We start from the raw sequence: 144,179 nt of genomic DNA on the forward strand, positions 1-144,179 counted from the left end.
TGGGGAATGTTGAAAATTTTGGAAAAAAGTTGACCCCCGGGTCATCGATTTTTGAAACTGGAGAAAACTTTAAAAGCCCATATCTGTGACAAGGAAGGAGATAGAGAGCTACAATTTCAGACGCAGCATCCAGGCAGAAATGCCATCAATGTGTGTAAATTTGGGGCAAATTGGGGAATATTGAAAATTTTCTAAAAATGTTGATCCGGGTCATAAATTTTTGAAACTGGAGAAAACTTGAAAAGCCCATATCTGTGACAAGGAAGGAGATAGAGAGCTACAATTTCAGACGCAGCATCCAGGCAGAAATGCCATCAATGTGTGTAAATTTGGGGCAAATTGGGGAATATTGAAAATTTTCTAAAAATGTTGACCCGGGTCATCGATTTTTGAAACTGGAGAAAACTTGAAAAGCCCATATCTGTGACAAGGAAGGAGATAGAGAGCTACAATTTCAGACGCAGCATCCAGGCAGAAATGCCATCAATGTGTGTAAATTTGGGGCAAATTGGGGAATATTGAAAATTTTGGAAAAATGTTGACCCCCGGGTCATCGATTTTTGAAACTGGAGAAAACTTGAAAAGCCCATATCTGTGACAAGGAAGGAGATAGAGAGCTAAAATTTCAGACGCAGCATCCAGGCAGAAATGCCATCAATGTGTGTAAATTTGGGGCAAATTGGGGAATATTGAAAATTTTCTAAAAATGTTGACCCGGGTCATCGATTTTTGAAACTGGAGAAAACTTGAAAAGCCCATATCTGTGACAAGGAAGGAGATAGAGAGCTACAATTTCAGACGCAGCATCCAGGCAGAAATGCCATCAATGTGTGTAAATTTGGGGCAAATTGGGGAATGTTGAAAATTTTGGAAAAAAGTTGACCCCCGGGTCATCGATTTTTGAAACTGGAGAAAACTTTAAAAGCCCATATCTGTGACAAGGAAGGAGATAGAGAGCTACAATTTCAGACGCAGCATCCAGGCAGAAATGCCATCAATGTGTGTAAATTTGGGGCAAATTGGGGAATATTGAAAATTTAAGAAAAAAGTTGACCCCCGGGTCATCGATTTTTGAAACTGGAGAAAACTTGAAAAGCCCATATCTGTGACAAGGAAGGAGATACAGAGCTAAAATTTCAGACGCAGCATCCAGGCAGAAATGCCATCAATGTGTGTAAATTTGGGACAAATTGGGGAATATTGAAAATTTTCTAAAAATGTTGACACGGGTCATCGATTTTTGAAACTGGAGAAAACTTTAAAAGCCCATATCTGTGACAAGGAAGGAGATAGAGAGCTACAATTTCAGACGCAGCATCCAGGCAGAAATGCCATCAATGTGTGTAAATTTGGGGCAAATTGGGGAATATTGAAAATTTTCAAAAAATGTTGACCCGGGTCATCGATTTTTGAAACTGGAGAAAACTTTAAAAGCCCATATCTGTGACAAGGAAGGAGATAGAGAGCTAAAATTTCAGACGCAGCATCCAGACAGAAATGCCATCAATTTGTGTAAATTTGGGGTAAAAATTGGGGAATATTGAAAATTTTCTAAAAATGTTGACCCGCGGGTCATCGATTCTAGTAACTAGAGAAAACTTGAAAAGCCCATGTCTGTGACAAGGAAGGAGATAGAGAGCTAAAATTTCAGACGCAGCATCCAGACAGAAATGCCATCAATTTGTGTAAATTTGGGGCAAATTGGGGAATATTGAAAATTTTCAAAAAATTTTGACACGGGTCATCGATTTTTGAAACTGGAGAAAACTTTAAAAGCCCATATCTGTGACAAGGAAGGAGATAGAGAGCTACAATTTCAGACGCAGCATCCAGGCAGAAATGCCATCAATGTGTGTAAATTTGGGGCAAATTGGGGAATATTGAAAATTTTCTAAAAATGTTGACCCGGGTCATCAATTTTTGAAACTGGAGAAAACTTGAAAAGCCCATATCTGTGACAAGGAAGGAAATAGAGAGCTAAAATTTCAGACGCAGCATCCAGACAGAAATGCCATCAATTTGTGTAAATTTGGGACAAATTGGGGAATATTGAAAATTTGTTAAAAATGTTGACCTGGGTCATAAATTTTTGAAACTGGAGAAAACTTGAAAAGCCCATATCTGTGACAAGGAAGGAGATAGAGAGCTACAATTTCAGACGCAGCATCCAGGCAGAAATGCCATCAATGTTTGTAAATTTGGGACAAATTGGGGAATATTGAAAATTTTCTAAAAATGTTGACCCGCGGGTCATCAAGTCTTGTAAATAGAGAAAACTTGAAAAGCCCATATCTGTGACAAGGAAGGAGATAGAGAGCTACAATTTCAGACGCAGCATCCAGGCAGAAATGCAATCAATGTGTGTAAATTTGGGGCAAATTGGGGAATATTGAAAATTTTCTAAAAATGTTGACCCGCGGGTCATCGATTCTTCAAACTAGAGAAAACTTGAAAAGCCCATATCTGTGACAAGGAAGGAGATAGAGAGCTACAATTTCAGACGCAGCATCCAGGCAGAAATGCCATCAATGTGTGTAAATTTGGGGCAAATTGGGGAATATTGAAAATTTTCTAAAAATGTTGATCCGGGTCATAAATTTTTGAAACTGGAGAAAACTTGAAAAGCCCATATCTGTGACAAGGAAGGAGATAGAGAGCTACAATTTCAGACGCAGCATCCAGGCAGAAATGCCATCAATGTGTGTAAATTTGGGGCAAATTGGGGAATATTGAAAATTTTCTAAAAATGTTGACCCGGGTCATCGATTTTTGAAACTGGAGAAAACTTGAAAAGCCCATATCTGTGACAAGGAAGGAGATAGAGAGCTACAATTTCAGATGCAGAATCCAGGCAGAAATGCCATCAATGTGTGTAAATTTGGGTCAAAATGGGGAATATTGAAAATTTTGGAAAAATGTTGACCCCCGGGTCATTGATTTTTGAAACTGGAGAAAACTTGAAAAGCCCATATCTGTGACAAGGAAGGAGATAGAGAGCTACAATTTCAGACGCAGCATCCAGGCAGAAATGCCATCAATGTGTGTAAATTTGGGGCAAATTGGGGAATGTTGAAAATTTTGGAAAAAAGTTGACCCCCGGGTCATCGATTTTTGAAACTGGAGAAAACTTTAAAAGCCCATATCTGTGACAAGGAAGGAGATAGAGAGCTACAATTTCAGACGCAGCATCCAGGCAGAAATGCCATCAATGTGTGTAAATTTGGGGCAAATTGGGGAATATTGAAAATTTTCTAAAAATGTTGATCCGGGTCATAAATTTTTGAAACTGGAGAAAACTTGAAAAGCCCATATCTGTGACAAGGAAGGAGATAGAGAGCTACAATTTCAGACGCAGCATCCAGGCAGAAATGCCATCAATGTGTGTAAATTTGGGGCAAATTGGGGAATATTGAAAATTTTCTAAAAATGTTGACCCGGGTCATCGATTTTTGAAACTGGAGAAAACTTGAAAAGCCCATATCTGTGACAAGGAAGTAGATAGAGAGCTACAATTTCAGACGCAGCATCCAGGCAGAAATGCCATCAATGTGTGTAAATTTGGGTCAAATTGGGGAATATTGAAAATTTTGGAAAAATGTTGACCCCCGGGTCATCGATTTTTGAAACTGGAGAAAACTTGAAAAGCCCATATCTGTGACAAGGAAGGAGATAGAGAGCTACAATTTCAGACGCAGCATCCAGGCAGAAATGCCATCAATGTGTGTAAATTTGGGGCAAATTGGGGAATGTTGAAAATTTTGGAAAAAAGTTGACCCCCGGGTCATCGATTTTTGAAACTGGAGAAAACTTTAAAAGCCCATATCTGTGACAAGGAAGGAGATAGAGAGCTACAATTTCAGACGCAGCATCCAGGCAGAAATGCCATCAATGTGTGTAAATTTGGGGCAAATTGGGGAATATTGAAAATTTTCTAAAAATGTTGATCCGGGTCATAAATTTTTGAAACTGGAGAAAACTTGAAAAGCCCATATCTGTGACAAGGAAGGAGATAGAGAGCTACAATTTCAGACGCAGCATCCAGGCAGAAATGCCATCAATGTGTGTAAATTTGGGGCAAATTGGGGAATATTGAAAATTTTCTAAAAATGTTGACCCGGGTCATCGATTTTTGAAACTGGAGAAAACTTGAAAAGCCCATATCTGTGACAAGGAAGGAGATAGAGAGCTACAATTTCAGACGCAGCATCCAGGCAGAAATGCCATCAATGTGTGTAAATTTGGGGCAAATTGGGGAATATTGAAAATTTTGGAAAAATGTTGACCCCCGGGTCATCGATTTTTGAAACTGGAGAAAACTTGAAAAGCCCATATCTGTGACAAGGAAGGAGATAGAGAGCTAAAATTTCAGACGCAGCATCCAGGCAGAAATGCCATCAATGTGTGTAAATTTGGGGCAAATTGGGGAATATTGAAAATTTTCTAAAAATGTTGACCCGGGTCATCGATTTTTGAAACTGGAGAAAACTTGAAAAGCCCATATCTGTGACAAGGAAGGAGATAGAGAGCTACAATTTCAGACGCAGCATCCAGGCAGAAATGCCATCAATGTGTGTAAATTTGGGGCAAATTGGGGAATGTTGAAAATTTTGGAAAAAAGTTGACCCCCGGGTCATCGATTTTTGAAACTGGAGAAAACTTTAAAAGCCCATATCTGTGACAAGGAAGGAGATAGAGAGCTACAATTTCAGACGCAGCATCCAGGCAGAAATGCCATCAATGTGTGTAAATTTGGGGCAAATTGGGGAATATTGAAAATTTAAGAAAAAAGTTGACCCCCGGGTCATCGATTTTTGAAACTGGAGAAAACTTGAAAAGCCCATATCTGTGACAAGGAAGGAGATACAGAGCTAAAATTTCAGACGCAGCATCCAGGCAGAAATGCCATCAATGTGTGTAAATTTGGGACAAATTGGGGAATATTGAAAATTTTCTAAAAATGTTGACACGGGTCATCGATTTTTGAAACTGGAGAAAACTTTAAAAGCCCATATCTGTGACAAGGAAGGAGATAGAGAGCTACAATTTCAGACGCAGCATCCAGGCAGAAATGCCATCAATGTGTGTAAATTTGGGGCAAATTGGGGAATATTGAAAATTTTCTAAAAATGTTGACCCGGGTCATCAATTTTTGAAACTAGAGAAAACTTGAAAAGCCCATATCTGTGACAAGGAAGGAGATAGAGAGCTAAAATTTCAGACGCAGCATCCAGACAGAAATGCCATCAATTTGTGTAAATTTGGGACAAATTGGGGAATATTGAAAATTTGTTAAAAATGTTGACCTGGGTCATAAATTTTTGAAACTGGAGAAAACTTGAAAAGCCCATATCTGTGACAAGGAAGGAGATAGAGAGCTACAATTTCAGACGCAGCATCCAGGCAGAAATGCCATCAATGTTTGTAAATTTGGGGCAAATTGGGGAATATTGAAAATTTTCTAAAAATGTTGACCCGCGGGTCATCGATTCTTGTAACTAGAGAAAACTTGAAAAGCCCATGTCTGTGACAAGGAAGGAGATAGAGAGCTACAATTTCAGACGCAGCATCCAGGCAGAAATGCCATCAATGTGTGTAAATTTGGGGCAAATTGGGGAATATTGAAAATTTTCTAAAAATGTTGACCCGGGTCATCAATTTTTGAAACTGGAGAAAACTTTAAAAGCCCATATCTGTGACAAGGAAGGAGATAGAGAGCTCAAATTTCAGACGCAGCATCCAGGCAGAAATGCCATCAATGTGTGTAAATTTGGGGCAAATTGGGGAATATTGAAAATTTTCTAAAAATGTTGACCCGGATCATCAATTTTTGAAACTGGAGAAAACTTGAAAAGCCCATATCTGTGACAAGGAAGGAGATACAGAGCTAAAATTTCAGACGCAGCATCCAGGCAGAAATGCCATCAATGTGTGTAAATTTGGGACAAATTGGGGAATATTGAAAATTTTCTAAAAATGTTGACCCGGGTCATCGGTTTTTGAAACTGGAGAAAACTTGAAAAGCCCATATCTGTGACAAGGAAGGAGATAGAGAGCTACAATTTCAGACGCAGCATCCAGGCAGAAATGCCATCAATGTGTGTAAATTTGGGGCAAATTGGGGAATATTGAAAATTTTAGAAAAATGTTGACCCCCGGGTCATCGATTTTTGAAACTGGAGAAAACTTGAAAAGCCCATATCTGTGACAAGGAAGGAGATAGAGAGCTACAATTTCAGACGCAGCATCCAGGCAGAAATGCCATCAATGTGTGTAAATTTGGGGCAAATTGGGGAATGTTGAAAATTTTGGAAAAAAGTTGACCCCCGGGTCATCGATTTTTGAAACTGGAGAAAACTTTAAAAGCCCATATCTGTGACAAGGAAGGAGATAGAGAGCTACAATTTCAGACGCAGCATCCAGGCAGAAATGCCATCAATGTGTGTAAATTTGGGGCAAATTGGGGAATATTGAAAATTTTCTAAAAATGTTGATCCGGGTCATAAATTTTTGAAACTGGAGAAAACTTGAAAAGCCCATATCTGTGACAAGGAAGGAGATAGAGAGCTACAATTTCAGACGCAGCATCCAGGCAGAAATGCCATCAATGTGTGTAAATTTGGGGCAAATTGGGGAATATTGAAAATTTTCTAAAAATGTTGACCCGGGTCATCGATTTTTGAAACTGGAGAAAACTTGAAAAGCCCATATCTGTGACAAGGAAGGAGATAGAGAGCTACAATTTCAGACGCAGCATCCAGGCAGAAATGCCATCAATGTGTGAAAATTTGGGGCAAATTGGGGAATATTGAAAATTTTGGAAAAATGTTGACCCCCGGGTCATCGATTTTTGAAACTGGAGAAAACTTGAAAAGCCCATATCTGTGACAAGGAAGGAGATAGAGAGCTAAAATTTCAGACGCAGCATCCAGGCAGAAATGCCATCAATGTGTGTAAATTTGGGGCAAATTGGGGAATATTGAAAATTTTCTAAAAATGTTGACCCGGGTCATCAATTTTTGAAACTGGAGAAAACTTGAAAAGCCCATATCTGTGACAAGGAAGGAGATACAGAGCTAAAATTTCAGACGCAGCATCCAGGCAGAAATGCTATCAATGTGTGTAAATTTGGGACAAATTGGGGAATATTGAAAATTTTCTGAAAATGTTGACCCGGGTCATCGGTTTTTGAAACTGGAGAAAACTTGAAAAGCCCATATCTGTGACAAGGAAGGAGATAGAGAGCTACAATTTCAGACGCAGCATCCAGGCAGAAATGCCATCAATGTGTGTAAATTTGGGGCAAATTGGGGAATATTGAAAATTTTCTAAAAATGTTGACCCCCGGGTCATCGATTTTTGAAACTGGAGAAAACTTGAAAAGCCCATATCTGTGACAAGGAAGGAGATAGAGAGCTAAAATTTCAGACGCAGCATCCAGGCAGAAATGCCATCAATGTGTGTAAATTTGGGGCAAATTGGGGAATATTGAAAATTTTCTAAAAATGTTGACCCGGGTCATCGATTTTTGAAACTGGAGAAAACTTGAAAAGCCCATATCTGTGACAAGGAAGGAGATAGAGAGCTACAATTTCAGACGCAGCATCCAGGCAGAAATGCCATCAATGTGTGTAAATTTGGGGCAAATTGGGGAATGTTGAAAATTTTGGAAAAAAGTTGACCCCCGGGTCATCGATTTTTGAAACTGGAGAAAACTTTAAAAGCCCATATCTGTGACAAGGAAGGAGATAGAGAGCTACAATTTCAGACGCAGCATCCAGGCAGAAATGCCATCAATGTGTGTAAATTTGGGGCAAATTGGGGAATATTGAAAATTTTCTAAAAATGTTGACCCGGGTCATCGATTTTTGAAACTGGAGAAAACTTGAAAAGCCCATATCTGTGACAAGCAAGGAGATAGAGAGCTACAATTTCAGACGCAGCATCCAGGCAGAAATGCCATCAATGTGTGAAAATTTGGGGCAAATTGGGGAATATTGAAAATTTTGGAAAAATGTTGACCCCCGGGTCATCGATTTTTGAAACTGGAGAAAACTTGAAAAGCCCATATCTGTGACAAGGAAGGAGATAGAGAGCTAAAATTTCAGACGCAGCATCCAGGCAGAAATGCCATCAATGTGTGTAAATTTGGGGCAAATTGGGGAATATTGAAAATTTTCTAAAAATGTTGACCCGGGTCATCGATTTTTGAAACTGGAGAAAACTTGAAAAGCCCATATCTGTGACAAGGAAGGAGATAGAGAGCTACAATTTCAGACGCAGCATCCAGGCAGAAATGCCATCAATGTGTGTAAATTTGGGGCAAATTGGGGAATGTTGAAAATTTTGGAAAAAAGTTGACCCCCGGGTCATCGATTTTTGAAACTGGAGAAAACTTTAAAAGCCCATATCTGTGACAAGGAAGGAGATAGAGAGCTACAATTTCAGACGCAGCATCCAGGCAGAAATGCCATCAATGTGTGTAAATTTGGGGCAAATTGGGGAATATTGAAAATTTAAGAAAAAAGTTGACCCCCGGGTCATCGATTTTTGAAACTGGAGAAAACTTGAAAAGCCCATATCTGTGACAAGGAAGGAGATAGAGAGCTAAAATTTCAGACGCAGCATCCAGACAGAGATGCCATCAATTTGTGTAAATTTGGGGCAAATTGGGGAATATTGGAAATTTTCTAAAAATGTTGACCCGGGTCATCAATTTTTGAAACTGGAGAGAACTTGAAAAGCCCATATCTGTGACAAGGAAGGAGATAGAGAGCTAAAATTTCAGACGCAGCATCCAGACAGAGATGCCATCAATTTGTGTAAATTTGGGGCAAATTGGGGAATATTGAAAATTTTCTAAAAATGTTGACCCGGGTCATCAATTTTTGAAACTGGAGAGAACTTGAAAAGCCCATATCAGTGACAAGGAAGGAGATAGAGAGCTACAATTTCAGACGCAGCATCCAGGCAGAAATGCCATCAATGTGTGTAAATTTGGGGCAAATTGGGGAATATTGAAAATTTTCAAAAAATTTTGACCCGGGTCATCGATTTTTGAAACTGGAGAAAACTTTAAAAGCCCATATCTGTGACAAGGAAGGAGATACAGAGCTAAAATTTCAGACGCAGCATCCAGGCAGAAATGCCATCAATGTGTGTAAATTTGGGACAAATTGGGGAATATTGAAAATTTTCTAAAAATGTTGACCAGTGGGTCATCAATTCTTGTAACTAGAGAAAACTTGAAAAGCCCATGTCTGTGACAAGGAAGGAGATAGAGAGCAAAAATTTCAGACGCAGCATCCAGGCAGAAATGCCATCAATGTGTGTAAATTTGGGGCAAATTGGGGAATATTGAAAATTTTCTAAAAATGTTGACCCGGGTCATCAATTTTTGAAACTGGAGAAAACTTGAAAAGCCCATATCTGTGACAAGGAAGGAGATAGAGAGCTACAATTTCAGACGCAGCATCCAGGCAGAAATGCCATCAATGTGTGTAAATTTGGGGCAAATTGGGGAATATTGAAAATTTAAGAAAAAAGTTGACCCCCGGGTCATCGATTTTTGAAACTGGAGAAAACTTGAAAAGCCCATATCTGTGACAAGGAAGGAGATAGAGAGCTAAAATTTCAGACGCAGCATCCAGACAGAGATGCCATCAATTTGTGTAAATTTGGGGCAAATTGGGGAATATTGGAAATTTTCTAAAAATGTTGACCCGGGTCATCAATTTTTGAAACTGGAGAGAACTTGAAAAGCCCATATCTGTGACAAGGAAGGAGATAGAGAGCTAAAATTTCAGACGCAGCATCCAGACAGAGATGCCATCAATTTGTGTAAATTTGGGGCAAATTGGGGAATATTGAAAATTTAAGAAAAAAGTTGACCCCCGGGTCATCGATTTTTGAAACTGGAGAAAACTTGAAAAGCCCATATCTGTGACAAGGAAGGAGATAGAGAGCTAAAATTTCAGACGCAGCATCCAGACAGAGATGCCATCAATTTGTGTAAATTTGGGGCAAATTGGGGAATATTGGAAATTTTCTAAAAATGTTGACCCGGGTCATCAATTTTTGAAACTGGAGAGAACTTGAAAAGCCCATATCTGTGACAAGGAAGGAGATAGAGAGCTAAAATTTCAGACGCAGCATCCAGACAGAGATGCCATCAATTTGTGTAAATTTGGGGCAAATTGGGGAATATTGAAAATTTTCTAAAAATGTTGACCCGGGTCATCAATTTTTGAAACTGGAGAGAACTTGAAAAGCCCATATCAGTGACAAGGAAGGAGATAGAGAGCTACAATTTCAGACGCAGCATCCAGGCAGAAATGCCATCAATGTGTGTAAATTTGGGGCAAATTGGGGAATATTGAAAATTTTCAAAAAATTTTGACCCGGGTCATCGATTTTTGAAACTGGAGAAAACTTTAAAAGCCCATATCTGTGACAAGGAAGGAGATACAGAGCTAAAATTTCAGACGCAGCATCCAGGCAGAAATGCCATCAATGTGTGTAAATTTGGGACAAATTGGGGAATATTGAAAATTTTCTAAAAATGTTGACCAGTGGGTCATCAATTCTTGTAACTAGAGAAAACTTGAAAAGCCCATGTCTGTGACAAGGAAGGAGATAGAGAGCAAAAATTTCAGACGCAGCATCCAGGCAGAAATGCCATCAATGTGTGTAAATTTGGGGCAAATTGGGGAATATTGAAAATTTTCTAAAAATGTTGACCCGGGTCATCAATTTTTGAAACTGGAGAAAACTTGAAAAGCCCATATCTGTGACAAGGAAGGAGATAGAGAGCTACAATTTCAGACGCAGCATCCAGGCAGAAATGCCATCAATGTGTGTAAATTTGGGGCAAATTGGGGAATATTGAAAATTTAAGAAAAAAGTTGACCCCCGGGTCATCGATTTTTGAAACTGGAGAAAACTTGAAAAGCCCATATCTGTGACAAGGAAGGAGATAGAGAGCTACAATTTCAGACGCAGCATCCAGACAGAGATGCCATCAATTTGTGTAAATTTGGGGAAAATTGGGGAATATTGGAAATTTTCTAAAAATGTTGACCCGGGTCATCAATTTTTGAAACTGGAGAGAACTTGAAAAGCCCATATCTGTGACAAGGAAGGAGATAGAGAGCTAAAATTTCAGACGCAGCATCCAGACAGAGATGCCATCAATTTGTGTAAATTTGGGGCAAATTGGGGAATATTGAAAATTTTCTAAAAATGTTGACCCGGGTCATCAATTTTTGAAACTGGAGAGAACTTGAAAAGCCCATATCAGTGACAAGGAAGGAGATAGAGAGCTACAATTTCAGACGCAGCATCCAGGCAGAAATGCCATCAATGTGTGTAAATTTGGGGCAAATTGGGGAATATTGAAAATTTTCAAAAAATGTGACCCGGTTTATCGATTTTTGGAACTGGAGAAAACTTTAAAAGCCCATATCTGTGACAAGGAAGGAGATAGAGAGCTAAAATTTCAGACGCAGCATCCAGACAGAAATGCCATCAATTTGTGTAAATTTGGGGTAAAAATTGGGGAATATTGAAAATTTTCTAAAAATGTTGACCCGCGGGTCATCGATTCTTGTAACTAGAGAAAACTTGAAAAGTCCATGTCTGTGACAAGGAAGGAGATAGAGAGCTAAAATTTCAGACGCAGCATCCAGACAGAGATGCCATCAATTTGTGTAAATTTGGGGCAAATTGGGGAATATTGGAAATTTTCTAAAAATGTTGACCCGGGTCATCAATTTTTGAAACTGGAGAGAACTTGAAAAGCCCATATCTGTGACAAGGAAGGAGATAGAGAGCTAAAATTTCAGACGCAGCATCCAGACAGAGATGCCATCAATTTGTGTAAATTTGGGGCAAATTGGGGAATATTGAAAATTTTCTAAAAATGTTGACCCGGGTCATCAATTTTTGAAACTGGAGAAAACTTGAAAAGCCCATATCTGTGACAAGGAAGGAGATAGAGAGCTACAATTTCAGACGCAGCATTCAGGCAGAAATGCCATCAATGTGTGTAAATTTGGGGCAAATTGGGAAATATTGAAAATTTAAGAAAAAAGTTGACCCCCGGGTCATCGATTTATGAAACTGGAGAAAACTTGAAAAGCCCATATCTGTGACAAGGAAGGAGATAGAGAGCTCAAATTTCAGACGCAGCATCCAGACAGAGATGCCATCAATTTGTGTAAATTTGGGGCAAATTGGGGAATATTGGAAATTTTCTAAAAATGTTGACCCGGGTCATCAATTTTTGAAACTGGAGAGAACTTGAAAAGCCCATATCTGTGACAAGGAAGGAGATAGAGAGCTAAAATTTCAGACGCAGCATCCAGACAGAGATGCCATCAATTTGTGTAAATTTGGGGCAAATTGGGGAATATTGAAAATTTTCTAAAAATGTTGACCCGGGTCATCAATTTTTGAAACTGGAGAGAACTTGAAAAGCCCATATCAGTGACAAGGAAGGAGATAGAGAGCTACAATTTCAGACGCAGCATCCAGGCAGAAATGCCATCAATGTGTGTAAATTTGGGGCAAATTGGGGAATATTGAAAATTTTCAAAAAATGTGACCCGGGTCATCGATTTTTGGAACTGGAGAAAACTTTAAAAGCCCATATCTGTGACAAGGAAGGAGATAGAGAGCTAAAATTTCAGACGCAGCATCCAGACAGAAATGCCATCAATTTGTGTAAATTTGGGGTAAAAATTGGGGAATATTGAAAATTTTCTAAAAATGTTGACCCGCGGGTCATCGATTCTTGTAACTAGAGAAAACTTGAAAAGCCCATGTCTGTGACAAGGAAGGAGATAGAGAGCAAAAATTTCAGACGCAGCATCCAGGCAGAAATGCCATCAATGTGTGTAAATTTGGGGCAAATTGGGGAATATTGAAAATTTTCTAAAAATGTTGACCCGGGTCATCAATTTTTGAAACTGGAGAAAACTTGAAAAGCCCATATCTGTGACAAGGAAGGAGATAGAGAGCTACAATTTCAGACGCAGCATCCAGGCAGAAATGCCATCAATGTGTGTAAATTTGGGGCAAATTGGGGAATATTGAAAATTTAAGAAAAAAGTTGACCCCCGGGTCATCGATTTTTGAAACTGGAGAAAACTTGAAAAGCCCATATCTGTGACAAGGAAGGAGATAGAGAGCTAAAATTTCAGACGCAGCATCCAGACAGAGATGCCATCAATTTGTGTAAATTTGGGGCAAATTGGGGAATATTGGAAATTTTCTAAAAATGTTTACCCGGGTCATCAATTTTTGAAACTGGAGAGAACTTGAAAAGCCCATATCTGTGACAAGGAAGGAGATAGAGAGCTAAAATTTCAGACGCAGCATCCAGACAGAGATGCCATCAATTTGTGTAAATTTGGGGCAAATTGGGGAATATTGAAAATTTTCTAAAAATGTTGACCCGGGTCATCAATTTTTGAAACTGGAGAGAACTTGAAAAGCCCATATCAGTGACAAGGAAGGAGATAGAGAGCTACAATTTCAGACGCAGCATCCAGGCAGAAATGCCATCAATGTGTGTAAATTTGGGGCAAATTGGGGAATATTGAAAATTTTCAAAAAATGTGACCCGGGTCATCGATTTTTGGAACTGGAGAAAACTTTAAAAGCCCATATCTGTGATAAGGAAGGAGATAGAGAGCTAAAATTTCAGACGCTGCATCCAGACAGAAATGCCATCAATTTGTGTAAATTTGGGGTAAAAATTGGGGAATATTGAAAATTTTCTAAAAATGTTGACCCGCGGGTCATCGATTCTTGTAACTAGAGAAAACTTGAAAAGTCCATGTCTGTGACAAGGAAGGAGATAGAGAGCTAAAATTTCAGACGCAGCATCCAGACAGAGATGCCATCAATTTGTGTAAATTTGGGGCAAATTGGGGAATATTGGAAATTTTCTAAAAATGTTGACCCGGGTCATCAATTTTTGAAACTGGAGAAAACTTGAAAAGCCCATATCTGTGACAAGGAAGGAGATAGAGAGCTAAAATTTCAGACGCAGCATCCAGACAGAGATGCCATCAATTTGTGTAAATTTGGGGCAAATTGGGGAATATTGAAAATTTTCTAAAAATGTTGACCCGGGTCATCAATTTTTGAAACTGGAGAAAACTTGAAAAGCCCATATCTGTGACAAGGAAGGAGATAGAGAGCTACAATTTCAGACGCAGCATTCAGGCAGAAATGCCATCAATGTGTGTAAATTTGGGGCAAATTGGGGAATATTGAAAATTTAAGAAAAAAGTTGACCCCCGGGTCATCGATTTTTGAAACTGGAGAAAACTTGAAAAGCCCATATCTGTGACAAGGAAGGAGATAGAGAGCTCAAATTTCAGACGCAGCATCCAGACAGAGATGCCATCAATTTGTGTAAATTTGGGGCAAATTGGGGAATATTGGAAATTTTCTAAAAATGTTGACCCGGGTCATCAATTTTTGAAACTGGAGAGAACTTGAAAAGCCCATATCTGTGACAAGGAAGGAGATAGAGAGCTAAAATTTCAGACGCAGCATCCAGACAGAGATGCCATCAATTTGTGTAAATTTGGGGCAAATTGGGGAATATTGAAAATTTTCTAAAAATGTTGACCCGGGTCATCAATTTTTGAAACTGGAGAGAACTTGAAAAGCCCATATCAGTGACAAGGAAGGAGATAGAGAGCTACAATTTCAGACGCAGCATCCAGGCAGAAATGCCATCAATGTGTGTAAATTTGGGGCAAATTGGGGAATATTGAAAATTTTCAAAAAATATGACCCGGGTCATCGATTTTTGGAACTGGAGAAAACTTTAAAAGCCCATATCTGTGACAAGGAAGGAGATAGAGAGCTAAAATTTCAGACGCAGCATCCAGACAGAAATGCCATCAATTTGTGTAAATTTGGGGCAAATTGGGGAATATTGGAAATTTTCTAAAAATGTTGACCCGGGTCATCAATTTTTGAAACTGGAGAGAACTTGAAAAGCCCATATCTGTGACAAGGAAGGAGATAGAGAGCTAAAATTGCCATCAATTTGTGTAAATTTGGGGCAAATTGGGGAATATTGAAAATTTTCTAAAAATGTTGACCCGGGTCATCAATTTTTGAAACTGGAGAGAACTTGAAAAGCCCATATCAGTGACAAGGAAGGAGATAGAGAGCTACAATTTCAGACGCAGCATCCAGGCAGAAATGCCATCAATGTGTGTAAATTTGGGGCAAATTGGGGAATATTGAAAATTTTCATAAAAATGTTGACCCGGGTCATCGATTTTTGGAACTGGAGAAAACTTTAAAAGCCCATATCTGTGACAAGGAAGGAGATAGAGAGCTAAAATTTCAGACGCAGCATCCAGACAGAAATGCCATCAATTTGTGTAAATTTGGGGTAAAAATTGGGGAATATTGAAAATTTTCTAAAAATGTTGACCCGTGGGTCATCGATTCTTGTAACTAGAGAAAACTTGAAAAGCCCATGTCTGTGACAAGGAAGGAGATAGAGAGCTAAAATTTCAGACGCAGCATCCAGACAGAAATGCCATCAATTTGTGTAAATTTGGGGCAAATTGGGGAATATTGAAAATTTTCAAAAAATTTTGACCCGGGTCATCGATTTTTGAAACTGGAGAAAACTTTAAAAGCCCATATCTGTGACAAGGAAGGAGATAGAGAGCTACAATTTCAGACGCAGCATCCAGGCAGAAATGCCATCAATGTGTGTAAATTTGGGGCAAATTGGGGAATATTGAAAATTTTCTAAAAATGTTGACCCGGGTCATCAATTTTTGAAACTGGAGAAAACTTGAAAAGCCCATATCTGTGACAATTAAGGAGATAGAGAGCTAAAATTTCAGACGCAGCATCCAGACAGAAATGCCATCAATTTGTGTAAATTTGGGACAAATTGGGGAATATTGAAAATTTGTTAAAAATGTTGACCCGGGTCATAAATTTTTGAAACTGGAGAAAACTTGAAAAGCCCATATCTGTGACAAGGAAGGAGATAGAGAGCTACAATTTCAGACACAGCATCCAGGCAGAAATGCCATCAATGTTTGTAAATTTGGGGCAAATTGGGGAATATTGAAAATTTTCTAAAAATGTTGACCCGCGGGTCATCGATTCTTGTAACTAGAGAAAACTTGAAAAGCCCATGTCTGTGACAAGGAAGGAGATAGAGAGCTACAATTTCAGACGCAGCATCCAGGCAGAAATGCCATCAATGTGTGTAAATTTGGGGCAAATTGGGGAATATTGAAAATTTTCTAAAAATGTTGACCAGGGTCATCAATTTTTGAAACTGGAGAAAACTTGAAAAGCCCATATCTGTGACAAGGAAGGAGATAGAGAGCTAAAATTTCAGACGCAGCATCCAGGCAGAAATGCCATCAATGTGTGTAAATTGGGCAAATTGGGCAAATTGGGGAATATTGAAAATTTTGGAAAAAAGTTGACCCCCGGGTCATCGATTTTTGAAACTGGAGAAAACTTGAAAAGCCCATATCTGTGACAAGGAAGGAGATAGAGAGCTACAATTTCAGACGCAGCATCCAGGCAGAAATGCCATCAATGTGTGTAAATTTGGGGCAAATTGGGGAATATTGAAAATTTTCAAAAATTCGACCCGGGTCATCGATTTTTGGAACTGGAGAAAACTTTAAAAGCCCATATCTGTGACAAGGAAGGAGATAGAGAGCTAAAATTTCAGACGCAGCATCCAGACAGAAATGCCATCAATTTGTGTAAATTTGGTGTAAAAATTGGGGAATATTGAAAATTTTCTAAAAATGTTGACCCGGGTCATCAATTTTTGAAACTGGAGAGAACTTGAAAAGCCCATATCTGTGACAAGGAAGGAGATAGAGAGCTAAAATTTCAGACGCAGCATCCAGACAGAGATGCCATCAATTTGTGTAAATTTGGGGCAAATTGGGGAATATTGAAAATTTTCTAAAAATGTTGACCCGGGTCATCAATTTTTGAAACTGGAGAGAACTTGAAAAGCCCATATCAGTGACAAGGAAGGAGATAGAGAGCTACAATTTCAGACGCAGCATCCAGGCAGAAATGCCATCAATGTGTGTAAATTTGGGGCAAATTGGGGAATATTGAAAATTTTCATAAAAATGTGACCCGGGTCATCGATTTTTGGAACTGGAGAAAACTTTAAAAGCCCATATCTGTGACAAGGAAGGAGATAGAGAGCTAAAATTTCAGACGCAGCATCCAGACAGAAATGCCATCAATTTGTGTAAATTTGGGGTAAAAATTGGGGAATATTGAAAATTTTCTAAAAATGTTGACCCGTGGGTCATCGATTCTTGTAACTAGAGAAAACTTGAAAAGCCCATGTCTGTGACAAGGAAGGAGATAGAGAGCTACAATTTCAGACGCAGCATCCAGGCAGAAATGCCATCAATGTGTGTAAATTTGGGGCAAATTGGGGAATATTGAAAATTTTCTAAAAATGTTGACCCGCGGGTCATCGATTCTTGTAACTAGAGAAAACTTGAAAAGCCCATGTCTGTGACAAGGAAGGAGATAGAGAGCTAAAATTTCAGACGCAGCATCCAGACAGAGATGCCATCAATTTGTGTAAATTTGGGGCAAATTGGGGAATATTGAAAATTTTCTAAAAATGTTGACCCGGGTCATCAATTTTTGAAACTGGAGAGAACTTGAAAAGCCCATATCAGTGACAAGGAAGGAGATAGAGAGCTACAATTTCAGACGCAGCATCCAGGCAGAAATGCCATCAATGTGTGTAAATTTGGGGCAAATTGGGGAATATTGAAAATTTTCAAAAAATGTGACCCGGGTCATCGATTTTTGGAACTGGAGAAAACTTGAAAAGCCCATATCTGTGACAAGGAAGGAGATAGAGAGCTAAAATTTCAGACGCAGCATCCAGACAGAAATGCCATCAATTTGTGTAAATTTGGGGTAAAAATTGGGGAATATTGAAAATTTTCTAAAAATGTTGACCCGCGGGTCATCGATTCTTGTAACTAGAGAAAACTTGAAAAGCCCATGTCTGTGACAAGGAAGGAGATAGAGAGCTAAAATTTCAGACGCAGCATCCAGACAGAAATGCCATCAATTTGTGTAAATTTGGGGCAAATTGGGGAATATTGAAAATTTTCAAAAAATTTTGACCCGGGTCATCGATTTTTGAAACTGGAGAAAACTTTAAAAGCCCATATCTGTGACAAGGAAGGAGATAGAGAGCTACAATTTCAGACGCAGCATCCAGGCAGAAATGCCATCAATGTGTGTAAATTTGGGGCAAATTGGGGAATATTGAAAATTTTCTAAAAATGTTGACCCGGGTCATCAATTTTTGAACCTGGAGAAAACTTGAAAAGCCCATATCTGTGACAAGGAAGGAGATAGAGAGCTAAAATTTCAGACGCAGCATCCAGACAGAAATGCCATCAATTTGTGTAAATTTGGGACAAATTGGGGAATATTGAAAATTTGTTAAAAATGTTGACCCGGGTCATAAATTTTTGAAACTGGAGAAAACTTGAAAAGCCCATATCTGTGACAAGGAAGGAGATAGAGAGCTACAATTTCAGACACAGCATCCAGGCAGAAATGCCATCAATGTTTGTAAATTTGGGGCAAATTGGGGAATATTGAAAATTTTCTAAAAATGTTGACCCGCGGGTCATCGATTCTTGTAACTAGAGAAAACTTGAAAAGCCCATATCTGTGACAAGGAAGGAGATAGAGAGCTACAATTTCAGACGCAGCATCCAGGCAGAAATGCCATCAATGTGTGTAAATTGGGCAAATTGGGCAAATTGGGGAATATTGAAAATTTTGGAAAAAAGTTGACCCCCGGGTCATCGATTTTTGAAACTGGAGAAAACTTGAAAAGCCCATATCTGTGACAAGGAAGGAGATAGAGAGCTCAAATTTCAGAGGCAGCATCCAGGCAGAAATGCCATCAATGTGTGTAAATTTGGGGCAAATTGGGGAATATTGAAAATTTTGGAAAAAAGTTGACCCCAGAGTCATCGATTTTTGAAACTGGAGAAAACTTTAAAAGCCCATATCTGTGACAAGGAAGGAGATAGAGAGCTACGATTTCAGACGCAGCATCCAGGCAGAAATGCCATCAATGTGTGTAAATTTGGGGCAAATTGGGGAATATTGAAAATTTTCTAAAAATGTTGACCCGGGTCATCGATTTTTGAAACTGGACAAAACTTGAAAAGCCCATATCTGTGACAAGGAAGGAGATAGATAGCTACAATTTCAGACGCAGCACCCAGGCAGAAATGCCATCAATGTGTGTAAATTGTGGGCAAATTGGGGAATATTGAAAATTTTCTAAAAATGTTGATCCGGGACATCAATTTTTGAAACTGGAGAAAACTTGAAAAGCCCATATCTGTGACAAGGAAGGAGATAGAGAGCTACAATTTCAGACGCAGCATCCAGGCAGAAATGCCATCAATGTGTGTAAATTGTGGGCAAATTGGGGAATATTGAAAATTTTCTAAAAATGTTGATCCGGGACATCAATTTTTGAAACTGGAGAAAACTTTAAAAGCCCATATCTGTGACAAGGAAGGAGATAGAGAGCTACAATTTCAGACGCAGCATCCAGGCAGAAATGCCATCAATGTGTGTAAATTTGGGGCAAATTGGGGAATATTGAAAATTTTCTAAAAATGTTGACCCGGGTCATCGATTTTTGAAACTGGAGAAAACTTGAAAAGCCCATATCTGTGACAAGGAAGGAAATAGAGAGCTACAATTTCAGATGCAGCATCCAGGCAGAAATGCCATCAATGTGTGTAAATTTGGGGCAAATTGGGGAATATTGAAAATTTTGGAAAAAAAGTTGACCCCCGGGACATCGATTTTTGAAACTGGAGAAAACTTGAAAAGCCCATATCTGTAACAAGGAAGGAGATAGATAGCTACAATTTCAGACGCAGCATCCAGGCAGAAATGCCATCAATGTGTGTAAATTGTGGGCAAATTGGGGAATATTGAAAATTTTCTAAAAATGTTGACCCGGGACATCAATTTTTGAAACTGGAGAAAACTTGAAAAGCCCATATCTGTGACAAGGAAGGAGATAGAGAGCTACAATTTCAGACGCAGCATCCAGGCAGAAATGCCATCAATGTGTGTAAATTTGGGGCAAATTGGGGAATATTGAAAATTTTCTAAAAATGTTGACCCGGGTCATTGATTTTTGAAACTGGAGAAAACTTGAAAAGCCCATATCTGTGACAAGGAAGGAGATAGAGAGCTACAATTTCAGACGCAGCATCCAGGCAGAAATGCCATCAATGTGTGTAAATTTGGGGCAAATTGGGGAATATTGAAAATTTTGGAAAAAAGTTGACCCCCGGGTCATCGATTTTTGAAACTGGAGAAAACTTTAAAAGCCCATATCTGTGACAAGGAAGGAGATAGAGAGCTACAATTTCAGACGCAGCATCCAGGCAGAAATGCCATCAATGTGTGTAAATTTGGGGCAAATTGGGGAATATTGAAAATTTTGGAAAAATGTTGACCCCCGGGTCATCGATTTTTGAAACTGGAGAAAACTTGAAAAGCCCATATCTGTGACAAGGAAGGAGATAGAGAGCTAAAATTTCAGACGCAGCATCCAGGCAGAAATGCCATCAATGTGTGTAAATTTGGGGCAAATTGGGGAATATTGAAAATTTTCTAAAAATGTTGACCCGGGTCATCGATTTTTGAAACTGGAGAAAACTTGAAAAGCCCATATCTGTGACAAGGAAGGAGATAGAGAGCTACAATTTCAGACGCAGCATCCAGGCAGAAATGCCATCAATGTGTGTAAATTTGGGGCAAATTGAGGAATGTTGAAAATTTTGGAAAAAAGTTGACCCCCGGGTCATCGATTTTTGAAACTGGAGAAAACTTTAAAAGCCCATATCTGTGACAAGGAAGGAGATAGAGAGTTACAATTTCAGACGCAGCATTCAGGCAGAAATGCCATCAATGTGTGTAAATTTGGGGCAAATTGGGGAATATTGAAAATTTAAGAAAAAAGTTGACCCCCGGGTCATCGATTTTTGAAACTGGAGAAAACTTGAAAAGCCCATATCTGTGACAAGGAAGGAGATAGAGAGCTACAATTTCAGACGCAGCATCCAGGCAGAAATGTGTGTAAATTGGGCAAATTGGGCAAATTGGGCAAATTGGGGAATATTGAAAATTTTGGAAAAAAGTTGACCCCCGGGTCATCGATTTTTGAAACTGGCGAAAACTTGAAAAGCCCATATCTGTGACAAGGAAGGAGATAGAGAGCTCAAATTTCAGACGCAGCATCCAGGCAGAAATGCCATCAATGTGTGTAAATTTGGGGCAAATTGGGGAATATTGAAAATTTTGGAAAAAAGTTGACCCCAGAGTCATCGATTTTTGAAACTGGAGAAAACTTTAAAAGCCCATATCTGTGACAAGGAAGGAGATAGAGAGCTACGATTTCAGACGCAGCATCCAGGCAGAAATGCCATCAATGTGTGTAAATTTGGGGCAAATTGGGGAATATTGAAAATTTTCTAAAAATGTTGACCCGGGTCATCGATTTTTGAAAATGGAGAAAACTTGAAAAGCCCATATCTGTGACAAGGAAGGAGATAGATAGCTACAATTTCAGACGCAGCATCCAGGCAGAAATGCCATCAATGTGTGTAAATTTGGGGCAAATTGGGGAATATTGAAAATTTTCTAAAAATGTTGACCCGGTCATCGATTTTTGAAACTGGAGAGAACTTGAAAAGCCTATATCTGTGACAAGGAAGGAGATAGAGAGCTACAATTTCAGACGCAGCATCCAGGCAGAAATGCCATCAATGTGTGTAAATTTGGGGCAAATTGGGGAATATTGAAAATTTTGGAAAAAAGTTGACCCCCGGGTCATCGATTTTTGAAACTGGAGAAAACTTGAAAAGCCCATATCTGTAACAAGGAAGGAGATAGATAGCTACAATTTCAGACGCAGCATCCAGGCAGAAATGCCATCAATGTGTGTAAATTGTGGGCAAATTGGGGAATATTGAAAATTTTCTAAAAATGTTGACCCGGGACATCAATTTTTGAAACTGGAGAAAACTTGAAAAGCCCATATCTGTGACAAGGAAGGAGATAGAGAGCTACAATTTCAGACGCAGCATCCAGGCAGAAATGCCATCAATGTGTGTAAATTTGGGGCAAATTGGGGAATATTGAAAATTTTCTAAAAATGTTGACCCGGGTCATCGATTTTTGAAACTGGAGAAAACTTGAAAAGCCCATATCTGTGACAAGGAAGGAGATAGAGAGCTACAATTTCAGACGCAGCATCCAGGCAGAAATGCCATCAATGTGTGTAAATTTGGGGCAAATTGGGGAATATTGAAAATTTTGGAAAAAAGTTGACCCCCGGGTCATCGATTTTTGAAACTGGCGAAAACTTGAAAAGCCCATATCTGTGACAAGGAAGGAGATAGAGAGCTCAAATTTCAGACGCAGCATCCAGGCAGAAATGCCATCAATGTGTGTAAATTTGGGGCAAATTGGGGAATAATGAAAATTTTGGAAAAAAGTTGACCCCAGAGTCATCGATTTTTGAAACTGGAGAAAACTTTAAAAGCCCATATCTGTGACAAGGAAGGAGATAGAGAGCTACGATTTCAGACGCAGCATCCAGGCAGAAATGCCATCAATGTGTGTAAATTTGGGGCAAATTGGGGAATATTGAAAATTTTGGAAAAAAGTTGACCCCCGGGTCATCGATTTTTGAAACTGGAGAAAACTTTAAAAGCCCATATCTGTGACAAGGAAGGAGATAGAGAACTACAATTTCAGACGCAGCATCCAGGCAGAAATGCCATCAATGTGTGTAAATTTGGGGCAAATTGGGGAATATTGAAAATTTTGGAAAAATGTTGACCCCCGGGTCATCGATTTTTGAAACTGGAGAAAACTTGAAAAGCCCATATCTGTGACAAGGAAGGAGATAGAGAGCTACAATTTCAGACGCAGCATTCAGGCAGAAATGCCATCAATGTGTGTAAATTTGGGGCAAATTGGGGAATATTGAAAATTTAAGAAAAAAGTTGACCCCCGGGTCATCGATTTTTGAAACTGGAGAAAACTTTAAAAGCCCATATCTGTGACAAGGAAGGAGATAGAGAGCTACAATTTCAGACGCAGCATTCAGGCAGAAATGCCATCAATGTGTGTAAATTTGGGGCAAATTGGGGAATATTGAAAATTTAAGAAAAAAGTTGACCCCCGGGTCATCGATTTTTGAAACTGGAGAAAACTTGAAAAGCCCATATCTGTGACAAGGAAGGAGATAGAGAGCTACAATTTCAGACGCAGCATCCAGGCAGAAATGCCATCAATGTGTGTAAATTGGGCAAATTGGGCAAATTGGGGAATATTGAAAATTTTGGAAAAAAGTTGACCCCAGAGTCATCGATTTTTGAAACTGGAGAAAACTTTAAAAGCCCATATCTGTGACAAGGAAGGAGATAGAGAGCTACGATTTCAGACGCAGCATCCAGGCAGAAATGCCATCAATGTGTGTAAATTTGGGGCAAATTGGGGAATATTGAAAATTTTCTAAAAATGTTGACCCGGGTCATCGATTTTTGAAACTGGAGAAAACTTGAAAAGCCCATATCTGTGACAAGGAAGGAGATAGATAGCAACAATTTCAGACGCAGCATCCAGGCAGAAATGCCATCAATGTGTGTAAATTGTGGGCAAATTGGGGAATATTGAAAATTTTCTAAAAATGTTGATCCGGGACATCGATTTTTGAAACTGGAGAAAACTTGAAAAGCCCATATCTGTGAAAAGGAAGGAGATAGAGAGCTACAATTTCAGACGCAGCATCCAGGCAGAAATGCCATCAATGTGTGTAAATTTGGGGCAAATTGGGGAATATTGAAAATTTTGGAAAAAAGTTGACCCCCGGGTCATCGATTTTTGAAACTGGAGAAAACTTTAAAAGCCCATATCTGTGACAAGGAAGGAGATAGAGAGCTACAATTTCAGACGCAGCATCCAGGCAGAAATGCCATCAATGTGTGTAAATTTGGGGCAAATTGGGGAATATTGGAATTTTTGGATAAAAGTTGACCCCCGGGTCATCGATTTTTGAAACTGGAGAAAACTTTAAAAGCCCATATCTGTGACAAGGAAGGAGATAGAGAGCTCACATTTCAGACACAGCATCCAGGCTGCAATGGCTTCAATTTGTGTTATTTCGGGGCAAATTGGGGAATATTGAATTTTTTGTGAAAATGTTGACCCCACGGTCAATGTTTTTTTCAGCTGAGGAGAACTTGAAACGCCCATATCTTGGGCAAGGAAGGAGTTAGAGAGCTCACATTTCAGACACAGCATCCAGGCTGCAATGGCTTCAATTTGTGTTATTTTGGGGCAAATTGGGGAATATTGAATTTTTTGTGAAAATGTTGACCCCGCGGTCAATGTTTTTTTCAGCTGAGGAGAACTTGAAACGCCCATATCTTGGGCAAGGAAGGAGTGAGAGAGCTCACATTTCAGACACAGCATCCAGGCTGCAATGGCTTCAATTTGTTATTTTTGGGGAAATTGGGGAATATTGAATTTTTGGTGAAAATGTTGACCCCGCGGTCAACGTTTTTTTTCAACTGGAGAAAACTTGAAACGCCCATATCTTGGATAAGGAAGGAGTTAGAGAGCTCACATTTCAGACACAGCATCCAGGCTGCAATGGGATGAATTTGTGTTATTTCGGGGCAAATTGGGGAATATTGAATTTTTTGTGAAAATGTTGACCCCGCGGTCAATGTTTTTTTCAGCTGAGGAGAACTTGAAACGCCCATATCTTGGATAAGGAAGGAGTGAGAGAGCTTACATTTCAGACACAGCATCCAGGCTGCAATGGGATGAATTTGTGTTATTTCGGGACAAATTGGGGAATATTGAATTTTTGGTGAAAAAGTTGACCCCGCGGTCAATGTTTTTTTCAGCTGAGGAGAACTTGAAACGCCCATATCTTGGATAAGGAAGGAGTGAGAGAGCTCACATTTCAGACACAGCATCCAGGCTGCAATGGCTTCAATTTGTGTTATTTTTGGGTAAATTGGGGAATATTGAATTTTTGGTGAAAATGTTGACCCCGCGGTTAACGTTTTTTTTCAACTGGAGAAAACTTGAAACGCCCATATCTTGGGCAAGGAAGGAGTTAGAGTGTTAAAATTTTTAGACGCAGCATCCAGGCTGCAATGGCTTCAATTTGTGTTATTTCGGGGCAAATTGGGGAATATTGAATTTTTTGTGAAAATGTTGACCCCGCGGTCATTTGTTTTTTCAACTGGAGAAAACTTGAAACGCCCATATCTTGGATAAGGAAGGAGTGAGAGAGCTCACATTTCAGACGCAGCATCCAGGCTGCAATGGCTTCAATTTGTGTTATTTTGGGGCAAATTGGGGAATATTAAATTTTTTGTGAAAATGTTGACCCCGCGGTCAATGTTTTTTTCAGCTGAGGAGATAACTTGAAACGCCCATATCTTGGGCAAGGAAGGAGTTAGAGAGCTCACATTTCAGACACAGCATCCAGGCTGCAATGGGATGAATTTGTGTTATTTCGGGGCAAATTGGGGAATATTGAATTTTTGGTGAAAAAGTTGACCCCGCGGTCAATGTTTTTTTCAGCTGAGGAGATAACTTGAAACGCCCATATCTTGGGCATGGAAGGAGTGAGAGAGCTTGAGAGAGCTTAAATTTCAGACACAGCATCCAGGCTGCAATGGCTTCAATTTGTGTTATTTTGGGGCAAATTGGGGAATATTGAATTTTTGGTGAAAAAGTTGACCCCGCGGTCAATGTTTTTTTCAGCTGAGGAGATAACTTGAAACGCCCATATCTTGGGCAGGGAAGGAGTTAGAGTGTTAAAATTTTTAGACGCAGCATCCAGGCTGCAATGGCTTCAATTTGTGTTATTTCGGGGCAAATTGGGGAATATTGAATTTTTGGTGAAAATGTTGACCCCGCGGTCAACGTGTTTTTTCAACTGGAGAAAACTTGAAACGCCCATATCTTGGGCAAGGAAGGAGTTAGAGTGTTAAATTTTTTAGACGCAGCATCCAGGCTGCAATGGCATCAATTTGTGTTATTTTGGGGCAAATTGGGGAATATTGAATTTTTTGTGAAAATGTTGACCCCGCGGTCAACGTGTTTTTTCAACTGGAGAAAACTTGAAACGCCCAAATCTTGGATAAGGAAGGAGTGAGAGAGCTCACATTTCAGACACAGCATCCAGGCTGCAATGGCTTCAATTTGTTTTATTTTCGGGCAAATTGGGGAATATTAATTTTTTTGTGAAAAAGTTGACCTCGCGGTCAATGTTTTTTTCAGCTGAGGAGATAACTTGAAACGCCCATATCTTGGGCAAGGAAGGAGTTAGAGAGCTCACATTTCAGACACAGCATCCAGGCTGCAATGGGATGAATTTGTGTTATTTCGGGGTAAATTGGGGAATATTGAATTTTTTGTGAAAATGTTGACCCCGCGGTCAATGTTTTTTTCAGCTGAGGAGAACTTGAAACGCCCATATCTTGGATAAGGAAGGAGTGAGAGAGCTCACATTTCAGACACAGCATCCAGGCTGCAATGGCTTCAATTTGTTTTATTTTGGGGCAAATTGGGGAATATTGATTTTTTGGTGAAAATGTTGACCCCGCGGTCAATGTTTTTTTCAGCTGAGGAGATAACTTGAAATGCCCATATCTTGGGCATGGAAGGAGTGAGAGAGCTCACATTTCAGACACAGCATCCAGGCTGCAATGGCTTCAATTTGTTTTATTTTGGGGCAAATTGGGGAATATTGATTTTTTGGTGAAAATGTTGACCCCGCGGTCAATGTTTTTTTTCAACTGGAGAAAACTTGAAACGCCCATATCTTGGATAAGGAAGGAGTGAGAGAGCTTACATTTCAGACACAGCATCCAGGCTGCAATGGGATGAATTTGTGTTATTTCGGGACAAATTGGGGGATTGAATTTTTGGTGAAAAAGTTGACCCCGCGGTCAATGTTTTTTTTTCAGCTGAGGAGATAACTTGAAACGCCCATATCTTCGATAAGGAAGGAGTGAGAGAGCTCACATTTCAGACGCAGCATCCAGGCTGCAATGGCTTCAATTTGTGTTATTTTGGGGCAAATTGGGGAATATTGAATTTTTTGTGAAAATGTTGACCCAGCGGTCAACGTGTTTTTTCAACTGGAGAAAACTTGAAACGCCCATATCTTGGGCAAGGAAGGAGTTAGAGTGTTAAAATTTTTAGACGCAGCATCCAGGCTGCAATGGCATCAATTTGTGTTATTTTGGGGCAAATTGGGGAATATTGATTTTTTTGTGAAAAAGTTGACCCCGCGGTCAATGTTTTTTTCAGCTGAGGAGAACTTGAAACGCCCATATCTTGGATAAGGAAGGAGTGAGAGAGCTCACATTTCAGACGCAGCATCCAGGCTGCAATGGCTTCAATTTGTGTTATTTTGGGGCAAATTGGGGAATATTGATTTTTTGGTGAAAATGTTGACCCCGCGGTCAATGTTTTTTTCAGCTGAGGAGATAACTTGAAATGCCCATATCTTGGGCATGGAAGGAGTGAGAGAGCTCACATTTCAGACACAGCATCCAGGCTGCAATGGCTTCAATTTGTGTTATTTTGGGGCAAATTGGGGAATATTGAATTTTTGGTGAAAATGTTGACCCCGCGGTCAATGTTTTTTTCAGCTGAGGAGAACTTGAAACGCCCATATCTTGTTTAAGGAAGGAGTGAGAGAGCTCACATTTCAGACACAGCATCCAGGCTGCAATGGCTTCAATTTGTGTTATTTTTGGGTAAATTGGGGAATATTGAATTTTTGGTGAAAATGTTGACCCCGCGGTCAACGTTTTTTTTCAACTGGAGAAAACTTGAAACGCCCATATCTTGGATAAGGAAGGAGTGAGAGAGCTTACATTTCAGACACAGCATCCAGGCTGCAATGGCTTCAATTTGTGTTATTTTGGGGCAAATTGGGGAATATTGATTTTTTGGTGAAAATGTTGACCCCGCGGTCAACGTGTTTTTTCAACTGGAGAAAACTTGAAACGCCCATATCTTGGGCAAGGAAGGAGTTAGAGTGTTAAAATTTTTAGACGCAGCATCCAGGCTGCAATGGCATCAATTTGTGTTATTTTGGGGCAAATTGGGGAATATTGATTTTTTTGTGAAAAAGTTGACCCCGCGGTCAATGTTTTTTTCAGCTGAGGAGAACTTGAAACGCCCATATCTTGGATAAGGAAGGAGTGAGAGAGCTCACATTTCAGACGCAGCATCCAGGCTGCAATGGCTTCAATTTGTGTTATTTCGGGGCAAATTGGGGAATATTGAATTTTTGGTGAAAATGTTGACCCCGCGGTCATTGGTTTTTTCAACTGGAGAAAACTTGAAACGCCCATATCTTGGATAAGGAAGGAGTGAGAGAGCTCACATTTCAGACGCAGCATCCAGGCTGCAATGGCTTCAATTTGTGTTATTTTGGGGCAAATTGGGGAATATTGAATTTTTTGTGAAAATGTTGACCCCGCGGTCAATGTTTTTTTCAGCTGAGGAGAACTTGAAACGCCCATATCTTGTTTAAGGAAGGAGTGAGAGAGCTCACATTTCAGACACAGCATCCAGGCTGCAATGGCTTCAATTTGTGTTATTTTTGGGTAAATTGGGGAATATTGAATTTTTGGTGAAAATGTTGACCCCGCGGTCAACGTTTTTTTTCAACTGGAGAAAACTTGAAACGCCCATATCTTGGATAAGGAAGGAGTGAGAGAGCTTACATTTCAGACACAGCATCCAGGCTGCAATGGGATGAACTTGTGTTATTTCGGGACAAATTGGGGAATATTGAATTTTTGGTGAAAAAGTTGACCCCGCGGTCAATGTTTTTTTTTCAGCTGAGGAGATAACTTGAAACGCCCATATCTTGGGCAAGGAAGGAGTTAGAGTGTTAAAATTTTTAGACGCAGCATCCAGGCTGCAATGGCTTCAATTTGTGTTATTTCGGGGCAAATTGGGGAATATTGAATTTTTTGTGAAAATGTTGACCCCGCGTTCAATGTTTTTTTCAGCTGAGGAGAACTTGAAACGCCCATATCTTGGGCAAGGAAGGAGTGAGAGAGCTCACATTTCAGACACAGCATCCAGGCTGCAATGGCTTCAATTTGTTATTTTTGGGGAAATTGGGGAATATTGAATTTTTGGTGAAAATGTTGACCCCGCGGTCAACGTTTTTTTTCAACTGGAGAAAACTTGAAACGCCCATATCTTGGATAAGGAAGGAGTTAGAGAGCTCACATTTCAGACACAGCATCCAGGCTGCAATGGGATGAATTTGTGTTATTTCGGGGCAAATTGGGGAATATTGAATTTTTTGTGAAAATGTTGACCCCGCGGTCAATGTTTTTTTCAGCTGAGGAGAACTTGAAACGCCCATATCTTGGATAAGGAAGGAGTGAGAGAGCTTACATTTCAGACACAGCATCCAGGCTGCAATGGGATGAATTTGTGTTATTTCGGGACAAATTGGGGAATATTGAATTTTTGGTGAAAAAGTTGACCCCGCGGTCAATGTTTTTTTCAGCTGAGGAGAACTTGAAACGCCCATATCTTGGATAAGGAAGGAGTGAGAGAGCTCACATTTCAGACACAGCATCCAGGCTGCAATGGCTTCAATTTGTGTTATTTTTGGGTAAATTGGGGAATATTGAATTTTTGGTGAAAATGTTGACCCCGCGGTTAACGTTTTTTTTCAACTGGAGAAAACTTGAAACGCCCATATCTTGGGCAAGGAAGGAGTTAGAGTGTTAACATTTTTAGACGCAGCATCCAGGCTGCAATGGCTTCAATTTGTGTTATTTCGGGGCAAATTGGGGAATATTGAATTTTTTGTGAAAATGTTGACCCCGCGGTCATTTGTTTTTTCAACTGGAGAAAACTTGAAACGCCCATATCTTGGATAAGGAAGGAGTGAGAGAGCTCACATTTCAGACGCAGCATCCAGGCTGCAATGGCTTCAATTTGTGTTATTTTGGGGCAAATTGGGGAATATTAAATTTTTTGTGAAAATGTTGACCCCGCGGTCAATGTTTTTTTCAGCTGAGGAGATAACTTGAAACGCCCATATCTTGGGCAAGGAAGGAGTTAGAGAGCTCACATTTCAGACACAGCATCCAGGCTGCAATGGGATGAATTTGTGTTATTTCGGGGCAAATTGGGGAATATTGAATTTTTGGTGAAAAAGTTGACCCCGCGGTCAATGTTTTTTTCAGCTGAGGAGATAACTTGAAACGCCCATATCTTGGGCATGGAAGGAGTGAGAGAGCTTGAGAGAGCTTAAATTTCAGACACAGCATCCAGGCTGCAATGGCTTCAATTTGTGTTATTTTGGGGCAAATTGGGGAATATTGAATTTTTGGTGAAAAAGTTGACCCCGCGGTCAATGTTTTTTTCAGCTGAGGAGATAACTTGAAACGCCCATATCTTGGGCAGGGAAGGAGTTAGAGTGTTAAAATTTTTAGACGCAGCATCCAGGCTGCAATGGCTTCAATTTGTGTTATTTCGGGGCAAATTGGGGAATATTGAATTTTTGGTGAAAATGTTGACCCCGCGGTCAACGTGTTTTTTCAACTGGAGAAAACTTGAAACGCCCATATCTTGGGCAAGGAAGGAGTTAGAGTGTTAAATTTTTTAGACGCAGCATCCAGGCTGCAATGGCATCAATTTGTGTTATTTTGGGGCAAATTGGGGAATATTGAATTTTTTGTGAAAATGTTGACCCCGCGGTCAACGTGTTTTTTCAACTGGAGAAAACTTGAAACGCCCAAATCTTGGATAAGGAAGGAGTGAGAGAGCTCACATTTCAGACACAGCATCCAGGCTGCAATGGCTTCAATTTGTTTTATTTTCGGGCAAATTGGGGAATATTAATTTTTTTGTGAAAAAGTTGACCTCGCGGTCAATGTTTTTTTCAGCTGAGGAGATAACTTGAAACGCCCATATCTTGGGCAAGGAAGGAGTTAGAGAGCTCACATTTCAGACACAGCATCCAGGCTGCAATGGGATGAATTTGTGTTATTTCGGGGTAAATTGGGGAATATTGAATTTTTTGTGAAAATGTTGACCCCGCGGTCAATGTTTTTTTCAGCTGAGGAGAACTTGAAACGCCCATATCTTGGATAAGGAAGGAGTGAGAGAGCTCACATTTCAGACACAGCATCCAGGCTGCAATGGCTTCAATTTGTTTTATTTTGGGGCAAATTGGGGAATATTGATTTTTTGGTGAAAATGTTGACCCCGCGGTCAATGTTTTTTTCAGCTGAGGAGATAACTTGAAATGCCCATATCTTGGGCATGGAAGGAGTGAGAGAGCTCACATTTCAGACACAGCATCCAGGCTGCAATGGCTTCAATTTGTTTTATTTTGGGGCAAATTGGGGAATATTGATTTTTTGGTGAAAATGTTGACCCCGCGGTCAATGTTTTTTTTCAACTGGAGAAAACTTGAAACGCCCATATCTTGGATAAGGAAGGAGTGAGAGAGCTTACATTTCAGACACAGCATCCAGGCTGCAATGGGATGAATTTGTGTTATTTCGGGACAAATTGGGGGATTGAATTTTTGGTGAAAAAGTTGACCCCGCGGTCAATGTTTTTTTTTCAGCTGAGGAGATAACTTGAAACGCCCATATCTTCGATAAGGAAGGAGTGAGAGAGCTCACATTTCAGACGCAGCATCCAGGCTGCAATGGCTTCAATTTGTGTTATTTTGGGGCAAATTGGGGAATATTGAATTTTTTGTGAAAATGTTGACCCAGCGGTCAACGTGTTTTTTCAACTGGAGAAAACTTGAAACGCCCATATCTTGGGCAAGGAAGGAGTTAGAGTGTTAAAATTTTTAGACGCAGCATCCAGGCTGCAATGGCATCAATTTGTGTTATTTTGGGGCAAATTGGGGAATATTGATTTTTTTGTGAAAAAGTTGACCCCGCGGTCAATGTTTTTTTCAGCTGAGGAGAACTTGAAACGCCCATATCTTGGATAAGGAAGGAGTGAGAGAGCTCACATTTCAGACGCAGCATCCAGGCTGCAATGGCTTCAATTTGTGTTATTTTGGGGCAAATTGGGGAATATTGATTTTTTGGTGAAAATGTTGACCCCGCGGTCAATGTTTTTTTCAGCTGAGGAGATAACTTGAAATGCCCATATCTTGGGCATGGAAGGAGTGAGAGAGCTCACATTTCAGACACAGCATCCAGGCTGCAATGGCTTCAATTTGTGTTATTTTGGGGCAAATTGGGGAATATTGAATTTTTGGTGAAAATGTTGACCCCGCGGTCAATGTTTTTTTCAGCTGAGGAGAACTTGAAACGCCCATATCTTGTTTAAGGAAGGAGTGAGAGAGCTCACATTTCAGACACAGCATCCAGGCTGCAATGGCTTCAATTTGTGTTATTTTTGGGTAAATTGGGGAATATTGAATTTTTGGTGAAAATGTTGACCCCGCGGTCAACGTTTTTTTTCAACTGGAGAAAACTTGAAACGCCCATATCTTGGATAAGGAAGGAGTGAGAGAGCTTACATTTCAGACACAGCATCCAGGCTGCAATGGCTTCAATTTGTGTTATTTTGGGGCAAATTGGGGAATATTGATTTTTTGGTGAAAATGTTGACCCCGCGGTCAACGTGTTTTTTCAACTGGAGAAAACTTGAAACGCCCATATCTTGGGCAAGGAAGGAGTTAGAGTGTTAAAATTTTTAGACGCAGCATCCAGGCTGCAATGGCATCAATTTGTGTTATTTTGGGGCAAATTGGGGAATATTGATTTTTTTGTGAAAAAGTTGACCCCGCGGTCAATGTTTTTTTCAGCTGAGGAGAACTTGAAACGCCCATATCTTGGATAAGGAAGGAGTGAGAGAGCTCACATTTCAGACGCAGCATCCAGGCTGCAATGGCTTCAATTTGTGTTATTTCGGGGCAAATTGGGGAATATTGAATTTTTGGTGAAAATGTTGACCCCGCGGTCATTGGTTTTTTCAACTGGAGAAAACTTGAAACGCCCATATCTTGGATAAGGAAGGAGTGAGAGAGCTCACATTTCAGACGCAGCATCCAGGCTGCAATGGCTTCAATTTGTGTTATTTTGGGGCAAATTGGGGAATATTGATTTTTTGGTGAAAAAGTTGACCCCGCGGTCAATGTTTTTTTCAGCTGAGGAGAACTTGAAACGCCCATATCTTGGATAAGGAAGGAGTGAGAGAGCTCACATTTCAGACGCAGCATCCAGGCTGCAATGGCTTCAATTTGTGTTATTTTGGGGCAAATTGGGGAATATTGAATTTTTTGTGAAAATGTTGACCCCGCGGTCAACGTGTTTTTTCAACTGGAGAAAACTTGAAACGCCCATATCTTGGGCAAGGAAGGAGTTAGAGTGTTAAAATTTTTAGACGCAGCATCCAGGCTGCAATGGCATCAATTTGTGTTATTTTCGGGCAAATTGGGGAATATTGAATTTTTTGTGAAAATGTTGACCCCGCGGTCAACGTGTTTTTTCAACTGGAGAAAACTTGAAACGCCCATATCTTGGGCAAGGAAGGAGTTAGAGAGCTCACATTTCAGACACAGCATCCAGGCTGCAATGGCTTCAATTTGTGTTTTTTTCAGGCAAATTGGGGAATATTGATTTTTTTGTGAAAAAGTTGACCCCGCGGTCAATGTTTTTTTCAGCTGAGGAGAACTTGAAACGCCCATATCTTGTTTAAGGAAGGAGTGAGAGAGCTCACATTTCAGACACAGCATCCAGGCTGCAATGGCTTCAATTTGTGTTATTTTGGGTAAATTGGGGAATATTGAATTTTTGGTGAAAAAGTTGACCCCGCGGTCAATGTTTTTTTTTCAGCTGAGGAGATAACTTGAAACGCCCATAAATTGGGCAAGGAAGGAGTTAGAGTGTTAAAATTTTTAGACGCAGCATCCAGGCTGCAATGGCTTCAATTTGTGTTATTTGGGGCAAATTGGGGAATATTGAATTTTTTGTGAAAAAGTTGACCCCGCGGTCAATGTTTTTTTCAGCTGAGGAGAACTTGAAACGCCCATATCTTGGATAAGGAAGGAGTGAGAGAGCTCACATTTCAGACGCAGCATCCAGGCTGCAATGGCTTCAATTTGTGTTATTTTGGGGCAAATTGGGGAATATTGAATTTTTTGTGAAAATGTTGACCCCGCGGTCAATGTTTTTTTCAGCTGAGGAGAACTTGAAACGCCCATATCTTGGATAAGGAAGGAGTGAGAGAGCTCACATTTCAGACGCAGCATCCAGGCTGCAATGGCTTCAATTTGTGTTATTTTGGGGCGAATTGGGGAATATTGAATTTTTTGTGAAAATGTTGACCCCGCGGTCAATGTTTTTTTCAGCTGAGGAGAACTTGAAACGCCCATATCTTGGATAAGGAAGGAGTGAGAGAGCTCACATTTCAGACGCAGCATCCAGGCTGCAATGGCTTCAATTTGTGTTATTTTGGGGCAAATTGGGGAATATTGATTTTTTGGTGAAAAAGTTGACCCCGCGGTCAATGTTTTTTTCAGCTGAGGAGATAACTTGAAACGCCCATATCTTGGGCATGGAAGGAGTGAGAGAGCTTGAGAGAGCTTAAATTTCAGACACAGCATCCAGGCTGCAATGGCTTCAATTTGTGTTATTTTGGGGCAAATTGGGGATTATTGATTTTTTGGTGAAAAAGTTGACCCCGCGGTCAATGTTTTTTTCAGCTGAGGAGATAACTTGAAACGCCCATATCTTGGGCATGGAAGGAGTGAGAGAGCTTGAGAGAGCTTAAATTTCAGACACAGCATCCAGGCTGCAATGGCTTCAATTTGTGTTATTTCGGGGCAAATTGGGGAATATTGAATTTTTGGTGAAAATGTTGACCCCGCGGTCAATGTGTTTTTTCAACTGGAGAAAACTTGAAACGCCCATATCTTGGATAAGGAAGGAGTGAGAGAGCTCACATTTCAGACACAGCATCCAGGCTGCAATGGGATGAATTTGTGTTATTTCGGGGCAAATTGGGGAATATTGAAAATTTTGGAAAAAAGTTGACCCCCGGGTCATCGATTTTTGAAACTGGAGAAAACTTTAAAAGCCCATATCTGTGACAAGGAAGGAGATAGAGAGCTACAATTTCAGACGCAGCATCCAGGCAGAAATGCCATCAATGTGTGTAAATTTGGGGCAAATTGGGGAATATTGGAATTTTTGGATAAAAGTTGACCCCCGGGTCATCGATTTTTGAAACTGGACAAAACTTGAAAAGCCCATATCTGTGACAAGGAAGGAGATAGAGAGCTACAATTTCAGACGCAGCATCCAGGCAGAAATGCCATCAATGTGTGTAAATTTGGGGCAAATTGGGGAATATTGAAAATTTTCTAAAAATGTTGACCCGGGTCATCGATTTTTGAAACTGGAGAAAACTTGAAAAGCCCATATCTGTGACAAGGAAGGAGATAGAGAGCTACAATTTCAGACGCAGCATCCAGGCAGAAATGCCATCAATGTGTGTAAATTTGGGGCAAATTGGGGAATATTGAAAATTTTGGAAAAATGTTGACCCCCGGGTCATCGATTTTTGAAACTGGAGAAAACTTGAAAAGCCCATATCTGTGACAAGGAAGGAGATAGAGAGCTAAAATTTCAGACGCAGCATCCAGGCAGAAATGCCATCAATGTGTGTAAATTTGGGGCAAATTGGGGAATATTGAAAATTTTCTAAAAATGTTGACCCGGGTCATCGATTTTTGAAACTGGAGAAAACTTGAAAAGCCCATATCTGTGACAAGGAAGGAGATAGAGAGCTACAATTTCAGACGCAGCATCCAGGCAGAAATGCCATCAATGTGTGTAAATTTGGGGCAAATTGGGGAATATTGAAAATTTTCTAAAAATGTTGACCCGGGTCATCGATTTTTGAAACTGGAGAAAACTTGAAAAGCCCATATCTGTGACAAGGAAGGAGATAGAGAGCTAAAATTTCAGACGCAGCATCCAGGCAGAAATGCCATCAATGTGTGTAAATTTGGGGCAAATTGGGGAATATTGAAAATTTTCTAAAAATGTTGACCCGGGTCATCGATTTTTGAAACTGGAGAAAACTTGAAAAGCCCATATCTGTGACAAGGAAGGAGATAGAGAGCTACAATTTCAGACGCAGCATCCAGGCAGAAATGCCATCAATGTGTGTAAATTTGGGGCAAATTGGGGAATATTGAAAATTTAAGAAAAAAGTTGACCCCCGGGTCATCGATTTTTGAAACTGGAGAAAACTTGAAAAGCCCATATCTGTGACAAGGAAGGAGATAGAGAGCTACAATTTCAGACGCAGCATCCAGGCAGAAATGCCATCAATGTGTGTAAATTTGGGGCAAATTGGGGAATATTGAAAATTTTCTAAAAATGTTGACCCGGGTCATCGATTTTTGAAACTGGAGAAAACTTGAAAAGCCCATATCTGTGACAAGGAAGGAGATAGAGAGCTACAATTTCAGACGCAGCATCCAGGCAGAAATGCCATCAATGTGTGTAAATTGGGCAAATTGGGCAAATTGGGGAATATTGAAAATTTTGGAAAAAAGTTGACCCCCGGGTCATCGATTTTTGAAACTGGAGAAAACTTGAAAAGCCCATATCTGTGACAAGGAAGGAGATAGATAGCTACAATTTCAGACGCAGCATCCAGGCAGAAATGCCATCAATGTGTGTAAATTGTGGGCAAATTGGGGAATATTGAAAACTTTCTAAAAATGTTGACCAGGGTCATCGATTTTTGAAACTGGAGAAAACTTGAAAAGCCCATATCTGTGACAAGGAAGGAGATAGAGAGCTACAATTTCAGACGCAGCATCCAGGCAGAAATGCCATCAATGTGTGTAAATTTGGGGCAAATTGGGGAATATTGAAAATTTTCTAAAAATGTTGACCCGGGTCATCGATTTTTGAAACTGGAGAAAACTTGAAAAGCCCATATCTGTGACAAGGAAGGAGATAGAGAGCTCAAATTTCAGACGCAGCATCCAGGCAGAAATGCCATCAATGTGTGTAAATTTGGGGCAAATTGGGGAATATTGAAAATTTTGGAAAAAAGTTGACCCCCGGGTCATCGATTTTTGAAACTGGAGAAAACTTGAAAAGCCCATATCTGTGACAAGGAAGGAGATAGATAGCTACAATTTCAGACGCAGCATCCAGGCAGAAATGCCATCAATGTGTGTAAATTGTGGGCAAATTGGGGAATATTGAAAATTTTCTAAAAATGTTGACCAGGGTCATCGATTTTTGAAACTGGAGAAAACTTGAAAAGCCCATATCTGTGACAAGGAAGGAGATAGAGAGCTACAATTTCAGACGCAGCATCCAGGCAGAAATGCCATCAATGTGTGTAAATTTGGGGCAAATTGGGGAATATTGAAAATTTTCTAAAAATGTTGACCCGGGTCATCGATTTTTGAAACTGGAGAAAACTTGAAAAGCCCATATCTGTGACAAGGAAGGAGATAGAGAGCTACAATTTCAGACGCAGCATCCAAGCAGAAATGCCATCAATGTGTGTAAATTTGGGGCAAATTGGGGAATATTGAAAATTTTGGAAAAAAGTTGACCCCCGGGTCATCGATTTTTGAAACTGGAGAAAACTTTAAAAGCCCATATCTGTGACAAGGAAGGAGATAGATAGCTACGATTTCAGATGCAGCATCCAGGCAGAAATGCCATCAATGTGTGTAAATTTGGGGCAAATTGGGGAATATTGAAAATTTTCTAAAAATGTTGACCCGGGTCATCGATTTTTGAAACTGGAGAAAACTTGAAAAGCCCATATCTGTGACAAGGAAGGAGATAGAGAGCTACAATTTCAGACGCAGCATCCAGGCAGAAATGCCATCAATGTGTGTAAATTTGGGGCAAATTGGGGAATATTGAAAATTTAAGAAAAAAGTTGACCGCCGGGTCATCGATTTTTGAAACTGGAGAAAACTTGAAAAGCCCATATCTGTGACAAGGAAGGAGATAGAGAGCTACAATTTCAGACGCAGCATCCAGGCAGAAATGCCATCAATGTGTGTAAATTGGGCAAATTGGGCAAATTGGGGAATATTGAAAATTTTGGAAAAAAGTTGACCCCCGGGTCATCGATTTTTGAAACTGGCGAAAACTTGAAAAGCCCATATCTGTGACAAGGAAGGAGATAGAGAGCTCAAATTTCAGACGCAGCATACAGGCAGAAATGCCATCAATGTGTGTAAATTTGGGGCAAATTGGGGAATATTGAAAATTTTGGAAAAAAGTTGACCCCAGAGTCATCGATTCTTGAAACTGGAGAAAACTTGAAAAGCCCATATCTGTGACAAGGAAGGAGATAGAGAGCTAAAATTTCAGACGCAGCATCCAGGCAGAAATGCCATCAATGTGTGTAAATTTGGGGCAAATTGGGGAATATTGAAAATTTTGGAAAAATGTTGACCCCGGGTCATCGATTTTTGAAACTGGAGAAAACTTGAAAAGCCCATATCTGTGACAAGGAAGGAGATAGAGAGCTAAAATTTCAGACGCAGCATCCAGGCAGAAATGCCATCAATGTGTGTAAATTTGGGGCAAATTGGGGAATATTGAAAATTTTCTTAAAATGTTGACCCGGGTCATCGATTTTTGAAACTGGAAAAAACTTGAAAAGCCCATATCTGTGACAAGGAAGGAGATAGAGAGCTACAATTTCAGACGCAGCATCCAGGCAGAAATGCCATCAATGTGTGTTTATTTGGGGCAAATTGGGGAATATTGAAAATTTTCTAAAAATGTTGACCCGGGTAATCGATTTTTGAAACTGGAGAAAACTTGAAAAGCCCATATCTGTGACAAGGAAGGAGATAGAGAGCTACAATTTCAGACGCAGCATCCAGGCAGAAATGCCATCAATGTGTGTAAATTTGGGGCAAATTGGGGAATATTGAAAATTTAAGAAAAAAGTTGACCCCCGGGTCATCGATTTTTGAAACTGGAGAAAACTTGAAAAGCCCATATCTGTGACAAGGAAGGAGATAGAGAGCTAAAATTTCAGACGCAGCATCCAGGCAGAAATGCCATCAATGTGTGTAAATTTGGGACAAATTGGGGAATATTGAAAATTTTCTAAAAATGTTGACCCGCGGGTCATCAATTCTTGTAACTAGAGAAAACTTGAACAGCCCATGTCTGTGACAAGGAAGGAGATAGAGAGCTAAAATTTCAGACGCAGCATCCAGTCAGAAATGCCATCAATGTGTGTAAATTTGGGGCAAATTGGGGAATATTGAAAATTTTCTAAAAATGTTGACCCGGGTCATCAATTTTTGAAACTGGAGAAAACTTGAAAAGCCCATATCTGTGACAAGGAAGGAGATAGAGAGCTAAAATTTCAGACGCAGCATCCAGACAGAGATGCCATCAATTTGTGTAAATTTGGGGCAAATTGGGGAATATTGAAAATTTTCTAAAAATGTTGACCCGGGTCATCAATTTTTGAAACTGGAGAGAACTTGAAAAGCCCATATCAGTGACAAGGAAGGAGATAGAGAGCTACAATTTCAGACGCAGCATCCAGGCAGAAATGCCATCAATGTGTGTAAATTTGGGGCAAATTGGGGAATATTGAAAATTTTCAAAAAATGTTGACCCGGGTCATCGATTTTTGAAACTGGAGAAAACTTTAAAAGCCCATATCTGTGACAAGGAAGGAGATAGAGAGCTAACATTTCAGACGCAGCATCCAGACAGAAATGCCATCAATTTGTGTAAATTTGGGGTAAAAATTGGGGAATATTGAAAATTTTCTAAAAATGTTGACCCGCGGGTCATCGATTCTAGTAACTAGAGAAAACTTGAAAAGCCCATGTCTGTGACAAGGAAGGAGATAGAGAGCTAAAATTTCAGACGCAGCATCCAGACAGAAATGCCATCAATTTGTGTAAATTTGGGGCAAATTGGGGAATATTGAAAATTTTCAAAAAATTTTGACACGGGTCATCGATTTTTGAAACTGGAGAAAACTTTAAAAGCCCATATCTGTGACAAGGAAGGAGATAGAGAGCTAAAATTTCAGACGCAGCATCCAGACAGAAATGCCATCAATTTGTGTAAATTTGGGACAAATTGGGGAATATTGAAAATTTGTTAAAAATGTTGACCTGGGTCATAAATTTTTGAAACTGGAGAAAACTTGAAAAGCCCATATCTGTGACAAGGAAGGAGATAGAGAGCTACAATTTCAGACGCAGCATCCAGGCAGAAATGCCATCAATGTTTGTAAATTTGGGGCAAATTGGGGAATATTGAAAATTTTCTAAAAATGTTGACCCGCGGGTCATCGATTCTTGTAACTAGAGAAAACTTGAAAAGCCCATGTCTGTGACAAGGAAGGAGATAGAGAGCTACAATTTCAGACGCAGCATCCAGGCAGAAATGCCATCAATGTGTGTAAATTTGGGGCAAATTGGGGAATATTGAAAATTTAAGAAAAAAGTTGACCCCCGGGTCATCGATTTTTGAAACTGGAGAAAACTTGAAAAGCCCATATCTGTGACAAGGAAGGAGATAGAGAGCTACAATTTCAGACGCAGCATCCAGGCAGAAATGCCATCAATGTGTGTAAATTTGGGACAAATTGGGGAATATTGAAAATTTTCTAAAAATTCTGACCCGCGGGTCATCAATTCTTGTAACTAGAGAAAACTTGAACAGCCCATGTCTGTGACAAGGAAGGAGATAGAGAGCAAAAATTTCAGATGCAGCATCCAGTCAGAAATGCCATCAATGTGTGTAAATTTGGGGCAAATTGGGGAATATTGAAAATTTTCTAAAAATGTTGACCCGGGTCATCAATTTTTGAAACTGGAGAAAACTTGAAAAGCCCATATCTGTGACAAGGAAGGAGATAGAGAGCCAAAATTTCAGACGCAGCATCCAGACAGAGATGCCATCAATTTGTGTAAACTTGGGGCAAATTGGGGAATATTGAAAATTTTCTAAAAATGTTGACCCGGGTCATCAATTTTTGAAACTGGAGAGAACTTGAAAAGCCCATATCAGTGACAAGGAAGGAGATAGAGAGCTACAATTTCAGACGCAGCATCCAGGCAGAAATGCCATCAATGTGTGTAAATTTGGGGCAAATTGGGGAATATTGAAAATTTTCAATAAAATGTTGACCCGGGTCATCGATTTTTGAAACTGGAGAAAACTTTAAAAGCCCATATCTGTGACAAGGAAGGAGATAGAGAGCTAAAATTTCAGACGCAGCATCCAGACAGAAATGCCATCAATTTGTGTAAATTTGGGGTAAAAATTCGGGAATATTGAAAATTTTCTAAAAATGTTGACCCACGGGTCATCGATTTTTGAAACTGGAGAAAACTTTAAAAGCCCATATCTGTGACAAGGAAAGAGATAGAGAGCTAAAATTTCAGACGCAGCATCCAGACAGAAATGCCATCAATTTGTGTAAATTTGGGACAAATTGGGGAATATTTAAAATTTGTTAAAAATGTTGACCTGGGTCATAAATTTTTGAAACTGGAGAAAACTTGAAAAGCCCATATCTGTGACAAGGAAGGAGATAGAGAGCTACAATTTCAGACGCAGCATCCAGGCAGAAATGCCATCAATGTTTGTAAATTTGGGGCAAATTGGGGAATATTGAAAATTTTCTAAAAATGTTGACCCGCGGGTCATCGATTCTTGTAACTAGAGAAAACTTGAAAATCCCATGTCTGTGACAAGGAAGGAGATAGAGAGCTACAATTTCAGACGCAGCATCCAGGCAGAAATGCCATCAATGTGTGTAAATTTGGGGCAAATTGGGGAATATTGAAAATTTTCTAAAAATGTTGACCCGGGTCATCAATTTTTGAAACTGGAGAAAACTTGAAAAGCCCATATCTGTGACAAGGAAGGAGATACAGAGCTACAATTTCAGACGCAGCATCCAGGCAGAAATGCCATCAATGTGTGTAAATTTGGGACAAATTGGGGAATATTGAAAATTTTCTAAAAAAGTTGACCCCCGGGTCATCAATTCTTGTAACTAGAGAAAACTTGAAAAGCCCATATCTGTGACAAGGAAGGAGATAGAGAGCTACAATTTCAGACGCAGCATCCAGGCAGAAATGCCATCAATGTGTGTAAATTTGGGGCAAATTGGGGAATATTGAAAATTTTCTAAAAATGTTGACCCGGGTCATCGATTTTTGAAACTGGAGAAAACTTGAAAAGCCCATATCTGTGACAAGGAAGGAGATAGAGAGCTACAATTTCAGACGCAGCATCCAGGCAGAAATGCCATCAATGTGTGTAAATTTGGGGCAAATTGGGGAATTTTGAAAATTTAAGAAAAAAGTTGACCACCGGGTCATCGATTTTTGAAACTGGAGAAAACTTGAAAAGCCCATATCTGTGACAAGGAAGGAGATAGAGAGCTACAATTTCAGACGCAGCATCCAGGCAGAAATGCCATCAATGTGTGTAAATTGGGCAAATTGGGCAAATTGGGGAATATTGAAAATTTTGGAAAAAAGTTGACCCCCGGGTCATCGATTTTTGAAACTGGAGAAAACTTGAAAAGCCCATATCTGTGACAAGGAAGGAGATAGAGAGCTACAATTTCAGACGCAGCATCCAGGCAGAAATGCCATCAATGTGTGTAAATTGGGCAAATTGGGCAAATTGGGGAATATTGAAAATTTTGGAAAAAAGTTGACCCCCGGGTCATCGATTTTTGAAACTGGCGAAAACTTGAAAAGCCCATATCTGTGACAAGGAAGGAGATAGAGAGCTCAAATTTCAGACGCAGCATCCAGGCAGAAATGCCATCAATGTGTGTAAATTTGGGGCAAATTGGGGAATATTGAAAATTTTGGAAAAAAGTTGACCCCAGAGTCATCGATTTTTGAAACTGGAGAAAACTTTAAAAGCCCATATCTGTGACAAGGAAGGAGATAGAGAGCTACAATTTCAGACGCAGCATCCAGGCAGAAATGCCATCAATGTGTGTAAATTTGGGGCAAATTGGGGAATATTGAAAATTTTGGAAAAAAGTTGACCCCCGGGTCATCGATTTTTGAAACTGGAGAAAACTTTAAAAGCCCATATCTGTGACAAGGAAGGAGATAGAGAGCTACAATTTCAGACGCAGCATCCAGGCAGAAATGCCATCAATGTGTGTAAATTTGGGGCAAATTGGGGAATATTGGAATTTTTGGATAAAAGTTGACCCCCGGGTCATCGATTTTTGAAACTGGACAAAACTTGAAAAGCCCATATCTGTGACAAGGAAGGAGATAGAGAGCTACAATTTCAGACGCAGCATCCAGGCAGAAATGCCATCAATGTGTGTAAATTTGGGGCAAATTGGGGAATATTGAAAATTTTCTAAAAATGTTGACCCGGGTCATCGATTTTTGAAACTGGAGAAAACTTGAAAAGCCCATATCTGTGACAAGGAAGGAGATAGAGAGCTACAATTTCAGACGCAGCATCCAGGCAGAAATGCCATCAATGTGTGTAAATTTGGGGCAAATTGGGGAATATTGAAAATTTTGGAAAAATGTTGACCCGCGGGTCATCGATTTTTGAAACTGGAGAAAACTTGAAAAGCCCATATCTGTGACAAGGAAGGAGATAGAGAGCTAAAATTTCAGACGCAGCATCCAGGCAGGAATGCCATCAATGTGTGTAAATTTGGGGCAAATTGGGGAATATTGAAAATTTTCTAAAAATGTTGACCCGGGTCATCGATTTTTGAAACTGGAGAAAACTTGAAAAGCCCATATCTGTGACAAGGAAGGAGATAGAGAGCTACAATTTCAGACGCAGCATCCAGGCAGAAATGCCATCAATGTGTGTAAATTTGGGGCAAATTGGGGAATATTGAAAATTTTCTAAAAATGTTGACCCGGGTCATCGATTTTTGAAACTGGAGAAAACTTGAAAAGCCCATATCTGTGACAAGGAAGGAGATAGAGAGCTACAATTTCAGACGCAGCATCCAGGCAGAAATGCCATCAATGTGTGTAAATTTGGGGCAAATTGGGGAATATTGAAAATTTTCTAAAAATGTTGACCCGGGTCATCAATTTTTGAAACTGGAGAAAACTTGAAAAGCCCATATCTGTGACAAGGAAGGAGATAGAGAGCTAAAATTTCAGACGCAGCATCCAGACAGAGATGCCATCAATTTGTGTAAATTTGGGGCAAATTGGGGAATATTGGAAATTTTCTAAAAATGTTGACCCGGGTCATCAATTTTTTGAAACTGGAGAGAACTTGAAAAGCCCATATCTGTGACAAGGAAGGAGATAGAGAGCTAAAATTTCAGACGCAGCATCCAGACAGAAATGCCATCAATTTGTGTAAATTTGGGGCAAATTGGGGAATATTGAAAATTTTGGAAAAAAGTTGACCCCCGGGTCATCAATTTTTGAAACTGGAGAGAACTTGAAAAGCCCATATCAGTGACAAGGAAGGAGATAGAGAGCTACAATTTCAGACGCAGCATCCAGGCAGAAATGCCATCAATGTGTGTAAATTTGGGGCAAATTGGGGAATATTGAAAATTTTCAAAAAATGTTGACCCGGGTCATCGATTTTTGAAACTGGAGAAAACTTTAAAAGCCCATATCTGTGACAAGGAAGGAGATAGAGAGCTAAAATTTCAGACGCAGCATCCAGACAGAAATGCCATCAATTTGTGTAAATTTGGGGTAAAAATTGGGGAATATTGAAAATTTTCTAAAAATGTTGACCCGCGGGTCATCGATTCTAGTAACTAGAGAAAACTTGAAAAGCCCATGTCTGTGACAAGGAAGGAGATAGAGAGCTAAAATTTCAGACGCAGCATCCAGGCAGAAATGCCATCAATGTGTGTAAATTTGGGGCAAATTGGGGAATATTGAAAATTTTCTAAAAATGTTGACCCGGGTCATCGATTTTTGAAACTGGAGAAAACTTGAAAAGCCCATATCTGTGACAAGGAAGGAGATAGAGAGCTACAATTTCAGACGCAGCATCGAGGCAGAAATGCCATCAATGTGTGTAAATTTGGGGCAAATTGGGGAATATTGGAATTTTTGGATAAAAGTTGACCCCCGGGTCATCGATTTTTGAAACTGGAGAAAACTTTAAAAGCCCATATCTGTGACAAGGAAGGAGATAGAGAGCAAAAATTTCAGACGCAGCATCCAGTCAGAAATGCCATCAATGTGTGTAAATTTGGGGCAAATTGGGGAATATTGAAAATTTTCTAAAAATGTTGACCCGGGTCATCAATTTTTGAAACTGGAGAAAACTTGAAAAGCCCATATCTGTGACAAGGAAGGAGATAGAGAGCTAAAATTTCAGACGCAGCATCCAGACAGAGATGCCATCAATTTGTGTAAATTTGGGGCAAATTGGGGAATATTGAAAATTTTCTAAAAATGTTGACCCGGGTCATCAATTTTTGAAACTGGAGAGAACTTGAAAAGCCCATATCTGTGACAAGGAAGGAGATAGAGAGCTAAAATTTCAGACGCAGCATCCAGACAGAAATGCCATCAATTTGTGTAAATTAAGGGTAAAAATTGGGGAATATTGAAAATTTTCTAAAAATGTTGACCCGCGGGTCATCAATTCTTGTAAATAGAGAAAACTTGAACAGCCCATGTCTGTGACAAGGAAGGAGATAGAGAGCAAAAATTTCAGACGCAGCATCCAGTCAGAAATGCCATCAATGTGTGTAAATTTGGGGCAAATTGGGGAATATTGAAAATTTTCTAAAAATGTTGACCCGGGTCATCAATTTTTGAAACTGGAGAGAACTTGAAAAGCCCATATCAGTGACAAGGAAGGAGATAGAGAGCTACAATTTCAGACGCAGCATCCAGGCAGAAATGCCATCAATGTGTGTAAATTTGGGGCAAATTGGGGAATATTGAAAATTTTCAAAAAATGTTGACCCGGGTCATCGATTTTTGAAACTGGAGAAAACTTTAAAAGCCCATATCTGTGACAAGGAAGGAGATAGAGAGCTAAAATTTCAGACGCAGCATCCAGACAGAAATGCCATCAATTTGTGTAAATTTGGGGTAAAAATTGGGGAATATTGAAAATTTTCTAAAAATGTTGACCCGCGGGTCATCGATTCTAGTAACTAGAGAAAACTTGAAAAGCCCATGTCTGTGACAAGGAAGGAGATAGAGAGCTAAAATTTCAGACGCAGCATCCAGACAGAAATGCCATCAATTTGTGTAAATTTGGGGCAAATTGGGGAATATTGAAAATTTTCAAAAAATTTTGACACGGGTCATCGATTTTTGAAACTGGAGAAAACTTTAAAAGCCCATATCTGTGACAAGGAAGGAGATAGAGAGCTAAAATTTCAGACGCAGCATCCAGACAGAAATGCCATCAATTTGTGTAAATTTGGGACAAATTGGGGAATATTGAAAATTTGTTAAAAAAGTTGACCTGGGTCATAAATTTTTGAAACTGGAGAAAACTTGAAAAGCCCATATCTGTGACAAGGAAGGAGATAGAGAGCTACAATTTCAGACGCAGCATCCAGGCAGAAATGCCATCAATGTTTGTAAATTTGGGGCAAATTGGGGAATATTGAAAATTTTCTAAAAATGTTGACCCGCGGGTCATCGATTCTTGTAACTAGAGAAAACTTGAAAAGCCCATGTCTGTGACAAGGAAGGAGATAGAGAGCTACAATTTCAGACGCAGCATCCAGGCAGAAATGCCATCAATGTGTGTAAATTTGGGGCAAATTGGGGAATATTGAAAATTTAAGAAAAAAGTTGACCCCCGGGTCATCGATTTTTGAAACTGGAGAAAACTTGAAAAGCCCATATCTGTGACAAGGAAGGAGATACAGAGCTAAAATTTCAGACGCAGCATCCAGGCAGAAATGCCATCAATGTGTGTAAATTTGGGACAAATTGGGGAATATTGAAAATTTTCTAAAAATGTTGACCCGCGGGTCATCAATTCTTGTAACTAGAGAAAACTTGAACAGCCCATGTCTGTGACAAGGAAGGAGATAGAGAGCAAAAATTTCAGACGCAGCATCCAGTCAGAAATGCCATCAATGTGTGTAAATTTGGGGCAAATTGGGGAATATTGAAAATTTTCTAAAAATGTTGACCCGGGTCATCAATTTTTGAAACTGGAGAGAACTTGAAAAGCCCATATCAGTGACAAGGAAGGAGATAGAGAGCTACAATTTCAGACGCAGCATCCAGGCAGAAATGCCATCAATGTGTGTAAATTTGGGGCAAATTGGGGAATATTGAAAATTTTCAAAAAATGTTGACTCGGGTCATCGATTTTTGAAACTGGAGAAAACTTTAAAAGCCCATATCTGTGACAAGGAAGGAGATAGAGAGCTAAAATTTCAGACGCAGCATCCAGACAGAAATGCCATCAATTTGTGTAAATTTGGGGTAAAAATTGGGGAATATTGAAAATTTTCTAAAAATGTTGACCCGCGGGTCATCGATTCTAGTAACTAGAGAAAACTTGAAAAGCCCATGTCTGTGACAAGGAAGGAGATAGAGAGCTAAAATTTCAGACGCAGCATCCAGACAGAAATGCCATCAATTTGTGTAAATTTGGGGCAAATTGGGGAATATTGAAAATTTTCAAAAAATTTTGACACGGGTCATCGATTTTTGAAACTGGAGAAAACTTTAAAAGCCCATATCTGTGACAAGGAAAGAGATAGAGAGCTAAAATTTCAGACGCAGCATCCAGACAGAAATGCCATCAATTTGTGTAAATTTGGGACAAATTGGGGAATATTGAAAATTTGTTAAAAATGTTGACCTGGGTCATAAATTTTTGAAACTGGAGAAAACTTGAAAAGCCCATATCTGTGACAAGGAAGGAGATAGAGAGCTACAATTTCAGACGCAGCATCCAGGCAGAAATGCCATCAATGTTTGTAAATTTGGGGCAAATTGGGGAATATTGAAAATTTTCTAAAAATGTTGACCCGCGGGTCATCGATTCTTGTAACTAGAGAAAACTTGAAAATCCCATGTCTGTGACAAGGAAGGAGATAGAGAGCTACAATTTCAGACGCAGCATCCAGGCAGAAATGCCATCAATGTGTGTAAATTTGGGGCAAATTGGGGAATATTGAAAATTTTCTAAAAATGTTGACCCGGGTCATCAATTTTTGAAACTGGAGAAAACTTGAAAAGCCCATATCTGTGACAAGGAAGGAGATACAGAGCTACAATTTCAGACGCAGCATCCAGGCAGAAATGCCATCAATGTGTGAAAATTTGGGACAAATTGGGGAATATTGAAAATTTTCTAAAAAAGTTGACCCCCGGGTCATCAATTCTTGTAACTAGAGAAAACTTGAAAAGCCCATATCTGTGACAAGGAAGGAGATACAGAGCTACAATTTCAGACGCAGCATCCAGGCAGAAATGCCATCAATGTGTGTAAATTTGGGGCAAATTGGGGAATATTGAAAATTTAAGAAAAAAGTTGACCCCCGGGTCATCGATTTTTGAAACTGGAGAAAACTTGAAAAGCCCATATCTGTGACAAGGAAGGAGATAGAGAGCTACAATTTCACACGCAGCATCCAGGCAGAAATGCCATCAATGTGTGTAAATTTGGGACAAATTGGGGAATATTGAAAATTTTCTAAAAATGTTGACCCGGGTCATCGATTTTTGAAACTGGAGAAAACTTGAAAAGCCCATATCTGTGACAAGGAAGGAGATAGAGAGCTACAATTTCAGACGCAGCATCCAGGCAGAAATGCCATCAATGTGTGTAAATTTGGGGCAAATTGGGGAATTTTGAAATTTTAAGAAAAAAGTTGACCGCCGGGTCATCGATTTTTGAAACTGGAGAAAACTTGAAAAGCCCATATCTGTGACAAGGAAGGAGATAGAGAGCTACAATTTCAGACGCAGCATCCAGGCAGAAATGCCATCAATGTGTGTAAATTGGGCAAATTGGGCAAATTGGGGAATATTGAAAATTTTGGAAAAAAGTTGACCCCCGGGTCATCGATTTTTGAAACTGGCGAAAACTTGAAAAGCCCATATCTGTGACAAGGAAGGAGATAGAGAGCTCAAATTTCAGACGCAGCATCCAGGCAGAAATGCCATCAATGTGTGTAAATTAGGGGCAAATTGGGGAATATTGAAAATTTTGGAAAAAAGTTGACCCCAGAGTCATCGATTTTTGAAACTGGAGAAAACTTTAAAAGCCCATATCTGTGACAAGGAAGGAGATAGAGAGCTACGATTTCAGACGCAGCATCCAGGCAGAAATGCCATCAATGTGTGTAAATTTGGGGCAAATTGGGGAATATTGAAAATTTTGGAAAAAAGTTGACCCCCGGGTTATCGATTTTTCAAACTGGAGTAAAACTTGAAAAGCCCATATCTGTGACAAGGAAGGAGATAGAGAGCTACAATTTCAGACGCAGCATCCAGGCAGAAATGCCATCAATGTGTGTAAATTTGGGGCAAATTGGGGAATATTGAAAATTTTGGAAAAAAGTTGACCCCCGGGTCATCGATTTTTGAAACTGGAGAAAACTTTAAAAGCCCATATCTGTGACAAGGAAGGAGATAGAGAGCTACAATTTCAGACGCAGCATCCAGGCAGAAATGCCATCAATGTGTGTAAATTTGGGGCAAATTGGGGAATATTGGAATTTTTGGATAAAAGTTGACCCCCGGGTCATCGATTTTTGAAACTGGACAAAACTTGAAAAGCCCATATCTGTGACAAGGAAGGAGATAGAGAGCTACAATTTCAGACGCAGCATCCAGGCAGAAATGCCATCAATGTGTGTAAATTTGGGGCAAATTGGGGAATATTGAAAATTTTCTAAAAATGTTGACCCGGGTCATCGATTTTTGAAACTGGAGAAAACTTGAAAAGCCCATATCTGTGACAAGGAAGGAGATAGAGAGCTACAATTTCAGACGCAGCATCCAGGCAGAAATGCCATCAATGTGTGTAAATTTGGGGCAAATTGGGGAATATTGAAAATTTTGGAAAAATGTTGACCCGCGGGTCATCGATTTTTGAAACTGGAGAAAACTTGAAAAGCCCATATCTGTGACAAGGAAGGAGATAGAGAGCTAAAATTTCAGACGCAGCATCCAGGCAGAAATGCCATCAATGTGTGTAAATTTGGGGCAAATTGGGGAATATTGAAAATTTTCTAAAAATGTTGACCCGGGTCATCGATTTTTGAAACTGGAGAAAACTTGAAAAGCCCATATCTGTGACAAGGAAGGAGATAGAGAGCTACAATTTCAGACGCAGCATCCAGGCAGAAATGCCATCAATGTGTGTAAATTTGGGGCAAATTGGGGAATATTGAAAATTTAAGAAAAAAGTTGACCCCCGGGTCATCGATTTTTGAAACTGGAGAAAACTTGAAAAGCCCATATCTGTGACAAGGAAGGAGATACAGAGCTAAAATTTCAGACGCAGCATCCAGGCAGAAATGCCATCAATGTGTGTAAATTTGGGGCAAATTGGGGAATATTGAAAATTTTCAAAAAATGTTGACCCGGGTCATCAATTTTTGAAACTGGAGAAAACTTGAAAAGCCCATATCTGTGACAAGGAAGGAGATACAGAGCTAAAATTTCAGACGCAGCATCCAGACAGAAATGCCATCAATTTGTGTAAATTTGGGGTAAAAATTGGGGAATATTGAAAATTTTCTAAAAATGTTGACCCGCGGGTCATCGATTCTAGTAACTAGAGAAAACTTGAAAAGCCCATGTCTGTGACAAGGAAGGAGATAGAGAGCTAAAATTTCAGACGCAGCATCCAGGCAGAAATGCCATCAATGTGTGTAAATTTGGGGCAAATTGGGGAATATTGAAAATTTTCTAAAAATGTTGACCCGGGTCATCGATTTTTGAAACTGGAGAAAACTTGAAAAGCCCATATCTGTGACAAGGAAGGAGATAGAGAGCTACAATTTCAGACGCAGCATCCAGGCAGAAATGCCATCAATGTGTGTAAATTTGGGGCAAATTGGGGAATATTGAAAATTTTGGAAAAAAGTTGACCCCCGGGTCATCGATTTTTGAAACTGGAGAAAACTTTAAAAGCCCATATCTGTGACAAGGAAGGAGATAGAGAGCTACAATTTCAGACGCAGCATCCAGGCAGAAATGCCATCAATGTGTGTAAATTTGGGGCAAATTGGGGAATATTGGAATTTTTGGATAAAAGTTGACCCCCGGGTCATCGATTTTTGAAACTGGAGAAAACTTTAAAAGCCCATATCTGTGACAAGGAAGGAGATAGAGAGCAAAAATTTCAGACGCAGCATCCAGTCAGAAATGCCATCAATGTGTGTAAATTTGGGGCAAATTGGGGAATATTGAAAATTTTCTAAAAATGTTGACCCGGGTCATCAATTTTTGAAACTGGAGAAAACTTGAAAAGCCCATATCTGTGACAAGGAAGGAGATAGAGAGCTAAAATTTCAGACGCAGCATCCAGACAGAGATGCCATCAATTTGTGTAAATTTGGGGCAAATTGGGGAATATTGAAAATTTTCTAAAAATGTTGACCCGGGTCATCAATTTTTGAAACTGGAGAGAACTTGAAAAGCCCATATCAGTGACAAGGAAGGAGATAGAGAGCTACAATTTCAGACGCAGCATCCAGGCAGAAATGCCATCAATGTGTGTAAATTTGGGGCAAATTGGGGAATATTGAAAATTTTCAAAAAATGTTGACCCGGGTCATCGATTTTTGAAACTGGAGAAAACTTTAAAAGCCCATATCTGTGACAAGGAAGGAGATAGAGAGCTAAAATTTCAGACGCAGCATCCAGACAGAAATGCCATCAATTTGTGTAAATTTGGGGTAAAAATTGGGGAATATTGAAAATTTTCTAAAAATGTTGACCCGCGGGTCATCGATTCTAGTAACTAGAGAAAACTTGAAAAGCCCATGTCTGTGACAAGGAAGGAGATAGAGAGCTACAATTTCAGACGCAGCATCCAGGCAGAAATGCCATCAATGTGTGTAAATTTGGGGCAAATTGGGGAATATTGAAAATTTAAGAAAAAAGTTGACCCCCGGGTCATCGATTTTTGAAACTGGAGAAAACTTGAAAAGCCCATATCTGTGACAAGGAAGGAGATACAGAGCTAAAATTTCAGACGCAGCATCCAGGCAGAAATGCCATCAATGTGTGTAAATTTGGGACAAATTGGGGAATATTGAAAATTTTCTAAAAATGTTGACCCGCGGGTCATCAATTCTTGTAACTAGAGAAAACTTGAACAGCCCATGTCTGTGACAAGGAAGGAGATAGAGAGCAAAAATTTCAGACGCAGCATCCAGTCAGAAATGCCATCAATGTGTGTAAATTTGGGGCAAATTGGGGAATATTGAAAATTTTCTAAAAATGTTGACCCGGGTCATCAATTTTTGAAACTGGAGAGAACTTGAAAAGCCCATGTCTGTGACAAGGAAGGAGATAGAGAGCTAAAATTTCAGACGCAGCATCCAGACAGAAATGCCATCAATTTGTGTAAATTTGGGGTAAAAATTGGGGAATATTGAAAATTTTCTAAAAATGTTGACCCGCGGGTCATCGATTCTAGTAACTAGAGAAAACTTGAAAAGCCCATGTCTGTGACAAGGAAGGAGATAGAGAGCTAAAATTTCAGACGCAGCATCCAGACAGAAATGCCATCAATTTGTGTAAATTTGGGGTAAAAATTGGGGAATATTGAAAATTTTCTAAAAATGTTGACCCGCGGGTCATCGATTCTAGTAACTAGAGAAAACTTGAAAAGCCCATGTCTGTGACAAGGAAGGAGATAGAGAGCTAAAATTTCAGACGCAGCATCCAGACAGAAATGCCATCAATTTGTGTAAATTTGGGGCAAATTGGGGAATATTGAAAATTTTCAAAAAATTTTGACACGGGTCATCGATTTTTGAAACTGGAGAAAACTTTAAAAGCCCATATCTGTGACAAGGAAGGAGATAGAGAGCTAAAATTTCAGACGCAGCATCCAGACAGAAATGCCATCAATTTGTGTAAATTTGGGACAAATTGGGGAATATTGAAAATTTGTTAAAAATGTTGACCTGGGTCATAAATTTTTGAAACTGGAGAAAACTTGAAAAGCCCATATCTGTGACAAGGAAGGAGATAGAGAGCTACAATTTCAGACGCAGCATCCAGGCAGAAATGCAATCAATGTGTGTAAATTTGGGGCAAATTGGGGAATATTGAAAATTTTCTAAAAATGTTGACCCGCGGGTCATCGATTCTTCAAACTAGAGAAAACTTGAAAAGCCCATATCTGTGACAAGGAAGGAGATAGAGAGCTACAATTTCAGACGCAGCATCCAGGCAGAAATGCCATCAATGTGTGTAAATTTGGGGCAAATTGGGGAATATTGAAAATTTTCTAAAAATGTTGATCCGGGTCATACATTTTTGAAACTGGAGAAAACTTGAAAAGCCCATATCTGTGACAAGGAAGGAGATAGAGAGCTACAATTTCAGACGCAGCATCCAGGCAGAAATGCCATCAATGTGTGTAAATTTGGGGCAAATTGGGGAATATTGAAAATTTTCTAAAAATGTTGACCCGGGTCATCGATTTTTGAAACTGGAGAAAACTTGAAAAGCCCATATCTGTGACAAGGAAGGAGATAGAGAGCTACAATTTCAGACGCAGCATCCAGGCAGAAATGCCATCAATGTGTGTTAATTTGGGGCAAATTGGGGAATATTGAAAATTTAAGAAAAAAGTTGACCGCCGGGTCATCGATTTTTGAAACTGGAGAAAACTTGAAAAGCCCATATCTGTGACAAGGAAGGAGATAGAGAGCTACAATTTCAGACGCAGCATCCAGGCAGAAATGCCATCAATGTGTGTAAATTTGGGGCAAATTGGGGAATATTGAAAATTTAAGAAAAAAGTTGACCCCCGGGTCATCGATTTTTGAAACTGGAGAAAACTTGAAAAGCCCATATCTGTGACAAGGAAGGAGATAGAGAGCTACAATTTCAGACGCAGCATCCAGGCAGAAATGCCATCAATGTGTGTAAATTTGGGGCAAATTGGGGAATATTGAAAATTTTCTAAAAATGTTGACCCGGGTCATCGATTTTTGAAACTGGAGAAAACTTGAAAAGCCCATATCTGTGACAAGGAAGGAGATAGAGAGCTACAATTTCAGACGCAGCATCCAGGCAGAAATGCCATCAATGTGTGTTAATTTGGGGCAAATTGGGGAATATTGAAAATTTAAGAAAAAAGTTGACCGCCGGGTCATCGATTTTTGAAACTGGAGAAAACTTGAAAAGCCCATATCTGTGACAAGGAAGGAGATAGAGAGCTACAATTTCAGACGCAGCATCCAGGCAGAAATGCCATCAATGTGTGTAAATTGGGCAAATTGGGCAAATTGGGGACTATTGAAAATTTTGGAAAAAAGTTGACCCCCGGGTCATCGATTTTTTAAAACTGGCGAAAACTTGAAAAGCCCATATCTGTGACAAGGAAGGAGATAGAGAGCTCAAATTTCAGACGCAGCATCCAGGCAGAAATGCCATCAATGTGTGTAAATTTGGGGCAAATTGGGGAATATTGAAAATTTTGGAAAAAAGTTGACCCCAGAGTCATCGATTTTTGAAACTGGAGAAAACTTTAAAAGCCCATATCTGTGACAAGGAAGGAGATAGAGAGCTACGATTTCAGACGCAGCATCCAGGCAGAAATGCCATCAATGTGTGTAAATTTGGGGCAAATTGGGGAATATTGAAAATTTTGGAAAAAAGTTGACCCCCGGGTCATCGATTTTTCAAACTGGAGAAAACTTGAAAAGCCCATATCTGTGACAAGGAAGGAGATAGAGAGCTACAATTTCAGACGCAGCATCCAGGCAGAAATGCCATCAATGTGTGTAAATTTGGGGCAAATTGGGGAATATTGAAAATTTTGGAAAAAAGTTGACCCCCGGGTCATCGATTTTTGAAACTGGAGAAAACTTTAAAAGCCCATATCTGTTACAAGGAAGGAGATAGAGAGCTACAATTTCAGACGCAGCATCCAGGCAGAAATGCCATCAATGTGTGTAAATTTGGGGCAAATTGGGGAATATTGGAATTTTTGGATAAAAGTTGACCCCCGGGTCATCGATTTTTGAAACTGGACAAAACTTGAAAAGCCCATATCTGTGACAAGGAAGGAGATAGAGAGCTACAATTTCAGACGCAGCATCCAGGCAGAAATGCCATCAATGTGTGTAAATTTGGGGCAAATTGGGGAATATTGAAAATTTTCTAAAAATGTTGACCCGGGTCATCGATTTTTGAAACTGGAGAAAACTTGAAAAGCCCATATCTGTGACAAGGAAGGAGATAGAGAGCTACAATTTCAGACGCAGCATCCAGGCAGAAATGCCATCAATGTGTGTAAATTTGGGGCAAATTGGGGAATATTGAAAATTTTGGAAAAAAGTTGACCCCCGGGTCATCGATTTTTGAAACTGGAGAAAACTTGAAAAGCCCATATCTGTGACAAGGAAGGAGATAGAGAGCTACGATTTCAGACGCAGCATCCAGGCAGAAATGCCATCAATGTGTGTAAATTTGGGGCAAATTGGGGAATATTGAAAATTTTCTAAAAATGTTGACCCGGGTCATCGATTTTTGAAACTGGAGAAAACTTGAAAAGCCCATATCTGTGACAAGGAAGGAGATAGAGAGCTAAAATTTCAGACGCAGCATCCAGACAGAGATGCCATCAATTTGTGTAAATTTGGGGCAAATTGGGGAATATTGGAAATTTTCTAAAAATGTTGACCCGGGTCATCAATTTTTTGAAACTGGAGAGAACTTGAAAAGCCCATATCTGTGACAAGGAAGGAGATAGAGAGCTAAAATTTCAGACGCAGCATCCAGACAGAGATGCCATCAATTTGTGTAAATTTGGGGCAAATTGGGGAATATTGAAAATTTTGGAAAAAAGTTGACCCCCGGGTCATCAATTTTTGAAACTGGAGAGAACTTGAAAAGCCCATATCAGTGACAAGGAAGGAGATAGAGAGCTACAATTTCAGACGCAGCATCCAGGCAGAAATGCCATCAATGTGTGTAAATTTGGGGCAAATTGGGGAATATTGAAAATTTTCAAAAAATGTTGACCCGGGTCATCGATTTTTGAAACTGGAGAAAACTTTAAAAGCCCATATCTGTGACAAGGAAGGAGATAGAGAGCTAAAATTTCAGACGCAGCATCCAGACAGAAATGCCATCAATTTGTGTAAATTTGGGGTAAAAATTGGGGAATATTGAAAATTTCTAAAAATGTTGACCCGCGGGTCATCGATTCTTGTAACTAGAGAAAACTTGAAAAGCCCATGTCTGTGACAAGGAAGGAGATAGAGAGCTAAAATTTCAGACGCAGCATCCAGACAGAAATGCCATCAATTTGTGTAAATTTGGGGCAAATTGGGGAATATTGAAATTGTTCAAAAAATTTTGACCCGGGTCATCGATTTTTGAAACTGGAGAAAACTTTAAAAGCCCATATCTGTGACAAGGAAGGAGATAGAGAGCTACAATTTCAGACGCAGCATCCAGGCAGAAATGCCATCAATGTGTGTAAATTTGGGGCAAATTGGGGAATATTGAAAATTTTGGAAAAAAGTTGACCCCCGGGTCATCGATTTTTGAAACTGGAGAAAACTTTAAAAGCCCATATCTGTGACAAGGAAGGAGATAGAGAGCTACAATTTCAGACGCAGCATCCAGGCAGAAATGCCATCAATGTGTGTAAATTTGGGGCAAATTGGGGAATATTGGAATTTTTGGATAAAAGTTGACCCCCGGGTCATCGATTTTTGAAACTGGACAAAACTTGAAAAGCCCATATCTGTGACAAGGAAGGAGATAGAGAGCTACAATTTCAGACGCAGCATCCAGGCAGAAATGCCATCAATGTGTGTAAATTTGGGGCAAATTGGGGAATATTGAAAATTTTCTAAAAATGTTGACCCGGGTCATCGATTTTTGAAACTGGAGAAAACTTGAAAAGCCCATATCTGTGACAAGGAAGGAGATAGAGAGCTAAAATTTCAGACGCAGCATCCAGACAGAGATGCCATCAATTTGTGTAAATTTGGGGCAAATTGGGGAATATTGGAAATTTTCTAAAAATGTTGACCCGGGTCATCAATTTTTTGAAACTGGAGAGAACTTGAAAAGCCCATATCTGTGACAAGGAAGGAGATAGAGAGCTACAATTTCTGACGCAGCATCCAGGCAGAAATGCCATCAATGTGTGTAAATTTGGGGCAAATTGGGGAAGATTGAAAATTTTCTAAAAATGTTGACCCGGGTCATCGATTTTTGAAACTGGAGAAAACTTGAAAAGCCCATATCTGTGACAAGGAAGGAGATAGAGAGCTACAATTTCAGACGCAGCATCCAGGCAGAAATGCCATCAATGTGTGTAAATTTGGGGCAAATTGGGGAATGTTGAAAATTTTGGAAAAAAGTTGACCCCCGGGTCATCGATTTTTGAAACTGGAGAAAACTTTAAAAGCCCAAATCTGTGACAAGGAAGGAGATAGAGAGCTAAAATTTCAGACGCAGCATCCAGGCAGAAATGCCATCAATGTGTGTAAATTTGGGGCAAATTGGGGAATATTGAAAATTTAAGAAAAAAGTTGACCCCCGGGTCATCGATTTTTGAAACTGGAGAAAACTTGAAAAGCCCATATCTGTGACAAGGAAGGAGATACAGAGCTAAAATTTCAGACGCAGCATCCAGGCAGAAATGCCATCAATGTGTGTAAATTTGGGACAAATTGGGGAATATTGAAAATTTTCTAAAAATGTTGACCCGCGGGTCATCAATTCTTGTAACTAGAGAAAACTTGAACAGCCAATGTCTGTGACAAGGAAGGAGATAGAGAGCAAAAATTTCAGACGCAGCATCCAGGCAGGAATGCCATCAATGTGTGTAAATTTGGGGCAAATTGGGGAATATTGAAAATTTTCTAAAAATGTTGACCCGGGTCATCAATTTTTGAAACTGGAGAAAACTTGAAAAGCCCATATCTGTGACAAGGAAGGAGATAGAGAGCTAAAATTTCAGACGCAGCATCCAGACAGAGATGCCATCAATTTGTGTAAATTTGGGGCAAATTGGGGAATATTGGAAATTTTCTAAAAATGTTGACCCGGGTCATCAATTTTTGAAACTGGAGAGAACTTGAAAAGCCCATATCTGTGACAAGGAAGGAGATAGAGAGCTAAAATTTCAGACGCAGCATCCAGACAGAGATGCCATCAATTTGTGTAAATTTGGGGCAAATTGGGGAATATTGAAAATTTTCTAAAAATGTTGACCCGGGTCATCAATTTTTGAAACTGGAGAAAACTTGAAAAGCCCATATCTGTGACAAGGAAGGAGATACAGAGCTACAATTTCAGACGCAGCATCCAGACAGAAATGCCATCAATTTGTGTAAATTTGGGGTAAAAATTGGGGAATATTGAAAATTTTCTAAAAATGTTGACCCGCGGGTCATCGATTCTTCAAACTAGAGAAAACTTGAAAAGCCCATATCTGTGACAAGGAAGGAGATAGAGAGCTACAATTTCAGACGCAGCATCCAGGCAGAAATGCCATCAATGTGTGTAAATTTGGGGCAAATTGGGGAATATTGAAAATTTTCTAAAAATGTTGTTCCGGGTCATAAATTTTTGAAACTGGAGAAAACTTGAAAAGCCCATATCTGTGACAAGGAAGGAGATAGAGAGCTACAATTTCAGACGCAGCATCCAGACTGCAATGGCTTCAATTTGTGTTATTTTGGGGCAAATTGGGGAATATTGAATTTTTTGTGAAAATGTTGACCCCGCGGTCAATGTTTTTTTCAGCTGAGGAGAACTTGAAACGCCCATATCTTTGATAAGGAAGGAGTGAGAGAGCTCACATTTCAGACACAGCATCCAGGCTGCAATGGGATGAATTTGTGTTATTTTGGGGCAAATTGGGGAATATTGAATTTTTTGTGAAAATGTTGACCCCGCGGTCAATGTTTTTTTCAGCTGAGGAGAACTTGAAACGCCCATATCTTGGGCAAGGAAGGAGTGAGAGAGCTTAAATTTCAGACGCAGCATCCAGGCAGGCATGGCATCAATTTGTGTTATTTTGGGGCAAATTGGGGAATATTGAATTTTTGGTGAAAAAGTTGACCTTGCGGTCAATGTTTTTTTCAGCTGAGGAGATAACTTGAAACGCCCGTATCTTGGATAAGGAAGGAGTGAGAGAGCTCACATTTCAGACACAGCATCCAGGCTGCAATGGGATGAATTTGTGTTATTTTGGGGCAAATTGGGGAATATTGAATTTTTGGTGAAAATGTTGACCCCGCGGTCAATGTTTTTTTCAGCTGAGGAGAACTTGAAACGCCCATATCTTGGGCAAGGAAGGAGTGAGAGAGCTTAAATTTCAGACGCAGCATCCAGGCAGGAATGGCATCAATTTGTGTTATTTTGGGGCAAATTGGGGAATATTGAATTTTTGGTGAAAATGTTGACCCCGCGGTCAATGTTTTTTTCAGCTGAGGAGAACTTGAAACGCCCATATCTTGGGCAAGGAAGGAGTGAGAGAGCTTAAATTTCAGACGCAGCATCCAGGCAGGAATGGCATCAATTTGTGTTATTTTGGGGCAAATTGGGGAATATTGAATTTTTTGTGAAAATGTTGACCCTGCGGTCAATGTTTTTTTCAGCTGAGGAGAACTTGAAACGCCCATATCTTGGATAAGGAAGGAGTGAGAGAGCTCACATTTCAGACACAGCATCCAGGCTGCAATGGCTTCAATTTGTGTTATTTTGGGGCAAAGTGGGGAATATTGAATTTTTGGTGAAAATGTTGACCCCGCGGTCAATGTTTTTTTCAGCTGAGGAGAACTTGAAACGCCCATATCTTGGATAAGGAAGGAGTGAGAGAGCTCACATTTCAGACACAGCATCCAGGCTGCAATGGCTTCAATTTGTGTTATTTTGGGGCAAAGTGGGGAATATTGAATTTTTGGTGAAAATGTTGACCCCGCGGTCAATGTATTTTTCAGCTGAGGAGAACTTGAAACGCCCATATCTTGGGCAAGGAAGGAGTGAGAGAGCTTAAATTTCAGACGCAGCATCCAGGCTGCAATGGCTTCAATTTGTGTTATTTTGGGGCAAAGTGGGGAATATTGAATTTTTGGTGAAAATGTTGACCCCGCGGTCAATGTTTTTTTCAGCTGAGGAAAACTTGAAACGCCCATATCTTGGATAAGGAAGGAGTGAGAGAGCTCACATTTCAGACACAGCATCCAGGCTGCAATGGGATGAATTTGTGTTATTTTGGGGCAAATTGGGGAATATTGAATTTTTGGTGAAAATGTTGACCCCGCGGTCAATGTTTTTTTCAGCTGAGGAGAACTTGAAACGCCCATATCTTGGGCAAGGAAGGAGTGAGAGAGCTTAAATTTCAGACGCAGCATCCAGGCAGGCATGGCATCAATTTGTGTTATTTTGGGGCAAATTGGGGAATATTGAATTTTTGGTGAAAAAGTTGACCTTGCGGTCAATGTTTTTTTCAGCTGAGGAGATAACTTGAAACGCCCGTATCTTGGATAAGGAAGGAGTGAGAGAGCTCACATTTCAGACACAGCATCCAGGCTGCAATGGGATGAATTTGTGTTATTTTGGGGCAAATTGGGGAATATTGAATTTTTGGTGAAAATGTTGACCCCGCGGTCAATGTTTTTTTCAGCTGAGGAGAACTTGAAACGCTCATATCTTGGGCAAGGAAGGAGTGAGAGAGCTTAAATTTCAGACGCAGCATCCAGGCTGCAATGGCTTCAATTTGTGTTATTTTGGGGCAAAGTGGGGAATATTGAATTTTTGGTGAAAATGTTGACCCCGCGGTCAATGTTTTTTTCAGCTGAGGAAAACTTGAAACGCCCATATCTTGGATAAGGAAGGAGTGAGAGAGCTCACATTTCAGACACAGCAGCCAGGCCGCAATGGGATGAATTTGTGTTATTTTGGGGCAAATTGGGGAATATTGAATTTTTGGTGAAAATGTTGACCCCGCGGTCAATGTTTTTTTCAGCTGAGGAGAACTTGAAACGCCCATATCTTGGGCAAGGAAGGAGTGAGAGAGCTTAAATTTCAGACGCAGCATCCAGGCAGGCATGGCATCAATTTGTGTTATTTTGGGGCAAATTGGGGAATATTGAATTTTTGGTGAAAAAGTTGACCTTGCGGTCAATGTTTTTTTCAGCTGAGGAGATAACTTGAAACGCCCGTATCTTGGATAAGGAAGGAGTGAGAGAGCTCACATTTCAGACACAGCATCCAGGCTGCAATGGGATGAATTTGTGTTATTTTGGGGCAAATTGGGGAATATTGAATTTTTGGTGAAAATGTTGACCCCGCGGTCAATGTTTTTTTCAGCTGAGGAGAACTTGAAACGCTCATATCTTGGGCAAGGAAGGAGTGAGAGAGCTCACATTTCAGACACAGCATCCAGGCTGCAATGGCTTCAATTTGTGTTATTTTGGGGCAAATTGGGGAATATTGAATTTTTTGTGAAAATGTTGACCCCGCGGTCAATGTTTTTTTCAGCTGAGGAGAACTTGAAACGCCCATATCTTTGATAAGGAAGGAGTGAGAGAGCTCACATTTCAGACACAGCATCCAGGCTGCAATGGGATGAATTTGTGTTATTTTGGGGCAAATTGGGGAATATTGAATTTTTGGTGAAAATGTTGACCCCGCGGTCAATGTTTTTTTCAGCTGAGGAGAACTTGAAACGCCCATATCTTGGGCAAGGAAGGAGTGAGAGAGCTTAAATTTCAGACGCAGCATCCAGGCAGGAATGGCATCAATTTGTGTTATTTTGGGGCAAATTGGGGAATATTGAATTTTTGGTGAAAATGTTGACCCCGCGGTCAATGTTTTTTTCAGCTGAGGAGAACTTGAAACGCCCATATCTTGGGCAAGGAAGGAGTGAGAGAGCTTAAATTTCAGACGCAGCATCCAGGCAGGAATGGCATCAATTTGTGTTATTTTGGGGCAAATTGGGGAATATTGAATTTTTTGGTGAAAAAGTTGACCCCGCGGTCAATGTTTTTTTCAGCTGAGGAGAACTTGAAACGCCCATATCTTGGATAAGGAAGGAGTTAGAGTGTTCAAATTTTTAGACGCAGCATCCAGGCTGCAATGGCTTCAATTTGTGTTATTTTGGGGCAAATTGGGGAATATTGTTTTTTTGGTGAAAAAGTTGACCCCGCGGTCAATGTTTTTTTCAGCTGAGGAGAACTTGAAACGCCCATATCTTGGATAAGGAAGGAGTGAGAGAGCTCACGTTTCAGACACAGCATCCAGGCTGCAATGGCTTCAATTTGTGTCATTTTGGGGCAAATTGGGGAATATTGAATTTTTTGTGAAAATGTTGACCCTGCGGTCAATGTTTTTTTCAGCTGAGGAGAACTTGAAACGCCCATATCTTGGGCAAGGAAGGAGTGAGAGAGCTTAAATTTCAGACGCAGCATCCAGGCTGCAATGGCTTCAATTTGTGTTATTTTGGGGCAAAGTGGGGAATATTGAATTTTTGGTGAAAATGTTGACCCCGCGGTCAATGTTTTTTTCAGCTGAGGAAAACTTGAAACGCCCATATCTTGGATAAGGAAGGAGTGAGAGAGCTCACATTTCAGACACAGCATCCAGGCTGCAATGGGATGAATTTGTGTTATTTTGGGGCAAATTGGGGAATATTGAATTTTTGGTGAAAATGTTGACCCCGCGGTCAATGTTTTTTTCAGCTGAGGAGAACTTGAAACGCCCATATCTTGGGCAAGGAAGGAGTGAGAGAGCTTAAATTTCAGACGCAGCATCCAGGCAGGCATGGCATCAATTTGTGTTATTTTGGGGCAAATTGGGGAATATTGAATTTTTGGTGAAAAAGTTGACCTTGCGGTCAATGTTTTTTTCAGCTGAGGAGATAACTTGAAACGCCCGTATCTTGGATAAGGAAGGAGTGAGAGAGCTCACATTTCAGACACAGCATCCAGGCAGGAATGGCATCAATTTGTGTTATTTTGGGGCAAATTGGGGAATATTGAATTTTTGGTGAAAATGTTGACCCCGCGGTCAATGTTTTTTTCAGCTGAGGAGAACTTGAAACGCCCATATCTTGGGCAAGGAAGGAGTGAGAGAGCTTAAATTTCAGACGCAGCATCCAGGCAGGAATGGCATCAATTTGTGTTATTTTGGGGCAAATTGGGGAATATTGAATTTTTTGTGAAAATGTTGACCCTGCGGTCAATGTTTTTTTCAGCTGAGGAGAACTTGAAACGCCCATATCTTGGATAAGGAAGGAGTGAGAGAGCTCACATTTCAGACACAGCATCCAGGCTGCAATGGCTTCAATTTGTGTTATTTTGGGGCAAAGTGGGGAATATTGAATTTTTGGTGAAAATGTTGACCCCGCGGTCAATGTTTTTTTCAGCTGAGGAGAACTTGAAACGCCCATATCTTGGATAAGGAAGGAGTGAGAGAGCTCACATTTCAGACACAGCATCCAGGCTGCAATGGCTTCAATTTGTGTTATTTTGGGGCAAAGTGGGGAATATTGAATTTTTGGTGAAAATGTTGACCCCGCGGTCAATGTTTTTTTCAGCTGAGGAGAACTTGAAACGCCCATATCTTGGGCAAGGAAGGAGTGAGAGAGCTTAAATTTCAGACGCAGCATCCAGGCTGCAATGGCTTCAATTTGTGTTATTTTGGGGCAAAGTGGGGAATATTGAATTTTTGGTGAAAATGTTGACCCCGCGGTCAATGTTTTTTTCAGCTGAGGAAAACTTGAAACGCCCATATCTTGGATAAGGAAGGAGTGAGAGAGCTCACATTTCAGACACAGCATCCAGGCTGCAATGGGATGAATTTGTGTTATTTTGGGGCAAATTGGGGAATATTGAATTTTTGGTGAAAATGTTGACCCCGCGGTCAATGTTTTTTTCAGCTGAGGAGAACTTGAAACGCCCATATCTTGGGCAAGGAAGGAGTGAGAGAGCTTAAATTTCAGACGCAGCATCCAGGCAGGCATGGCATCAATTTGTGTTATTTTGGGGCAAATTGGGGAATATTGAATTTTTGGTGAAAAAGTTGACCTTGCGGTCAATGTTTTTTTCAGCTGAGGAGATAACTTGAAACGCCCGTATCTTGGATAAGGAAGGAGTGAGAGAGCTCACATTTCAGACACAGCATCCAGGCTGCAATGGGATGAATTTGTGTTATTTTGGGGCAAATTGGGGAATATTGAATTTTTGGTGAAAATGTTGACCCCGCGGTCAATGTTTTTTTCAGCTGAGGAGAACTTGAAACGCTCATATCTTGGGCAAGGAAGGAGTGAGAGAGCTCACATTTCAGACACAGCATCCAGGCTGCAATGGCTTCAATTTGTGTTATTTTGGGGCAAATTGGGGAATATTGAATTTTTTGTGAAAATGTTGACCCCGCGGTCAATGTTTTTTTCAGCTGAGGAGAACTTGAAACGCCCATATCTTGGGCAAGGAAGGAGTGAGAGAGCTTAAATTTCAGACGCAGCATCCAGGCAGGAATGGCATCAATTTGTGTTATTTTGGGGCAAATTGGGGAATATTGAATTTTTGGTGAAAATGTTGACCCCGCGGTCAATGTTTTTTTCAGCTGAGGAGAACTTGAAACGCCCATATCTTGGGCAAGGAAGGAGTGAGAGAGCTTCAATTTCAGACGCAGCATCCAGGCAGGAATGGCATCAATTTGTGTTATTTTGGGGCAAATTGGGGAATATTGAATTTTTGGTGAAAAAGTTGACCTCGCGGTCAATGTTTTTTTCAGCTGAGGAGATAACTTGAAACGCCCGTGTCTTGGGCAAGGAAGGAGTGAGAGAGCTCACATTTCAGACACAGCATCCAGGCTGCAATGGCTTCAATTTGTGTTATTTTGAAGCAAAGTGGGGAATATTGAATTTTTGGTGAAAATGTTGACCCCGCGGTCAATGTTTTTTTCAGCTGAGGAGAACTTGAAACGCCCATATCTTGGGCAAGGAAGGAGTGAGAGAGCTTAAATTTCAGACGCAGCATCCAGGCTGCAATGGCTTCAATTTGTGTTATTTTGGGGCAAAGTGGGGGAATATTGAATTTTTGGTGAAAATGTTGACCCCGCGGTCAATGTTTTTTTCAGCTGAGGAGAACTTGAAACGCCCATATCTTGGATAAGGAAGGAGTGAGAGAGCTCACATTTCAGACACAGCATCCAGGCTGCAATGGGATGAATTTGTGTTATTTTGGGGCAAATTGGGGAATATTGAATTTTTGGTGAAAATGTTGACCCCGCGGTCAACGTGTTTTTTCAACTGGAGAAAACTTGAAACGCCCATATATCTTGGGCAAGGAAGGAGTGAGAGAGCTCACATTTCAGACACAGCATCCAGGCTGCAATGGCTTCAATTTGTGTTATTTTGGGGCAAATTGGAGAATATTGAATTTTTTGTGAAAATGTTGACCCCGCGGTCAATGTTTTTTTCAGCTGAGGAGAACTTGAAACGCCCATATCTTTGATAAGGAAGGAGTGAGAGAGCTCACATTTCAGACACAGCATCCAGGCTGCAATGGGATGAATTTGTGTTATTTTGGGGCAAATTGGGGAATATTGAATTTTTGGTGAAAATGTTGACCCCGCGGTCAATGTTTTTTTCAGCTGAGGAGAACTTGAAACGCCCATATCTTGGGCAAGGAAGGAGTGAGAGAGCTTAAATTTCAGACGCAGCATCCAGGCAGGAATGGCATCAATTTGTGTTATTTTGGGGCAAATTGGGGAATATTGAATTTTTGGTGAAAATGTTGACCCCGCGGTCAATGTTTTTTTCAGCTGAGGAGAACTTGAAACGCCCATATCTTGGGCAAGGAAGGAGTGAGAGAGCTTCAATTTCAGACGCAGCATCCAGGCAGGAATGGCATCAATTTGTGTTATTTTGGGGCAAATTGGGGAATATTGAATTTTTGGTGAAAAAGTTGACCTCGCGGTCAATGTTTTTTTCAGCTGAGGAGATAACTTGAAACGCCCGTGTCTTGGGCAAGGAAGGAGTGAGAGAGCTCACATTTCAGACACAGCATCCAGGCTGCAATGGCTTCAATTTGTGTTATTTTGAAGCAAAGTGGGGAATATTGAATTTTTGGTGAAAATGTTGACCCCGCGGTCAATGTTTTTTTCAGCTGAGGAGAACTTGAAACGCCCATATCTTGGGCAAGGAAGGAGTGAGAGAGCTTAAATTTCAGACGCAGCATCCAGGCTGCAATGGCTTCAATTTGTGTTATTTTGGGGCAAAGTGGGGGAATATTGAATTTTTGGTGAAAATGTTGACCCCGCGGTCAATGTTTTTTTCAGCTGAGGAGAACTTGAAACGCCCATATCTTGGATAAGGAAGGAGTGAGAGAGCTCACATTTCAGACACAGCATCCAGGCTGCAATGGGATGAATTTGTGTTATTTTGGGGCAAATTGGGGAATATTGAATTTTTGGTGAAAATGTTGACCCCGCGGTCAACGTGTTTTTTCAACTGGAGAAAACTTGAAACGCCCATATCTTGGACAAGGAAGGAGTGAGAGAGCTCACATTTCAGACACAGCATCCAGGCTGCAATGGCTTCAATTTGTGTTATTTTGGGGCAAATTGGGGAATATTGAATTTTTGGTGAAAATGTTGACCCCGCGGTCAACGTGTTTTTTCAACTGGAGAAAACTTGAAACGCCCATATCTTGGACAAGGAAGGAGTGAGAGAGCTCACATTTCAGACACAGCATCCAGGCTGCAATGGCTTCAATTTGTGTTATTTTGGGGCAAATTGGGGAATATTGAATTTTTGGTGAAAATGTTGACCCCGCGGTCAACGTGTTTTTTCAACTGGAGAAAACTTGAAACGCCCATATCTTGGATAAGGAAGGAGTGAGAGAGCTCACATTTCAGACACAGCATCCAGGCTGCAATGGCTTCAATTTGTGTTATTTTGGGGCAGATTGGGGAATATTGAATTTTTTGTGAAAATGTTGACCCTGCGGTCAATGTTTTTTTCAGCTGAGGAGAACTTGAAACGCCCATATCTTGGGCAAGGAAGGAGTGAGAGAGCTTAAATTTCAGACGCAACATCCAGGCTGCAATGGCTTCAATTTGTGTTATTTTGGGGCAAAGTGGGGAATATTGAATTTTTGGTGAAAATGTTGACCCCGCGGTCAATGTTTTTTTCAGCTGAGGAAAACTTGAAACGCCCATATCTTGGATAAGGAAGGAGTGAGAGAGCTCACATTTCAGACACAGCATCCAGGCTGCAATGGGATGAATTTGTGTTATTTTGGGGCAAATTGGGGAATATTGAATTTTTGGTGAAAATGTTGACCCCGCGGTCAATGTTTTTTTCAGCTGAGGAGAACTTGAAACGCCCATATCTTGGGCAAGGAAGGAGTGAGAGAGCTTAAATTTCAGACGCAGCATCCAGGCAGGCATGGCATCAATTTGTGTTATTTTGGGGCAAATTGGGGAATATTGAATTTTTGGTGAAAAAGTTGACCTTGCGGTCAATGTTTTTTTCAGCTGAGGAGATAACTTGAAACGCCCGTATCTTGGATAAGGAAGGAGTGAGAGAGCTCACATTTCAGACACAGCATCCAGGCTGCAATGGGATGAATTTGTGTTATTTTGGGGCAAATTGGGGAATATTGAATTTTTGGTGAAAATGTTGACCCCGCGGTCAATGTTTTTTTCAGCTGAGGAGAACTTGAAACGCTCATATCTTGGGCAAGGAAGGAGTGAGAGAGCTCACATTTCAGACACAGCATCCAGGCTGCAATGGCTTCAATTTGTGTTATTTTGGGGCAAATTGGGGAATATTGAATTTTTGGTGAAAATGTTGACCCCGCGGTCAATGTTTTTTTCAGCTGAGGAGAACTTGAAACGCCCATATCTTGGGCAAGGAAGGAGTGAGAGAGCTTAAATTTCAGACGCAGCATCCAGGCAGGAATGGCATCAATTTGTGTTATTTTGGGGCAAATTGGGGAATATTGAATTTTTGGTGAAAATGTTGACCCCGCGGTCAACGTGTTTTTTCAACTGGAGAAAACTTGAAACGCCCATATCTTGGACAAGGAAGGAGTGAGAGAGCTCACATTTCAGACACAGCATCCAGGCTGCAATGGCTTCAATTTGTGTTATTTTGGGGCAAATTGGGGAATATTGAATTTTTGGTGAAAATGTTGACCCCGCGGTCAACGTGTTTTTTCAACTGGAGAAAACTTGAAACGCCCATATCTTGGATAAGGAAGGAGTGAGAGAGCTCACATTTCAGACACAGCATCCAGGCTGCAATGGCTTCAATTTGTGTTATTTTGGGGCAAATTGGGGAATATTGAATTTTTGGTGAAAATGTTGACCCCGCGGTCAACGTGTTTTTTCAACTGGAGAAAACTTGAAACGCCCATATCTTGGATAAGGAAGGAGTTAGAGTGTTCAAATTTTTAGACGCAGCATCCAGGCTGCAATGGCTTCAATTTGTGTTATTTTGGGGCAAATTGGGGAATATTGTTTTTTTGGTGAAAAAGTTGACCCCGCGGTCAATGTTTTTTTCAGCTGAGGAGAACTTGAAACGCCCATATCTTGGATAAGGAAGGAGTGAGAGAGCTCACGTTTCAGACACAGCATCCAGGCTGCAATGGCTTCAATTTGTGTTATTTTGGGGCAAATTGGGGAATATTGAATTTTTTGTGAAAATGTTGACCCTGCGGTCAATGTTTTTTTCAGCTGAGGAGAACTTGAAACGCCCATATCTTGGATAAGGAAGGAGTGAGAGAGCTCACATTTCAGACACAGCATCCAGGCTGCAATGGCTTCAATTTGTGTTATTTTGGGGCAAAGTGGGGAATATTGAATTTTTGGTGAAAATGTTGACCCCGCGGTCAATGTTTTTTTCAGCTGAGGAGAACTTGAAACGCCCATATCTTGGGCAAGGAAGGAGTGAGAGAGCTTAAATTTCAGACGCAGCATCCAGGCAGGAATGGCATCAATTTGTGTTATTTTGGGGCAAATTGGGGAATATTGAATTTTTGGTGAAAAAGTTGACCTCGCGGTCAATGTTTTTTTCAGCTGAGGAGATAACTTGAAACGCCCGTGTCTTGGGCAAGGAAGGAGTGAGAGAGCTCACATTTCAGACACAGCATCCAGGCTGCAATGGCTTCAATTTGTGTTATTTTGGGGCAAAGTGGGGAATATTGAATTTTTTGTGAAAAAGTTGACCTTGCGGTCAATGTTTTTTTCAGCTGAGGAGATAACTTGAAACGCCCGTATCTTGGGCAAGGAAGGAGTTAGAGAGCTCACATTTCAGACACAGCATCCAGGCTGCAATGGCTTCAATTTGTGTTATTTTGGGGCAAATTGGGGAATATTGAATTTTTGGTGAAAATGTTGACCCCGCGGTCAACGTGTTTTTTCAACTGGAGAAAACTTGAAACGCCCATATCTTGGACAAGGAAGGAGTGAGAGAGCTCACATTTCAGACACAGCATCCAGGCTGCAATGGCTTCAATTTGTGTTATTTTGGGGCAAATTGGGGAATATTGAATTTTTGGTGAAAATGTTGACCCCGCGGTCAACGTGTTTTTTCAACTGGAGAAAACTTGAAACGCCCATATCTTGGATAAGGAAGGAGTGAGAGAGCTCACATTTCAGACACAGCATCCAGGCAGGAATGGCATCAATTTGTGTTATTTTGGGGCAAATTGGGGAATATTGAATTTTTGGTGAAAAAGTTGACCTCGCGGTCAATGTTTTTTTCAGCTGAGGAGATAACTTGAAACGCCCGTGTCTTGGGCAAGGAAGGAGTGAGAGAGCTCACATTTCAGACACAGCATCCAGGCTGCAATGGGATGAATTTGTGTTATTTTGGGGCAAAGTGGGGAACATTGAATTTTTGGTGAAAAAGTTGACCCCGCGGTCAATGTTTTTTTCAGCTGAGGAGAACTTGAAACGCCCATATCTTGGATAAGGAAGGAGTGAGAGAGCTCACATTTCAGACACAGCATCCAGGCTGCAATGGCTTCAATTTGTGTTATTTTGGGGCAAATTGGGGAACATTGAATTTTTGGTGAAAAAGTTGACCACGCGGTCAATGTTTTTTTCAGCTGAGGAGAACTTGAAACGCCCATATCTTGGATAAGGAAGGAGTGAGAGAGCTCACATTTCAGACACAGCATCCAGGCTGCAATGGGATGAATTTGTGTTATTTTGGGGCAAATTGGGGAATATTGAATTTTTGGTGAAAATGTTGACCCCGCGGTCAACGTGTTTTTTCAACTGGAGAAAACTTGAAACGCCCATATCTTGGACAAGGAAGGAGTGAGAGAGCTCACATTTCAGACACAGCATCCAGGCTGCAATGGCTTCAATTTGTGTTATTTTGGGGCAAATTGGGGAATATTGAATTTTTGGTGAAAATGTTGACCCCGCGGTCAACGTGTTTTTTCAACTGGAGAAAACTTGAAACGCCCATATCTTGGGCAAGGAAGGAGTTAGAGTGTTCAAATTTTTAGACGCAGCATCCAGGCTGCAATGGCTTCAATTTGTGTTATTTTGGGGCAAATTGGGGAATATTGTTTTTTTGGTGAAAAAGTTGACGCCGCGGTCAATGTTTTTTTCAGCTGAGGAGAACTTGAAACGCCCATATCTTGGATAAGGAAGGAGTGAGAGAGCTCACATTTCAGACACAGCATCCAGGCTGCAATGGGATGAATTTGTGTTATTTTGGGGCAAATTGGGGAATATTGAATTTTTGGTGAAAATGTTGACCCCGCGGTCAACGTGTTTTTTCAACTGGAGAAAACTTGAAACGCCCATATCTTGGACAAGGAAGGAGTGAGAGAGCTCACATTTCAGACACAGCATCCAGGCTGCAATGGCTTCAATTTGTGTTATTTTGGGGCAAAGTGGGGAATATTGAATTTTTGGTGAAAATGTTGACCCCGCGGTCAACGTGTTTTTTCAACTGGAGAAAACTTGAAACGCCCATATCTTGGACAAGGAAGGAGTGAGAGAGCTCACATTTCAGACACAGCATCCAGGCTGCAATGGCTTCAATTTGTGTTATTTTGGGGCAAATTGGGGAATATTGAATTTTTGGTGAAAAAGTTGACCTCGCGGTCAATGTTTTTTTCAGCTGAGGAGATAACTTGAAACGCCCGTATCTTGGATAAGGAAGGAGTGAGAGAGCTCACATTTCAGACACAGCATCCAGGCTGCAATGGCTTCAATTTGTGTTATTTTGGGGCAAAGTGGGGAATATTGAATTTTTGGTGAAAAAGTTGACCCCGCGGTCAATGTTTTTTTCAGCTGAGGAGAACTTGAAACGCCCATATCTTGGGCAAGGAAGGAGTGAGAGAGCTTAAATTTCAGACGCAGCATCCAGGCAGGAATGGCATCAATTTGTGTTATTTTGGGGCAAATTGGGGAATATTGAATTTTTGGTGAAAATGTTGACCCCGCGGTCAACGTGTTTTTTCAACTGGAGAAAACTTGAAACGCCCATATCTTGGACAAGGAAGGAGTGAGAGAGCTCACATTTCAGACGCAGCATCCAGGCAGGAATGGCATCAATTTGTGTTATTTTGGGGCAAATTGGGGAATATTGAATTTTTGGTGAAAAAGTTGACCTCGCGGTCAATGTTTTTTTCAGCTGAGGAGATAACTTGAAACGCCCGTATCTTGGGCAAGGAAGGAGTGAGAGAGCTCACATTTCAGACACAGCATCCAGGCTGCAATGGGATGAATTTGTGTTATTTTGGGGCAAATTGGGGAACATTGAATTTTTGGTGAAAAAGTTGACCACGCGGTCAATGTTTTTTTCAGCTGAGGAGAACTTGAAACGCCCATATCTTGGATAAGGAAGGAGTGAGAGAGCTCACATTTCAGACACAGCATCCAGGCTGCAATGGGATGAATTTGTGTTATTTTGGGGCAAATTGGGGAATATTGAATTTTTGGTGAAAATGTTGACCCCGCGGTCAACGTGTTTTTTCAACTGGAGAAAACTTGAAACGCCCATATCTTGGACAAGGAAGGAGTGAGAGAGCTCACATTTCAGACACAGCATCCAGGCTGCAATGGCTTCAATTTGTGTTATTTTGGGGCAAATTGGGGAATATTGAATTTTTGGTGAAAATGTTGACCCCGCGGTCAACGTGTTTTTTCAACTGGAGAAAACTTGAAACGCCCATATCTTGGGCAAGGAAGGAGTTAGAGTGTTCAAATTTTTAGACGCAGCATCCAGGCTGCAATGGCTTCAATTTGTGTTATTTTGGGGCAAATTGGGGAATATTGTTTTTTTGGTGAAAAAGTTGACCCCGCGGTCAACGTGTTTTTTCAACTGGAGAAAACTTGAAACGCCCATATCTTGGACAAGGAAGGAGTGAGAGAGCTCACATTTCAGACACAGCATCTAGGCTGCAATGGGATGAATTTGTGTTATTTTGGGGCAAATTGGGGAATATTGAATTTTTGGTGAAAATGTTGACCCCGCGGTCAACGTGTTTTTTCAACTGGAGAAAACTTGAAACGCCCATATCTTGGACAAGGAAGGAGTGAGAGAGCTCACATTTCAGACACAGCATCCAGGCTGCAATGGCTTCAATTTGTGTTATTTTGGGGCAAATTGGGGAATATTGAATTTTTGGTGAAAATGTTGACCCCGCGGTCAACGTGTTTTTTCAACTGGAGAAAACTTGAAACGCCCATATCTTGGACAAGGAAGGAGTGAGAGAGCTCACATTTCAGACACAGCATCCAGGCTGCAATGGCTTCAATTTGTGTTATTTTGGGGCAAATTGGGGAATATTGAATTTTTGGTGAAAATGTTGACCCCGCGGTCAACGTGTTTTTTCAACTGGAGAAAACTTGAAACGCCCATATCTTGGACAAGGAAGGAGTGAGAGAGCTCACATTTCAGACACAGCATCCAGGCTGCAATGGCTTCAATTTGTGTTATTTTGGGGCAAATTGGGGAATATTGAATTTTTGGTGAAAATGTTGACCCCGCGTTCAACGTGTTTTTTCAACTGGAGAAAACTTGAAACGCCCATATCTTGGATAAGGAAGGAGTGAGAGAGCTCACATTTCAGACACAGCATCCAGGCTGCAATGGCTTCAATTTGTGTTATTTTGGGGCAAATTGGGGAATATTGAATTTTTGGTGAAAATGTTGACCCCGCGGTCAACGTGTTTTTTCAACTGGAGAAAACTTGAAACGCCCATATCTTGGACAAGGAAGGAGTGAGAGAGCTCACATTTCAGACGCAGCATCCAGGCAGGAATGGCATCAATTTGTGTTATTTTGGGGCAAATTGGGGAATATTGAATTTTTGGTGAAAAAGTTGACCCCGCGTTCAACGTGTTTTTTCAACTGGAGAAAACTTGAAACGCCCATATCTTGGATAAGGAAGGAGTGAGAGAGCTCACATTTCAGACACAGCATCCAGGCTGCAATGGCTTCAATTTGTGTTATTTTGGGGCAAATTGGGGAATATTGAATTTTTGGTGAAAATGTTGACCCCGCGGTCAACGTGTTTTTTCAACTGGAGAAAACTTGAAACGCCTATATCTTGGACAAGGAAGGAGTGAGAGAGCTCACATTTCAGACACAGCATCCAGGCTGCAATGGCTTCAATTTGTGTTATTTTGGGGCAAATTGGGGAATATTGAATTTTTGGTGAAAATGTTGACCCCGCGTTCAACGTGTTTTTTCAACTGGAGAAAACTTGAAACGCCCATATCTTGGATAAGGAAGGAGTGAGAGAGCTCACATTTCAGACACAGCATCCAGGCTGCAATGGCTTCAATTTGTGTTATTTTGGGGCAAATTGGGGAATATTGAATTTTTGGTGAAAATGTTGACCCCGCGGTCAATGTTTTTTTCAGCTGAGGAGAACTTGAAACGCCCATATCTTGGGCAAGGAAGGAGTGAGAGAGCTTAAATTTCAGACGCAGCATCCAGGCAGGCATGGCATCAATTTGTGTTATTTTGGGGCAAATTGGGGAATATTGAATTTTTGGTGAAAAAGTTGACCTTGCGGTCAATGTTTTTTTCAGCTGAGGAGATAACTTGAAACGCCCGTATCTTGGATAAGGAAGGAGTGAGAGAGCTCACATTTCAGACACAGCATCCAGGCTGCAATGGGATGAATTTGTGTTATTTTGGGGCAAATTGGGGAATATTGAATTTTTGGTGAAAATGTTGACCCCGCGGTCAATGTTTTTTTCAGCTGAGGAGAACTTGAAACGCTCATATCTTGGGCAAGGAAGGAGTGAGAGAGCTCACATTTCAGACACAGCATCCAGGCTGCAATGGCTTCAATTTGTGTTATTTTGGGGCAAATTGGGGAATATTGAATTTTTTGTGAAAATGTTGACCCCGCGGTCAATGTTTTTTTCAGCTGAGGAGAACTTGAAACGCCCATATCTTTGATAAGGAAGGAGTGAGAGAGCTCACATTTCAGACACAGCATCCAGGCTGCAATGGGATGAATTTGTGTTATTTTGGGGCAAATTGGGGAATATTGAATTTTTGGTGAAAATGTTGACCCCGCGGTCAATGTTTTTTTCAGCTGAGGAGAACTTGAAACGCCCATATCTTGGGCAAGGAAGGAGTGAGAGAGCTTAAATTTCAGACGCAGCATCCAGGCAGGAATGGCATCAATTTGTGTTATTTTGGGGCAAATTGGGGAATATTGAATTTTTGGTGAAAATGTTGACCCCGCGGTCAATGTTTTTTTCAGCTGAGGAGAACTTGAAACGCCCATATCTTGGGCAAGGAAGGAGTGAGAGAGCTTAAATTTCAGACGCAGCATCCAGGCAGGAATGGCATCAATTTGTGTTATTTTGGGGCAAATTGGGGAATATTGAATTTTTTGGTGAAAAAGTTGACCCCGCGGTCAATGTTTTTTTCAGCTGAGGAGAACTTGAAACGCCCATATCTTGGATAAGGAAGGAGTTAGAGTGTTCAAATTTTTAGACGCAGCATCCAGGCTGCAATGGCTTCAATTTGTGTTATTTTGGGGCAAATTGGGGAATATTGTTTTTTTGGTGAAAAAGTTGACCCCGCGGTCAATGTTTTTTTCAGCTGAGGAGAACTTGAAACGCCCATATCTTGGATAAGGAAGGAGTGAGAGAGCTCACGTTTCAGACACAGCATCCAGGCTGCAATGGCTTCAATTTGTGTCATTTTGGGGCAAAGTGGGGAATATTGAATTTTTGGTGAAAATGTTGACCCCGCGGTCAATGTTTTTTTCAGCTGAGGAGAACTTGAAACGCCCATATCTTGGGCAAGGAAGGAGTGAGAGAGCTTAAATTTCAGACGCAGCATCCAGGCAGGCATGGCATCAATTTGTGTTATTTTGGGGCAAATTGGGGAATATTGAATTTTTGGTGAAAAAGTTGACCTTGCGGTCAATGTTTTTTTCAGCTGAGGAGATAACTTGAAACGCCCGTATCTTGGATAAGGAAGGAGTGAGAGAGCTCACATTTCAGACACAGCATCCAGGCAGGAATGGCATCAATTTGTGTTATTTTGGGGCAAATTGGGGAATATTGAATTTTTGGTGAAAATGTTGACCCCGCGGTCAATGTTTTTTTCAGCTGAGGAGAACTTGAAACGCCCATATCTTGGGCAAGGAAGGAGTGAGAGAGCTTAAATTTCAGACGCAGCATCCAGGCAGGAATGGCATCAATTTGTGTTATTTTGGGGCAAATTGGGGAATATTGAATTTTTTGTGAAAATGTTGACCCTGCGGTCAATGTTTTTTTCAGCTGAGGAGAACTTGAAACGCCCATATCTTGGATAAGGAAGGAGTGAGAGAGCTCACATTTCAGACACAGCATCCAGGCTGCAATGGCTTCAATTTGTGTTATTTTGGGGCAAAGTGGGGAATATTGAATTTTTGGTGAAAATGTTGACCCCGCGGTCAATGTTTTTTTCAGCTGAGGAGAACTTGAAACGCCCATATCTTGGATAAGGAAGGAGTGAGAGAGCTCACATTTCAGACACAGCATCCAGGCTGCAATGGCTTCAATTTGTGTTATTTTGGGGCAAAGTGGGGAATATTGAATTTTTGGTGAAAATGTTGACCCCGCGGTCAATGTTTTTTTCAGCTGAGGAGAACTTGAAACGCCCATATCTTGGGCAAGGAAGGAGTGAGAGAGCTTAAATTTCAGACGCAGCATCCAGGCTGCAATGGCTTCAATTTGTGTTATTTTGGGGCAAAGTGGGGAATATTGAATTTTTGGTGAAAATGTTGACCCCGCGGTCAATGTTTTTTTCAGCTGAGGAAAACTTGAAACGCCCATATCTTGGATAAGGAAGGAGTGAGAGAGCTCACATTTCAGACACAGCATCCAGGCTGCAATGGGATGAATTTGTGTTATTTTGGGGCAAATTGGGGAATATTGAATTTTTGGTGAAAATGTTGACCCCGCGGTCAATGTTTTTTTCAGCTGAGGAGAACTTGAAACGCCCATATCTTGGGCAAGGAAGGAGTGAGAGAGCTTAAATTTCAGACGCAGCATCCAGGCAGGCATGGCATCAATTTGTGTTATTTTGGGGCAAATTGGGGAATATTGAATTTTTGGTGAAAAAGTTGACCTTGCGGTCAATGTTTTTTTCAGCTGAGGAGATAACTTGAAACGCCCGTATCTTGGATAAGGAAGGAGTGAGAGAGCTCACATTTCAGACACAGCATCCAGGCTGCAATGGGATGAATTTGTGTTATTTTGGGGCAAATTGGGGAATATTGAATTTTTGGTGAAAATGTTGACCCCGCGGTCAATGTTTTTTTCAGCTGAGGAGAACTTGAAACGCTCATATCTTGGGCAAGGAAGGAGTGAGAGAGCTCACATTTCAGACACAGCATCCAGGCTGCAATGGCTTCAATTTGTGTTATTTTGGGGCAAATTGGGGAATATTGAATTTTTTGTGAAAATGTTGACCCCGCGGTCAATGTTTTTTTCAGCTGAGGAGAACTTGAAACGCCCATATCTTTGATAAGGAAGGAGTGAGAGAGCTCACATTTCAGACACAGCATCCAGGCTGCAATGGGATGAATTTGTGTTATTTTGGGGCAAATTGGGGAATATTGAATTTTTGGTGAAAATGTTGACCCCGCGGTCAATGTTTTTTTCAGCTGAGGAGAACTTGAAACGCCCATATCTTGGGCAAGGAAGGAGTGAGAGAGCTTAAATTTCAGACGCAGCATCCAGGCAGGAATGGCATCAATTTGTGTTATTTTGGGGCAAATTGGGGAATATTGAATTTTTGGTGAAAATGTTGACCCCGCGGTCAATGTTTTTTTCAGCTGAGGAGAACTTGAAACGCCCATATCTTGGGCAAGGAAGGAGTGAGAGAGCTTCAATTTCAGACGCAGCATCCAGGCAGGAATGGCATCAATTTGTGTTATTTTGGGGCAAATTGGGGAATATTGAATTTTTGGTGAAAAAGTTGACCTCGCGGTCAATGTTTTTTTCAGCTGAGGAGATAACTTGAAACGCCCGTGTCTTGGGCAAGGAAGGAGTGAGAGAGCTCACATTTCAGACACAGCATCCAGGCTGCAATGGCTTCAATTTGTGTTATTTTGAAGCAAAGTGGGGAATATTGAATTTTTGGTGAAAATGTTGACCCCGCGGTCAATGTTTTTTTCAGCTGAGGAGAACTTGAAACGCCCATATCTTGGGCAAGGAAGGAGTGAGAGAGCTTAAATTTCAGACGCAGCATCCAGGCTGCAATGGCTTCAATTTGTGTTATTTTGGGGCAAAGTGGGGGAATATTGAATTTTTGGTGAAAATGTTGACCCCGCGGTCAATGTTTTTTTCAGCTGAGGAGAACTTGAAACGCCCATATCTTGGATAAGGAAGGAGTGAGAGAGCTCACATTTCAGACACAGCATCCAGGCTGCAATGGGATGAATTTGTGTTATTTTGGGGCAAATTGGGGAATATTGAATTTTTGGTGAAAATGTTGACCCCGCGGTCAACGTGTTTTTTCAACTGGAGAAAACTTGAAACGCCCATATCTTGGACAAGGAAGGAGTGAGAGAGCTCACATTTCAGACACAGCATCCAGGCTGCAATGGCTTCAATTTGTGTTATTTTGGGGCAAAGTGGGGAATATTGAATTTTTGGTGAAAATGTTGACCCCGCGGTCAACGTGTTTTTTCAACTGGAGAAAACTTGAAACGCCCATATCTTGGACAAGGAAGGAGTGAGAGAGCTCACATTTCAGACACAGCATCCAGGCTGCAATGGCTTCAATTTGTGTTATTTTGGGGCAAATTGGGGAATATTGAATTTTTGGTGAAAATGTTGACCCCGCGGTCAACGTGTTTTTTCAACTGGAGAAAACTTGAAACGCCCATATCTTGGACAAGGAAGGAGTGAGAGAGCTCACATTTCAGACACAGCATCCAGGCTGCAATGGCTTCAATTTGTGTTATTTTGGGGCAAATTGGGGAATATTGAATTTTTGGTGAAAAAGTTGACCCCGCGGTCAATGTTTTTTTCAGCTGAGGAGAACTTGAAACGCCCATATCTTGGATAAGGAAGGAGTGAGAGAGCTCACATTTCAGACACAGCATCCAGGCTGCAATGGCTTCAATTTGTGTTATTTTGGGGCAAATTGGGGAATATTGAATTTTTTGTGAAAATGTTGACCCTGCGGTCAATGTTTTTTTCAGCTGAGGAGAACTTGAAACGCCCATATCTTGGATAAGGAAGGAGTGAGAGAGCTCACATTTCAGACACAGCATCCAGGCTGCAATGGCTTCAATTTGTGTTATTTTGGGGCAAAGTGGGGAATATTGAATTTTTGGTGAAAATGTTTACCCCGCGGTCAATGTTTTTTTCAGCTGAGGAGAACTTGAAACGCCCATATCTTGGGCAAGGAAGGAGTGAGAGAGCTTAAATTTCAGACGCAGCATCCAGGCAGGAATGGCATCAATTTGTGTTATTTTGGGGCAAATTGGGGAATATTGAATTTTTGGTGAAAAAGTTGACCTCGCGGTCAATGTTTTTTTCAGCTGAGGAGATAACTTGAAACGCCCGTGTCTTGGGCAAGGAAGGAGTGAGAGAGCTCACATTTCAGACACAGCATCCAGGCTGCAATGGCTTCAATTTGTGTTATTTTGGGGCAAATTGGGGAATATTGAATTTTTGGTGAAAATGTTGACCCCGCGGTCAACGTGTTTTTTCAACTGGAGAAAACTTGAAACGCCCATATCTTGGACAAGGAAGGAGTGAGAGAGCTCACATTTCAGACACAGCATCCAGGCTGCAATGGCTTCAATTTGTGTTATTTTGGGGCAAATTGGGGAATATTGAATTTTTGGTGAAAATGTTGACCCCGCGGTCAACGTGTTTTTTCAACTGGAGAAAACTTGAAACGCCCATATCTTGGACAAGGAAGGAGTGAGAGAGCTCACATTTCAGACACAGCATCCAGGCTGCAATGGCTTCAATTTGTGTTATTTTGGGGCAAATTGGGGAATATTGAATTTTTGGTGAAAATGTTGACCCCGCGTTCAACGTGTTTTTTCAACTGGAGAAAACTTGAAACGCCCATATCTTGGATAAGGAAGGAGTGAGAGAGCTCACATTTCAGACACAGCATCCAGGCTGCAATGGCTTCAATTTGTGTTATTTTGGGGCAAATTGGGGAATATTGAATTTTTGGTGAAAATGTTGACCCCGCGGTCAACGTGTTTTTTCAACTGGAGAAAACTTGAAACGCCCATATCTTGGACAAGGAAGGAGTGAGAGAGCTCACATTTCAGACGCAGCATCCAGGCAGGAATGGCATCAATTTGTGTTATTTTGGGGCAAATTGGGGAATATTGAATTTTTGGTGAAAAAGTTGACCTCGCGGTCAATGTTTTTTTCAGCTGAGGAGATAACTTGAAACGCCCGTGTCTTGGGCAAGGAAGGAGTGAGAGAGCTCACATTTCAGACACAGCATCCAGGCTGCAATGGCTTCAATTTGTGTTATTTTGGGGCAAATTGGGGAATATTGAATTTTTGGTGAAAATGTTGACCCCGCGGTCAACGTGTTTTTTCAACTGGAGAAAACTTGAAACGCCTATATCTTGGACAAGGAAGGAGTGAGAGAGCTCACATTTCAGACACAGCATCCAGGCTGCAATGGCTTCAATTTGTGTTATTTTGGGGCAAATTGGGGAATATTGAATTTTTGGTGAAAATGTTGACCCCGCGTTCAACGTGTTTTTTCAACTGGAGAAAACTTGAAACGCCCATATCTTGGATAAGGAAGGAGTGAGAGAGCTCACATTTCAGACACAGCATCCAGGCTGCAATGGCTTCAATTTGTGTTATTTTGGGGCAAATTGGGGAATATTGAATTTTTGGTGAAAATGTTGACCCCGCGGTCAACGTGTTTTTTCAACTGGAGAAAACTTGAAACGCCCATATCTTGGACAAGGAAGGAGTGAGAGAGCTCACATTTCAGACACAGCATCCAGGCTGCAATGGCTTCAATTTGTGTTATTTTGGGGCAAAGTGGGGAATATTGAATTTTTGGTGAAAATGTTGACCCTGCGGTCAATGTTTTTTTCAGCTGAGGAGAACTTGAAACGCCCATATCTTGGATAAGGAAGGAGTGAGAGAGCTCACATTTCAGACACAGCATCCAGGCTGCAATGGCTTCAATTTGTGTTATTTTGGGGCAAATTGGGGAATATTGAATTTTTGGTGAAAAAGTTGACCCCGCGGTCAATGTTTTTTTCAGCTGAGGAGAACTTGAAACGCCCATATCTTGGATAAGGAAGGAGTGAGAGAGCTCACATTTCAGACACAGCATCCAGGCTGCAATGGCTTCAATTTGTGTTATTTTGGGGCAAATTGGGGAATATTGAATTTTTGGTGAAAATGTTGACCCCGCGGTCAACGTGTTTTTTCAACTGGAGAAAACTTGAAACGCCCATATCTTGGACAAGGAAGGAGTGAGAGAGCTCACATTTCAGACACAGCATCCAGGCTGCAATGGCTTCAATTTGTGTTATTTTGGGGCAAATTGGGGAATATTGAATTTTTGGTGAAAAAGTTGACCCCGCGGTCAATGTTTTTTTCAGCTGAGGAGAACTTGAAACGCCCATATCTTGGATAAGGAAGGAGTGAGAGAGCTCACATTTCAGACACAGCATCCAGGCTGCAATGGCTTCAATTTGTGTTATTTTGGGGCAAATTGGGGAATATTGAATTTTTTGTGAAAATGTTGACCCTGCGGTCAATGTTTTTTTCAGCTGAGGAGAACTTGAAACGCCCATATCTTGGATAAGGAAGGAGTGAGAGAGCTCACATTTCAGACACAGCATCCAGGCTGCAATGGCTTCAATTTGTGTTATTTTGGGGCAAAGTGGGGAATATTGAATTTTTGGTGAAAATGTTTACCCCGCGGTCAATGTTTTTTTCAGCTGAGGAGAACTTGAAACGCCCATATCTTGGGCAAGGAAGGAGTGAGAGAGCTTAAATTTCAGACGCAGCATCCAGGCAGGAATGGCATCAATTTGTGTTATTTTGGGGCAAATTGGGGAATATTGAATTTTTGGTGAAAAAGTTGACCTCGCGGTCAATGTTTTTTTCAGCTGAGGAGATAACTTGAAACGCCCGTGTCTTGGGCAAGGAAGGAGTGAGAGAGCTCACATTTCAGACACAGCATCCAGGCTGCAATGGCTTCAATTTGTGTTATTTTGGGGCAAATTGGGGAATATTGAATTTTTGGTGAAAATGTTGACCCCGCGGTCAACGTGTTTTTTCAACTGGAGAAAACTTGAAACGCCCATATCTTGGACAAGGAAGGAGTGAGAGAGCTCACATTTCAGACACAGCATCCAGGCTGCAATGGCTTCAATTTGTGTTATTTTGGGGCAAATTGGGGAATATTGAATTTTTGGTGAAAATGTTGACCCCGCGGTCAACGTGTTTTTTCAACTGGAGAAAACTTGAAACGCCCATATCTTGGACAAGGAAGGAGTGAGAGAGCTCACATTTCAGACACAGCATCCAGGCTGCAATGGCTTCAATTTGTGTTATTTTGGGGCAAATTGGGGAATATTGAATTTTTGGTGAAAATGTTGACCCCGCGTTCAACGTGTTTTTTCAACTGGAGAAAACTTGAAACGCCCATATCTTGGATAAGGAAGGAGTGAGAGAGCTCACATTTCAGACACAGCATCCAGGCTGCAATGGCTTCAATTTGTGTTATTTTGGGGCAAATTGGGGAATATTGAATTTTTGGTGAAAATGTTGACCCCGCGGTCAACGTGTTTTTTCAACTGGAGAAAACTTGAAACGCCCATATCTTGGACAAGGAAGGAGTGAGAGAGCTCACATTTCAGACGCAGCATCCAGGCAGGAATGGCATCAATTTGTGTTATTTTGGGGCAAATTGGGGAATATTGAATTTTTGGTGAAAAAGTTGACCTCGCGGTCAATGTTTTTTTCAGCTGAGGAGATAACTTGAAACGCCCGTGTCTTGGGCAAGGAAGGAGTGAGAGAGCTCACATTTCAGACACAGCATCCAGGCTGCAATGGCTTCAATTTGTGTTATTTTGGGGCAAATTGGGGAATATTGAATTTTTGGTGAAAATGTTGACCCCGCGGTCAACGTGTTTTTTCAACTGGAGAAAACTTGAAACGCCTATATCTTGGACAAGGAAGGAGTGAGAGAGCTCACATTTCAGACACAGCATCCAGGCTGCAATGGCTTCAATTTGTGTTATTTTGGGGCAAATTGGGGAATATTGAATTTTTGGTGAAAATGTTGACCCCGCGTTCAACGTGTTTTTTCAACTGGAGAAAACTTGAAACGCCCATATCTTGGATAAGGAAGGAGTGAGAGAGCTCACATTTCAGACACAGCATCCAGGCTGCAATGGCTTCAATTTGTGTTATTTTGGGGCAAATTGGGGAATATTGAATTTTTGGTGAAAATGTTGACCCCGCGGTCAACGTGTTTTTTCAACTGGAGAAAACTTGAAACGCCCATATCTTGGACAAGGAAGGAGTGAGAGAGCTCACATTTCAGACACAGCATCCAGGCTGCAATGGCTTCAATTTGTGTTATTTTGGGGCAAAGTGGGGAATATTGAATTTTTGGTGAAAATGTTGACCCTGCGGTCAATGTTTTTTTCAGCTGAGGAGAACTTGAAACGCCCATATCTTGGATAAGGAAGGAGTGAGAGAGCTCACATTTCAGACACAGCATCCAGGCTGCAATGGCTTCAATTTGTGTTATTTTGGGGCAAATTGGGGAATATTGAATTTTTGGTGAAAAAGTTGACCCCGCGGTCAATGTTTTTTTCAGCTGAGGAGAACTTGAAACGCCCATATCTTGGATAAGGAAGGAGTGAGAGAGCTCACATTTCAGACACAGCATCCAGGCTGCAATGGCTTCAATTTGTGTTATTTTGGGGCAAATTGGGGAATATTGAATTTTTTGTGAAAATGTTGACCCTGCGGTCAATGTTTTTTTCAGCTGAGGAGAACTTGAAACGCCCATATCTTGGATAAGGAAGGAGTGAGAGAGCTCACATTTCAGACACAGCATCCAGGCTGCAATGGCTTCAATTTGTGTTATTTTGGGGCAAATTGGGGAATATTGAATTTTTTGTGAAAATGTTGACCCTGCGGTCAATGTTTTTTTCAGCTGAGGAGAACTTGAAACGCCCATATCTTGGATAAGGAAGGAGTGAGAGAGCTCACATTTCAGACACAGCATCCAGGCTGCAATGGCTTCAATTTGTGTTATTTTGGGGCAAAGTGGGGAATATTGAATTTTTGGTGAAAATGTTGACCCCGCGGTCAATGTTTTTTTCAGCTGAGGAGAACTTGAAACGCCCATATCTTGGGCAAGGAAGGAGTGAGAGAGCTTAAATTTCAGACGCAGCATCCAGGCAGGAATGGCATCAATTTGTGTTATTTTGGGGCAAATTGGGGAATATTGAATTTTTGGTGAAAAAGTTGACCTCGCGGTCAATGTTTTTTTCAGCTGAGGAGATAACTTGAAACGCCCGTGTCTTGGGCAAGGAAGGAGTGAGAGAGCTCACATTTCAGACACAGCATCCAGGCTGCAATGGCTTCAATTTGTGTTATTTTGGGGCAAAGTGGGGAATATTGAATTTTTGGTGAAAATGTTGACCCCGCAGTCAATGTTTTTTTCAGCTGAGGAGAACTTGAAACGCCCATATCTTGGGCAAGGAAGGAGTGAGAGAGCTTAAATTTCAGACGCAGCATCCAGGCAGGCATGGCATCAATTTGTGTTATTTTGGGGCAAATTGGGGAATATTGAATTTTTTGTGAAAAAGTTGACCTTGCGGTCAATGTTTTTTTCAGCTGAGGAGATAACTTGAAACGCCCGTATCTTGGGCAAGGAAGGAGTTAGAGAGCTCACATTTCAGACACAGCATCCAGGCTGCAATGGCTTCAATTTGTGTTATTTTGGGGCAAATTGGGGAATATTGAATTTTTGGTGAAAATGTTGACCCCGCGGTCAACGTGTTTTTTCAACTGGAGAAAACTTGAAACGCCCATATCTTGGACAAGGAAGGAGTGAGAGAGCTCACATTTCAGACACAGCATCCAGGCTGCAATGGCTTCAATTTGTGTTATTTTGGGGCAAATTGGGGAATATTGAATTTTTGGTGAAAATGTTGACCCCGCGGTCAACGTGTTTTTTCAACTGGAGAAAACTTGAAACGCCCATATCTTGGATAAGGAAGGAGTGAGAGAGCTCACATTTCAGACACAGCATCCAGGCAGGAATGGCATCAATTTGTGTTATTTTGGGGCAAATTGGGGAATATTGAATTTTTGGTGAAAAAGTTGACCTCGCGGTCAATGTTTTTTTCAGCTGAGGAGATAACTTGAAACGCCCGTGTCTTGGGCAAGGAAGGAGTGAGAGAGCTCACATTTCAGACACAGCATCCAGGCTGCAATGGGATGAATTTGTGTTATTTTGGGGCAAAGTGGGGAACATTGAATTTTTGGTGAAAAAGTTGACCCCGCGGTCAATGTTTTTTTCAGCTGAGGAGAACTTGAAACGCCCATATCTTGGATAAGGAAGGAGTGAGAGAGCTCACATTTCAGACACAGCATCCAGGCTGCAATGGCTTCAATTTGTGTTATTTTGGGGCAAATTGGGGAACATTGAATTTTTGGTGAAAAAGTTGACCACGCGGTCAATGTTTTTTTCAGCTGAGGAGAACTTGAAACGCCCATATCTTGGATAAGGAAGGAGTGAGAGAGCTCACATTTCAGACACAGCATCCAGGCTGCAATGGGATGAATTTGTGTTATTTTGGGGCAAATTGGGGAATATTGAATTTTTGGTGAAAATGTTGACCCCGCGGTCAACGTGTTTTTTCAACTGGAGAAAACTTGAAACGCCCATATCTTGGACAAGGAAGGAGTGAGAGAGCTCACATTTCAGACACAGCATCCAGGCTGCAATGGCTTCAATTTGTGTTATTTTGGGGCAAATTGGGGAATATTGAATTTTTGGTGAAAATGTTGACCCCGCGGTCAACGTGTTTTTTCAACTGGAGAAAACTTGAAACGCCCATATCTTGGGCAAGGAAGGAGTTAGAGTGTTCAAATTTTTAGACGCAGCATCCAGGCTGCAATGGCTTCAATTTGTGTTATTTTGGGGCAAATTGGGGAATATTGTTTTTTTGGTGAAAAAGTTGACCCCGCGGTCAATGTTTTTTTCAGCTGAGGAGATAACTTGAAACGCCCATATCTTGGATAAGGAAGGAGTGAGAGAGCTCACATTTCAGACACAGCATCCAGGCTGCAATGGGATGAATTTGTGTTATTTTGGGGCAAATTGGGGAATATTGAATTTTTGGTGAAAATGTTGACCCCGCGGTCAACGTGTTTTTTCAACTGGAGAAAACTTGAAACGCCCATATCTTGGATAAGGAAGGAGTGAGAGAGCTCACATTTCAGACACAGCATCCAGGCTGCAATGGGATGAATTTGTGTTATTTTGGGGCAAATTGGGGAATATTGAATTTTTGGTGAAAATGTTGACCCCGCGGTCAATGTTTTTTTCAGCTGAGGAGAACTTGAAACGCCCATATCTTGGATAAGGAAGGAGTGAGAGAGCTCACATTTCAGACACAGCATCCAGGCTGCAATGGCTTCAATTTGTGTTATTTTGGGGCAAATTGGGGAATATTGAATTTTTGGTGAAAAAGTTGACCTCGCGGTCAATGTTTTTTTCAGCTGAGGAGATAACTTGAAACGCCCGTATCTTGGATAAGGAAGGAGTGAGAGAGCTCACATTTCAGACACAGCATCCAGGCTGCAATGGCTTCAATTTGTGTTATTTTGGGGCAAAGTGGGGAATATTGAATTTTTGGTGAAAAAGTTGACCCCGCGGTCAATGTTTTTTTCAGCTGAGGAGAACTTGAAACGCCCATATCTTGGGCAAGGAAGGAGTGAGAGAGCTTAAATTTCAGACGCAGCATCCAGGCAGGAATGGCATCAATTTGTGTTATTTTGGGGCAAATTGGGGAATATTGAATTTTTGGTGAAAATGTTGACCCCGCGGTCAACGTGTTTTTTCAACTGGAGAAAACTTGAAACGCCCATATCTTGGACAAGGAAGGAGTGAGAGAGCTCACATTTCAGACGCAGCATCCAGGCAGGAATGGCATCAATTTGTGTTATTTTGGGGCAAATTGGGGAATATTGAATTTTTGGTGAAAAAGTTGACCTCGCGGTCAATGTTTTTTTCAGCTGAGGAGATAACTTGAAACGCCCGTATCTTGGGCAAGGAAGGAGTGAGAGAGCTCACATTTCAGACACAGCATCCAGGCTGCAATGGGATGAATTTGTGTTATTTTGGGGCAAAGTGGGGAACATTGAATTTTTGGTGAAAAAGTTGACCCCGCGGTCAATGTTTTTTTCAGCTGAGGAGAACTTGAAACGCCCATATCTTGGATAAGGAAGGAGTGAGAGAGCTCACATTTCAGACACAGCATCCAGGCTGCAATGGCTTCAATTTGTGTTATTTTGGGGCAAATTGGGGAACATTGAATTTTTGGTGAAAAAGTTGACCACGCGGTCAATGTTTTTTTCAGCTGAGGAGAACTTGAAACGCCCATATCTTGGATAAGGAAGGAGTGAGAGAGCTCACATTTCAGACACAGCATCCAGGCTGCAATGGGATGAATTTGTGTTATTTTGGGGCAAATTGGGGAATATTGAATTTTTGGTGAAAATGTTGACCCCGCGGTCAACGTGTTTTTTCAACTGGAGAAAACTTGAAACGCCCATATCTTGGACAAGGAAGGAGTGAGAGAGCTCACATTTCAGACACAGCATCCAGGCTGCAATGGCTTCAATTTGTGTTATTTTGGGGCAAATTGGGGAATATTGAATTTTTGGTGAAAATGTTGACCCCGCGGTCAACGTGTTTTTTCAACTGGAGAAAACTTGAAACGCCCATATCTTGGGCAAGGAAGGAGTTAGAGTGTTCAAATTTTTAGACGCAGCATCCAGGCTGCAATGGCTTCAATTTGTGTTATTTTGGGGCAAATTGGGGAATATTGTTTTTTTGGTGAAAAAGTTGACCCCGCGGTCAACGTGTTTTTTCAACTGGAGAAAACTTGAAACGCCCATATCTTGGACAAGGAAGGAGTGAGAGAGCTCACATTTCAGACACAGCATCCAGGCTGCAATGGCTTCAATTTGTGTTATTTTGGGGCAAATTGGGGAATATTGAATTTTTGGTGAAAATGTTGACCCCGCGGTCAACGTGTTTTTTCAACTGGAGAAAACTTGAAACGCCCATATCTTGGACAAGGAAGGAGTGAGAGAGCTCACATTTCAGACACAGCATCCAGGCTGCAATGGCTTCAATTTGTGTTATTTTGGGGCAAATTGGGGAATATTGAATTTTTGGTGAAAATGTTGACCCCGCGGTCAACGTGTTTTTTCAACTGGAGAAAACTTGAAACGCCCATATCTTGGACAAGGAAGGAGTGAGAGAGCTCACATTTCAGACACAGCATCCAGGCTGCAATGGCTTCAATTTGTGTTATTTTGGGGCAAATTGGGGAATATTGAATTTTTGGTGAAAATGTTGACCCCGCGTTCAACGTGTTTTTTCAACTGGAGAAAACTTGAAACGCCCATATCTTGGATAAGGAAGGAGTGAGAGAGCTCACATTTCAGACGCAGCATCCAGGCAGGAATGGCATCAATTTGTGTTATTTTGGGGCAAATTGGGGAATATTGAATTTTTGGTGAAAAAGTTGACCTCGCGGTCAATGTTTTTTTCAGCTGAGGAGATAACTTGAAACGCCCGTGTCTTGGGCAAGGAAGGAGTGAGAGAGCTCACATTTCAGACACAGCATCCAGGCTGCAATGGCTTCAATTTGTGTTATTTTGGGGCAAATTGGGGAATATTGAATTTTTGGTGAAAATGTTGACCCCGCGGTCAACGTGTTTTTTCAACTGGAGAAAACTTGAAACGCCTATATCTTGGACAAGGAAGGAGTGAGAGAGCTCACATTTCAGACACAGCATCCAGGCTGCAATGGCTTCAATTTGTGTTATTTTGGGGCAAATTGGGGAATATTGAATTTTTGGTGAAAATGTTGACCCCGCGTTCAACGTGTTTTTTCAACTGGAGAAAACTTGAAACGCCCATATCTTGGATAAGGAAGGAGTGAGAGAGCTCACATTTCAGACACAGCATCCAGGCTGCAATGGCTTCAATTTGTGTTATTTTGGGGCAAATTGGGGAATATTGAATTTTTGGTGAAAATGTTGACCCCGCGGTCAACGTGTTTTTTCAACTGGAGAAAACTTGAAACGCCCATATCTTGGACAAGGAAGGAGTGAGAGAGCTCACATTTCAGACACAGCATCCAGGCTGCAATGGCTTCAATTTGTGTTATTTTGGGGCAAAGTGGGGAATATTGAATTTTTGGTGAAAATGTTGACCCTGCGGTCAATGTTTTTTTCAGCTGAGGAGAACTTGAAACGCCCATATCTTGGATAAGGAAGGAGTGAGAGAGCTCACATTTCAGACACAGCATCCAGGCTGCAATGGCTTCAATTTGTGTTATTTTGGGGCAAATTGGGGAATATTGAATTTTTGGTGAAAAAGTTGACCCCGCGGTCAATGTTTTTTTCAGCTGAGGAGAACTTGAAACGCCCATATCTTGGATAAGGAAGGAGTGAGAGAGCTCACATTTCAGACACAGCATCCAGGCTGCAATGGCTTCAATTTGTGTTATTTTGGGGCAAATTGGGGAATATTGAATTTTTTGTGAAAATGTTGACCCTGCGGTCAATGTTTTTTTCAGCTGAGGAGAACTTGAAACGCCCATATCTTGGATAAGGAAGGAGTGAGAGAGCTCACATTTCAGACACAGCATCCAGGCTGCAATGGCTTCAATTTGTGTTATTTTGGGGCAAATTGGGGAATATTGAATTTTTTGTGAAAATGTTGACCCTGCGGTCAATGTTTTTTTCAGCTGAGGAGAACTTGAAACGCCCATATCTTGGATAAGGAAGGAGTGAGAGAGCTCACATTTCAGACACAGCATCCAGGCTGCAATGGCTTCAATTTGTGTTATTTTGGGGCAAAGTGGGGAATATTGAATTTTTGGTGAAAATGTTGACCCCGCGGTCAATGTTTTTTTCAGCTGAGGAGAACTTGAAACGCCCATATCTTGGGCAAGGAAGGAGTGAGAGAGCTTAAATTTCAGACGCAGCATCCAGGCAGGAATGGCATCAATTTGTGTTATTTTGGGGCAAATTGGGGAATATTGAATTTTTGGTGAAAAAGTTGACCTCGCGGTCAATGTTTTTTTCAGCTGAGGAGATAACTTGAAACGCCCGTGTCTTGGGCAAGGAAGGAGTGAGAGAGCTCACATTTCAGACACAGCATCCAGGCTGCAATGGCTTCAATTTGTGTTATTTTGGGGCAAAGTGGGGAATATTGAATTTTTGGTGAAAATGTTGACCCCGCAGTCAATGTTTTTTTCAGCTGAGGAGAACTTGAAACGCCCATATCTTGGGCAAGGAAGGAGTGAGAGAGCTTAAATTTCAGACGCAGCATCCAGGCAGGCATGGCATCAATTTGTGTTATTTTGGGGCAAATTGGGGAATATTGAATTTTTTGTGAAAAAGTTGACCTTGCGGTCAATGTTTTTTTCAGCTGAGGAGATAACTTGAAACGCCCGTATCTTGGGCAAGGAAGGAGTTAGAGAGCTCACATTTCAGACACAGCATCCAGGCTGCAATGGCTTCAATTTGTGTTATTTTGGGGCAAATTGGGGAATATTGAATTTTTGGTGAAAATGTTGACCCCGCGGTCAACGTGTTTTTTCAACTGGAGAAAACTTGAAACGCCCATATCTTGGACAAGGAAGGAGTGAGAGAGCTCACATTTCAGACACAGCATCCAGGCTGCAATGGCTTCAATTTGTGTTATTTTGGGGCAAATTGGGGAATATTGAATTTTTGGTGAAAATGTTGACCCCGCGGTCAACGTGTTTTTTCAACTGGAGAAAACTTGAAACGCCCATATCTTGGACAAGGAAGGAGTGAGAGAGCTCACATTTCAGACACAGCATCCAGGCTGCAATGGCTTCAATTTGTGTTATTTTGGGGCAAATTGGGGAATATTGAATTTTTGGTGAAAATGTTGACCCCGCGGTCAACGTGTTTTTTCAACTGGAGAAAACTTGAAACGCCCATATCTTGGATAAGGAAGGAGTGAGAGAGCTCACATTTCAGACACAGCATCCAGGCTGCAATGGCTTCAATTTGTGTTATTTTGGGGCAAATTGGGGAATATTGAATTTTTGGTGAAAATGTTGACCCCGCGGTCAACGTGTTTTTTCAACTGGAGAAAACTTGAAACGCCCATATCTTGGACAAGGAAGGAGTGAGAGAGCTCACATTTCAGACACAGCATCCAGGCTGCAATGGCTTCAATTTGTGTTATTTTGGGGCAAAGTGGGGAATATTGAATTTTTGGTGAAAATGTTGACCCCGCGGTCAATGTTTTTTTCAGCTGAGGAGAACTTGAAACGCCCATATCTTGGGCAAGGAAGGAGTGAGAGAGCTTAAATTTCAGACGCAGCATCCAGGCAGGAATGGCATCAATTTGTGTTATTTTGGGGCAAATTGGGGAATATTGAATTTTTGGTGAAAAAGTTGACCTCGCGGTCAATGTTTTTTTCAGCTGAGGAGATAACTTGAAACGCCCGTGTCTTGGGCAAGGAAGGAGTGAGAGAGCTCACATTTCAGACACAGCATCCAGGCTGCAATGGCTTCAATTTGTGTTATTTTGGGGCAAAGTGGGGAACATTGAATTTTTGGTGAAAAAGTTGACCCCGCGGTCAATGTTTTTTTCAGCTGAGGAGAACTTGAAACGCCCATATCTTGGATAAGGAAGGAGTGAGAGAGCTCACATTTCAGACACAGCATCCAGGCTGCAATGGCTTCAATTTGTGTTATTTTGGGGCAAAGTGGGGAATATTGAATTTTTGGTGAAAAAGTTGACCCCGCGGTCAATGTTTTTTTCAGCTGAGGAGAACTTGAAACGCCCATATCTTGGATAAGGAAGGAGTGAGAGAGCTCACATTTCAGACACAGCATCCAGGCTGCAATGGCATCAATTTGTGTTATTTTGGGGCAAATTGGGGAATATTGAATTTTTGGTGAAAATGTTGACCCCGCGGTCAACGTGTTTTTTCAACTGGAGAAAACTTGAAACGCCCATATCTTGGACAAGGAAGGAGTGAGAGAGCTCACATTTCAGACACAGCATCCAGGCTGCAATGGCTTCAATTTGTGTTATTTTGGGGCAAAGTGGGGAATATTGAATTTTTGGTGAAAATGTTGACCCCGCGGTCAACGTGTTTTTTCAACTGGAGAAAACTTGAAACGCCCATATCTTGGACAAGGAAGGAGTGAGAGAGCTCACATTTCAGACACAGCATCCAGGCTGCAATGGCTTCAATTTGTGTTATTTTGGGGCAAATTGGGGAATATTGAATTTTTGGTGAAAAAGTTGACCTCGCGGTCAATGTTTTTTTCAGCTGAGGAGATAACTTGAAACGCCCGTATCTTGGATAAGGAAGGAGTGAGAGAGCTCACATTTCAGACACAGCATCCAGGCTGCAATGGCTTCAATTTGTGTTATTTTGGGGCAAAGTGGGGAATATTGAATTTTTGGTGAAAAAGTTGACCCCGCGGTCAATGTTTTTTTCAGCTGAGGAGAACTTGAAACGCCCATATCTTGGGCAAGGAAGGAGTGAGAGAGCTTAAATTTCAGACGCAGCATCCAGGCAGGAATGGCATCAATTTGTGTTATTTTGGGGCAAATTGGGGAATATTGAATTTTTGGTGAAAATGTTGACCCCGCGGTCAACGTGTTTTTTCAACTGGAGAAAACTTGAAACGCCCATATCTTGGACAAGGAAGGAGTGAGAGAGCTCACATTTCAGACGCAGCATCCAGGCAGGAATGGCATCAATTTGTGTTATTTTGGGGCAAATTGGGGAATATTGAATTTTTGGTGAAAAAGTTGACCTCGCGGTCAATGTTTTTTTCAGCTGAGGAGATAACTTGAAACGCCCGTATCTTGGGCAAGGAAGGAGTGAGAGAGCTCACATTTCAGACACAGCATCCAGGCTGCAATGGCTTCAATTTGTGTTATTTTGGGGCAAATTGGGGAATATTGAATTTTTGGTGAAAATGTTGACCCCGCGGTCAACGTGTTTTTTCAACTGGAGAAAACTTGAAACGCCCATATCTTGGACAAGGAAGGAGTGAGAGAGCTCACATTTCAGACACAGCATCCAGGCTGCAATGGCTTCAATTTGTGTTATTTTGGGGCAAATTGGGGAATATTGAATTTTTGGTGAAAATGTTGACCCCGCGGTCAACGTGTTTTTTCAACTGGAGAAAACTTGAAACGCCCATATCTTGGATAAGGAAGGAGTGAGAGAGCTCACATTTCAGACACAGCATCCAGGCTGCAATGGCTTCAATTTGTGTTATTTTGGGGCAAATTGGGGAATATTGAATTTTTGGTGAAAATGTTGACCCCGCGGTCAACGTGTTTTTTCAACTGGAGAAAACTTGAAACGCCCATATCTTGGACAAGGAAGGAGTGAGAGAGCTCACATTTCAGACACAGCATCCAGGCTGCAATGGCTTCAATTTGTGTTATTTTGGGGCAAATTGGGGAATATTGAATTTTTGGTGAAAATGTTGACCCCGCGGTCAACGTGTTTTTTCAACTGGAGAAAACTTGAAACGCCCATATCTTGGGCAAGGAAGGAGTTAGAGTGTTCAAATTTTTAGACGCAGCATCCAGGCTGCAATGGCTTCAATTTGTGTTATTTTGGGGCAAATTGGGGAATATTGTTTTTTTGGTGAAAAAGTTGACCCCGCGGTCAACGTGTTTTTTCAACTGGAGAAAACTTGAAACGCCCATATCTTGGACAAGGAAGGAGTGAGAGAGCTCACATTTCAGACACAGCATCCAGGCTGCAATGGGATGAATTTGTGTTATTTTGGGGCAAATTGGGGAATATTGAATTTTTGGTGAAAATGTTGACCCCGCGGTCAATGTTTTTTTCAGCTGAGGAGAACTTGAAACGCCCATATCTTTGATAAGGAAGGAGTGAGAGAGCTCACATTTCAGACACAGCATCCAGGCTGCAATGGGATGAATTTGTGTTATTTTGGGGCAAATTGGGGAATATTGAATTTTTGGTGAAAATGTTGACCCCGCGGTCAATGTTTTTTTCAGCTGAGGAGAACTTGAAATGCCCATATCTTGGATAAGGAAGGAGTGAGAGAGCTCACATTTCAGACACAGCATCCAGGCTGCAATGGCTTCAATTTGTGTTATTTTGGGGCAAATTGGGGAACATTGAATTTTTGGTGAAAAAGTTGACCACGCGGTCAATGTTTTTTTCAGCTGAGGAGAACTTGAAACGCCCATATCTTGGATAAGGAAGGAGTGAGAGAGCTCACATTTCAGACACAGCATCCAGGCTGCAATGGGATGAATTTGTGTTATTTTGGGGCAAATTGGGGAATATTGAATTTTTGGTGAAAATGTTGACCCCGCGGTCAATGTTTTTTTCAGCTGAGGAGAACTTGAAACGCCCATATCTTGGGCAAGGAAGGAGTGAGAGAGCTCACATTTCAGACACAGCATCCAGGCTGCAATGGGATGAATTTGTGTTATTTTGGGGCAAATTGGGGAATATTGAATTTTTGGTGAAAATGTTGACCCCGCGGTCAATGTTTTTTTCAGCTGAGGAGAACTTGAAACGCCCATATCTTTGATAAGGAAGGAGTGAGAGAGCTCACATTTCAGACACAGCATCCAGGCTGCAATGGGATGAATTTGTGTTATTTTGGGGCAAATTGGGGAATATTGAATTTTTGGTGAAAATGTTGACCCCGCGGTCAATGTTTTTTTCAGCTGAGGAGAACTTGAAATGCCCATATCTTGGATAAGGAAGGAGTGAGAGAGCTCACATTTCAGACACAGCATCCAGGCTGCAATGGCTTCAATTTGTGTTATTTTGGGGCAAATTGGGGAACATTGAATTTTTGGTGAAAAAGTTGACCACGCGGTCAATGTTTTTTTCAGCTGAGGAGAACTTGAAACGCCCATATCTTGGATAAGGAAGGAGTGAGAGAGCTCACATTTCAGACACAGCATCCAGGCTGCAATGGGATGAATTTGTGTTATTTTGGGGCAAATTGGGGAATATTGAATTTTTGGTGAAAATGTTGACCCCGCGGTCAATGTTTTTTTCAGCTGAGGAGAACTTGAAACGCCCATATCTTGGGCAAGGAAGGAGTGAGAGAGCTTAAATTTCAGACGCAGCATCCAGGCAGGAATGGCATCAATTTGTGTTATTTTGGGGCAAATTGGGGAATATTGAATTTTTGGTGAAAATGTTGACCCCGCGGTCAACGTGTTTTTTCAACTGGAGAAAACTTGAAACGCCCATATCTTGGACAAGGAAGGAGTGAGAGAGCTCACATTTCAGACACAGCATCCAGGCTGCAATGGGATGAATTTGTGTTATTTTGGGGCAAATTGGGGAACATTGAATTTTTGGTGAAAAAGTTGACCACGCGGTCAATGTTTTTTTCAGCTGGAGAACTTGAAACGCCCATATCTTGGATAAGGAAGGAGTGAGAGAGCTCACATTTCAGACACAGCATCCAGGCTGCAATGGCTTCAATTTGTGTTATTTTGGGGCAAATTGGGGAACATTGAATTTTTGGTGAAAAAGTTGACCACGCGGTCAATGTTTTTTTCAGCTGAGGAGAACTTGAAACGCCCATATCTTGGATAAGGAAGGAGTGAGAGAGCTCACATTTCAGACACAGCATCCAGGCTGCAATGGGATGAATTTGTGTTATTTTGGGGCAAATTGGGGAATATTGAATTTTTGGTGAAAATGTTGACCCCGCGGTCAATGTTTTTTTCAGCTGAGGAGAACTTGAAACGCCCATATCTTGGGCAAGGAAGGAGTGAGAGAGCTTAAATTTCAGACGCAGCATCCAGGCAGGAATGGCATCAATTTGTGTTATTTTGGGGCAAATTGGGGAATATTGAATTTTTGGTGAAAATGTTGACCCCGCGGTCAACGTGTTTTTTCAACTGGAGAAAACTTGAAACGCCCATATCTTGGACAAGGAAGGAGTGAGAGAGCTCACATTTCAGACACAGCATCCAGGCTGCAATGGGATGAATTTGTGTTATTTTGGGGCAAATTGGGGAATATTGAATTTTTGGTGAAAATGTTGACCCCGCGGTCAACGTGTTTTTTCAACTGGAGAAAACTTGAAACGCCCATATCTTGGACAAGGAAGGAGTGAGAGAGCTCACATTTCAGACACAGCATCCAGGCTGCAATGGGATGAATTTGTGTTATTTTGGGGCAAATTGGGGAATATTGAATTTTTGGTGAAAATGTTGACCCCGCGGTCAATGTTTTTTTCAGCTGAGGAGAACTTGAAACGCCCATATCTTGGATAAGGAAGGAGTGAGAGAGCTCACATTTCAGACACAGCATCCAGGCTGCAATGGCTTCAATTTGTGTTATTTTGGGGCAAATTGGGGAACATTGAATTTTTGGTGAAAAAGTTGACCACGCGGTCAATGTTTTTTTCAGCTGAGGAGAACTTGAAACGCCCATATCTTGGATAAGGAAGGAGTGAGAGAGCTCACATTTCAGACACAGCATCCAGGCTGCAATGGGATGAATTTGTGTTATTTTGGGGCAAATTGGGGAATATTGAATTTTTGGTGAAAATGTTGACCCCGCGGTCAATGTTTTTTTCAGCTGAGGAGAACTTGAAATGCCCATATCTTGGATAAGGAAGGAGTGAGAGAGCTCACATTTCAGACACAGCATCCAGGCTGCAATGGCTTCAATTTGTGTTATTTTGGGGCAAATTGGGGAATATTGAATTTTTGGTGAAAATGTTGACCCCGCGGTCAATGTTTTTTTCAGCTGAGGAGAACTTGAAACGCCCATATCTTTGATAAGGAAGGAGTGAGAGAGCTCACATTTCAGACACAGCATCCAGGCTGCAATGGGATGAATTTGTGTCATTTTGGGGCAAATTGGGGAATATTGAATTTTTGGTGAAAATGTTGACCCCGCGGTCAATGTTTTTTTCAGCTGAGGAGAACTTGAAACGCCCATATCTTGGATAAGGAAGGAGTGAGAGAGCTCACATTTCAGACACAGCATCCAGGCTGCAATGGCTTCAATTTGTGTTATTTTGGGGCAAATTGGGGAACATTGAATTTTTGGTGAAAAAGGTGACCACGCGGTCAATGTTTTTTTCAGCTGAGGAGAACTTGAAACGCCCATATCTTGGATAAGGAAGGAGTGAGAGAGCTCACATTTCAGACACAGCATCCAGGCTGCAATGGGATGAATTTGTGTTATTTTGGGGCAAATTGGGGAATATTGAATTTTTGGTGAAAATGTTGACCCCGCGGTCAATGTTTTTTTCAGCTGAGGAGAACTTGAAACGCCCATATCTTGGGCAAGGAAGGAGTGAGAGAGCTTAAATTTCAGACGCAGCATCCAGGCAGGAATGGCATCAATTTGTGTTATTTTGGGGCAAATTGGGGAATATTGAATTTTTGGTGAAAATGTTGACCCCGCGGTCAACGTGTTTTTTCAACTGGAGAAAACTTGAAACGCCCATATCTTGGACAAGGAAGGAGTGAGAGAGCTCACATTTCAGACACAGCATCCAGGCTGCAATGGGATGAATTTGTGTTATTTTGGGGCAAATTGGGGAATATTGAATTTTTGGTGAAAATGTTGACCCCGCGGTCAACGTGTTTTTTCAACTGGAGAAAACTTGAAACGCCCATATCTTGGACAAGGAAGGAGTGAGAGAGCTCACATTTCAGACACAGCATCCAGGCTGCAATGGGATGAATTTGTGTTATTTTGGGGCAAATTGGGGAATATTGAATTTTTGGTGAAAATGTTGACCCCGCGGTCAATGTTTTTTTCAGCTGAGGAGAACTTGAAACGCCCATATCTTGGATAAGGAAGGAGTGAGAGAGCTCACATTTCAGACACAGCATCCAGGCTGCAATGGCTTCAATTTGTGTTATTTTGGGGCAAATTGGGGAACATTGAATTTTTGGTGAAAAAGTTGACCACGCGGTCAATGTTTTTTTCAGCTGAGGAGAACTTGAAACGCCCATATCTTGGATAAGGAAGGAGTGAGAGAGCTCACATTTCAGACACAGCATCCAGGCTGCAATGGGATGAATTTGTGTTATTTTGGGGCAAATTGGGGAATATTGAATTTTTGGTGAAAATGTTGACCCCGCGGTCAATGTTTTTTTCAGCTGAGGAGAACTTGAAACGCCCATATCTTGGGCAAGGAAGGAGTGAGAGAGCTTAAATTTCAGACGCAGCATCCAGGCAGGAATGGCATCAATTTGTGTTATTTTGGGGCAAATTGGGGAATATTGAATTTTTGGTGAAAATGTTGACCCCGCGGTCAATGTTTTTTTCAGCTGAGGAGATAACTTGAAACGCCCGTATCTTGGGCAAGGAAGGAGTGAGAGAGCTCACATTTCAGACACAGCATCCAGGCTGCAATGGCTTCAATTTGTGTTATTTTGGGGCAAATTGGGGAATATTGAATTTTTGGTGAAAAAGTTGACCCCGCGGTCAATGTTTTTTTCAGCTGAGGAGAACTTGAAACGCCCATATCTTGGCTAAGGAAGGAGTGAGAGAGCTCACGTTTCAGACACAGCATCCAGGCTGCAATGGCTTCAATTTGTGTCATTTTGGGGCAAATTGGGGAATATTGAATTTTTTGTGAAAATGTTGACCCTGCGGTCAATGTTTTTTTCAGCTAAGGAGAACTTGAAACGCCCATATCTTGGATAAGGAAGGAGTGAGAGAGCTCACGTTTCAGACACAGCATCCAGGCTGCAATGGCTTCAATTTGTGTTATTTTGGGGCAAATTGGGGAATATTGAATTTTTTGTGAAAATGTTGACCTCGCGGTCAATGTTTTTTTCAGCTGAGGAGATAACTTGAAACGCCCGTATCTTGGGCAAGGAAGGAGTGAGAGAGCTCACATTTCAGACACAGCATCCAGGCTGCAATGGGATGAATTTGTGTTATTTTGGGGCAAATTGGGGAATATTGAATTTTTGGTGAAAATGTTGACCCCGCGGTCAATGTTTTTTTCAGCTGAGGAGAACTTGAAACGCCCATATCTTGGGCAAGAGAGGAGTGAGAGAGCTTAAATTTCAGACGCAGCATCCAGGCAGGAATGGCATCAATTTGTGTTATTTTGGGGCAAATTGGGGAATATTGAATTTTTGGTGAAAATGTTGACCCCGCGGTCAACGTGTTTTTTCAACTGGAGAAAACTTGAAACGCCCATATCTTGGACAAGGAAGGAGTGAGAGAGCTCACATTTCAGACACAGCATCCAGGCTGCAATGGGATGAATTTGTGTTATTTTGGGGCAAATTGGGGAATATTGAATTTTTGGTGAAAATGTTGACCCCGCGGTCAATGTTTTTTTCAGCTGAGGAGAACTTGAAACGCCCATATCTTGGATAAGGAAGGAGTGAGAGAGCTCACATTTCAGACACAGCATCCAGGCTGCAATGGGATGAATTTGTGTTATTTTGGGGCAAATTGGGGAATATTGAATTTTTGGTGAAAATGTTGACCCCGCGGTCAATGTTTTTTTCAGCTGAGGAGAACTTGATACGCCCATATCTTGGGCAAGGAAGGAGTGAGAGAGCTTAAATTTCAGACGCAGCATCCAGGCAGGAATGGCATCAATTTGTGTTATTTTGGGGCAAATTGGGGAATATTGAATTTTTGGTGAAAAAGTTGACCTCGCGGTCAATGTTTTTTTCAGCTGAGGAGAACTTGAAACGCCCATATCTTGGATAAGGAAGGAGTGAGAGAGCTCACATTTCAGACACAGCATCCAGGCTGCAATGGGATGAATTTGTGTTATTTTGGGGCAAATTGGGGAATATTGAATTTTTGGTGAAAATGTTGACCCCGCGGTCAATGTTTTTTTCAGCTGAGGAGAACTTGAAACGCCCATATCTTGGGCAAGGAAGGAGTGAGAGAGCCTAAATTTCAGACGCAGCATCCAGGCAGGAATGGCATCAATTTGTGTTATTTTGGGGCAAATTGGGGAATATTGAATTTTTGGTGAAAATGTTGACCCCGCGGTCAATGTTTTTTTCAGCTGAGGAGAACTTGAAACGCCCATATCTTGGGCAAGGAAGGAGTGAGAGAGCTTAAATTTCAGACGCAGCATCCAGGCAGGAATGGCATCAATTTGTGTTATTTTGGGGCAAAGTGGGGAATATTGAATTTTTGGTGAAAATGTTGACCCCGCGGTCAATGTTTTTTTCAGCTGAGGAGAACTTGAAACGCCCATATCTTGGATAAGGAAGGAGTGAGAGAGCTCACATTTCAGACACAGCATCCAGGCTGCAATGGCTTCAATTTGTGTTATTTTGGGGCAAATTGGGGAATATTGAATTTTTGGTGAAAATGTTGACCCCGCGGTCAACGTGTTTTTTCAACTGGAGAAAACTTGAAACGCCCATATCTTGGATAAGGAAGGAGTGAGAGAGCTCACATTTCAGACACAGCATCCAGGCTGCAATGGGATGAATTTGTGTTATTTTGGGGCAAATTGGGGAATATTGAATTTTTGGTGAAAATGTTGACCCCGCGGTCAATGTTTTTTTCAGCTGAGGAGATAACTTGAAACGCCCGTATCTTGGGCAAGGAAGGAGTGAGAGAGTTCACATTTCAGACACAGCATCCAGGCTGCAATGGCTTCAATTTGTGTTATTTTGGGGCAAATTGGGGAATATTGAATTTTTGGTGAAAATGTTGACCCCGCGGTCAACGTGTTTTTTCAACTGGAGAAAACTTGAAACGCCCATATCTTGGACAAGGAAGGAGTGAGAGAGCTCACATTTCAGACACAGCATCCAGGCTGCAATGGCTTCAATTTGTGTTATTTTGGGGCAAATTGGGGAATATTGAATTTTTGGTGAAAATGTTGACCCCGCGGTCAATGTTTTTTTCAGCTGAGGAGAACTTGAAACGCCCATATCTTGGGCAAGGAAGGAGTGAGAGAGCTTAAATTTCAGACGCAGCATCCAGGCAGGAATGGCATCAATTTGTGTTATTTTGGGGCAAAGTGGGGAATATTGAATTTTTGGTGAAAATGTTGACCCCGCGGTCAATGTTTTTTTCAGCTGAGGAGAACTTGAAACGCCCATATCTTGGATAAGGAAGGAGTGAGAGAGCTCACATTTCAGACACAGCATCCAGGCTGCAATGGCTTCAATTTGTGTTATTTTGGGGCAAATTGGGGAATATTGAATTTTTGGTGAAAATGTTGACCCCGCGGTCAACGTGTTTTTTCAACTGGAGAAAACTTGAAACGCCCATATCTTGGATAAGGAAGGAGTGAGAGAGCTCACATTTCAGACACAGCATCCAGGCTGCAATGGGATGAATTTGTGTTATTTTGGGGCAAATTGGGGAATATTGAATTTTTGGTGAAAATGTTGACCCCGCGGTCAATGTTTTTTTCAGCTGAGGAGATAACTTGAAACGCCCGTATCTTGGGCAAGGAAGGAGTGAGAGAGTTCACATTTCAGACACAGCATCCAGGCTGCAATGGCTTCAATTTGTGTTATTTTGGGGCAAATTGGGGAATATTGAATTTTTGGTGAAAATGTTGACCCCGCGGTCAACGTGTTTTTTCAACTGGAGAAAACTTGAAACGCCCATATCTTGGACAAGGAAGGAGTGAGAGAGCTCACATTTCAGACACAGCATCCAGGCTGCAATGGCTTCAATTTGTGTTATTTTGGGGCAAATTGGGGAATATTGAATTTTTGGTGAAAATGTTGACCCCGCGGTCAACGTGTTTTTTCAACTGGAGAAAACTTGAAACGCCCATATCTTGGATAAGGAAGGAGTGAGAGAGCTCACATTTCAGACACAGCATCCAGGCTGCAATGGCTTCAATTTGTGTTATTTTGGGGCAAAGTGGGGAATATTGAATTTTTGGTGAAAATGTTGACCCCGCGGTCAACGTGTTTTTTCAACTGGAGAAAACTTGAAACGCCCATATCTTGGACAAGGAAGGAGTGAGAGAGCTCACATTTCAGACACAGCATCCAGGCTGCAATGGCTTCAATTTGTGTTATTTTGGGGCAAATTGGGGAATATTGAATTTTTGGTGAAAATGTTGACCCCGCGGTCAATGTTTTTTTCAGCTGAGGAGAACTTGAAACGCCCATATCTTGGGCAAGGAAGGAGTGAGAGAGCTTAAATTTCAGACGCAGCATCCAGGCAGGCATGGCATCAATTTGTGTTATTTTGGGGCAAATTGGGGAATATTGAATTTTTGGTGAAAAAGTTGACCTCGCGGTCAACGTGTTTTTTCAGCTGAGGAGATAACTTGAAACGCCTATATCTTGGATAAGGAAGGAGTGAGAGAGCTCACATTTCAGACACAGCATCCAGGCTGCAATGGCTTCAATTTGTGTTATTTTGGGGCAAATTGGGGAATATTGAATTTTTGGTGAAAAAGTTGACCCCGCGGTCAATGTTTTTTTCAGCTGAGGAGAACTTGAAACGCCCATATCTTGGATAAGGAAGGAGTGAGAGAGCTCACGTTTCAGACACAGCATCCAGGCTGCAATGGCTTCAATTTGTGTTATTTTGGGGCAAATTGGGGAATATTGAATTTTTTGTGAAAATGTTGACCCTGCGGTCAATGTTTTTTTCAGCTGAGGAGAACTTGAAACGCCCATATCTTGGATAAGGAAGGAGTGAGAGAGCTCACATTTCAGACACAGCATCCAGGCTGCAATGGCTTCAATTTGTGTTATTTTGGGGCAAAGTGGGGAATATTGAATTTTTGGTGAAAATGTTGACCCCGCGGTCAATGTTTTTTTCAGCTGAGGAGAACTTGAAACGCCCATATCTTGGATAAGGAAGGAGTGAGAGAGCTTAAATTTCAGACGCAGCATCCAGGCAGGCATGGCATCAATTTGTGTTATTTTGGGGCAAATTGGGGAATATTGAATTTTTGGTGAAAAAGTTGACCTTGCGGTCAATGTTTTTTTCAGCTGAGGAGATAACTTGAAACGCCCGTATCTTGGGCAAGGAAGGAGTTAGAGAGCTCACATTTCAGACACAGCATCCAGGCTGCAATGGCTTCAATTTGTGTTATTTTGGGGCAAATTGGGGAATATTGAATTTTTGGTGAAAATGTTGACCCCGCGGTCAACGTGTTTTTTCAACTGGAGAAAACTTGAAACGCCCATATCTTGGACAAGGAAGGAGTGAGAGAGCTCACATTTCAGACACAGCATCCAGGCTGCAATGGCTTCAATTTGTGTTATTTTGGGGCAAAGTGGGGAATATTGAATTTTTGGTGAAAATGTTGACCCCGCGGTCAACGTGTTTTTTCAACTGGAGAAAACTTGAAACGCCCATATCTTGGATAAGGAAGGAGTGAGAGAGCTCACATTTCAGACACAGCATCCAGGCTGCAATGGCTTCAATTTGTGTTATTTTGGGGCAAATTGGGGAACATTGAATTTTTGGTGAAAAAGTTGACCACGCGGTCAATGTTTTTTTCAGCTGAGGAGAACTTGAAACGCCCATATCTTGGATAAGGAAGGAGTGAGAGAGCTCACATTTCAGACACAGCATCCAGGCTGCAATGGCTTCAATTTGTGTTATTTTGGGGCAAAGTGGGGAATATTGAATTTTTGGTGAAAAAGTTGACCTCGCGGTCAATGTTTTTTTCAGCTGAGGGGATAACTTGAAACGCCCGTGTCTTGGGCAAGGAAGGAGTGAGAGAGCTCACATTTCAGACACAGCATCCAGGCTGCAATGGGATGAATTTGTGTTATTTTGGGGCAAATTGGGGAATATTGAATTTTTGGTGAAAATGTTGACCCCGCGGTCAATGTTTTTTTCAGCTGAGGAGATAACTTGAAACGCCCGTATCTTGGGCAAGGAAGGAGTGAGAGAGCTCACATTTCAGACACAGCATCCAGGCTGCAATGGCTTCAATTTGTGTTATTTTGGGGCAAAGTGGGGAACATTGAATTTTTGGTGAAAAAGTTGACCCCGCGGTCAATGTTTTTTTCAGCTGAGGAGAACTTGAAACGCCCATATCTTGGATAAGGAAGGAGTGAGAGAGCTCACATTTCAGACACAGCATCCAGGCTGCAATGGCTTCAATTTGTGTTATTTTGGGGCAAATTGGGGAATATTGAATTTTTGGTGAAAATGTTGACCCCGCGGTCAACGTGTTTTTTCAACTGGAGAAAACTTGAAACGCCCATATCTTGGACAAGGAAGGAGTGAGAGAGTTCACATTTCAGACACAGCATCCAGGCTGCAATGGCTTCAATTTGTGTTATTTTGGGGCAAAGTGGGGAATATTGAATTTTTGGTGAAAATGTTGACCCCGCGGTCAACGTGTTTTTTCAACTGGAGAAAACTTGAAACGCCCATATCTTGGACAAGGAAGGAGTGAGAGAGCTCACATTTCAGACACAGCATCCAGGCTGCAATGGCTTCAATTTGTGTTATTTTGGGGCAAATTGGGGAATATTGAATTTTTGGTGAAAAAGTTGACCTCGCGGTTCATGTTTTTTTCAGCTGAGGAGAACTTGAATGCCCATATCTTGGATAAGGAAGGAGTGAGAGAGCTCACATTTCAGACACAGCATCCAGGCTGCAATGGGATGAATTTGTGTTATTTTGGGGCAAATTGGGGAATATTGAATTTTTGGTGAAAATGTTGACCCCGCGGTCAATGTTTTTTTCAGCTGAGGAGAACTTGAAACGCCCATATCTTGGGCAAGGAAGGAGTGAGAGAGCTTAAATTTCAGACGCAGCATCCAGGCAGGCATGGCATCAATTTGTGTTATATTGGGGCAAATTGGGGAATATTGAATTTTTGGTGAAAAAGTTGACCTTGCGGTCAATGTTTTTTTCAGCTGAGGAGATAACTTGAAACGCCCGTATCTTGGGCAAGGAAGGAGTTAGAGAGCTCACATTTCAGACACAGCATCCAGGCTGCAATGGCTTCAATTTGTGTTATTTTGGGGCAAAGTGGGGAATATTGAATTTTTGGTGAAAATGTTGACCCCGCGGTCAATGTTTTTTTCAGCTGAGGAGAACTTGAAACGCCCATATCTTGGATAAGGAAGGAGTGAGAGAGCTCACATTTCAGACACAGCATCCAGGCTGCAATGGCTTCAATTTGTGTTATTTTGGGGCAAATTGGGGAATATTGAATTTTTGGTGAAAATGTTGACCCCGCGGTCAACGTGTTTTTTCAACTGGAGAAAACTTGAAACGCCCATATCTTGGACAAGGAAGGAGTGAGAGAGCTCACATTTCAGACACAGCATCCAGGCTGCAATGGCTTCAATTTGTGTTATTTTGGGGCAAATTGGGGAATATTGAATTTTTGGTGAAAATGTTGACCCCGCGGTCAATGTTTTTTTCAGCTGAGGAGAACTTGAAACGCCCATATCTTGGGCAAGGAAGGAGTGAGAGAGCTTAAATTTCAGACGCAGCATCCAGGCAGGCATGGCATCAATTTGTGTTATTTTGGGGCAAATTGGGGAATATTGAATTTTTGGTGAAAAAGTTGACCTCGCGGTCAACGTGTTTTTTCAGCTGAGGAGATAACTTGAAACGCCTATATCTTGGATAAGGAAGGAGTGAGAGAGCTCACATTTCAGACACAGCATCCAGGCTGCAATGGCTTCAATTTGTGTTATTTTGGGGCAAATTGGGGAATATTGAATTTTTTGTGAAAATGTTGACCCTGCGGTCAATGTTTTTTTCAGCTGAGGAGAACTTGAAACGCCCATATCTTGGATAAGGAAGGAGTGAGAGAGCTCACATTTCAGACACAGCATCCAGGCTGCAATGGCTTCAATTTGTGTTATTTTGGGGCAAAGTGGGGAATATTGAATTTTTGGTGAAAATGTTGACCCCGCGGTCAATGTTTTTTTCAGCTGAGGAGAACTTGAAACGCCCATATCTTGGGCAAGGAAGGAGTGAGAGAGCTTAAATTTCAGACGCAGCATCCAGGCTGCAATGGCTTCAATTTGTGTTATTTTGGGGCAAAGTGGGGAATATTGAATTTTTGGTGAAAATGTTGACCCCGCGGTCAATGTTTTTTTCAGCTGAGGAGAACTTGAAACGCCCATATCTTGGATAAGGAAGGAGTGAGAGAGCTTAAATTTCAGACGCAGCATCCAGGCAGGCATGGCATCAATTTATGTTATTTCGGGGCAAATTGGGGAATATTGAATTTTTGGTGAAAAAGTTGACCTTGCGGTCAATGTTTTTTTCAGCTGAGGAGATAACTTGAAACGCCCGTATCTTGGGCAAGGAAGGAGTTAGAGAGCTCACATTTCAGACACAGCATCCAGGCTGCAATGGCTTCAATTTGTGTTATTTTGGGGCAAATTGGGGAATATTGAATTTTTGGTGAAAATGTTGACCCCGCGGTCAACGTGTTTTTTCAACTGGAGAAAACTTGAAACGCCCATATCTTGGACAAGGAAGGAGTGAGAGAGCTAACATTTCAGACACAGCATCCAGGCTGCAATGGCTTCAATTTGTGTTATTTTGGGGCAAAGTGGGGAATATTGAATTTTTGGTGAAAATGTTGACCCCGCGGTCAACGTGTTTTTTCAACTGGAGAAAACTTGAAACGCCCATATCTTGGATAAGGAAGGAGTGAGAGAGCTCACATTTCAGACACAGCATCCAGGCTGCAATGGCTTCAATTTGTGTTATTTTGGGGCAAAGTGGGGAATATTGAATTTTTGGTGAAAAAGTTGACCTCGCGGTCAATGTTTTTTTCAGCTGAGGGGATAACTTGAAACGCCCGTGTCTTGGGCAAGGAAGGAGTGAGAGAGCTCACATTTCAGACACAGCATCCAGGCTGCAATGGCTTCAATTTGTGTTATTTTGGGGCAAAGTGGGGAACATTGAATTTTTGGTGAAAAAGTTGACCCCGCGGTCAATGTTTTTTTCAGCTGAGGAGAACTTGAAACGCCCATATCTTGGATAAGGAAGGAGTGAGAGAGCTCACATTTCAGACACAGCATCCAGGCTGCAATGGCTTCAATTTGTGTTATTTTGGGGCAAAGTGGGGAATATTGAATTTTTGGTGAAAAAGTTGACCCCGCGGTCAATGTTTTTTTCAGCTGAGGAGAACTTGAAACGCCCATATCTTGGATAAGGAAGGAGTGAGAGAGCTCACATTTCAGACACAGCATCCAGGCTGCAATGGGATGAATTTGTGTTATTTTGGGGCAAATTGGGGAATATTGAATTTTTGGTGAAAATGTTGACCCCGCGGTCAATGTTTTTTTCAGCTGAGGAGAACTTGAAACGCCCATATCTTGGGCAAGGAAGGAGTGAGAGAGCTTAAATTTCAGACGCAGCATCCAGGCAGGAATGGCATCAATTTGTGTTATTTTGGGGCAAATTGGGGAATATTGAATTTTTGGTGAAAAAGTTGACCCCGCGGTCAATGTTTTTTTCAGCTGAGGAGAACTTGAAACGCCCATATCTTGGATAAGGAAGGAGTGAGAGAGCTCACATTTCAGACACAGCATCCAGGCTGCAATGGGATGAATTTGTGTTATTTTGGGGCAAATTGGGGAATATTGAATATTTGGTGAAAATGTTGACCCCGCGGTCAATGTTTTTTTCAGCTGAGGAGAACTTGAAACGCCCATATCTTGGGCAAGGAAGGAGTGAGAGAGCTTAAATTTCAGACGCAGCATCCAGGCAGGAATGGCATCAATTTGTGTTATTTTGGGGAAATTGGGGAATATTGAATTTTTGGTGAAAATGTTGACCCCGCGGTCAACGTGTTTTTTCAACTGGAGAAAACTTGAAACGCCCATATCTTGGACAAGGAAGGAGTGAGAGAGCTCACATTTCAGACACAGCATCCAGGCTGCAATGGGATGAATTTGTGTTATTTTGGGGCAAATTGGGGAATATTGAATTTTTGGTGAAAATGTTGACCCCGCGGTCAACGTGTTTTTTCAACTGGAGAAAACTTGAAACGCCCATATCTTGGACAAGGAAGGAGTGAGAGAGCTCACATTTCAGACACAGCATCCAGGCTGCAATGGCTTCAATTTGTGTTATTTTGGGGCAAATTGGGGAATATTGAATTTTTGGTGAAAATGTTGACCCCGCGGTCAACGTGTTTTTTCAACTGGAGAAAACTTGAAACGCCCATATCTTGGACAAGGAAGGAGTGAGAGAGCTCACATTTCAGACACAGCATCCAGGCTGCAATGGCTTCAATTTGTGTTATTTTGGGGCAAAGTGGGGAATATTGAATTTTTGGTGAAAATGTTGACCCCGCGGTCAACGTGTTTTTTCAACTGGAGAAAACTTGAAACGCCCATATCTTGGACAAGGAAGGAGTGAGAGAGCTCACATTTCAGACACAGCATCCAGGCTGCAATGGCTTCAATTTGTGTTATTTTGGGGCAAATTGGGGAATATTGAATTTTTGGTGAAAAAGTTGACCCCGCGGTCAACGTGTTTTTTCAACTGGAGAAAACTTGAAACGCCCATATCTTGGGCAAGGAAGGAGTTAGAGTGTTCAAATTTTTAGACGCAGCATCCAGGCTGCAATGGCTTCAATTTGTGTTATTATTTGGCAAATTGGGGAATATTGTTTTTTTGGTGAAAAAGTTGACCCCGCGGTCAATGTTTTTTTCAGCTGAGGAGAACTTGAAACGCCCATATCTTTGATAAGGAAGGAGTGAGAGAGCTCACATTTCAGACACAGCATCCAGGCTGCAATGGGATGAATTTGTGTTATTTTGGGGCAAATTGGGGAATATTGAATTTTTGGTGAAAATGTTGACCCCGCGGTCAATGTTTTTTTCAGCTGAGGAGAACTTGAAACGCCCATATCTTGGGCAAGGAAGGAGTGAGAGAGCTTAAATTTCAGACGCAGCATCCAGGCAGGAATGGCATCAATTTGTGTTATTTTGGGGCAAATTGGGGAATATTGAATTTTTGGTGAAAATGTTGACCCCGCGGTCAACGTGTTTTTTCAACTGGAGAAAACTTGAAACGCCCATATCTTGGACAAGGAAGGAGTGAGAGAGCTCACATTTCAGACACAGCATCCAGGCTGCAATGGCTTCAATTTGTGTTATTTTGGGGCAAATTGGGGAATATTGAATTTTTGGTGAAAATGTTGACCCCACGGTCAACGTGTTTTTTCAACTGGAGAAAACTTGAAACGCCCATATCTTGGGCAAGGAAGGAGTGAGAGAGCTTAAATTTCAGACGCAGCATCCAGGCAGGAATGGCATCAATTTGTGTTATTTTGGGGCAAATTGGGGAATATTGAATTTTTGGTGAAAATGTTGACCCCGCGGTCAACGTGTTTTTTCAACTGGAGAAAACTTGAAACGCCCATATCTTGGACAAGGAAGGAGTGAGAGAGCTCACATTTCAGACACAGCATCCAGGCTGCAATGGGATGAATTTGTGTTATTTTGGGGCAAATTGGGGAATATTGAATTTTTGGTGAAAATGTTGACCCCGCGGTCAATGTTTTTTTCAGCTGAGGAGAACTTGAAACGCCCATATCTTGGATAAGGAAGGAGTGAGAGAGCTCACATTTCAGACACAGCATCCAGGCTGCAATGGCTTCAATTTGTGTTATTTTGGGGCAAATTGGGGAACATTGAATTTTTGGTGAAAAAGTTGACCACGCGGTCAATGTTTTTTTCAGCTGAGGAGAACTTGAAACGCCCATATCTTGGATAAGGAAGGAGTGAGAGAGCTCACATTTCAGACACAGCATCCAGGCTGCAATGGGATGAATTTGTGTTATTTTGGGGCAAATTGGGGAATATTGAATTTTTGGTGAAAATGTTGACCCCGCGGTCAATGTTTTTTTCAGCTGAGGAGAACTTGAAACGCCCATATCTTGGCTAAGGAAGGAGTGAGAGAGCTCACGTTTCAGACACAGCATCCAGGCTGCAATGGCTTCAATTTGTGTCATTTTGGGGCAAATTGGGGAATATTGAATTTTTTGTGAAAATGTTGACCCTGCGGTCAATGTTTTTTTCAGCTAAGGAGAACTTGAAACGCCCATATCTTGGATAAGGAAGGAGTGAGAGAGCTCACGTTTCAGACACAGCATCCAGGCTGCAATGGGATGAATTTGTGATATTTTGGGGCAAATTGGGGAATATTGAATTTTTGGTGAAAATGTTGACCCCGCGGTCAATGTTTTTTTCAGCTGAGGAGAACTTGAAACGCCCATATCTTGGGCAAGGAAGGAGTGAGAGAGCTTAAATTTCAGACGCAGCATCCAGGCTGCAATGGCTTCAATTTGTGTTATTTTGGGGCAAATTGGGGAATATTGAATTTTTGGTGAAAATGTTGACCCCGCGGTCAACGTGTTTTTTCAACTGGAGAAAACTTGAAACGCCCATATCTTGGACAAGGAAGGAGTGAGAGAGCTCACATTTCAGACACAGCATCCAGGCTGCAATGGCTTCAATTTGTGTTATTTTGGGGCAAATTGGGGAATATTGAATTTTTGGTGAAAATGTTGACCCCGCGGTCAACGTGTTTTTTCAACTGGAGAAAACTTGAAACGCCCATATCTTGGGCAAGGAAGGAGTTAGAGTGTTCAAATTTTTAGACGCAGCATCCAGGCTGCAATGGCTTCAATTTGTGTTATTTTGGGGCAAATTGGGGAATATTGTTTTTTTGGTGAAAAAGTTGACCCCGCGGTCAATGTTTTTTTCAGCTGAGGAGAACTTGAAACGCCCATATCTTTGATAAGGAAGGAGTGAGAGAGCTCACATTTCAGACACAGCATCCAGGCTGTAATGGGATGAATTTGTGTTATTTTGGGGCAAATTGGGGAATATTGAATTTTTGGTGAAAATGTTGACCCCGCGGTCAATGTTTTTTTCAGCTGAGGAGAACTTGAAACGCCCATATCTTGGATAAGGAAGGAGTGAGAGAGCTCACATTTCAGACACAGCATCCAGGCTGCAATGGCTTCAATTTGTGTTATTTTGGGGCAAAGTGGGGAATATTGAATTTTTGGTGAAAATGTTGACCCCGCGGTCAACGTGTTTTTTCAACTGGAGAAAACTTGAAACGCCCATATCTTGGATAAGGAAGGAGTGAGAGAGCTCACATTTCAGACACAGCATCCAGGCTGCAATGGCTTCAATTTGTGTTATTTTGGGGCAAATTGGGGAATATTGAATTTTTGGTGAAAATGTTGACCCCGCGGTCAACGTGTTTTTTCAACTGGAGAAAACTTGAAACGCCCATATCTTGGATAAGGAAGGAGTGAGAGAGCTCACATTTCAGACACAGCATCCAGGCTGCAATGGGATGAATTTGTGTTATTTTGGGGCAAATTGGGGAATATTGAATTTTTGGTGAAAATGTTGACCCCGCGGTCAATGTTTTTTTCAGCTGAGGAGATAACTTGAAACGCCCGTATCTTGGGCAAGGAAGGAGTGAGAGAGTTCACATTTCAGACACAGCATCCAGGCTGCAATGGCTTCAATTTGTGTTATTTTGGGGCAAAGTGGGGAATATTGAATTTTTGGTGAAAATGTTGACCCCGCGGTCAATGTTTTTTTCAGCTGAGGAGAACTTGAAACGCCCATATCTTGGGCAAGGAAGGAGTGAGAGAGCTTAAATTTCAGACGCAGCATCCAGGCAGGAATGGCATCAATTTGTGTTATTTTGGGGCAAAGTGGGGAATATTGAATTTTTGGTGAAAATGTTGACCCCGCGGTCAATGTTTTTTTCAGCTGAGGAGAACTTGAAACGCCCATATCTTGGATAAGGAAGGAGTGAGAGAGCTCACATTTCAGACACAGCATCCAGGCTGCAATGGCTTCAATTTGTGTTATTTTGGGGCAAATTGGGGAATATTGAATTTTTGGTGAAAATGTTGACCCCGCGGTCAACGTGTTTTTTCAACTGGAGAAAACTTGAAACGCCCATATCTTGGACAAGGAAGGAGTGAGAGAGCTCACATTTCAGACACAGCATCCAGGCTGCAATGGCTTCAATTTGTGTTATTTTGGGGCAAATTGGGGGATATTGAATTTTTGGTGAAAATGTTGACCCCGCGGTCAACGTGTTTTTTCAACTGGAGAAAACTTGAAACGCCCATATCTTGGACAAGGAAGGAGTGAGAGAGCTCACATTTCAGACACAGCATCCAGGCTGCAATGGCTTCAATTTGTGTTATTTTGGGGCAAATTGGGGAATATTGAATTTTTGGTGAAAATGTTGACCCCGCGGTCAACGTGTTTTTTCAACTGGAGAAAACTTGAAACGCCCATATCTTGGGCAAGGAAGGAGTTAGAGTGTTCAAATTTTTAGACGCAGCATCCAGGCTGCAATGGCTTCAATTTGTGTTATTTTGGGGCAAATTGGGGAATATTGTTTTTTTGGTGAAAAAGTTGACCCCGCGGTCAATGTTTTTTTCAGCTGAGGAGAACTTGAAACGCCCATATCTTTGATAAGGAAGGAGTGAGAGAGCTCACATTTCAGACACAGCATCCAGGCTGTAATGGGATGAATTTGTGTTATTTTGGGGCAAATTGGGGAATATTGAATTTTTGGTGAAAATGTTGACCCTGCGGTCAATGTTTTTTTCAGCTGAGGAGAACTTGAAACGCCCATATCTTGGATAAGGAAGGAGTGAGAGAGCTCACATTTCAGACACAGCATCCAGGCTGCAATGGGATGAATTTGTGTTATTTTGGGGCAAATTGGGGAATATTGAATTTTTGGTGAAAATGTTGACCCCGCGGTCAATGTTTTTTTCAGCTGAGGAGAACTTGAAACGCCCATATCTTGGGCAAGGAAGGAGTGAGAGAGCTTAAATTTCAGACGCAGCATCCAGGCAGGAATGGCATCAATTTGTGTTATTTTGGGGCAAATTGGGGAATATTGAATTTTTGGTGAAAAAGTTGACCCCGCGGTCAATGTTTTTTTCAGCTGAGGAGAACTTGAAACGCCCATATCTTGGATAAGGAAGGAGTGAGAGAGCTCACATTTCAGACACAGCATCCAGGCTGCAATGGGATGAATTTGTGTTATTTTGGGGCAAATTGGGGAATATTGAATATTTGGTGAAAATGTTGACCCCGCGGTCAATGTTTTTTTCAGCTGAGGAGAACTTGAAACGCCCATATCTTGGGCAAGGAAGGAGTGAGAGAGCTTAAATTTCAGACGCAGCATCCAGGCAGGAATGGCATCAATTTGTGTTATTTTGGGGAAATTGGGGAATATTGAATTTTTGGTGAAAATGTTGACCCCGCGGTCAACGTGTTTTTTCAACTGGAGAAAACTTGAAACGCCCATATCTTGGACAAGGAAGGAGTGAGAGAGCTCACATTTCAGACACAGCATCCAGGCTGCAATGGGATGAATTTGTGTTATTTTGGGGCAAATTGGGGAATATTGAATTTTTGGTGAAAATGTTGACCCCGCGGTCAACGTGTTTTTTCAACTGGAGAAAACTTGAAACGCCCATATCTTGGACAAGGAAGGAGTGAGAGAGCTCACATTTCAGACACAGCATCCAGGCTGCAATGGCTTCAATTTGTGTTATTTTGGGGCAAATTGGGGAATATTGAATTTTTGGTGAAAATGTTGACCCCGCGGTCAACGTGTTTTTTCAACTGGAGAAAACTTGAAACGCCCATATCTTGGACAAGGAAGGAGTGAGAGAGCTCACATTTCAGACACAGCATCCAGGCTGCAATGGCTTCAATTTGTGTTATTTTGGGGCAAAGTGGGGAATATTGAATTTTTGGTGAAAATGTTGACCCCGCGGTCAACGTGTTTTTTCAACTGGAGAAAACTTGAAACGCCCATATCTTGGACAAGGAAGGAGTGAGAGAGCTCACATTTCAGACACAGCATCCAGGCTGCAATGGCTTCAATTTGTGTTATTTTGGGGCAAATTGGGGAATATTGAATTTTTGGTGAAAAAGTTGACCCCGCGGTCAACGTGTTTTTTCAACTGGAGAAAACTTGAAACGCCCATATCTTGGGCAAGGAAGGAGTTAGAGTGTTCAAATTTTTAGACGCAGCATCCAGGCTGCAATGGCTTCAATTTGTGTTATTATTTGGCAAATTGGGGAATATTGTTTTTTTGGTGAAAAAGTTGACCCCGCGGTCAATGTTTTTTTCAGCTGAGGAGAACTTGAAACGCCCATATCTTTGATAAGGAAGGAGTGAGAGAGCTCACATTTCAGACACAGCATCCAGGCTGCAATGGGATGAATTTGTGTTATTTTGGGGCAAATTGGGGAATATTGAATTTTTGGTGAAAATGTTGACCCCGCGGTCAATGTTTTTTTCAGCTGAGGAGAACTTGAAACGCCCATATCTTGGGCAAGGAAGGAGTGAGAGAGCTTAAATTTCAGACGCAGCATCCAGGCAGGAATGGCATCAATTTGTGTTATTTTGGGGCAAATTGGGGAATATTGAATTTTTGGTGAAAATGTTGACCCCGCGGTCAACGTGTTTTTTCAACTGGAGAAAACTTGAAACGCCCATATCTTGGACAAGGAAGGAGTGAGAGAGCTCACATTTCAGACACAGCATCCAGGCTGCAATGGCTTCAATTTGTGTTATTTTGGGGCAAATTGGGGAATATTGAATTTTTGGTGAAAATGTTGACCCCACGGTCAACGTGTTTTTTCAACTGGAGAAAACTTGAAACGCCCATATCTTGGGCAAGGAAGGAGTGAGAGAGCTTAAATTTCAGACGCAGCATCCAGGCAGGAATGGCATCAATTTGTGTTATTTTGGGGCAAATTGGGGAATATTGAATTTTTGGTGAAAATGTTGACCCCGCGGTCAACGTGTTTTTTCAACTGGAGAAAACTTGAAACGCCCATATCTTGGACAAGGAAGGAGTGAGAGAGCTCACATTTCAGACACAGCATCCAGGCTGCAATGGGATGAATTTGTGTTATTTTGGGGCAAATTGGGGAATATTGAATTTTTGGTGAAAATGTTGACCCCGCGGTCAATGTTTTTTTCAGCTGAGGAGAACTTGAAACGCCCATATCTTGGATAAGGAAGGAGTGAGAGAGCTCACATTTCAGACACAGCATCCAGGCTGCAATGGCTTCAATTTGTGTTATTTTGGGGCAAATTGGGGAACATTGAATTTTTGGTGAAAAAGTTGACCACGCGGTCAATGTTTTTTTCAGCTGAGGAGAACTTGAAACGCCCATATCTTGGATAAGGAAGGAGTGAGAGAGCTCACATTTCAGACACAGCATCCAGGCTGCAATGGGATGAATTTGTGTTATTTTGGGGCAAATTGGGGAATATTGAATTTTTGGTGAAAATGTTGACCCCGCGGTCAATGTTTTTTTCAGCTGAGGAGAACTTGAAACGCCCATATCTTGGCTAAGGAAGGAGTGAGAGAGCTCACGTTTCAGACACAGCATCCAGGCTGCAATGGCTTCAATTTGTGTCATTTTGGGGCAAATTGGGGAATATTGAATTTTTTGTGAAAATGTTGACCCTGCGGTCAATGTTTTTTTCAGCTAAGGAGAACTTGAAACGCCCATATCTTGGATAAGGAAGGAGTGAGAGATCTCACGTTTCAGACACAGCATCCAGGCTGCAATGGGATGAATTTGTGATATTTTGGGGCAAATTGGGGAATATTGAATTTTTGGTGAAAATTGACCCCGCGGTCAATGTTTTTTTCAGCTGAGGAGATAACTTGAAACGCCCGTATCTTGGGCAAGGAAGGAGTGAGAGAGTTCACATTTCAGACACAGCATCCAGGCTGCAATGGCTTCAATTTGTGTTATTTTGGGGCAAATTGGGGAATATTGAATTTTTGGTGAAAATGTTGACCCCGCGGTCAACGTGTTTTTTCAACTGGAGAAAACTTGAAACGCCCATATCTTGGACAAGGAAGGAGTGAGAGAGCTCACATTTCAGACACAGCATCCAGGCTGCAATGGCTTCAATTTGTGTTATTTTGGGGCAAATTGGGGAATATTGAATTTTTGGTGAAAATGTTGACCCGCGGTCAACGTGTTTTTTCAACTGGAGAAAACTTGAAACGCCCATATCTTGGGCAAGGAAGGAGTTAGAGTGTTCAAATTTTTAGACGCAGCATCCAGTCTGCAATGGCTTCAATTTGTGTTATTTTGGGGCAAATTGGGGAATATTGTTTTTTTGGTGAAAAAGTTGACCCCGCGGTCAATGTTTTTTTCAGCTGAGGAGAACTTGAAACGCCCATATCTTTGATAAGGAAGGAGTGAGAGAGCTCACATTTCAGACACAGCATCCAGGCTGTAATGGGATGAATTTGTGTTATTTTGGGGCAAATTGGGGAATATTGAATTTTTGGTGAAAATGTTGACCCCGCGGTCAATGTTTTTTTCAGCTGAGGAGAACTTGAAACGCCCATATCTTGGATAAGGAAGGAGTGAGAGAGCTCACATTTCAGACACAGCATCCAGGCTGCAATGGCTTCAATTTGTGTTATTTTGGGGCAAATTGGGGAATATTGAATTTTTGGTGAAAATGTTGACCCCGCGGTCAACGTGTTTTTTCAACTGGAGAAAACTTGAAACGCCCATATCTTGGATAAGGAAGGAGTGAGAGAGCTCACATTTCAGACACAGCATCCAGGCTGCAATGGTATGAATTTGTGTTATTTTGGGGCAAATTGGGGAATATTGAATTTTTGGTGAAAATGTTGACCCCGCGGTCAATGTTTTTTTCAGCTGAGGAGATAACTTGAAACGCCCGTATCTTGGGCAAGGAAGGAGTGAGAGAGTTCACATTTCAGACACAGCATCCAGGCTGCAATGGCTTCAATTTGTGTTATTTTGGGGCAAAGTGGGGAATATTGAATTTTTGGTGAAAATGTTGACCCCGCGGTCAATGTTTTTTTCAGCTGAGGAGAACTTGAAACGCCCATATCTTGGATAAGGAAGGAGTGAGAGAGCTCACATTTCAGACACAGCATCCAGGCTGCAATGGCTTCAATTTGTGTTATTTTGGGGCAAATTGGGGAATATTGAATTTTTGGTGAAAATGTTGACCCCGCGGTCAACGTGTTTTTTCAACTGGAGAAAACTTGAAACGCCCATATCTTTGACAAGGAAGGAGTGAGAGAGCTCACATTTCAGACACAGCATCCAGGCTGCAATGGCTTCAATTTGTGTTATTTTGGGGCAAATTGGGGAATATTGAATTTTTGGTGAAAATGTTGACCCCGCGGTCAACGTGTTTTTTCAACTGGAGAAAACTTGAAACGCCCATATCTTGGACAAGGAAGGAGTGAGAGAGCTCACATTTCAGACACAGCATCCAGGCTGCAATGGCTTCAATTTGTGTTATTTTGGGGCAAATTGGGGAATATTGAATTTTTGGTGAAAATGTTGACCCCGCGGTCAACGTGTTTTTTCAACTGGAGAAAACTTGAAACGCCCATATCTTGGACAAGGAAGGAGTGAGAGAGCTCACATTTCAGACACAGCATCCAGGCTGCAATGGCTTCAATTTGTGTTATTTTGGGGCAAATTGGGGAATATTGAATTTTTGGTGAAAATGTTGACCCCGCGGTCAACGTGTTTTTTCAACTGGAGAAAACTTGAAACGCCCATATCTTGGACAAGGAAGGAGTGAGAGAGCTCACATTTCAGACACAGCATCCAGGCTGCAATGGCTTCAATTTGTGTTATTTTGGGGCAAATTGGGGAATATTGAATTTTTGGTGAAAATGTTGACCCCGCGGTCAACGTGTTTTTTCAACTGGAGAAAACTTGAAACGCCCATATCTTGGGCAAGGAAGGAGTTAGAGTGTTCAAATTTTTAGACGCAGCATCCAGGCTGCAATGGCTTCAATTTGTGTTATTTTGGGGCAAATTGGGGAATATTGTTTTTTTGGTGAAAAAGTTGACCCCGCGGTCAATGTTTTTTTCAGCTGAGGAGAACTTGAAACGCCCATATCTTTGATAAGGAAGGAGTGAGAGAGCTCACGTTTCAGACACAGCATCCAGGCTGTAATGGGATGAATTTGTGTTATTTTGGGGCAAATTGGGGAATATTGAATTTTTGGTGAAAATGTTGACCCTGCGGTCAATGTTTTTTTCAGCTGAGGAGAACTTGAAACGCCCATATCTTGGGCAAGGAAGGAGTGAGAGAGCTTAAATTTCAGACGCAGCATCCAGGCAGGAATGGCATCAATTTGTGTTATTTTGGGGCAAATTGGGGAATATTGAATTTTTGGTGAAAATGTTGACCCCGCGGTCAATGTTTTTTTCAGCTGAGGAGAACTTGAAACGCCCATATCTTGGATAAGGAAGGAGTGAGAGAGCTCACATTTCAGACACAGCATCCAGGCTGCAATGGCTTCAATTTGTGTTATTTTGGGGCAAAGTGGGGAATATTGAATTTTTGGTGAAAATGTTGACCCCGCGGTCAATGTTTTTTTCAGCTGAGGAGAACTTGAAACGCCCATATCTTGGATAAGGAAGGAGTGAGAGAGCTCACATTTCAGACACAGCATCCAGGCTGCAATGGCTTCAATTTGTGTTATTTTGGGGCAAATTGGGGAATATTGAATTTTTGGTGAAAATGTTGACCCCGCGGTCAACGTGTTTTTTCAACTGGAGAAAACTTGAAACGCCCATATCTTTGACAAGGAAGGAGTGAGAGAGCTCACATTTCAGACACAGCATCCAGGCTGCAATGGCTTCAATTTGTGTTATTTTGGGGCAAATTGGGGAATATTGAATTTTTGGTGAAAATGTTGACCCCGCGGTCAACGTGTTTTTTCAACTGGAGAAAACTTGAAACGCCCATATCTTGGACAAGGAAGGAGTGAGAGAGCTCACATTTCAGACACAGCATCCAGGCTGCAATGGCTTCAATTTGTGTTATTTTGGGGCAAATTGGGGAATATTGAATTTTTGGTGAAAATGTTGACCCCGCGGTCAACGTGTTTTTTCAACTGGAGAAAACTTGAAACGCCCATATCTTGGACAAGGAAGGAGTGAGAGAGCTCACATTTCAGACACAGCATCCAGGCTGCAATGGCTTCAATTTGTGTTATTTTGGGGCAAATTGGGGAATATTGAATTTTTGGTGAAAATGTTGACCCCGCGGTCAACGTGTTTTTTCAACTGGAGAAAACTTGAAACGCCCATATCTTGGACAAGGAAGGAGTGAGAGAGCTCACATTTCAGACACAGCATCCAGGCTGCAATGGCTTCAATTTGTGTTATTTTGGGGCAAATTGGGGAATATTGAATTTTTGGTGAAAATGTTGACCCCGCGGTCAACGTGTTTTTTCAACTGGAGAAAACTTGAAACGCCCATATCTTGGGCAAGGAAGGAGTTAGAGTGTTCAAATTTTTAGACGCAGCATCCAGGCTGCAATGGCTTCAATTTGTGTTATTTTGGGGCAAATTGGGGAATATTGTTTTTTTGGTGAAAAAGTTGACCCCGCGGTCAATGTTTTTTTCAGCTGAGGAGAACTTGAAACGCCCATATCTTTGATAAGGAAGGAGTGAGAGAGCTCACGTTTCAGACACAGCATCCAGGCTGTAATGGGATGAATTTGTGTTATTTTGGGGCAAATTGGGGAATATTGAATTTTTGGTGAAAATGTTGACCCTGCGGTCAATGTTTTTTTCAGCTGAGGAGAACTTGAAACGCCCATATCTTGGGCAAGGAAGGAGTGAGAGAGCTTAAATTTCAGACGCAGCATCCAGGCAGGAATGGCATCAATTTGTGTTATTTTGGGGCAAATTGGGGAATATTGAATTTTTGGTGAAAATGTTGACCCCGCGGTCAATGTTTTTTTCAGCTGAGGAGAACTTGAAACGCCCATATCTTGGATAAGGAAGGAGTGAGAGAGCTCACATTTCAGACACAGCATCCAGGCTGCAATGGCTTCAATTTGTGTTATTTTGGGGCAAAGTGGGGAATATTGAATTTTTGGTGAAAATGTTGACCCCGCGGTCAACGTGTTTTTTCAACTGGAGAAAACTTGAAACGCCCATATCTTGGATAAGGAAGGAGTGAGAGAGCTCACATTTCAGACACAGCATCCAGGCTGCAATGGGATGAATTTGTGTTATTTTGGGGCAAATTGGGGAATATTGAATTTTTGGTGAAAATGTTGACCCCGCGGTCAATGTTTTTTTCAGCTGAGGAGAACTTGAAACGCCCATATCTTGGGCAAGGAAGGAGTGAGAGAGCTTAAATTTCAGACGCAGCATCCAGGCAGGAATGGCATCAATTTGTGTTATTTTGGGGCAAAGTGGGGAATATTGAATTTTTGGTGAAAATGTTGACCCCGCGGTCAATGTTTTTTTCAGCTGAGGAGAACTTGAAACGCCCATATCTTGGATAAGGAAGGAGTGAGAGAGCTCACATTTCAGACACAGCATCCAGGCTGCAATGGCTTCAATTTGTGTTATTTTGGGGCAAATTGGGGAATATTGAATTTTTGGTGAAAATGTTGACCCCGCGGTCAACGTGTTTTTTCAACTGGAGAAAACTTGAAACGCCCATATCTTGGACAAGGAAGGAGTGAGAGAGCTCACATTTCAGACACAGCATCCAGGCTGCAATGGCTTCAATTTGTGTTATTTTGGGGCAAATTGGGGAATATTGAATTTTTGGTGAAAATGTTGACCCCGCGGTCAACGTGTTTTTTCAACTGGAGAAAACTTGAAACGCCCATATCTTGGACAAGGAAGGAGTGAGAGAGCTCACATTTCAGACACAGCATCCAGGCTGCAATGGCTTCAATTTGTGTTATTTTGGGGCAAATTGGGGAATATTGAATTTTTGGTGAAAATGTTGACCCCGCGGTCAACGTGTTTTTTCAACTGGAGAAAACTTGAAACGCCCATATCTTGGATAAGGAAGGAGTGAGAGAGCTCACATTTCAGACACAGCATCCAGGCTGCAATGGCTTCAATTTGTGTTATTTTGGGGCAAATTGGGGAATATTGAATTTGTGGTGAAAATGTTGACCCCGCGGTCAACGTGTTTTTTCAACTGGAGAAAACTTGAAACGCCCATATCTTGGATAAGGAAGGAGTGAGAGAGCTCACATTTCAGACACAGCATCCAGGCTGCAATGGCTTCAATTTGTGTTATTTTGGGGCAAATTGGGGAACATTGAATTTTTGGTGAAAATGTTGACCCCGCGGTCAATGTTTTTTTCAGCTGAGGAGAACTTGAAACGCCCATATCTTTGATAAGGAAGGAGTGAGAGAGCTCACATTTCAGACACAGCATCCAGGCAGGAATGGCATCAATTTGTGTTATTTTGGGGCAAATTGGGGAATATTGAATTTTTGGTGAAAAAGTTGACCTCGCGGTCAATGTTTTTTTCAGCTGAGGAGATAACTTGAAACGCCCGTATCTTGGGCAAGGAAGGAGTGAGAGAGCTCACATTTCAGACACAGCATCCAGGCTGCAATGGGATGAATTTGTGTTATTTTGGGGCAAATTGGGGAATATTGAATTTTTGGTGAAAATGTTGACCCCGCGGTCAATGTTTTTTTCAGCTGAGGAGAACTTGAAACGCCCATATCTTGGACAAGGAAGGAGTGAGAGAGCTCACATTTCAGACACAGCATCCAGGCTGCAATGGCTTCAATTTGTGTTATTTTGGGGCAAATTGGGGAATATTGAATTTTTGGTGAAAATGTTGACCCCGCGGTCAACGTGTTTTTTCAACTGGAGAAAACTTGAAACGCCCATATCTTGGATAAGGAAGGAGTGAAAGAGCTCACATTTCAGACACAGCATCCAGGCTGCAATGGCTTCAATTTGTGTTATTTTGGGGCAAATTGGGGAATATTGAATTTTTGGTGAAAATGTTGACCCCGCGGTCAACGTGTTTTTTCAACTGGAGAAAACTTGAAACGCCCATATCTTGGATAAGGAAGGAGTTAGAGTGTTCAAATTTTTAGACGCAGCATCCAGGCTGCAATGGCTTCAATTTGTGTTATTTTGGGGCAAATTGGGGAATATTGAATTTTTGGTGAAAAAGTTGACCCCGCGGTCAATGTTTTTTTCAGCTGAGGAGAACTTGAAACGCCCATATCTTGGATAAGGAAGGAGTGAGAGAGCTCACGTTTCAGACACAGCATCCAGGCAGGCATGGCATCAATTTGTGTTATTTTGGGGCAAATTGGGGAATATTGAATTTTTGGTGAAAAAGTTGACCTTGCGGTCAATGTTTTTTTCAGCTGAGGAAAACTTGAAACGCCCATATCTTGGATAAGGAAGGAGTGAGAGAGCTCACATTTCAGACACAGCATCCAGGCTGCAATGGGATGAATTTGTGTTATTTTGGGGCAAATTGGGGAATATTGAATTTTTGGTGAAAATGTTGACCCCGCGGTCAATGTTTTTTTCAGCTGAGGAGAACTTGAAACGCCCATATCTTGGGCAAGGAAGGAGTGAGAGAGCTTAAATTTCAGACGCAGCATCCAGGCAGGCATGGCATCAATTTGTGTTATTTTGGGGCAAATTGGGGAATATTGAATTTTTGGTGAAAAAGTTGACCTTGCGGTCAATGTTTTTTTCAGCTGAGGAGATAACTTGAAACGCCCGTATCTTGGATAAGGAAGGAGTGAGAGAGCTCACATTTCAGACACAGCATCCAGGCTGCAATGGGATGAATTTGTGTTATTTTGGGGCAAATTGGGGAATATTGAATTTTTGGTGAAAATGTTGACCCCGCGGTCAATGTTTTTTTCAGCTGAGGAGAACTTGAAACGCTCATATCTTGGGCAAGGAAGGAGTGAGAGAGCTCACATTTCAGACACAGCATCCAGGCTGCAATGGCTTCAATTTGTGTTATTTTGGGGCAAATTGGGGAATATTGAATTTTTTGTGAAAATGTTGACCCCGCGGTCAATGTTTTTTTCAGCTGAGGAGAACTTGAAACGCCCATATCTTGGGCAAGGAAGGAGTGAGAGAGCTTAAATTTCAGACGCAGCATCCAGGCAGGAATGGCATCAATTTGTGTTATTTTGGGGCAAATTGGGGAATATTGAATTTTTGGTGAAAATGTTGACCCCGCGGTCAATGTTTTTTTCAGCTGAGGAGATAACTTGAAACGCCCGTATCTTGGATAAGGAAGGAGTGAGAGAGCTCACATTTCAGACACAGCATCCAGGCTGCAATGGGATGAATTTGTGTTATTTTGGGGCAAAGTGGGGAATATTGAATTTTTGGTGAAAATGTTGACCCCGCGGTCAACGTGTTTTTTCAACTGGAGAAAACTTGAAACGCCCATATCTTGGACAAGGAAGGAGTGAGAGAGCTCACATTTCAGACACAGCATCCAGGCTGCAATGGCTTCAATTTGTGTTATTTTGGGGCAAATTGGGGAATATTGAATTTTTGGTGAAAATGTTGACCCCGCGGTCAACGTGTTTTTTCAACTGGAGAAAACTTGAAACGCCCATATCTTGGACAAGGAAGGAGTGAGAGAGCTCACATTTCAGACACAGCATCCAGGCTGCAATGGCTTCAATTTGTGTTATTTTGGGGCAAATTGGGGAATATTGAATTTTTGGTGAAAATGTTGACCCCGCGGTCAACGTGTTTTTTCAACTGGAGAAAACTTGAAACGCCCATATCTTGGATAAGGAAGGAGTTAGAGTGTTCAAATTTTTAGACGCAGCATCCAGGCTGCAATGGCTTCAATTTGTGTTATTTTGGGGCAAATTGGGGAATATTGAATTTTTGGTGAAAAAGTTGACCCCGCGGTCAATGTTTTTTTCAGCTGAGGAGAACTTGAAACGCCCATATCTTGGATAAGGAAGGAGTGAGAGAGCTCACGTTTCAGACACAGCATCCAGGCTGCAATGGCTTCAATTTGTGTCATTTTGGGGCAAATTGGGGAATATTGAATTTTTTGTGAAAATGTTGACCCTGCGGTCAATGTTTTTTTCAGCTGAGGAGAACTTGAAACGCCCATATCTTGGGCAAGGAAGGAGTGAGAGAGCTTAAATTTCAGACGCAGCATCCAGGCTGCAATGGCTTCAATTTGTGTTATTTTGGGGCAAAGTGGGGAATATTGAATTTTTGGTGAAAATGTTGACCCCGCGGTCAATGTTTTTTTCAGCTGAGGAGAACTTGAAACGCCCATATCTTGGGCAAGGAAGGAGTGAGAGAGCTTAAATTTCAGACGCAGCATCCAGGCAGGAATGGCATCAATTTGTGTTATTTTGGGGCAAATTGGGGAATATTGAATTTTTGGTGAAAATGTTGACCTTGCGGTCAATGTTTTTTTCAGCTGAGGAGATAACTTGAAACGCCCGTATCTTGGATAAGGAAGGAGTGAGAGAGCTCACATTTCAGACACAGCATCCAGGCTGCAATGGGATGAATTTGTGTTATTTCGGGGCAAATTGGGGAATATTGAATTTTTGGTGAAAATGTTGACCCCGCGGTCAATGTTTTTTTCAGCTGAGGAGAACTTGAAACGCCCATATCTTGGGCAAGGAAGGAGTGAGAGAGCTTAAATTTCAGACGCAGCATCCAGGCAGGAATGGCATCAATTTGTGTTATTTTGGGGCAAATTGGGGAATATTGAATTTTTGGTGAAAATGTTGACCCCGCGGTCAATGTTTTTTTCAGCTGAGGAGAACTTGAAACGCCCATATCTTGGGCAAGGAAGGAGTGAGAGAGCTTAAATTTCAGACGCAGCATCCAGGCAGGAATGGCATCAATTTGTGTTATTTTGGGGCAAATTGGGGAATATTGAATTTTTGGTGAAAAAGTTGACCTCGCGGTCAATGTTTTTTTCAGCTGAGGAGATAACTTGAAACGCCCGTGTCTTGGGCAAGGAAGGAGTGAGAGAGCTCACATTTCAGACACAGCATCCAGGCTGCAATGGCTTCAATTTGTGTTATTTTGAAGCAAAGTGGGGAATATTGAATTTTTGGTGAAAATGTTGACCCCGCGGTCAATGTTTTTTTCAGCTGAGGAGAACTTGAAACGCCCATATCTTGGGCAAGGAAGGAGTGAGAGAGCTTAAATTTCAGACGCAGAATCCAGGCTGCAATGGCTTCAATTTGTGTTATTTTGGGGCAAAGTGGGGGAATATTGAATTTTTGGTGAAAATGTTGACCCCGCGGTCAACGTGTTTTTTCAACTGGAGAAAACTTGAAACGCCCATATCTTGGACAAGGAAGGAGTGAGAGAGCTCACATTTCAGACACAGCATCCAGGCTGCAATGGCTTCAATTTGTGTTATTTTGGGGCAAAGTGGGGAATATTGAATTTTTGGTGAAAATGTTGACCCCGCGGTCAACGTGTTTTTTCAACTGGAGAAAACTTGAAACGCCCATATCTTGGACAAGGAAGGAGTGAGAGAGCTCACATTTCAGACACAGCATCCAGGCTGCAATGGCTTCAATTTGTGTTATTTTGGGGCAAATTGGGGAATATTGAATTTTTGGTGAAAATGTTGACCCCGCGGTCAACGTGTTTTTTCAACTGGAGAAAACTTGAAACGCCCATATCTTGGACAAGGAAGGAGTGAGAGAGCTCACATTTCAGACACAGCATCCAGGCTGCAATGGCTTCAATTTGTGTTATTTTGGGGCAAATTGGGGAATATTGAATTTTTGGTGAAAATGTTGACCCCGCGGTCAACGTGTTTTTTCAACTGGAGAAAACTTGAAACGCCCATATCTTGGATAAGGAAGGAGTTAGAGTGTTCAAATTTTTAGACGCAGCATCCAGGCTGCAATGGCTTCAATTTGTGTTATTTTGGGGCAAATTGGGGAATATTGAATTTTTGGTGAAAAAGTTGACCCCGCGGTCAATGTTTTTTTCAGCTGAGGAGAACTTGAAACGCCCATATCTTGGATAAGGAAGGAGTGAGAGAGCTCACGTTTCAGACACAGCATCCAGGCTGCAATGGCTTCAATTTGTGTCATTTTGGGGCAAATTGGGGAATATTGAATTTTTTGTGAAAATGTTGACCCTGCGGTCAATGTTTTTTTCAGCTGAGGAGAACTTGAAACGCCCATATCTTGGGCAAGGAAGGAGTGAGAGAGCTTAAATTTCAGACGCAGCATCCAGGCTGCAATGGCTTCTATTTGTGTTATTTTGGGGCAAAGTGGGGAATATTGAATTTTTGGTGAAAATGTTGACCCCGCGGTCAATGTTTTTTTCAGCTGAGGAGAACTTGAAACGCCCATATCTTGGGCAAGGAAGGAGTGAGAGAGCTTAAATTTCAGACGCAGCATCCAGGCAGGAATGGCATCAATTTGTGTTATTTTGGGGCAAATTGGGGAATATTGAATTTTTGGTGAAAATGTTGACCTTGCGGTCAATGTTTTTTTCAGCTGAGGAGATAACTTGAAACGCCCGTATCTTGGATAAGGAAGGAGTGAGAGAGCTCACATTTCAGACACAGCATCCAGGCTGCAATGGGATGAATTTGTGTTATTTCGGGGCAAATTGGGGAATATTGAATTTTTGGTGAAAATGTTGACCCCGCGGTCAATGTTTTTTTCAGCTGAGGAGAACTTGAAACGCCCATATCTTGGGCAAGGAAGGAGTGAGAGAGCTTAAATTTCAGACGCAGCATCCAGGCAGGAATGGCATCAATTTGTGTTATTTTGGGGCAAATTGGGGAATATTGAATTTTTGGTGAAAATGTTGACCCCGCGGTCAATGTTTTTTTCAGCTGAGGAGAACTTGAAACGCCCATATCTTGGGCAAGGAAGGAGTGAGAGAGCTTAAATTTCAGACGCAGCATCCAGGCAGGAATGGCATCAATTTGTGTTATTTTGGGGCAAATTGGGGAATATTGAATTTTTGGTGAAAAAGTTGACCTCGCGGTCAATGTTTTTTTCAGCTGAGGAGATAACTTGAAACGCCCGTGTCTTGGGCAAGGAAGGAGTGAGAGAGCTCACATTTCAGACACAGCATCCAGGCTGCAATGGCTTCAATTTGTGTTATTTTGAAGCAAAGTGGGGAATATTGAATTTTTGGTGAAAATGTTGACCCCGCGGTCAACGTGTTTTTTCAACTGGAGAAAACTTGAAACGCCCATATCTTGGACAAGGAAGGAGTGAGAGAGCTCACATTTCAGACACAGCATCCAGGCTGCAATGGCTTCAATTTGTGTTATTTTGGGGCAAATTGGGGAATATTGAATTTTTGGTGAAAATGTTGACCCCGCGGTCAACGTGTTTTTTCAACTGGAGAAAACTTGAAACGCCCATATCTTGGATAAGGAAGGAGTGAGAGAGCTCACATTTCAGACACAGCATCCAGGCTGCAATGGCTTCAATTTGTGTTATTTTGGGGCAAATTGGGGAATATTGAATTTTTGGTGAAAATGTTGACCCCGCGGTCAATGTTTTTTTCAGCTGAGGAGAACTTGAAACGCCCATATCTTGGGCAAGGAAGGAGTGAGAGAGCTTAAATTTCAGACGCAGCATCCAGGCAGGAATGGCATCAATTTGTGTTATTTTGGGGCAAATTGGGGAATATTGAATTTTTGGTGAAAAAGTTGACCTCGCGGTCAATGTTTTTTTCAGCTGAGGAGATAACTTGAAACGCCCGTGTCTTGGGCAAGGAAGGAGTGAGAGAGCTCACATTTCAGACACAGCATCCAGGCTGCAATGGCTTCAATTTGTGTTATTTTGAAGCAAAGTGGGGAATATTGAATTTTTGGTGAAAATGTTGACCCCGCGGTCAATGTTTTTTTCAGCTGAGGAGAACTTGAAACGCCCATATCTTGGGCAAGGAAGGAGTGAGAGAGCTTAAATTTCAGACGCAGCATCCAGGCTGCAATGGCTTCAATTTGTGTTATTTTGGGGCAAATTGGGGAATATTGAATTTTTGGTGAAAATGTTGACCCCGCGGTCAACGTGTTTTTTCAACTGGAGAAAACTTGAAACGCCCATATCTTGGACAAGGAAGGAGTGAGAGAGCTCACATTTCAGACACAGCATCCAGGCTGCAATGGCTTCAATTTGTGTTATTTTGGGGCAAAGTGGGGAATATTGAATTTTTGGTGAAAATGTTGACCCCGCGGTCAACGTGTTTTTTCAACTGGAGAAAACTTGAAACGCCCATATCTTGGACAAGGAAGGAGTGAGAGAGCTCACATTTCAGACACAGCATCCAGGCTGCAATGGCTTCAATTTGTGTTATTTTGGGGCAAATTGGGGAATATTGAATTTTTGGTGAAAATGTTGACCCCGCGGTCAACGTGTTTTTTCAACTGGAGAAAACTTGAAACGCCCATATCTTGGACAAGGAAGGAGTGAGAGAGCTCACATTTCAGACACAGCATCCAGGCTGCAATGGCTTCAATTTGTGTTATTTTGGGGCAAATTGGGGAATATTGAATTTTTGGTGAAAATGTTGACCCCGCGGTCAACGTGTTTTTTCAACTGGAGAAAACTTGAAACGCCCATATCTTGGATAAGGAAGGAGTTAGAGTGTTCAAATTTTTAGACGCAGCATCCAGGCTGCAATGGCTTCAATTTGTGTTATTTTGGGGCAAATTGGGGAATATTGTTTTTTTGGTGAAAAAGTTGACCCTGCGGTCAATGTTTTTTTCAGCTGAGGAGAACTTGAAACGCCCATATCTTGGGCAAGGAAGGAGTGAGAGAGCTTAAATTTCAGACGCAGCATCCAGGCTGCAATGGCTTCAATTTGTGTCATTTTGGGGCAAATTGGGGAACATTGAATTTTTGGTGAAAATGTTGACCCCGCGGTCAATGTTTTTTTCAGCTGAGGAGAACTTGAAACGCCCATATCTTTGATAAGGAAGGAGTGAGAGAGCTCACATTTCAGACACAGCATCCAGGCTGTAATGGGATGAATTTGTGTTATTTTGGGGCAAATTGGGGAATATTGAATTTTTGGTGAAAATGTTGACCCCGCGGTCAATGTTTTTTTCAGCTGAGGAGAACTTGAAACGCCCATATCTTGGATAAGGAAGGAGTGAGAGAGCTCACATTTCAGACACAGCATCCAGGCTGCAATGGCTTCAATTTGTGTTATTTTGGGGCAAATTGGGGAATATTGAATTTTTGGTGAAAATGTTGACCCCGCGGTCAACGTGTTTTTTCAACTGGAGAAAACTTGAAACGCCCATATCTTGGATAAGGAAGGAGTGAGAGAGCTCACGTTTCAGACACAGCATCCAGGCTGCAATGGCTTCAATTTGTGTTAATTTGGGGCAAATTGGGGAATATTGAATTTTTGGTGAAAATGTTGACCCCGCGGTCAATGTTTTTTTCAGCTGAGGAGAACTTGAAACGCCCATATCTTTGATAAGGAAGGAGTGAGAGAGCTCACATTTCAGACACAGCATCCAGGCAGGAATGGCATCAATTTGTGTTATTTTGGGGCAAATTGGGGAATATTGTATTTTTGGTGAAAAAGTTGACCTCGCGGTCAATGTTTTTTTCAGCTGAGGAGATAACTTGAAACGCCCGTATCTTGGGCAAGGAAGGAGTGAGAGAGCTCACATTTCAGACACAGCATCCAGGCTGCAATGGGATGAATTTGTGTTATTTTGGGGCAAATTGGGGAATATTGAATTTTTGGTGAAAATGTTGACCCCGCGGTCAATGTTTTTTTCAGCTGAGGAGAACTTGAAACGCCCATATCTTGGGCAAGGAAGGAGTGAGAGAGCTTAAATTTCAGACGCAGCATCCAGGCAGGAATGGCATCAATTTGTGTTATTTTGGGGCAAATTGGGGAATATTGAATTTTTGGTGAAAATGTTGACCCCGCGGTCAATGTTTTTTTCAGCTGAGGAGAACTTGAAACGCCCATATCTTGGGCAAGGAAGGAGTGAGAGAGCTTAAATTTCAGACGCAGCATCCAGGCAGGAATGGCATCAATTTGTGTTATTTTGGGGCAAATTGGGGAATATTGAATTTTTGGTGAAAATGTTGACCCCGCGGTCAATGTTTTTTTCAGCTGAGGAGATAACTTGAAACGCCCATATCTTGGGCAAGGAAGGAGTGAGAGAGCTTAAATTTCAGACGCAGCATCCAGGCTGCAATGGCTTCAATTTGTGTTATTTTGGGGCAAATTGGGGAATATTGAATTTTTGGTGAAAATGTTGACCCCGCGGTCAATGTTTTTTTCAGCTGAGGAGAACTTGAAACGCCCATATCTTGGATAAGGAAGGAGTGAGAGAGCTCACATTTCAGACACAGCATCCAGGCTGCAATGGGATGAATTTGTGTTATTTTGGGGCAAATTTGGGAATATTGAATTTTTGGTGAAAATGTTGACCCCGCGGTCAATGTTTTTTTCAGCTGAGGAGAACTTGAAACGCCCATATCTTGGGCAAGGAAGGAGTGAGAGAGCTTGAATTTCAGACGCAGCATCCAGGCAGGAATGGCATCAATTTGTGTTATTTTGGGGCAAATTGGGGAATATTGAATTTTTGGTGAAAAAGTTGACCTCGCGGTCAATGTTTTTTTCAGCTGAGGAGATAACTTGAAACGCCCGTGTCTTGGGCAAGGAAGGAGTGAGAGAGCTCACATTTCAGACACAGCATCCAGGCTGCAATGGCTTCAATTTGTGTTATTTTGAAGCAAAGTGGGGAATATTGAATTTTTGGTGAAAATGTTGACCCCGCGGTCAATGTTTTTTTCAGCTGAGGAGAACTTGAAACGCCCATATCTTGGGCAAGGAAGGAGTGAGAGAGCTTAAATTTCAGAGGCAGCATCCAGGCTGCAATGGCTTCAATTTGTGTTATTTTGGGGCAAATTGGGGAATATTGAATTTTTGGTGAAAATGTTGACCCCGCGGTCAACGTGTTTTTTCAACTGGAGAAAACTTGAAACGCCCATATCTTGGACAAGGAAGGAGTGAGAGAGCTCACATTTCAGACACAGCATCCAGGCTGCAATGGCTTCAATTTGTGTTATTTTGGGGCAAAGTGGGGAATATTGAATTTTTGGTGAAAATGTTGACCCCGCGGTCAACGTGTTTTTTCAACTGGAGAAAACTTGAAACGCCCATATCTTGGACAAGGAAGGAGTGAGAGAGCTCACATTTCAGACACAGCATCCAGGCTGCAATGGCTTCAATTTGTGTTATTTTGGGGCAAATTGGGGAATATTGAATTTTTGGTGAAAATGTTGACCCCGCGGTCAACGTGTTTTTTCAACTGGAGAAAACTTGAAACGCCCATATCTTGGACAAGGAAGGAGTGAGAGAGCTCACATTTCAGACACAGCATCCAGGCTGCAATGGCTTCAATTTGTGTTATTTTGGGGCAAATTGGGGAATATTGAATTTTTGGTGAAAATGTTGACCCCGCGGTCAACGTGTTTTTTCAACTGGAGAAAACTTGAAACGCCCATATCTTGGATAAGGAAGGAGTGAGAGAGCTCACATTTCAGACAGCATCCAGGCTGCAATGGCTTCAATTTGTGTTATTTTGGGGCAAATTGGGGAATATTGAATTTTTTGTGAAAATGTTGACCCTGCGGTCAATGTTTTTTTTCAACTGGAGAAAACTTGAAACGCCCATATCTTGGATAAGGAAGGAGTTAGAGTGTTCAAATTTTTAGACGCAGCATCCAGGCTGCAATGGCTTCAATTTGTGTTATTTTGGGGCAAATTGGGGAATATTGTTTTTTTGGTGAAAAAGTTGACCCCGCGGTCAATGTTTTTTTCAGCTGAGGAGAACTTGAAACGCCCATATCTTGGATAAGGAAGGAGTGAGAGAGCTCACGTTTCAGACACAGCATCCAGGCTGCAATGGCTTCAATTTGTGTCATTTTGGGGCAAATTGGGGAATATTGAATTTTTTGTGAAAATGTTGACCCTGCGGTCAATGTTTTTTTCAGCTGAGGAGAACTTGAAACGCCCATATCTTGGGCAAGGAAGGAGTGAGAGAGCTTAAATTTCAGACGCAGCATCCAGGCTGCAATGGCTTCAATTTGTGTTATTTTGGGGCAAAGTGGGGAATATTGAATTTTTGGTGAAAATGTTGACCCCGCGGTCAATGTTTTTTTCAGCTGAGGAAAACTTGAAACGCCCATATCTTGGATAAGGAAGGAGTGAGAGAGCTCACATTTCAGACACAGCATCCAGGCTGCAATGGGATGAATTTGTGTTATTTTGGGGCAAATTGGGGAATATTGAATTTTTGGTGAAAATGTTGACCCCGCGGTCAATGTTTTTTTCAGCTGAGGAGAACTTGAAACGCCCATATCTTGGGCAAGGAAGGAGTGAGAGAGCTTAAATTTCAGACGCAGCATCCAGGCAGGCATGGCATCAATTTGTGTTATTTTGGGGCAAATTGGGGAATATTGAATTTTTGGTGAAAAAGTTGACCTTGCGGTCAATGTTTTTTTCAGCTGAGGAGATAACTTGAAACGCCCGTATCTTGGATAAGGAAGGAGTGAGAGAGCTCACATTTCAGACACAGCATCCAGGCTGCAATGGGATGAATTTGTGTTATTTTGGGGCAAATTGGGGAATATTGAATTTTTGGTGAAAATGTTGACCCCGCGGTCAATGTTTTTTTCAGCTGAGGAGAACTTGAAACGCTCATATCTTGGGCAAGGAAGGAGTGAGAGAGCTCACATTTCAGACACAGCATCCAGGCTGCAATGGCTTCAATTTGTGTTATTTTGGGGCAAATTGGGGAATATTGAATTTTTTGTGAAAATGTTGACCCCGCGGTCAATGTTTTTTTCAGCTGAGGAGAACTTGAAACGCCCATATCTTTGATAAGGAAGGAGTGAGAGAGCTCACATTTCAGACACAGCATCCAGGCTGCAATGGGATGAATTTGTGTTATTTTGGGGCAAATTGGGGAATATTGAATTTTTGGTGAAAATGTTGACCCCGCGGTCAATGTTTTTTTCAGCTGAGGAGAACTTGAAACGCCCATATCTTGGGCAAGGAAGGAGTGAGAGAGCTTAAATTTCAGACGCAGCATCCAGGCAGGAATGGCATCAATTTGTGTTATTTTGGGGCAAATTGGGGAATATTGAATTTTTGGTGAAAATGTTGACCCCGCGGTCAACGTGTTTTTTCAACTGGAGAAAACTTGAAACGCCCATATCTTGGACAAGGAAGGAGTGAGAGAGCTCACATTTCAGACACAGCATCCAGGCTGCAATGGCTTCAATTTGTGTTATTTTGGGGCAAATTGGGGAATATTGAATTTTTGGTGAAAATGTTGACCCCGCGGTCAACGTGTTTTTTCAACTGGAGAAAACTTGAAACGCCCATATCTTGGACAAGGAAGGAGTGAGAGAGCTCACATTTCAGACACAGCATCCAGGCTGCAATGGCTTCAATTTGTGTTATTTTGGGGCAAATTGGGGAATATTGAATTTTTGGTGAAAATGTTGACCCCGCGTTCAACGTGTTTTTTCAACTGGAGAAAACTTGAAACGCCCATATCTTGGATAAGGAAGGAGTGAGAGAGCTCACATTTTAGACACAGCATCCAGGCTGCAATGGCTTCAATTTGTGTTATTTTGGGGCAAATTGGGGAATATTGAATTTTTGGTGAAAATGTTGACCCCGCGGTCAACGTGTTTTTTCAACTGGAGAAAACTTGAAACGCCCATATCTTGGACAAGGAAGGAGTGAGAGAGCTCACATTTCAGACACAGCATCCAGGCTGCAATGGCTTCAATTTGTGTTATTTTGGGGCAAAGTGGGGAATATTGAATTTTTGGTGAAAATGTTGACCCCGCGGTCAATGTTTTTTTCAGCTGAGGAGAACTTGAAACGCCCATATCTTGGGCAAGGAAGGAGTGAGAGAGCTTAAATTTCAGACGCAGCATCCAGGCAGGCATGGCATCAATTTGTGTTATTTTGGGGCAAATTGGGGAATATTGAGTTTTTGGTGAAAAAGTTGACATCGCGGTCAATGTTTTTTTCAGCTGAGGAGATAACTTGAAACGCCCATATCTTGGATAAGGAAGGAGTGAGAGAGCTCACATTTCAGACACAGCATCCAGGCTGCAATGGCTTCAATTTGTGTTATTTTGGGGCAAATTGGGGAATATTGAATTTTTGGTGAAAAAGTTGACCCCGCGGTCAATGTTTTTTTCAGCTGAGGAGAACTTGAAACGCCCATATCTTGGATAAGGAAGGAGTGAGAGAGCTCACATTTCAGACACAGCATCCAGGCTGCAATGGCTTCAATTTGTGTTATTTTGGGGCAAATTGGGGAATATTGAATTTTTTGTGAAAATGTTGACCCTGCGGTCAATGTTTTTTTCAGCTGAGGAGAACTTGAAACGCCCATATCTTGGATAAGGAAGGAGTGAGAGAGCTCACATTTCAGACACAGCATCCAGGCTGCAATGGCTTCAATTTGTGTTATTTTGGGGCAAAGTGGGGAATATTGAGTTTTTGGTGAAAAAGTTGACATCGCGGTCAATGTTTTTTTCAGCTGAGGAGATAACTTGAAACGCCCATATCTTGGATAAGGAAGGAGTGAGAGAGCTCACATTTCAGACACAGCATCCAGGCTGCAATGGCTTCAATTTGTGTTATTTTGGGGCAAATTGGGGAATATTGAATTTTTGGTGAAAATGTTGACCCCGCGTTCAACGTGTTTTTTCAACTGGAGAAAACTTGAAACGCCCATATCTTGGATAAGGAAGGAGTGAGAGAGCTCACATTTTAGACACAGCATCCAGGCTGCAATGGCTTCAATTTGTGTTATTTTGGGGCAAATTGGGGAATATTGAATTTTTGGTGAAAATGTTGACCCCGCGGTCAACGTGTTTTTTCAACTGGAGAAAACTTGAAACGCCCATATCTTGGACAAGGAAGGAGTGAGAGAGCTCACATTTCAGACACAGCATCCAGGCTGCAATGGCTTCAATTTGTGTTATTTTGGGGCAAAGTGGGGAATATTGAATTTTTGGTGAAAATGTTGACCCCGCGGTCAATGTTTTTTTCAGCTGAGGAGAACTTGAAACGCCCATATCTTGGGCAAGGAAGGAGTGAGAGAGCTTAAATTTCAGACGCAGCATCCAGGCAGGCATGGCATCAATTTGTGTTATTTTGGGGCAAATTGGGGAATATTGAGTTTTTGGTGAAAAAGTTGACATCGCGGTCAATGTTTTTTTCAGCTGAGGAGATAACTTGAAACGCCCATATCTTGGATAAGGAAGGAGTGAGAGAGCTCACATTTCAGACACAGCATCCAGGCTGCAATGGCTTCAATTTGTGTTATTTTGGGGCAAATTGGGGAATATTGAATTTTTGGTGAAAAAGTTGACCCCGCGGTCAATGTTTTTTTCAGCTGAGGAGAACTTGAAACGCCCATATCTTGGATAAGGAAGGAGTGAGAGAGCTCACATTTCAGACACAGCATCCAGGCTGCAATGGCTTCAATTTGTGTTATTTTGGGGCAAATTGGGGAATATTGAATTTTTTGTGAAAATGTTGACCCTGCGGTCAATGTTTTTTTCAGCTGAGGAGAACTTGAAACGCCCATATCTTGGATAAGGAAGGAGTGAGAGAGCTCACATTTCAGACACAGCATCCAGGCTGCAATGGCTTCAATTTGTGTTATTTTGGGGCAAAGTGGGGAATATTGAATTTTTGGTGAAAATGTTGACCCCGCGGTCAATGTTTTTTTCAGCTGAGGAGAACTTGAAACGCCCATATCTTGGGCAAGGAAGGAGTGAGAGAGCTTAAATTTCAGACGCAGCATCCAGGCAGGCATGGCATCAATTTGTGTTATTTTGGGGCAAATTGGGGAATATTGAATTTTTGGTGAAAAAGTTGACCTCGCGGTCAATGTTTTTTTCAGCTGAGGAGATAACTTGAAACGCCCATATCTTGGATAAGGAAGGAGTGAGAGAGCTTAAATTTCAGACGCAGCATCCAGGCAGGAATGGCATCAATTTGTGTTATTTTGGGGCAAATTGGGGAATATTGAATTTTTGGTGAAAAAGTTGACCTCGCGGTCAATGTTTTTTTCAGCTGAGGAGATAACTTGAAACGCCCGTGTCTTGGGCAAGGAAGGAGTGAGAGAGCTCACATTTCAGACACAGCATCCAGGCTGCAATGGCTTCAATTTGTGTTATTTTGGGGCAAAGTGGGGAATATTGAATTTTTGGTGAAAATGTTGACCCCGCGGTCAATGTTTTTTTCAGCTGAGGAGAACTTGAAACGCCCATATCTTGGGCAAGGAAGGAGTGAGAGAGCTTAAATTTCAGACGCAGCATCCAGGCAGGCATGGCATCAATTTGTGTTATTTTGGGGCAAATTGGGGAATATTGAATTTTTGGTGAAAAAGTTGACCTTGCGGTCAATGTTTTTTTCAGCTGAGGAGATAACTTGAAACGCCCGTATCTTGGGCAAGGAAGGAGTTAGAGAGCTCACATTTCAGACACAGCATCCAGGCTGCAATGGCTTCAATTTGTGTTATTTTGGGGCAAATTGGGGAATATTGAATTTTTGGTGAAAATGTTGACCCCGCGGTCAACGTGTTTTTTCAACTGGAGAAAACTTGAAACGCCCATATCTTGGACAAGGAAGGAGTGAGAGAGCTCACATTTCAGACACAGCATCCAGGCTGCAATGGCTTCAATTTGTGTTATTTTGGGGCAAATTGGGGAATATTGAATTTTTGGTGAAAATGTTGACCCCGCGGTCAACGTGTTTTTTCAACTGGAGAAAACTTGAAACGCCCATATCTTGGACAAGGAAGGAGTGAGAGAGCTCACATTTCAGACACAGCATCCAGGCTGCAATGGCTTCAATTTGTGTTATTTTGGGGCAAATTGGGGAATATTGAATTTTTGGTGAAAATGTTGACCCCGCGTTCAACGTGTTTTTTCAACTGGAGAAAACTTGAAACGCCCATATCTTGGATAAGGAAGGAGTGAGAGAGCTCACATTTCAGACACAGCATCCAGGCAGGCATGGCATCAATTTGTGTTATTTTGGGGCAAATTGGGGAATATTGAATTTTTGGTGAAAAAGTTGACCTTGCGGTCAATGTTTTTTTCAGCTGAGGAGATAACTTGAAACGCCCGTATCTTGGGCAAGGAAGGAGTTAGAGAGCTCACATTTCAGACACAGCATCCAGGCTGCAATGGCTTCAATTTGTGTTATTTTGGGGCAAATTGGGGAATATTGAATTTTTGGTGAAAATGTTGACCCCGCGGTCAACGTGTTTTTTCAACTGGAGAAAACTTGAAACGCCCATATCTTGGACAAGGAAGGAGTGAGAGAGCTCACATTTCAGACACAGCATCCAGGCAGGCATGGCATCAATTTGTGTTATTTTGGGGCAAATTGGGGAATATTGAATTTTTGGTGAAAAAGTTGACCTCGCGGTCAATGTTTTTTTCAGCTGAGGAGATAACTTGAAACGCCCATATCTTGGATAAGGAAGGAGTGAGAGAGCTCACATTTCAGACACAGCATCCAGGCTGCAATGGCTTCAATTTGTGTTATTTTGGGGCAAATTGGGGAATATTGAATTTTTGGTGAAAAAGTTGACCCCGCGGTCAATGTTTTTTTCAGCTGAGGAGAACTTGAAACGCCCATATCTTGGATAAGGAAGGAGTGAGAGAGCTCACATTTCAGACACAGCATCCAGGCTGCAATGGCTTCAATTTGTGTTATTTTGGGGCAAAGTGGGGAATATTGAATTTTTGGTGAAAATGTTGACCCCGCGGTCAATGTTTTTTTCAGCTGAGGAGAACTTGAAACGCCCATATCTTGGGCAAGGAAGGAGTGAGAGAGCTTAAATTTCAGACGCAGCATCCAGGCAGGAATGGCTTCAATTTGTGTTATTTTGGGGCAAATTGGGGAATATTGAATTTTTGGTGAAAATGTTGACCCCGCGGTCAATGTTTTTTTCAGCTGAGGAGAACTTGAAACGCCCATATCTTGGGCAAGGAAGGAGTGAGAGAGCTTAAATTTCAGACGCAGCATCCAGGCAGGCATGGCATCAATTTGTGTTATTTTGGGGCAAATTGGGGAATATTGAATTTTTGGTGAAAAAGTTGACCTCGCGGTCAATGTTTTTTTCAGCTGAGGAGATAACTTGAAACGCCCATATCTTGGATAAGGAAGGAGTGAGAGAGCTCACATTTCAGACACAGCATCCAGGCTGCAATGGCTTCAATTTGTGTTATTTTGGGGCAAATTGGGGAATATTGAATTTTTGGTGAAAAAGTTGACCCCGCGGTCAATGTTTTTTTCAGCTGAGGAGAACTTGAAACGCCCATATCTTGGATAAGGAAGGAGTGAGAGAGCTCACATTTCAGACACAGCATCCAGGCTGCAATGGCTTCAATTTGTGTTATTTTGGGGCAAATTGGGGAATATTGAATTTTTGGTGAAAATGTTGACCCCGCGTTCAACGTGTTTTTTCAACTGGAGAAAACTTGAAACGCCCATATCTTGGATAAGGAAGGAGTGAGAGAGCTCACATTTCAGACACAGCATCCAGGCTGCAATGGCTTCAATTTGTGTTATTTTGGGGCAAATTGGGGAATATTGAATTTTTGGTGAAAATGTTGACCCCGCGGTCAACGTGTTTTTTCAACTGGAGAAAACTTGAAACGCCCATATCTTGGATAAGGAAGGAGTGAGAGAGCTCACATTTCAGACACAGCATCCAGGCTGCAATGGCTTCAATTTGTGTTATTTTGGGGCAAATTGGGGAATATTGAATTTTTGGTGAAAATGTTGACCCCGCGGTCAATGTTTTTTTCAGCTGAGGAGAACTTGAAACGCCCATATCTTGGGCAAGGAAGGAGTGAGAGAGCTTAAATTTCAGACGCAGCATCCAGGCTGCAATGGCTTCAATTTGTGTCATTTTGGGGCAAATTGGGGAACATTGAATTTTTGGTGAAAATGTTGACCCCGCGGTCAATGTTTTTTTCAGCTGAGGAGAACTTGAAACGCCCATATCTTTGATAAGGAAGGAGTGAGAGAGCTCACATTTCAGACACAGCATCCAGGCTGTAATGGGATGAATTTGTGTTATTTTGGGGCAAATTGGGGAATATTGAATTTTTGGTGAAAATGTTGACCCCGCGGTCAATGTTTTTTTCAGCTGAGGAGAACTTGAAACGCCCATATCTTGGATAAGGAAGGAGTGAGAGAGCTCACATTTCAGACACAGCATCCAGGCTGCAATGGCTTCAATTTGTGTTATTTTGGGGCAAATTGGGGAATATTGAATTTTTGGTGAAAATGTTGACCCCGCGGTCAACGTGTTTTTTCAACTGGAGAAAACTTGAAACGCCCATATCTTGGATAAGGAAGGAGTGAGAGAGCTCACGTTTCAGACACAGCATCCAGGCTGCAATGGCTTCAATTTGTGTTAATTTGGGGCAAATTGGGGAATATTGAATTTTTGGTGAAAATGTTGACCCCGCGGTCAATGTTTTTTTCAGCTGAGGAGAACTTGAAACGCCCATATCTTTGATAAGGAAGGAGTGAGAGAGCTCACATTTCAGACACAGCATCCAGGCAGGAATGGCATCAATTTGTGTTATTTTGGGGCAAATTGGGGAATATTGTATTTTTGGTGAAAAAGTTGACCTCGCGGTCAATGTTTTTTTCAGCTGAGGAGATAACTTGAAACGCCCGTATCTTGGGCAAGGAAGGAGTGAGAGAGCTCACATTTCAGACACAGCATCCAGGCTGCAATGGGATGAATTTGTGTTATTTTGGGGCAAATTGGGGAATATTGAATTTTTGGTGAAAATGTTGACCCCGCGGTCAATGTTTTTTTCAGCTGAGGAGAACTTGAAACGCCCATATCTTGGGCAAGGAAGGAGTGAGAGAGCTTAAATTTCAGACGCAGCATCCAGGCAGGAATGGCATCAATTTGTGTTATTTTGGGGCAAATTGGGGAATATTGAATTTTTGGTGAAAATGTTGACCCCGCGGTCAATGTTTTTTTCAGCTGAGGAGAACTTGAAACGCCCATATCTTGGGCAAGGAAGGAGTGAGAGAGCTTAAATTTCAGACGCAGCATCCAGGCAGGAATGGCATCAATTTGTGTTATTTTGGGGCAAATTGGGGAATATTGAATTTTTGGTGAAAATGTTGACCCCGCGGTCAATGTTTTTTTCAGCTGAGGAGATAACTTGAAACGCCCATATCTTGGGCAAGGAAGGAGTGAGAGAGCTTAAATTTCAGACGCAGCATCCAGGCTGCAATGGCTTCAATTTGTGTTATTTTGGGGCAAAGTGGGGGAATATTGAATTTTTGGTGAAAATGTTGACCCCGCGGTCAATGTTTTTTTCAGCTGAGGAGAACTTGAAACGCCCATATCTTGGATAAGGAAGGAGTGAGAGAGCTCACATTTCAGACACAGCATCCAGGCTGCAATGGGATGAATTTGTGTTATTTTGGGGCAAATTTGGGAATATTGAATTTTTGGTGAAAATGTTGACCCCGCGGTCAATGTTTTTTTCAGCTGAGGAGAACTTGAAACGCCCATATCTTGGGCAAGGAAGGAGTGAGAGAGCTTGAATTTCAGACGCAGCATCCAGGCAGGAATGGCATCAATTTGTGTTATTTTGGGGCAAATTGGGGAATATTGAATTTTTGGTGAAAAAGTTGACCTCGCGGTCAATGTTTTTTTCAGCTGAGGAGATAACTTGAAACGCCCGTGTCTTGGGCAAGGAAGGAGTGAGAGAGCTCACATTTCAGACACAGCATCCAGGCTGCAATGGCTTCAATTTGTGTTATTTTGAAGCAAAGTGGGGAATATTGAATTTTTGGTGAAAATGTTGACCCCGCGGTCAATGTTTTTTTCAGCTGAGGAGAACTTGAAACGCCCATATCTTGGGCAAGGAAGGAGTGAGAGAGCTTAAATTTCAGAGGCAGCATCCAGGCTGCAATGGCTTCAATTTGTGTTATTTTGGGGCAAAGTGGGGGAATATTGAATTTTTGGTGAAAATGTTGACCCCGCGGTCAACGTGTTTTTTCAACTGGAGAAAACTTGAAACGCCCATATCTTGGACAAGGAAGGAGTGAGAGAGCTCACATTTCAGACACAGCATCCAGGCTGCAATGGCTTCAATTTGTGTTATTTTGGGGCAAAGTGGGGAATATTGAATTTTTGGTGAAAATGTTGACCCCGCGGTCAACGTGTTTTTTCAACTGGAGAAAACTTGAAACGCCCATATCTTGGACAAGGAAGGAGTGAGAGAGCTCACATTTCAGACACAGCATCCAGGCTGCAATGGCTTCAATTTGTGTTATTTTGGGGCAAATTGGGGAATATTGAATTTTTGGTGAAAATGTTGACCCCGCGGTCAACGTGTTTTTTCAACTGGAGAAAACTTGAAACGCCCATATCTTGGACAAGGAAGGAGTGAGAGAGCTCACATTTCAGACACAGCATCCAGGCTGCAATGGCTTCAATTTGTGTTATTTTGGGGCAAATTGGGGAATATTGAATTTTTGGTGAAAATGTTGACCCCGCGGTCAACGTGTTTTTTCAACTGGAGAAAACTTGAAACGCCCATATCTTGGATAAGGAAGGAGTGAGAGAGCTCACATTTCAGACAGCATCCAGGCTGCAATGGCTTCAATTTGTGTTATTTTGGGGCAAATTGGGGAATATTGAATTTTTTGTGAAAATGTTGACCCTGCGGTCAATGTTTTTTTTCAACTGGAGAAAACTTGAAACGCCCATATCTTGGATAAGGAAGGAGTTAGAGTGTTCAAATTTTTAGACGCAGCATCCAGGCTGCAATGGCTTCAATTTGTGTTATTTTGGGGCAAATTGGGGAATATTGTTTTTTTGGTGAAAAAGTTGACCCCGCGGTCAATGTTTTTTTCAGCTGAGGAGAACTTGAAACGCCCATATCTTGGATAAGGAAGGAGTGAGAGAGCTCACGTTTCAGACACAGCATCCAGGCTGCAATGGCTTCAATTTGTGTCATTTTGGGGCAAATTGGGGAATATTGAATTTTTTGTGAAAATGTTGACCCTGCGGTCAATGTTTTTTTCAGCTGAGGAGAACTTGAAACGCCCATATCTTGGGCAAGGAAGGAGTGAGAGAGCTTAAATTTCAGACGCAGCATCCAGGCTGCAATGGCTTCAATTTGTGTTATTTTGGGGCAAAGTGGGGAATATTGAATTTTTGGTGAAAATGTTGACCCCGCGGTCAATGTTTTTTTCAGCTGAGGAAAACTTGAAACGCCCATATCTTGGATAAGGAAGGAGTGAGAGAGCTCACATTTCAGACACAGCATCCAGGCTGCAATGGGATGAATTTGTGTTATTTTGGGGCAAATTGGGGAATATTGAATTTTTGGTGAAAATGTTGACCCCGCGGTCAATGTTTTTTTCAGCTGAGGAGAACTTGAAACGCCCATATCTTGGGCAAGGAAGGAGTGAGAGAGCTTAAATTTCAGACGCAGCATCCAGGCAGGCATGGCATCAATTTGTGTTATTTTGGGGCAAATTGGGGAATATTGAATTTTTGGTGAAAAAGTTGACCTTGCGGTCAATGTTTTTTTCAGCTGAGGAGATAACTTGAAACGCCCGTATCTTGGATAAGGAAGGAGTGAGAGAGCTCACATTTCAGACACAGCATCCAGGCTGCAATGGGATGAATTTGTGTTATTTTGGGGCAAATTGGGGAATATTGAATTTTTGGTGAAAATGTTGACCCCGCGGTCAATGTTTTTTTCAGCTGAGGAGAACTTGAAACGCTCATATCTTGGGCAAGGAAGGAGTGAGAGAGCTCACATTTCAGACACAGCATCCAGGCTGCAATGGCTTCAATTTGTGTTATTTTGGGGCAAATTGGGGAATATTGAATTTTTTGTGAAAATGTTGACCCCGCGGTCAATGTTTTTTTCAGCTGAGGAGAACTTGAAACGCCCATATCTTTGATAAGGAAGGAGTGAGAGAGCTCACATTTCAGACACAGCATCCAGGCTGCAATGGGATGAATTTGTGTTATTTTGGGGCAAATTGGGGAATATTGAATTTTTGGTGAAAATGTTGACCCCGCGGTCAATGTTTTTTTCAGCTGAGGAGAACTTGAAACGCCCATATCTTGGGCAAGGAAGGAGTGAGAGAGCTTAAATTTCAGACGCAGCATCCAGGCAGGAATGGCATCAATTTGTGTTATTTTGGGGCAAATTGGGGAATATTGAATTTTTGGTGAAAATGTTGACCCCGCGGTCAATGTTTTTTTCAGCTGAGGAGAACTTGAAACGCCCATATCTTGGGCAAGGAAGGAGTGAGAGAGCTTAAATTTCAGACGCAGCATCCAGGCAGGAATGGCATCAATTTGTGTTATTTTGGGGCAAATTGGGGAATATTGAATTTTTGGTGAAAATGTTGACCCCGCGGTCAACGTGTTTTTTCAACTGGAGAAAACTTGAAACGCCCATATCTTGGACAAGGAAGGAGTGAGAGAGCTCACATTTCAGACACAGCATCCAGGCTGCAATGGCTTCAATTTGTGTTATTTTGGGGCAAATTGGGGAATATTGAATTTTTGGTGAAAATGTTGACCCCGCGGTCAACGTGTTTTTTCAACTGGAGAAAACTTGAAACGCCCATATCTTGGATAAGGAAGGAGTGAGAGAGCTCACATTTCAGACAGCATCCAGGCTGCAATGGCTTCAATTTGTGTTATTTTGGGGCAAATTGGGGAATATTGAATTTTTTGTGAAAATGTTGACCCTGCGGTCAATGTTTTTTTTCAACTGGAGAAAACTTGAAACGCCCATATCTTGGATAAGGAAGGAGTTAGAGTGTTCAAATTTTTAGACGCAGCATCCAGGCTGCAATGGCTTCAATTTGTGTTATTTTGGGGCAAATTGGGGAATATTGTTTTTTTGGTGAAAAAGTTGACCCCGCGGTCAATGTTTTTTTCAGCTGAGGAGAACTTGAAACGCCCATATCTTGGATAAGGAAGGAGTGAGAGAGCTCACGTTTCAGACACAGCATCCAGGCTGCAATGGCTTCAATTTGTGTCATTTTGGGGCAAATTGGGGAATATTGAATTTTTTGTGAAAATGTTGACCCTGCGGTCAATGTTTTTTTCAGCTGAGGAGAACTTGAAACGCCCATATCTTGGGCAAGGAAGGAGTGAGAGAGCTTAAATTTCAGACGCAGCATCCAGGCTGCAA

The sequence above is a fragment of the Genypterus blacodes genome, unplaced genomic scaffold (genome assembly GCF_046128005.1).
Source record: "Genypterus blacodes isolate CSIRO-AG114 ecotype Tasmania unplaced genomic scaffold, CSIRO-AGI_Gbla_v1 ptg000019l_1, whole genome shotgun sequence".
NCBI lineage: Eukaryota > Metazoa > Chordata > Actinopteri > Ophidiiformes > Ophidiidae > Genypterus > Genypterus blacodes.